At 47.9% G+C, this 144,179-nt stretch overlaps 4 protein-coding genes and 3 pseudogenes across 4 annotated transcripts; 4 read left to right on the top strand and 3 right to left on the bottom strand.

Moving 5' to 3' along the window:
- Positions 1 to 16,752: 16,752 nt before the first annotated feature.
- LOC136552609 (transcription termination factor MTERF9, chloroplastic-like) lies at positions 16,753 to 21,655 on the top strand. The gene is made up of 6 exons (XM_066544170.1): positions 16,753 to 17,135; positions 19,401 to 19,473; positions 19,544 to 19,698; positions 19,781 to 20,470; positions 20,597 to 20,977; positions 21,055 to 21,655. The coding sequence occupies exons 1-5, from the start codon at positions 16,878 to 16,880 to the stop codon at positions 20,927 to 20,929; spliced, it is 1,509 nt and encodes a 502-aa protein (XP_066400267.1). The 5' UTR covers positions 16,753 to 16,877; the 3' UTR covers positions 20,930 to 20,977; positions 21,055 to 21,655.
- Positions 21,656 to 23,720: 2,065 nt separating this feature from the next.
- Positions 23,721 to 28,499, bottom strand: LOC136549078 (putative zinc finger CCCH domain-containing protein 51; annotated as a pseudogene).
- Positions 28,500 to 32,328: 3,829 nt separating this feature from the next.
- On the bottom strand, positions 32,329 to 36,618 carry LOC136552610 (putative zinc finger CCCH domain-containing protein 51; annotated as a pseudogene).
- Positions 36,619 to 69,926: 33,308 nt separating this feature from the next.
- On the top strand, positions 69,927 to 73,942 carry LOC136550332 (chitin-inducible gibberellin-responsive protein 2-like). Its single transcript, XM_066541876.1, has 2 exons — positions 69,927 to 70,248; positions 71,909 to 73,942. Exon 2 carries the CDS (start codon positions 72,102 to 72,104, stop codon positions 73,719 to 73,721), a length of 1,620 nt encoding a protein of 539 aa, XP_066397973.1. The 5' UTR covers positions 69,927 to 70,248; positions 71,909 to 72,101; the 3' UTR covers positions 73,722 to 73,942.
- Positions 73,943 to 74,151: 209 nt separating this feature from the next.
- LOC136550331 (WRKY transcription factor SUSIBA2-like) lies at positions 74,152 to 80,916 on the bottom strand (annotated as a pseudogene).
- A 12,323-nt stretch (positions 80,917 to 93,239) lies between these two features.
- LOC136552611 (putative yippee-like protein Os10g0369500) lies at positions 93,240 to 100,182 on the top strand. Its single transcript, XM_066544171.1, has 4 exons — positions 93,240 to 93,443; positions 97,071 to 97,311; positions 98,707 to 98,815; positions 100,053 to 100,182. Exons 2-4 carry the CDS (start codon positions 97,169 to 97,171, stop codon positions 100,116 to 100,118), a joined length of 318 nt encoding a protein of 105 aa, XP_066400268.1. The 5' UTR covers positions 93,240 to 93,443; positions 97,071 to 97,168; the 3' UTR covers positions 100,119 to 100,182.
- Positions 100,183 to 105,863: 5,681 nt separating this feature from the next.
- LOC136552612 (probable serine/threonine-protein kinase WNK5) lies at positions 105,864 to 108,196 on the top strand. Its single transcript, XM_066544172.1, has 2 exons — positions 105,864 to 106,657; positions 107,463 to 108,196. Exons 1-2 carry the CDS (start codon positions 105,986 to 105,988, stop codon positions 107,931 to 107,933), a joined length of 1,143 nt encoding a protein of 380 aa, XP_066400269.1. The 5' UTR covers positions 105,864 to 105,985; the 3' UTR covers positions 107,934 to 108,196.
- Positions 108,197 to 144,179: the final 35,983 nt, after the last annotated feature.

A 144,179-nucleotide genomic window follows, 5' to 3' on the forward strand; every position in this document is an offset into this window, starting at 1 on the left:
TTCTTTCTTTGGCTAGGATGCCATCTTCGATTGTATAGAAACTTTTATTTTGAAAGCCTACCATAAAGCATACTAAGCATTCTACGCCTTTGTAAATGAAATCATCTTCAAGGATGGTAAACAATTAACAAGGTAGGCAATGCATCAAGTAGGTAATATTTGAAATAATCAACTTAATGCAATAGGTAACATTGGTGCTAAACTTTTCAATGTAAACAAGGTAATGATTTAATGCATAATCCGGGGCTTGCCTTCGTTGATGATCTCAGGTTCCAGATTAGTACCACAAATATCAAATCCCGAGACAACCGGGGATTCTTCCACAACTTGCTCAACTAGGATCGGTTCACTCTCGGATTCTACATGAAATAATAACATATGCTTCAATATGCTGATAATGTAAACATGATGCTTTCATGGTGCATGAAATATAATAACACCTTGAGTACAACTTTCCTTCACGGTACAGTTGCAAGCCAACAAAACCAACTTGCAATTCTACCATCAAGGACCACACAAGTGACTTGACCAAATTGACCTTGAAACCCTACTGGTCACAAAACATGACCAAAACAAAAATCAAACTCTAACCTAACACTTAGGGTTTGCTTTTATTCATTTTTTAATTAATTTGGAAATAAGCCCAAAATGAACTTGTTCCAAATGACCTCCAAATTTTATGTAAGCTTCCTCATGACAAATTAGTGTACCAAAACAAATTTCATAATTTTTGGAGTTATACAGTGGCCTACAAAAATCATGGAAATTACATTTATCAATTAATTGAGCAATTTTCGTCACATTCAAAAAGTACTGTAAATCAATATTTCATATTTTTCCTAAATAATATTCATCACAGAGAGATCACACAAAAATTTTCATAATTTTTGGAGCTCTAAATAAATCTACACAAAAATAACAAAAACATACACTATTCATCCATTTCTGAAAATAGAAAAATTCCATTTTGAACTACACAGTCGCTGACATACGGGACCCACTTTTCATCCCTAACCTTCGGCTTTGACCACGGTGATGACGGTGCTGACCGACGCTAACTCACCGACGGTGAGTCTAACGGCGAAGGCAAAGGCACCACCGTAATCACTATGACAAGGCGCAATGATTGGTGGCACAACCGAGACCCTACGCGGCCAGAACCGAGCACTACACCGGCCATGGCGGACGCAGTGGCACGGCAGCGCTATGCCGACGAAACAAGGTCGGTAGAGATCAAACAAAAGGCTTAGAAAGGATCAGCAGCTCACCCTGAACGTGTTGAAGCAAAGAACGAGACCGGAGGAGCTACGGTGACGCAGTTCGACGGTGACAGCGATCACGGCGGAGCAGACTTCGCCGATGGTGGTGTTTCGGTGACTGCAGTGGGCAAAACGAGCAAGCAACTAGTCATAGAGCATCACGGGAACAAGGCAGAGCTAACAGCATACCAAGCACGAGCAGAGATAGACCGTGGAGCTCTGGTCACGGTGAGGCGAATGCGATGGTGGTCCGGCCGGCCGTGAGGAAGAAGAACGTGGACAGCGAGTTCTCGGCGAAATCAAGCTATAACAATAGGTCGGTTGGAGGCGCAAGGAGCAGGTAGAACTGGGACACTGCTTTGCCGGGACTGGCTTGCACTAAAGAGGTGAGGGGAGCTCGTCGGAGCTGAGGCGGCGGCGTCGGGAAACAGAGGAGAGAAAGAAAAGCCGACGACGGCGTCGGAGCTTTATAGCGTGGCCAAGAGAGCGAGGGGATGACACATAGTGAGCATCCCGTGCCAGCGCGAAGTCGAGGGCAGCCACGGGCGCATCTGGAAGGCCGGAGAAAGGACGCCGGCGGTGGGGCGGTGGTCGTGCACTGTTCACCAAAATTACAGAATTGCCATCCGTTTTAAAATTTCAAATTACTCCCAAATTTGTATAACAACTCAAAAATCTCCAAAAATAAAAGTTGTTCAAATCAAAAGTTCTACAACTTTGCTTAAATGAACATTCTCAAATTCTGCCTCCATTTTGAAATTTAAATTTGGGGTGCATTTGAGCATTTGAATCATTTTAAAATTACTCCAAATTTTATATGTAAACTTTAAAAACTTTGAATACCAAAGTTGATCCTTATAAAATAAGCTTCAACTTTGTTTTTTTTCACACCCCCAAATTCCAAATGGATTTTAAAATAGACAAAAGGGGGCAAAAAGGACTTTTATAATTTAAATTTGAATTCACATTTGATTTGTTTACCTTTTTACTTAACTATGATTTTTGACCATTCACATGGCCCATTAGGGTTATTTGAGTCAATTGACACATGGTCTCACATGATCACATGAAATTTGACCCTTGTGGTCATGATCTTTATTTAGAGTTTTGGATCACATTACATCACATAAAATAACAACTTATGAAATAAAGCTTATTTAGTGAATGCATTCAAAATTTTCTACTTTATGAATGTTTTGCAATGCATATGATGACATGTCAAGTTTTAGTGCTAGGTCAAAACACCAGAGGTGTTATAGCTGCTCCTGAAGCCTGAGTATCTCTCTGACCCTAGAGCTCATTAGCCTATAATCTCTGCCTCTGAAAGCAAAGTGAATGAATCTATGATGCGGGTCAATCTAAAGTGTAGCATAGAACTCACGGACCCAAGATGGAACATATAAGCTTGTCTATCCAAGTAAATCTATTAGCCCTGATAGGTAAGATAGGTAAGGGCAAATATGCTCTCCCACTACTGCTACAATGGACTCAATATTGCATACCCTCTGAGATCTGAACACTACCCCACTGTTAAGGTATGCATTATAAAAATCTTCTTGCAGTGGTGTGTAGAAGCCCTCTGAAGCTCTATCATCCCTCCTCAGTGGGAACCACTGCTCAAAGTCCACAAATCTGAGCTATTGCACCTGCTTGGCCGTAGTGGCCCTCAAATCTAGATGAGTCACTGGAGGCAGACCCTGTGGTCTAGGCAGCGGATAAGAACCCCTTCGCTGTGTCTCTGACCTCGGTGTGATTGGAGTATGGGTATGACTAGAGCGGTGAAGCTGTGGCTGAGGTGGCTACTCTATCTCCTCGGCCTACTCTCCCTCCTGAGTCTGCTCTACTAACTATGGCTGCTGCTGTGACTCTCCCTGAGGCTGACTCTCATCAATAGCAACATGCCATCCTCCAACCATGAAAGTCCCAGCTAGACCACCATGACGGTGCTCAACCTGCTCAAGTGCAGTCCTCGTAGATGGAGAAAGCTGATCTGCAATAACAACACCACTCCAAGTACCTCCTCTTTCTGTGTGCTCTACGGCCTCTGCAGCTGTGGCTGCTCTTGCTGTATCAGCATCAGGGTATGTGCACTTCCTCATCGCTAGCTTCTTCATCGCCTTGCCTTTTGTATCTGTAGGCTAGCGAGGTGGGGGCCATGGATCCTCATCACCAGGACCTCCTCCAACATTCTTAACACGAGCCATCTGGTTGGGCCTCTCAAGGACCTCAGGGGCTACACACTTGCTTGTCACCATAGACAAGTTCACAAAGTGGATCGAAGCTCAGCCGATCTCCGTGATCAAGTTCGAGCAAGCTGTGCTGTTCTTCCTCGACATCATCCATCGCTTTGGAGTACCGAACTCCATCATCACGGGCAACGACACACAGTTCACCAACAAGAAATTCCTTTGATTCTACGATGAACAACACAACTGGGTCAATTGGGCCACCATCGCGCATCCCTAAATGAATGGGTAGGTCAAGCGCACAAATGGCATGCTCCTATAGGGCCTCAAGCCTAGGATCTTTAACTGGTTGAACAAATTCGGCACATGCTAGGTCGTTGAGCTCCCTGTGGTGCTCTAGAGCCTAAGAACGACTCCCAGTCGAGCCACTGGCTACACGCCTTTCTTCATGGTCTACGGGTCCAAGGCCATCCTCCCAACCGACCTCGACTATGGAGCACCAAGAATTAGAGCATACGACGAGCAAAGAGCCAAGGCATCCCATGAAGACGCCATGGACCAGCTAGACAAAGCCCACGACGTCACCCTCCTCCATTCGGCTAAGTACCAGCAGGCACTGTGATGGTAACAACCGATGTGTGCGGGACTGAGCCTTCAGCGTCGGGGACCTAGTTCTCTGCCTTGTGCAGAGCAACAAGGACCGCCACAAGCTCTCCCTGCCCTAGGAGGGGCCATACATCATCGCAAAAGTACTCCAACCAGGCACCTACAAGTTGAAAACCATTGACGACGAGGTCTTCACCAACGCCTAGAACATTAAGCAGCTACGTTATTTTTACCCTTAAATAAATACATACTTTCTCTTATCAGTTTTGTCATCAAAATCCCTAATCTTTTGTGACATTCGACCCCTGCAAGTACGGGGGTCAGACCTCACTCGGGGGCTGGTATGAGCACATTTACCTTGCAAAAACATTCTCTGTGTTATCTTGCAAACATTCTTTGTGTTTTTCCTCTCTTCTCACTGTAAGTCCTAAGGGCTAGCATTTTGGGGACAAGATCTGAGTATAACTGGTAGGACTATAGGAAACCCACACCCCAGCGGCTACGATCTCTTTGCTCACTAGCATGATCAGAATTGACTCACGCGCACTCCCAGTTTTTTGCGACCATAACTATGGGAAGAGTCAGAAGGCATTAAAACCTCTTTTGCCAAAAAGAGGGAGAAGAGCTGAAAAGCTGTTTGCCATAATGAAATTTGAGAACATGTCCATTTTTGCACAAATTCATCGCTTACAAAGTGATTCCATCATGAAAAGAGACTGATGTATTCATGAATACATAAAACAATTCACACGGGGGCTCCCCCACAAATTAAATGATTACATCTGCTGACCATTTCTACTCTAAGTACTACCACGGTTGCCGCGCCACGCTCTCCATCGGCAACATCCTACCGCTCTGAGGGATCCCTGAGGGTGCCATCGTCTGCAACATCGAGCACTACGTCGATGACCATGGCACCATCGTCGGGGCATCCAGGGACTATGCCATCGTGATCAGCCGCAACCCTAACAACGGCATCTGAACAGGGGGCGCTTCCCGCCGAAGAAAGGCTGTCATGGCTGATGGATGTCTCTAACATCTCATCAAGCTTCATGAATTGGCCGATCTGAGCGGCCGCAAGGGCGAAGCCCCCACCGACATAGTCCTAGGCGGCTTCCCCACCAACAAGATTCGCTTAGAGAAGATCCGCCAGAAGAGCTTCCCGTACGGCTCCATCCCGACGAAGACCTCACAAACGATGGCAAAACTGACGATGCTCAGCACCCTCCAGTGCGAAGGTAGCTGACACCATCTCATCTATGTTGGATGACCTCCAGCTCAAGATCGTGCTCTAGATTCACGAACGGATCTATGAGTTCTCCTCTCCCTCGCATTACCTGCTCTCACTTAGGAACCACCGTGACATGCAAACGCGCTCGATGAAAAGGAAGAAGGAGGGGAAGCGGCAGCTCAGGAATAGGCAGAGGAATGAGATGAGAACTCCTCTCCCCCCCTATTTAAGGACAAGACACAGCTATGGGAGAAAGGCAAAAGGTTGGGATGAAAAACCCTCTCCCTTCCCCTATTCAATGCAGATGAGAATTCGATGCTGATGGGGAACCGAGGGGACACACCTGGACCGACGGGACATGCTTTGATTGATGAGACATTGCCTGGTCAAATAGGACATTGCCTATGCATGGCCCACCACTATCGCACGCTGGGCATGAGAATCAGGGCGCACCCGCATGCAGGCGACTCTCTGCTTCCCTAGGCTGGACCTAGAAGGACCCAATGATGGAACCCCCATCAAGGGGGCCCAATGGGCCTCCTAGGTCGATCGGATGGCCTAGGTAAAATGATGAACAAACGGTCGCCGAAAGATAAGCACCTCTGCTTACTTACTTTGCGTGTTAATTTCATTACCAAGCCTCCAACCCTAGCAACGGCAGGGGCATAGACATCGCTCGGGGGCTGTCGAGAGTGTCTACTTGTTTAGACATCCTCTTCACCCAACCCCTCCTTATGTTGAAAACTAGAGACACGGGGTGCGGGTGTGAAACTTTGAGTAAAACTAGTGGAATCACTAGACCCTACGCCTCGGCGGCTATAGTATTTTTGTTCACCAGCATAATCGAATTCACAGTTCCTCGCACCCCAAGCTTTAGCATCCGCCTTCTCAAGAAGGGTTTGAAGGGGTCCACCTATAGAATCTCCTTCAACAAGAGGCTGTCAGGTCACCTAAAGTCAATCAAACGGCTCAGATCGCCACCGAGAGACGAAAATGAAAAATTGCGATGCTCGTGCAGGTTACACCAACCCCGTCGCGAATGTTAGACTCAAACCCCGCATGAACATGTCTTGTAAGAGCTTCACATCGCTCATGCCACCAAGGTAACATCACCGATCCCCGCTTTCGTTTCAATTAAATCATACATTAATCCCATACATCCAAACGTTGCATATGCAATCGCTGCATCTCAACGCTTCATGTCGCGTTACGAAGCGGCACCCACCTCATTCGATATGAGCGGTAACTAACCGAGGTTCGAAGGCTAGCCTTGCATCAATAGAGCCAAGGGAGAAAAACTGAGATGAGCCCTAGTGGCCTTGCCTGACCCCGCTCAGAAGCGGACAGGGACATCTTGACCTTTCTCGTTCGATTCTAACCTCAAGCCAAACCCATAGAATCTCCATTGAGGAGAGGCCAATGGGCCACCTAAGCCTATCAAATGGCTCGAGCATCTGTCGGGAGGCAGGTTAAGAAGTAGTGGAATGCCACATGAGGGATCTGTCGACCCCATCAGCGAATGATAGACCCAGATTCCACACGAATGTGCCCATCAGTGAGCTCATTGAGCGCGACACTCAAGCTGTTGAGGCAAGTATCATTAGCTTAGCCCCTCTGGTTGCGAAAGCCGAGGATGGGTTGACGCATGAAACATGGCCAACCCTTATTAGACCCCAAGGGGCTCAGGGCTCGAGCCGCTTGATCCAAGATCGGGAGAATGAGGTTTGAAGGCTAGCCCGCAAAGGGTCTAAGGCTGCCTCATGTCAAACAAGAGCCAGGGGAGAAAACATAGATAAGCCTCAATAGCCTTTACCCAACCTGCATAGAAGTGGATAGGGTCATCTCAACCTTCTAGTTCAATCTGGCCTTTACCCGAGCCCATAGAATCCCCATTGAGGGGGGATCTATTGGAAGGCAGGTCAAGGAGCAATGGAATGCCACCCAAGGGATTTGCTGACCCTGTCACAAAGCAACGGGATTGGATTCTGTTCAAACATCCCTATTAGCGAGCTCATCGAGCATGTCACTCAAGCCATCGAGGCAAGTGACATCGCCTCAACCCCTCTAGTTGCAAAAACCACGGATGGGGCAACAGTCACAAAATGAGTTGACCCTTGACCGAATCCCTGCCACGCACAGGGGCTTAGGGAAGGCCGGGCCAGCAATGAGACCAAATGCACGGTCACAAAATGATCGCTAAAATCCTAAGTAAGGGGTACGTGCAAATACAAGAGTAAGTTCGCTACCCTCGCTTCGATCTCCAGTAACATCTGGCCCCAGCGACCGCAAGGGGTTAGATCTCACTCGAGGGCTAATAAAGGTATACCTCGTTGCGTCAGACCTCTTCCTCGTGTTAAGGTTAGCAGCAAGGTTTGTGGAAATAGATAAACGAGCAAGCCTGGTAAGACCGCAAAAAACCCACGCCCCGATGGCTATGGCAACTTTGCTCACCAGCATAATCGAAATTTCCCCCTTATACACCTCGAGCCTGATGGTCTTAATGAACAGAAGGGTCAGATCACATAAAACTTTTCATCTCAAATGCAAAAGGGAAGAAAACAAGTTTAGACAAACAAAAATTATGAAACAAAATTATGAATCGGTTTTCGGACACAAAAGTACCCATACTTGTCCATAGATTACAGATAAATGTTTATCAAACTCAATCAACTAACTACTTCCTCAGGGGGAGAACTATGTCTTTCATCTAGTCGGCCAGGTTCCGTGCAATAGGAGTCATCGCCTTCTCAATCTCATCCAGCTCAGAGTTTTTGTAGCCAGGCGCGAAGCCGAGGCTCATTGCCTCCAAGTTAATTTCCTAATCATAATGAGAGAGGGCAACAACAAAGGCTTGGGTGATCCTAGTGTGAAAGGCGTTCTCCTAAAGCTAGCGCACCCATGCCATGATATCCACGACACGGGCCGCAAGTGAGCCGGTTTCCTCCGGCCACGCCACACCTAGGTCATCGAAAACCACCCCGACGACAATGCACAGGAGATCATACTCATCACTCTCGACCTAAAGAATCCCTCGAACCTCGGCAAGCTCTGTGCCTAGCCCCATAGAGATGCTCTCGGCCTCCAGCCTTTGGGCCACCATGGCTCCAAGATCCACCCAAAGGGAGCTGACCCCCTGACACGCCTCATCACGTTCCTAGATGGCCTGGCCGCGCTCCTCGCGGGACATGCCATGCTCTGAGCGAAGTCTTTCTATAGTCTAGCGTAGCTCATCTTGCTCCCTGCGTAGCCGGGCAATCACCTCGGCATCCAGATTCACCCTTTGCTGCAGGGCCATAGACCTTTCCTCAGCTTCCAGCTTAAGATCTCACTTTGTCTCTAGCTTAGCCAGGAGGTCGATGGCCCACTGGTAGGCCTTGGCATCCTTCTAGAGCAGCTTGTCTCGCTCCTTTTGGACCTTGGCGGTCACCTCCTCGTCCTGCTGCACCCTCACCAATAGATCTTAGAACATCCCATGGACCTCCTCCGCGTCTCGACGTGCCTCAGCTTCCCACTATTGGGTGGCAGCAAGCTGGGCGCTCACATCTCCACATAGCCAGGCCTACTTGGTGAGGTGGTTCGATTCCACCTTCTACTCATGGAGGAACCGGGACTTCTCCCGGCTATGAGCAATGAGGGACTAAAAAGAAGATCAGTGTCAAAAATACAAAAATACACGAAGAAAGAAGAAAGCGAGAGGAAAGATCAAGCGGATACCTAGCCAGTGGGAACGACGACGTCATGCAGGACACCCCTGGCCTAGTTAAGGACATCCATCATAGCCGAGATCCCTTCGTTGAGACTCTCCCGCTCTATGCTCTCGGTAGCATCATCGAGCGAGAAGAGAGTCGACGTTGGATCTTGAGGATCCATCCACTGGAGCGATGGCTCACCCCACATAGGCAAGTGGCTACCCCCCAACATCAGGGCCGAGGGTGACCCCCCGCTGATCCTCTCCACCACCACCATGATGCCCGAGGACCCTCCAGTCGTATCCCCCTCTGTTCGGCCCGCCTTGGGCGCCGTTGCCTGGGCCGCCGGTAGCATGGATTGTGTCGCTCCTTCAGACACCACTGTGGCTACGTCCAAAGGCGCCTGGCTTGTCACGGTCATAGCCACCTTCGCTTGTGACGCTGGGGCCTCGGCTTGCGGCGCCGCGCCCACCATGGAGGGCGCCACAAGCGTGAGCGACGGCTCCATCCGCCCCGACGTAGGTGGTAGAATCACCTTTGCCGCCGTGTGCTCGATGACCCTTGAGGACGCCTCTTCAGCCCTGGCGCCTGCTTGACCCACCGAGGGCACGGGCACCACCACAGGCGGCGTCTGACCGCCCGATGAGGCCACAACATCGGCTCCGCTCCTGCCCGAAACAAGAGTGACATTGGGCGACACGCCTGTCCCGCCTAAAGAGCAACGCTCTTCTTGGGCACCAGCACTAAAGAGTGGCCCTGTCTCAAGATTTTGCAAGAGTTAAAAGGCATAGGTCACACTAAAAAATAGATAAACAGTTAAAACAGGAAAAACAGAGGAATAGGTGAATTACGCTGGCGCTGTTGGGTGGTAGGAACATTTTGGGGACGAACCCCTGATTCCTGCTCCAATTCGTCTGGGTAGGACCATTTCGAACCTACCTCCTGCTCTCGGACAGAGGGGCTCGTCTCCCTTACCTCTGAGGGCGCAGCAGCAGAGCCACCCCTCTCTATCGGCACCTTCAACGCGGCGGCAGATCCGCTCGCCCCTATTAGCTCATGGGGCATGGTAGTGGAGCCACCCCCTCCATCGGCACCCTAGGTGTGGCGGTAGATCTGCTCGCTCCCATCGGTCTTGAGGATGGGCTAATGGTTTGGCCCATCTCTATTGGCCCAACAAACTCACTTCCCCCCGCATGGAACGGGAAGGGTCCCTGCATGGACAAGTGGGTACCTATCAGCGTATCCTCACCCTCTAGGACATCCCACTCCACATCAGCAACTACCTCATCGTCATCATCTTCATCGTCTTCGCTGTCTGTCTCCTTTCCTTGCTCCCGTGCCTGCTGTTTCTGCTATTTCTTCTTTCGCTCGGACTCCTTCATCTTCCTCTGCCACTCAGCTATGGCGTGGTTGGCCACCGCCATGAACTTGTCCTTCGACAGCGGAGTCAAGCAATCCATAAAGACAAGTTTCTTTGGTAGGTCCTACTATCCCAATGTCAGCACCAAGGGGTCAGGAATTCAAGTAAAAAGGAGGCACAGAAAAGAGAACTTACGAAGTCGATGAAGCCCGGTTCCGGCCGCATTGGGGGATGCCCCAGCACCAGATACACAAAATCAAGGATGATGCCGGTGTTGTCCTTCGAAGGCTCCATCGCCTCCTTGATGCGCTGTGCCACTTTGGAGGGGGGAGCGCTTCGTCGACGAGCATCGTCCCTTCAAGCGATGCTTCAGGCACCATCTGGTGTAGGGGAAGCATGCGCGCCATCAGCGATGCCACCCTCCTCATGCAGTAGGTGCTAATGATCCCTGACCCCTTCACGCCCCTCTCCTTTAGAATTTGGAGGGTGGCGAGATGGTCCTTGATCTTCTTCTTATCTTTGTCCGGGACACCCCACTTCTATGACTCTGGGACCTCTTCGATGATGCGCCCGGAGAACACTGGCAAGGGGGCAGCAACATTGTCCTTGACGTAAAACCAATGTGAATGCCACCCCTTGTTGTAGGTCAATAGACGCATCGATGGGTATTCGTTCACCCAGTTGTTATGGAGATGAATGCCGGTACATCCCACTGGCACGCTCAGCTCTTGCTTCCTGGCCTGCTTCTTCAGAAGGTTGACGGCGAAGAGATACCGCCACAGGTCAAAGTGGGGATCAATCCCTAGGAACCCCTCACATAGGGCCACGAACGCCACAATGTGCTGGACCCCATTAGGAGTAAGGTGCTACAATTCCACCTTGTAGTAATCCAGCAGCCCCCGAAGGAACTTATGGGTGGGGGTGGCGAATCCCCGCTCATGAAAGCGAGCGAAGGACACCACGTAGCCTTTGGGCGGTGATGGCTCATCCTCATTACCGGGCAGCCGCCACTCCTCGACGGCGGTCAGTAGGCAAAGGAGGCCACGACGAATGAGGCCCTCCAGGCACTGAGGGGTGATGTCAGATCTACACCATGGCTCCATTGAACAATTGGGAGGGGGTGAACGCGAGCTTGATGGTGGCTGTGATGTGGGTACGGGAGGCTTAGGTGATTGGCGGCGGAAGTCATAGATGCAAAGGTGAGATGGCAAAGTACGGAACCCTGGGGACGAACCTCTTGGTTTTATAGGGGTGACGGATGCAAGAAGAGCAACTACCACCTAGATCTCTGAGCCTGCCACAATATGCCACCACATCATGTCGTGGGATATGCGCCCGTGATCCCTATCCTTTCCCACCAAAATCACATCGAATGTTTCACCTTCCCTAGCAGACAAGGACTCTTTTCCCATAGAGGAGATACATGTCAAAAAGCATTTCTTCAGCCCGCTTAGGCCCAGGAGTTCGAGGGCTGGCCCAACAGTTTCAACGGCCATCCCAACGAGGGATGGGCCCACGAGCGGCCAGAACTTAGGCACACGAGCCTCAAGGGAGCCTCGATCCGCAATCGAGTCCCAACCGGGCTGACTCTGGATGAATCCCCGTAAATGGGATACTAGGGTTTCCTTTAAGCTATCCAGTTGTCAAAGCACCAAATCTCATAGTCATACCCGTGAAGAGTCCAAAATACCCCCCAGGCGATTCTATCCGAATCACCCAAGGGCTCGGGGGCTACACCCTATGGGTGCGCTCGCACGTACCCTCTAGCGAAAAGAAAATACCCCCGAGTGATTCTATCTGAATCACCCGGGGGCTCGGGGGTTACACCCTATGGGTGCGCTCACACGCACCCTCTGGCGAATCGAAATACCCCCTGAGTGATTCTATCTGAATCACCTGGGGGCTCAGGGGCTACTGTCAGGGACCTAATATTGGGGTACCCAATGAGGCAGAGCAAATAACCATCGAACGTTAATGCTTCCGGTTAGACAAGAACGCTACTACACTTCTTGCCCGAATGACGGAAGATTGGTTCCGCCTCGCCCGACCCCCAAGGGCTAGACTCCGCCTCGCCCGATGGCTGAGGGCTAGCTCCGCCTTGTCCGATGGCTAAGGGTTGGCTTTGCTTCGCCCAATAGCTAAGGGCAGGCTCCGCCTCGCCTGATGTCTGAGCCCTAGGGCAGGCTCTGCCCCGCCCAATGTCTACACCCTGCACTCTCATAATGACGAGCACAGGGTAAGACAGGACACTCATGTCAACCATAGTACCGAGGACCATGCCCTGCGCACCTGCGAGAAGGTACCGTCAGGATATGATGGGACGGGTGCTTTAAGCCCTCCTAGGCATGGCAGAGCCTGAATAGTATTGTAGGTGCCGACTTTTGTCCTATAGTGTTGTAGGCGCCGCCATCAGCCCTCGGGCGTGGATACTAACACAGGCATACAGCAACCACTACAGTCAGAAGAGAGCTCACATCATCTACAGTGATGAACGTATGGTCACTTCCCCGTCTACTCCCCGTAGGGTCACAACTCCGCTCCCTGGCACGCCGCACCGTCCGCCAGTGTGGGATGGGATGTACCCACTTGCTGAATGAGGCCAGGGCATGGCCCTATAAGGATCAATGAACATGCCATCCCCGACACAGTCTGCCATGACAGCAGAGCAGACACAGGGGGAAAGGAAGACCTGGCTCCTTCGAAGGACCTCCTCCACCCTCTGGTTTTTTTCCTTTTTCTCCCATCTATAATCCTGCTCCCCCTTGGTCTATAAAAGGGAGGACAGGGCACCCCACTAAGGGGAAACAAAAAATTCAATACACAACACACAACCAAGTAGCAACCGAGCTCTTAGCATCCTTTCGACCTTTTCATCAGAGACTTGGGACATGCCCCTCTCTCGACCGTTTGTACCCCTACTACGAATCTTTTTCAGTACTAATAACACGAGCAACAGCAAACTAGACATAGGAACATTCTGCCCAAACCAATATAAACCTTGTATCCTTTAGTATACCATACGAGCCTAACATGCAACAAATATAAATTTACTAGTTGGTGTTTGTTCGAAACACCGACACCGGTGAGCTCCTCACCGGAACCCTAGCCGCCATTGTCTTCTTCTTCGTCTCCGGTGGGCGTGGTTAGGCGTGGGCGTCACGCGCTCGGCTCCGAGTGCGACTCATCGCATAGGAAACTTTGCGTTTTGAAATCCTTTTGAGAGAGAGAGACCGAAAGGAATGTATTTTGTTTGGTCTATTTTATATGTGGGTGTTTGGTTGTTACTTTGCCACACTTTTCATTAGACAAGTTTGACAAAGTTGACAGGTATGTTTAGTTAGCAACTATATTTAGAGAATATTTTTTAGGTTCTATATGCATGGTATGAAGTGTGGCTCTACATTTTCTAGCCACACTTGCCTAAATTTGTTGTTGCAAATTAGAAGTAGTTATTTATTTATATCAACATGTGCGATTGCTTGTAGTACCTTAGTCTTTTTCTTCCATTTCTGTTGGTCAACTTCTTCCTCTGCCAATCATGTCATTTCTCTTACTCCCCCTAGAAAAGAATGTAATTCTAGGACATCTAGATTGTCCAAAAAATATATATAACTCTAGCCTTATGGTTTTTTTAACGAATAGGCACTAGCTGTGTCAATTTCTATTAATAGAGAAGGTTACAAAGTTCCATGGAGAGAGCAAAAAAAATATAGAAAGAATAAAAACCGTTATAGAGATGCTAAGTGTTTGCCTATAGATATATGATGAAACAAAACATAAAATTTATAGATACAATCATTTACTTTCGTCCCATTGACATATGTAGAGATAAAAAAGAGTAGAGACATGTGTATTCTTTTGTTGTGTGTCTATTTTTTTCGATATGCGAGGATTGCATTTTTTTTTCAGGACAGACATAGTACTTGCACTCACCTCCCTCGCTGTCATTCACCCGAGAGATCCTAGCCTGGCTATATATATCCCATCCACAGTAGCCTCCTTGCTACCCCTGCCACTATGGGCTTGTTTGAATCCTCTCCTCTAAACTTTAGAGCTCTAAAAACTTTATAGCACTTTAACTCAGTCTTGAAATCTATAGCTCTAATATGAGGCAAATTAAAATTTAGAGCTAACTTTAAACTACCCTCTAAAGTTTAGAGGAGTAGATCCAAAATGACCTAACTTGATAGTCGTCACTATTCCTGCTCTAATGACTCAGCAATTGGTTGTACCGTTACTGATGACATACTACGGTTCTCTCGATTTGGCACGTTAGCTTTTCTATTTTATTATATTTCAGATAAGTTTGTTTTTATATGCATACATAGCCATGGTTGAGTGTATCATGATAAAGTAGTACAAATGTAAAGGAGTTTTCTTCTCAACATAAGTGATAAAATGTTTCTCCATAAATGGTTCATGGTTGATGCTTTCGGTTAGCGTACCATGACAAAATACGGTACAAATGCATGTAAAGGAAATGGTTAGTTTTTTTAAAAAAAGGAAGTGTCAAACGGTTCTCTTTTTCGAAAGATCTTGTCGAATGGTTCTCGACAAGGTTAAACCTAAGGGGTATGTTTGAGGCACTTTCAGGGTCGAGAATTTTTTAAACTGCTCATATATATAGTTCTAAATGTTTTTGGAGCTAGAGCTATGAGCATTGAAGGTATATATTATTTAGCTAAGCAATTTTGTTTGAATGAAACAAATATGTTCAAAGTGCAAATTTTATTTTATTTCAAACTCTAAATCTTCTACAGATCTTGTAGATAGATCTATGCTAAATAGGTCCGTACGTGATGCATTTAGATAGCCTGTAGGAAGCATAGATTAATGCCATGGTCCTCTTCCATAGCCCGCCGGTAGTAGCGGCGCATCTAGCTTTAGTTGTAGCTACAATCCTAAATGGTGGCTTAATAAACCCTAATAATCTATATCTATATTTGTAGCTACAATCCTAAATGGTGGCTTAATAAACCCTAATAATCTATATCTATATATCTCTTATAAAGCTCATTCTCACTAAAAGTTCTATATTCACATGCAAGCCATCCATATCATCTTATACTGGAAGTTGTCTTTTTCAATACGTCTTAGAATAGGACTTGATACCATGGCTAGACGTGTGTTATTCTAACTTGTATAAGTATGAATGGTGAGTCTAGATCACGTATAGGACAATGAGAATATTGTGAGAAGAAAAAACACGAACAGAAGAATTATTTCTATCTTTAATGTTGTTAATGGACTTTAATGTTCTGCAAGAAATTTGGCATATGATAGTTCCCTTAAAAATCAAGATTTTTCTATGGCATTTAAACATGTTGTGTTACTTACAAAGGATAATATTAGCTAAAAGAAATTGGAAGAGAGTAAGATTCATTGCTTATGTAGTAAGTCTGAAACGATTTAACATTTTTGAGTGTCATCATGATCGATTCTATGGCAAGCGGGTTATTTGGTGTTTGGCTTCAAACAACCAACAAGCAATTTACATTTGTTCCATAGTTGGTTTAAAATGGGAGGCAACAAACAGAATTACCTATTATTGACTGGGGTTGCTTCTCTTTGCTGGACAATTTGGTTCACAAGGAACGATTTTGTCTTTGACATGGTCACTCAGAAACATTTTTTGTAGGTTCTCTTCAGGAGAACGCGCCGACTTCGATTTTGGGCTCGCTCACAGCGCACGGATGATTGTAGATATAAGATTTGCGAGGCATGCAAATTACTTGAAATGAGTGTCATGTAGTTTTTTGTGTCTAATGCATGTTATTTTGTGTACCCTCTCAGTCTCTAGTTCAGAACCTTGTAAAAAGTTTTAACGTTGGGTGTGCTTTCTTGTTTTCCTACGTGGACCGATGTTTCTTTCCGAAGAAGCCTGAAGCCAAAACTATAGTCTATTATATAAAAAAAAACTTTAATGTTATTATAGATATAGATTTGGTTTTTGTGTTTGTATAAGAAAAGGAAGATTATTTGTTTCATAATCCAAACATGCAACAAATCATATAGGGCAACTTTAAACCACTTTAGCTCTGGAGACTCCAAAAAAGGGTCAAATGTTATGTCTAAAAATTAGACAACTCCACAAAAATCCATTAGTTTATTAAATCACATAAGTTTTTTTTAGATTATTCAATTACATAATAAGTGAGGCTAAAGTGATCTAAAATTTAGTCTTTTAATTTCATCCAAATTAAACTTTAGACCGTGGCATAAAAGAGGCCGTAGCATGCGACTTGAGTCCGCCGCCCAAATTGCAGCCCATCACCGCAACTCGCAGCCCAATCTTGTTTCGGCCCAGTAGCGTTAAACCCTCCTGAAGCGCTCCACGTCACCGCAACTCGCAGTCCTGACATCCCCTCCCCCTGTGCGATTCCGCTGCCCGCAGCGCTCCACGTCAGTGTCAGTCCGCCCGCAAGATTCTTCCTTCGTCCCCATCCAAACGGACCCCCCCTCACCGATCCCTCACCCCCACCGCCGCAGATAATCCAAAAATAAAAAATCCAAGGCCGCGCCGTACAATCCCCCCTCGCTCGGTCCATGGCGCTGCCGCGGCCGCTCGCCGCCGCCAGGCCCTCCATCCTCCTCCGTTCCCCTGCCCATGGCGCCTCCGCTTCCGCGACCGCCCTTCACGCCCGCGCCGGTGGCGTCGCGTTCTCGCTCCAGACGAACGTGCGCCTCCTCAAGCCCAACCGCCGCGTCCGCCGCTCCCGGGACCCCTACTACGACCTCGACGAGGACGATGAGGAGGAGGCGGAGTTCGATGAAGACGATGACGACGAGGGCTACGAGAGCGATGTAAGTTAACCCCATTGCCAATTTGCTAGTAGTCATTCCTCACTTATCGTCCACATAGGTTTGCTTGATAGAACACTTGATCCCTGCCAGCATTGGATCATATCATCTTAGAAATGCCATATTCATAATATCAATTGAACAAGACTTTTGCTATTTTGCTGTTCACATGTGCAATACACAGTTCTCATGGTGAGCTGAACGAGTTAAACGGGTGTCCTTGTATAGTCACACGCCATGAACCATGAGGAACAAATACCTAAACTCTAGCGACTTGTAAGGTTTAAGCTGCCATTTTGCCACTTATGCGGTTTGGCTTGTAGGATTGGAAATACTGACTTCGTAGTGTTTGGCTGTTTGCGTTCTCCTGCACTTTCCTTCCAACATGTTTCTCTGGTGTGCAATTGTTTGTCTTCATTACTGGTGCCCTCTCTGTTCCCCCAAGCTGCACCATATTGTGAATAATAGGTAGTGTGGCGTGATTGTTGTCTGATCATTAGCATCTGGTCGGTGTTCCTCAAAATCAGCATCAACAGATTAAGGCTTCAAGGTATGAAGTTGCATAAATGGCAGATTGCCCCCCTATCCCAATGACCCATATTGCAAATACTATATTCTTCAGAAGACATTTGAATATGGAGCATAGTTATTGTGGCGTCGCCATATCGCCGTGGCGGTTTTGTGGCTCTCGCCACGGCGACGACACGGCTACGGCGTGTATGGTGTCCGCCATAGCGCCGTGGCGTCCCCGTGGCGCCGATATGGCGTCCTGTGGTGCCGTAGTGCGCTGTGGCGGGCGCCATACACGCCGAGTCTAGGGTACAGCCGGGCCCGGGTGCAAATAGAGGACCCCCCCCCCTGCGCGCCTGGAAACGCCCCGCATCTCCTCGCCCGCCCTCCGCCGGCCCGAGCCGCCGCCTAGAGTCGGCCTCGCCCGCCCTCCGTCGGCCGCCGTCCGTCGGCCTCCCCCGCCCTCCGGATCCGCCGGCCTCTGTTCCTCTGTTCCCCCGCCTGGAGCCGCCTCCGATCCGAGCCCGAGCCGCCGCCACCTGTTCCTTTGTTCCTCTGTTCTCTCTGTGCCTCTGTGATCTGAGCCCGAGTGAAGACGTGAAGTGGTGAGTTGAAGTGCCTCACTGCCTCTGCTCTTCGGTTCTCTCTGTGCCTCTGTTCTTCAATCTTCAACACCTCAACGCCCTTCTTTTTTTTGGACAGAAGTACAGAACATGGCTACTCAAGGGACTGGAAGCGCGGAGGCCTCGGACGTCGCATCAAATATTGATCCAAAGATTGATCCAAAGCGGAAGCCGGCAAAGTCAAATGATCCTGGGTGGAAATATGGATTTTGGCCAACCATTGACAATAGAGATGTTGTGCAGTGTTGCTTATGTGATAGAAGAATAACTGGAGGAATTAGAAGGCTCAAGAAGCATCTTGTGGGTGGTTATGGAGATGTTCAGAAATGTGTCAAAACCACAACAACTATTGCACGAGAGATGCAAGATGCATTGGACGACTTTTGAGAGATGAGAGATTTGGAAGTTTGAGAGATGAGAGAGTTCTATGTCTTTTGTGCTACATTTACATTGCTATTTTGATTTGCTAATATTGTAGACTATACCTTTTAAGCTACATTTGCATTACCATTTGTCAATATAATTTCCTAATATCCTAGACTATAATGTATGTATTCGCCACGCCGATGTGTGTATGGCGTCGCCACGCTGCGCGCCATAGACGCTGTAAAGGTGTGAAGGTGGTGGGTCGCCGCGCCTCGCCACGCCGCCGTAAAAACTATGATATGGAGCGAGCGTATCTGTTACTTCTGTTAGAAACAGATCTTCCTGCACTGCTGCAGTGTGAAGGAACACCATAATGGCTCAAAGGATTAGCTAAAATTTTAACTGAATGGCTGTAGCTGATCAACAACACATTTTTACTGAATCAGTCCATCAAAGTCCATATGTATATCATCACCAAAAAAAGATTATATGCACATATTATGTATGTAGTACTTCTCCGCTGTGTTCCAGTACCACTGAATGATTGACTGCGAACCTGAAATGCATATGTTTCACTGAGCACCCCATAAAATTAGATCTTTGAATTCTGAGTTCAAATTACATGACAGGCAAATGTTGAACATGGAAAAACATTGTGTTTTTATATCCTTTTGTTTATTTGTCCATGGAACGCGACATTGGAATCTTATCATTTAGTTCTTTTCATCTATATCTCCTATCCTAACTTTATGCTTGGTTTCCTTTTCAGGATGACATGTCGGGTCTGGAATATCCTGGTGTACTTTATTCAAACAGCCCTCGTGCTTCAAGCAAGAGACCAGGTATCTTAAGAGCTATGCTAAATCTATTTAGAAACAGCGGTTACTTCGTACTTAAACTCTAATTCTCCAGGACTGCAAACTCCACTGGTGAAAGAAAACTGGGAAGGAAGACAACCCAAAACCCGTGATAAATACGGCAGTCCAGGAAAAAGTAAGTCCCTGCATCCTAGGAGTAAAGTGGGACGGTCATCAGCAGATCTTACGAACATGGACAGTGAAGTTGAGGTAAATTACTCAGCATGTAAATGTAACCTGCCCATATTATTGATTTTTAGGTGCACTAAGTTACGGTTGTTTGTCATTGCAGTTGAAAAATGCAAGTATCTCTCGAAGTCTGTTCCAGAAACTACAAGAAGAATATGACTTCGATGACAAATGGTTACCGCTGATTGATTACTTGTGCACATTTGGACTAAAGGAATCTCATTTTACTTACATCTATGAGAGACACATGGCCTGCTTTCAAATCAGTCAGGCTTCAGCAGAAGAAAGGTTGGATTACCTGCTAAATGCTGGGGTTAAAAGCAAGGATATGAAGAGGATATTGGTCAGGCAGCCACAGATTCTTGAATACGCCCTCGGCAATCTGAAATCTCATGTTGATTTTCTTGTGAGCATTGGAGTTCCAAATACACGAATAGGACAAATTATTTCTGCTGCCCCTTCGATGTTTTCTTACAGTGTGGAGCAGTCTCTGAAGCCAACTGTAAGGTATCTGATTGAGGAAGTAGGTATTGAGGAGAGTGATGTCGGGAAAGTAGTGCAGCTAAGCCCACAGATTCTGGTGCAGAAAATTGATAGTGCATGGAAATCTCGATCGCTTTTCCTGTCAAAAGAACTGGGTGCTCCCAAAGATAGCATTGTTAAGATGGTCACAAAACACCCTCAGCTGCTTCACTACAGCATTGAGGATGGAATCTTACCTCGAATAAATTTCCTAAGAAGCATTGGTATGAGAAACACTGACATTCTCAAAGTATTGACAAGTCTTACTCAGGTATTATTACTTCACTCATGTCAGCACTCCCCATTCTTTCTGTTCTTGCTTTCCGTGTACAATTATGTTCATTGTACAATGTACATGTGTCTCATGGTATATGTACCATTGCACATTCCATGTCAGGTGTTATCTTTGTCATTGGAGGACAATCTCAAGCCAAAGTATCTTTACTTGGTCAATGACCTCAAGAATGAGGTTCAATCCTTAACGAAATATCCTATGTACCTGAGCTTGTCTCTTGATCAGAGAATCCGTCCCCGCCACCGTTTTCTGGTTTCATTGAAGAAAGCTCCAAAGGGTCCATTTCCTCTGAGCTTCTTTGTGCCCACAGATGAGCGTTTTTGCCAGAGGTGGGCTGGGACTAGTTTGGAGACATACCATACTTTCAGACAGAGGTTGCTGCTAACAGGTTTTGCAGAGAAGTCTGGAAGGAAAACACTAGTCTCAAGACGCTAGATGCCTATGGGGTGGGAATGGGTTTCTTTTGAGCCCATGCTCCTAACAGTAAGATGATCTCTTCCTGATTTTTAGGGTTTATTTGATAACAGTTTACATAGTACTGATTAGTTCACTGTTCTCAGGAAATGGGCTTGATTGCTGACTTGGTACCTGATGCTCACTGGGTTTATACTACATCACTAACTATAGCTTATAATTATTGTTCATATCACCTCTCTAAAGGTGAAAAGTCTTCATCGAATTCCCTCAATCAGTTGCAAATGGATGACAATCTAAGAGAAATGCATTGTGCCAGTTGCCAGAATGGTTGGAGGAACACTTGGTCATCCAGTTCTAGGAGTACCACGCCTTGATTGCTAGTTACTATTAACTACAACTACTGAACAAAATGCTACGTTAGAAAAATGTAGCCTAACTGTGCAAGACAGGAAGAGTGCCATTACAGGCAGCCTTCTGTGATGCCGGTTGGCCTTGAGGTTTCCTTTTTGTAAGGCTTGTTATCACGAATCATAGGCGGCTTGTACATCCTACCATTTCATGGTGGTTGTGTTAGAACTCTTTGTGACGTACTGTCTGTAAGTTTATTTTCTTTTGTGGCCTAATCATACGCAAGTGTAGCTGGGGTCTATCTATTAAAGTTAGTCCTTGATCATCTGGTGAGAGGCTTGTACCAGGTGCTATTGTCGACTTCACCACAGTACCTGCGTAATGGCTGAATGGCGCTCTAGGCGTATTAGTTTTGACTTCAATTCTTGTCTAAATTAAACTCTACCCTGCTTCCTTTCCTAAGAAAACAGGCATTGTTGTTCATCAAGAGACAAAAAATGGCATTGCTGTTCAAGAGAAAAAATGGCATTGCTGTTCGCGAGAGAAAAAAAAGGGCATTGCTGAGTCTCCTCCGACAGAATTTCTAAGTCACAGACCAGAGCGCTTAGCACTTGCGATCCTATGACGTGCCCACCAGATCAATAAAGCATCCATGGAGTCGATAGTTGATCAGATCAGATGCCACAGGAAAACTCCTAGGACATGGGGACTCCTGTCTGGGGACTTCTCACTTCTTACTTCTATGAAATTATTTATTTCCTTCAATTGTGCATAACAAAGCTATGTATCTGGAAAAACCAAAATATCTTATATTTGGAATAGTAGTAGTATATACGATCGAAATCTATTAGTTGATCAGATCATATAGCACAGCAGACGACAAACAGATCATAGAAGAGCCTTCTGCCAGAAAATGTACCAAGCAGGGGAAACACAAGGGTCAAAATATGGTGCACGCTTCATCACATAGTACAATTTTAAAAGAAACACATGGTTAAAATGAGTCGGTTACTTGGTAAATTTTTGCTTCACCGTCGGTCACCTACAGCAGCAGGTGACACAATGTAGCTTCGTCCCTGGTTTCAAGCAAGTGTTGGTGTTAAATTGTAAAGTGAATTGATCATATTCTCCATTGGTTTAAGCTTTTACTACAACGTAGCTTGGCCTCTAGTTCTAAGTGAGTGTCGGTGTTAAATATAAAGTGCCCATGGCCAATTAGTTTCATTTTTTTGGGTTGCAACTTAACAGGGTATCAGGGCCAGAGGTTTCAAGCTTGAATCAGTGATTGACTAAAATAATTGCAAGTGACTCCTACATGTGAGAGGAGTATTGAAATATAAATTGACTTGCCCATCTTACCCATTAAACTAAACTCTTTGTTGCATTGTATGCAACTCAATAGTTTGGAACACACTTTTTCTAAGAGAAAATGCGAGGCCTCAGATGTACTTTTATGGCTAGGATGGGCTTGAATTTGGTTCCAAACATCCCCAATTTCAGTGATTTTACCAAACAAGGCCTACCAATCAATCTGTTTTTAGCGGAAATTCTCTTAAAGTCATCAGGTGTAGCTTACTTGACCATAGGGACACGTGGTGGCCAAATTTACATCTATTTGTTCCACTACACTTCTTAATTAAAAAGAAGAAGGTACCATGCCTAAAAAGGTATTTTGAATGGCTTCGTTGTTTTATTCCGTAGCAGAATTTCGATTGTTACTCAAAGATTTGCTCAACTCCTCTTACTTGTTCGTAATTTTGCAATATATCGCAAGCAATTATTGGTTAGGCTCATTTGGTAAACCAGACAAAAATAAACTAAGAGCATCAAGACAGTATGTTGACTACAAGCCATCTACTATTATAACGGTATAAAACTTCCAAATTCATTGGCTTTTCAAAAGACTAGGTTGGCCAACTTTATCAGCCGAACATGAAACTCTAATGATGGAGTTTTTTTTTTATAGAAAAAAGTTTTGCCTCAAAGGAGAAATAGTGCAGTAGTATTGTGCGGCGCATGTTGAAGACTTCCAAACGGCCTTTGCCGATAGTTGCTTACATGTGTTATTTTAGCTTCGTTGTCTTCTATTGTTTCTTGTCGATGTTCCACCCTTTCGGGTTGTCGTTGCTTTGTTGTATTGCTCAATCTAAATTCTATTTCCCTTTAATATAATCAATAGCTCTTCTGTCTGATTCTTTAAAAAGAGAGAGAGAGAGAGAGAAGAGAGGAGAAACTAACGGAGAATTGAGAGGAGAAACTAACGGAGAATTATGAGGAGCAAAACTATATATGGTCCCACTAAGCTCAGCTGCACAGCCTATCGCAGATTCATTGAACTATGTGTTTAAGCAGGAAGCAAACCATCCGTGGAAGATCCTACGATTCGAGATTCAACAAGCCAGAGATCCAACACATAGATAAACAGTAATATCACTCTTTTCTCGAAATGAGACCTACAGTGTGCAAATATGTCTCTGCTTTAAAATGAGCTGTAAAATGATATTTTCTATATGAACCTATTTCAACTATGCTTCCCGTCCTGTCCTTCTGGCTTTTGTGTACTGCACACAGTGCAATGACCTGCACACGTTTGATCCAACGGCAATGTACAATCTGTTGGCGAGTTTGTTCTACTGCTCGTAGCACGAAGCTTCCTCTAGTCAACAGCAAGGTCATCCTGAAGTCCAGAATCATTACTGCGAGATAGTTTGCAAAGTTCAGAGCCAGATTAATTAGGAGGGTGATACAACAAGACAAATAGAAAAGATGTATAACAGTTCAGTAGCATCCGAAATCCTCCAAATCTAAAATTACCACCAGATCAATAAACCATCCTAGAAGTCAGATACTAGAAAATAGCTGAATCAACTAATATATACAGGAAACTTACATATCTTGATCTGCTGATGCCTTGTTTGAACAATTTAATAGATCTGACGATTCTACTGCATTGTCACCTAGGATATTTACAGAATCCAGTAATGTTCAAAGAGCAGGAAAATGTAAGGACAAATACTTAACCCCCCCCCCCCCCCCCCCCCCCCTCCAAAAGAAAATGGTGAAATTCCACATGAATACCTTCTGAAGCCATTCCGTGAGCAACAGTGCTGCTGCTCTTATCAGCACTAATCACTTTATCACACTCATTATTCAGCTTCTCTGGATATGGTTCGAGTTCGCTTGATGATTTTTCGCCTGATGATATGAGGGGGGCGTTTAGTTCCCACCAAAATCTAAACTTTGGCACTATGCAAAAAGAAGATTCTCCGTCACATCAAACTTGCGGTACATGCATGGAGTACTAAATATTGACGAAATTAAAAACTAATTGCACAGTTTGGTTGTACTTTGCAAGACGAACTTTTGAGCCTAATTAGTCAACGATTAAACAATTATTACCAAATACAAACGAAACATTATAGTGAACTACAGTAATTCCGGTGGCGTCAACTTTGGCAACTAAACAAGGGCGAGAACAAAAATGGCTTACAGAAAATTACTTCATCGCAGATTTAGTTTATTAAATGCAGGTCGAGTGAGATAACAGGAAGCGGAGTATCTGGTCAGTACTCACCAATGTGATGCTCATAACTGACACTGACATCTGACACCTTGTCACTTTCTTCCTGACCTGACACCCTGTAATTTCAACACGATGGAAACAGAATGTGCATTTATGATTCGAAAATACAAATAGAATGCCTTTATTCCTGGACGTGTAAATAAAAGAGAGAACTTAATTGAACAAAGGTAATAAAAAAGAAGTGCATAGACAACCATAAGAAAGTTAGTAAACTTGCCATACAAAGATCAGTAACTTAATTAAAGGAAGTTACCCACAATAAACAATACAAACAAAACAAGCAAACCTTAGCAATACAAAGATTCAGAAAGTAACTTATCAAGAACAAGACAGGCTTGCAAAATTTACAATAGCCGGTATAGTTAGATAATAGATGTATAGACACAAATGCAGATCAATATCCTGATGTGCGGCACCTGTCAGGAAAATACAAGATTACGGGCAGCAAAGCATGGAAATCAAGCTCTGAATCACGCATGATTGCTACAGGAAAACAAGTTCAGTGTCATAGAGGAAGGGGCCTTGATCTTCGTTACGCTTTTTACTAATTGATGAAAACCCGCCAATGAAGCAAAAATTAAATAGTCTTTAGCCAGTAACTTATTTGCAAAACTCGAAGGAAAACAGTTACTTTTTAGGAAAAATGAAGACAGCCATAAAATATTCTAGGCCTGAATGAGCAAACACACATGAGATATTGTTTTAATGATAATGCTAGTAGTTTGTGTGGTAGTACAAAATGGAAGAGCATGTAACAGAAAACAAACAAGCATTAGATACTTACTTCCATTCAAGTTTTTCCATGGAGGAAAAGATATGAACTAGTGCTCCAAGTATCAAGTGACAGTTACTTCTGGTTTCTGATAATAGCAGTTCTACAGTCTCAGGATACAGAAAGCTCACCCAACCTCTCGTGGCCCCTAGGATTTTCAGAAAAGTGACAGGCCCAAACTTCCTGACAGAAATATCATGATAATATTAGTTACAAGTTCATAACAATATAGCAGAAATATCATGATAAAGTCATATGGCAATACCTGAAGTAGCTCCAAACACGAGAGAATTCCTTATTTGACATTGAGAAAATGAGTCATTTTTTTCTTGGCCTTGAAATTTTCTTCGTTCCCTATTTGACACTCACTTCATATTTATCCCTAATTGGACACTACCGTCAAATATGTTAGCTAACGGTGTTAACTGGCTGTTAAAAAGATATTTTTGCCCCTAGAAAAAAAGCGGCGAAGCAAATTTGAGAGGAAAAAAAAACATGCGCCTTTTTTTTGCAGCTGGGCGCATGCATCAGAGGCGGGCGCAGGTTTTTTTTCCTCTCAAATTTGCTTCGCCGCTTTTTTTCTAGGGGCAAAAACGTCTTCTTAACAGCCAGTTAACACCGTTAGCTAACGGATTTGACGGTAGTGTCAAATTAGGGATGAAAGTTGAAGTGAGTGTCAAATAGGGAACGAAGAAAATTTCAGGGCCAAAAAAGGAACGACTCATTTTTTTAGTGTCAAATAAAAAATTCTCTCAAATTGTAACTCTATGCCTTGGATTTGGAGCAAGCACCAATTTTGAATCAGCAGCCGAGCCACTTGACTCAAGAGCATCTTCCCCAGGGCTGCACATTGTTGTCCATCGCTAAAGTTGAAACAACAGTAATCACAGTGAAACACTAATTAAAACATGAAACATTTTGTGTTTGCAAATTAAGACTAAAGATGTTATGCAGCAGCAACAACAACAAAGCTTTTAAGTCCAAAATAAGTTGGAGTTGGCTAGAGTTGAAACCCATCAGAAACAAAGGTTCAGGCACGTGAATAGTTATTTTCCAAGCACTCCTATCTAAGGCTAAGTCTTTGGGTATATTCCATTCTTTCAAGTCACCTTTTATTGCCTCTATCCAAGTCAACTTCGGTCTTCCTCTACCTCTCTTCACGTTACTATCCTGGCTTAGCACCGGTGTCTCTAGAGGTCTCCGTTGGATATATCCAAACCATCTCAACCGGTGTTGGACAAGCTTTTCTTCAATCGGTGCTACCCCTAATCTATCACGTATATCATCGTTCCGAACTCGATCTCTTCTTGTATGACCGCAAATCCAACACAACATATGTATTTCCGCGACACTTATCTGTTGAACATGTTGTCTTTTCGTAGGCCAATATTCTGCACCATACAACATAGTAGGTCTAATCGTCGTCCTATAAAACTTGCCTTTTAGCTTGTGTGATGCCCTTTTGTCACATAGGACGTCAGATGTGTGACGCCACTTCATCTACCCTGCTTTGATTCTATGGCTAACATCTTCATCAATATCCCCATCTCTCTGTAGCATTGATTCTAAATATCGAAAGGTATCCTTCCTAGGCAATACTTGACCTTCCAAACTAATATCTTCCTCCTCCCGAGTAGTAGTGACGAAGTCACATCTCATACTCAGTAAAGATGTTATGCAACATGACAAATAAATATTGAAAGGAAAATAGCAGAGACGCATAAGATGAGATGAAACCTCTCAATCACTTTTATAGTATCAAGCCTCATGAGCAGACATACGAGGCTGTAACTACCCTTTTCCCCAAGCTGCTGCACCTTTAGTTTGAAGTCCGTGACAAACAGAGACTTCCCATACTTTGCAAAGTATATCATTGGCAGATGCTCAATTGGGACTACTGATGGTCGCTGTGAAATAAGGAGCTGACTGATCTCTTCTCCCAACAAGGGTAATGTCTCAAGGGAGTGATTTGGCAACTCGTACTTCAGCCCAGCAAGATAAGACCAGTGACAATACTGACACTTACGATTTTTACAACCACCATTGAAGTGATTATAACAACGCTGGGACCTTCTGGATGAATCTCCAGCAACACTCTGCGAAGCATTTCGATCAGCGCTCTGTAGAGCATTGGAATGAACATTGGGGGGGAATGGCGGCTGAATCTCATTAAAATTTGCACTTGGACGAATCTGCGGCGGCAGTTGTCCAATTTGACCAATTGGAAGCAATGGAGGCTGAATTCCATCAATACTGCAGCTTGGATAAAACAGAAGCTGACCACGGTGCACTGTTTCAATTGGACTGAACGGGAAGAATGGTGGCTGTATTCTGTTAAAACTGAATCTAGGGTCAAACTGAGGTTGTCCATGGGGCAAAGGGACTTGAGCCTGATTTCCAAGAAAGCTGCTGCTTGGATGCAACTGAGGCTGAGGGAACTGTAAGCCATGACCATGTCCCCATGAAGGTGGCTTCTGCAGGGGTAACTGCTGGAATTGTGGTCGGTGAGCTTCAAGGTAAGTCATCACCTCACGGAACAGGGAGCGCACTTGCTGAATGGAGCCGGATGAATACCGTACAATCTCTGCAGGCGATTTGTTACTGACAATGTAGTCAACAAACCTTTGGGCGTTTCGTGCATCAATCTGCAGGGTCTTATTCTGCAACAACTTCCTATATTCATCCATATCAATTTATTGTCTCGGTGGGTGGGCTTCAAGGTAATTCATCACCTCACAGAACAGGGGGCGCAATTGCTGAATGGAGACAGATGAATACTGTCTGATCTCTGCAGGCAATCTGTGACTGACGATGTAGTCAACGAACCTTTGGGCGTTCGGTAACGCCTTATTTAGCAACAACTTCCTACATTCATCTATCTCCATTTCTTGTCTCCTTCTGCAATAACAAGATGTTGGAACAAGAGTTAAATGCATAGGTGGTCAATCAACTTGCGCTCTAGTTTCACTTAGATCCATCAACTCTGAAAGTGGTTTTTAGGTCCATAATCTTTGTTAGTGGCGTATTCCTGGCCCATATCCTTCAATTTTTTAACTGTGGCACTTTGGACGCCGCACACACGCATGCATGTGCATGCATGGGCATCTTCTGGCAGGAGTCCCGCGGCGCCCGCAGCGCCGTGTGCTCGGCTGGGGCGACGGCCACTGCCGCGACGACACGTAGGTCCACGGCGGCGGCGCCTGCGTGATCGGCGTGGCCCTGCGGGAAGTAGTAGACGGCGGCGCCGACGGGCGGCACGGCGCACAGGGAGCCCGCGCACGCCTGCCACAGCTGCGCAGACAGCAGCGGGCGCGAAGCAAGGCATTAGGCGGCAGCAAGCAGCATGGCGTGGTCGGAGACGGGCGCCGCGCTGTTCGCGGCGGTGCTGGGGCGGCGCCGTGGCCAGATGTCGTCCAGGCTGCCGTTCGGCATGGAGCTCGACGCCATGGAGCCCGCCCTCCCCGCACGGCTGCTCGACACCATGGAGCTCCGGTTGCGGCCGCTGGACGCCGTGGAGGTCCGGTCGCGGCCTCGACGCCTGCCCTCCCCGCGCAGCTGCGCGACGCCATGGAGCTCCGGCTGCCTCCCCGTGCGCTGCCGCTCGACGCCGTGGAGGTCCGGCCACGGCCGCTCCACGCCCGGCTCGAGCGTCTTCCCGCGCCGACCCGCCTCGACGCCATGGAGGTTCAGCCGTGGCCCTCCTCCCCGTGTCGGCTCGCCCTCCTCACGCTGGCCCGCCTCGATGCCCAGCTCGCTCGTCTCCCTTCTCTACGCACGCCTCCACACGGATGCTCGGGGTGCAGAGGCGGCGAGCTCTGCCGGGATCTCGCCGGTGAGCTAGTTGTGCTGCAGCCTCAAGCTCACCAGCAGCTCGCCCGCGCCCACAGCGGCGGCGACGGCACCTCTTCACATGGGAACGGCGCTGCGGAACCGGCGTGAGGCTATCCGCACTCGTCCACCTCTATTTCCATCTCTAAAAAGGAATATTCTATCCTAGTCATCGAGATTCTCTACTCTATACCTATTTCTCCCGCACCCGTGTTATCTCTATCCCATACTCTATACCCACTATTCCATATTTTATTCCCCTCCCTCCCCCTTTCTCTCTCTCACCAACTCTCTCTCTCGCTACAGTGTTTTAGCGTGCCACCGGCCGCCGGAAGTAGCGTTTCTCTGTTCGGCCGGTAGGGTACCGGCTGCTTTACAGGCCTGCGGTGCGGGCACGCAGAACGGTACCGCGTGCTGCAGGCCGACTTCCAGATGCGCGGTGCGGTTAGTCTGAGCGAAGTCGGTCGGCAGCTTTATGGTTTCTATTTATTCATTCAGTTATCAGTTAGAACACAGTAACGAACAGCCTTCCCCAACCAACAGAACAGGGATGGACTTTTGCTTGACTTCAATCTTCACTCTTCAGGTCTGTGCGGCAAGACATTTGATGCATTTTTTGTTTTTTATAGATAGATACAAAAATGAATCCATTACCATTTCTGCAAAGGCACCGTTGTTTTATTTTTCTTTTCCTTTATTTCCTTGCTTTTCCACTTTCTTTTCTTTTTATAACAAGCTTGTCATTGTTATAAAAGTCTAATTGTCAATCTTAGGGATTGTTTGTACCTAGTAACTTGTTTAGCTAGCATGAGCTTGCACCCCTCCAAGTTGTTTAGCTGTTGTTATTGCGTGGCGTCTTCGTAAACCTAAAATCTTATGCTTTTAATGAAATGACATATAGTTCTTCGGTGACAAACAACATGTTTGATTTAGAGAGCGATCCCATGCGAAATCACTTGATGCACAACAAGGTTGTCTGGTAGTTTCATGAGGAATGACTCCGTCCGATGGTCTAGCTCCCTTGTGGGATGAGTCAGATGACAGATGAGTTGAATCCATTATGTAAACCAAACAACTTACTTAGGCTCAGATACAGGACCAGATAATTCAAATGGTATCAAGATGCAAACCAAACACGCGGAAAAAGAATTCGATTATGAATCTAATTTGCTTTATGTAGTGTAGTGTAATAATGGTCCAATACAAGAAAAAACTACAAAAATGCAGGCTTTTGTCGTTTGGCATTGCAAAATGCGTCTTAATTCTATGGCATTATTGTTAAGTTAGGTGTAACACTTGGTAGGGAGTGCACCATACACCACAATCTACCACAGACGTTATTGCTCCAGGAGAGCTGTTTTTTATTTTCATTTGTCTCCTGTCTTAGCTACGAGGGCCATGTTTTCATCTATATGCTCTGTACATAAACCATTTTCTCTGTTCTTAATTTAAAGGCAGAGCTCCTGCCATTGCGTTAAAAAAAATAGAACATCTCCACGAAGCAACAAGTATCTTAGGGCGTTATTGGTTGGGTGGCCCAGCGTGGGCTTGGCTGGACCAGAACTTGACTGTGGCCATCATGCTCTCAAGCAAACAAGAGGGTTTGGTTAGTTGTTTTCGTTTGGGCCAGGTTGCATTATGATGCTAATTTGTCTTCAATTGTTGGTTGGATTGAGACACTGGATTGAGACACGGATACAGCACAAATGCATGCACAATGCCCTATGCCAACCAGGCCCGCTAGAAACGGATTTTATTTTCGTTTCTGCAATCAGGCGCGAAGCTAACTTTTGCTATTAGTTCATTTTGATGGATCGGCCACAAAATTGTTCAACGAATCCTATTTTTGGTGGATCTTCTCCATCATGAGTATTTTTAGAGCATAGTAGAAAGCCTAGAGTGAAGCAGTCCGAGGTAGTTCCTTACCTCTTGATGTGGCTCTTTTTTACAGGTTTTTTTTTAGTTTTAGAAGTCAGATAAAGTTGGGTGTAGTTCCAACACCTAATAAAGTTTATTCAATGAAATTCTCATAATAACATTCTTGTGTAAGTTGTGCTGAAAATTTTAGATTAAGAAATTATCGCAGAAAAATTGTCTACAAAAGGTTATACATATACCTTCCTAAAAATAATAAAAGGTTTGTAGTAAAAATTTGAAAACAAACGTTTCTCCTAACGCCCACGGCACGGCCCGTCCCAAGCGCCTGACGGCCTGAAGACGACGCTTTTGATTCAGTTAGATGGGATTATCTACAGGAAGTTCTTCAGAAACTTGGTTTTGGGCCTCGGTGGCGTGCTTGGGTATCTGCTCTCTTACGCACAGGTTCCTCGGTTGCCTTCGTCAATGGTTCTAGAGACCACTGGTTTGATCATGGACAGGGTTTAAGACAAGGCGATCCATTGTCGCCTCTTCTTTTTGTCCTAGCAATTGACCCCCTACAGAGGCTTTTTGAAAGAGCAACTAGAATTGGTTTGCTGCACCCAGTCCAGCACAGATCAGTTAAGTTAAGAGTCAGCCTATATGCCGATGATGCCGCAATTTTTTTGAACCCTTCTCCGCAAAAGTTCACTACAGCCCTGCAGATTTTTCAAGCGTTTGGGCAATTTTTTTGAACCCTTCTCCGCAAAAGTTCACTACAGTTGCATAAAGCCACAAAAAGTAGAGGCTTCACCAAACACTAAAGTTAGACAGCAATACCTGAAGTATTTCCAAGCATCATTTTTGGTGAATGAGCTTTCAGGATCGAAGGTAATAAAAATCTGGTTAGAACCATTTCTTGCAGAAGGTAACACCAATTCAAAACCATGATGCTGTTCGCATCTGAAGTTAAAAACATATGTAGAGTTAACTTTCCAAAATCGTCTTGAGGAACGATATTTACAAGATTAAGACATAGCTCACCAAAAATCGTGAACATAGTAAACAAAACTGATTCAAGGTGTTTTCATAAAAAAAAAAAAAGGATTCAAGGTGCTAACATGCTAAACCATTCAAGGTGCTAACATGCTAAACCATGCACGGGATGACATTTAATGGGAATGAAGTAGTAGGTTTGCACTGTGTGGCAGTACAATATGTAAGCAGCAAGCAACAGACAACCAAACTTGCTCTCCACAGATGAAACGAGGGGTCCTTACTCTAGTTCATCTTTATCCTTGTACGTTTTGACATAAACTTGATGTCCACAGATGAAATGAGGGGTCCTTTCTGATAAGATCGTTCTGCCATTCCGGGGTCCTGGAAGCTCACAAAACCATACATGCGTTTTCCTTGAGGTGGAATTCGCACATTACTCATAGTACCATACTGACTGGCAGAAACATCAAGATAATGTTATTTACAGCTGCATAACAAGTAGAGGCTTCTGTCAAATGCACTGAGCACCAAAGTTAACCGGCAGTACCTGAAGTAGTTCCGAACATCATCTTCAGTGAATTTGCTTTCACGCACAGAAACAACATAAATCTGGTTAGAATCCCTTCTAGCAGGAGGCACCCCCAGTTTGGAACCATGAGCCAAGTACTTAGGAGGATGTTCCTGTCTGAAGTTGAAACAAGTAAACAACTGTAGAGTTAACTTTCTGAAACTGTCTTGAATAATGACAGTTATAAGAGTACTTAAAACATACTCCCTCCAATTCCAAGTGTAGGTCGTCTTAGCCTTGTCAACTACTCCCTCCATTTGTAATTATAAGGTTTTTTCATTTCATTAAGACAAGCCTTTGACCAATAATTACTACTTTATTAATAGTTGACACAAAATTGATGATATTCTATTCTTATTCAAAAGTACTTACTTATAACTACATTATTATCACATAAAGTAAATATCGGTGGATTAAAGTAATTGTCAATCAAAGCCTTGTCCTAATGACACAGAAAACGCTTTGTAAGAAAAACTAAGGGAGTATTCTCTAAACGTAGGTCGTTTTAGAACTACTATACATATTTGACGCTTTCATCCTATCTTTGACTCAACTTAAGAAATATTATCATTCTAACAAAAGAATGAGTCTTTTTTTTTTGAAACACAAATGGCAGGAACTCTGCCTATCAATTAAGAGGAAGAGTTTTATATACAGGCGAAGAGAGCCAAACAAGCATGCCCAAACCAGCGAGGGAGCCCCAGCAATAAGAAACTAAACACAGTCCCTATTGATTTTGCATACAATGTGCCCTTTTGTAGATTTCCACACATTCTTTGTTCCTTCCTGCGATTGGAGGGCCGTGGCATGAATATTCTTGAAAATCCTGCAGTTTCGTTCTTTCCAAAAGTTCCACATTGTGTAGATAGCTAGGCCATTGAAAGCTCGCTTGCGATCTCTAGGGATCGAGCCGAGGGTGTTGAAGTTTCGTTCTTTCCAAAGGTTCCCACCAGTCTGCTAGGGTGTTGAAGTTTGCATGTTGTGCCACATCAAGTGTGGTAAAGTGCTCCCAAGAGGTAACAAGGCTCCAGACCGCCTGGGCGAAGGGGCAGGCCAAGCATAGGTGGTAGCTGGTCTCCAGTAGACCAATGCATAGTGCACAAGCGTGGTGATGTGGCCAGCCTCGAAGCTCAAGATTAAAAAGAATGAGTCATCTTTCCCAATACATAATAAATTAATGGCACTAAGGTTATTAATCCAATTCCTTATTCTTGTGCACAAGTCTAAAACGATCTGCATTTGGAATCGGAGGGAATAGCTCACAGAAAATTTTGAACATAGTTATATATATATATATATATATATATATATATATATATATATATATATATATATATATATATATATATATATATATATATATATATACTAAACCATTCAAGAGATATCATTTAACAGGAAATGGTAGTAGTAGGTCTACACCATATGGTAATGCAATATCAATGTGTAGTAGCAAGCAACAGAATACAACCATATTATATCCTTACTCTAATTCATGTTTTTCCTTGTACTCTTCGACAAGAACTGGATCTCCACAGATGAAATGAGGGATCCTTTCTGATAAGTTCTGTTTTGCTGTTCCAGGGTCCTGGAAGCTCACAAAACCATACTTGCGCCTTCCTTGAGGTGGAATTCGCACGTCATTGACAGTACCATATTGACTGGCAGAAGTATCATTATAATGTTATTTACAGATGCATAACTACATAATTTGGATGGTTCATGTCAAGACTCGAGATGCATCAAGCATTGAAGTTAGACAGCAGTACCTGAAGTGAACATCTTCTTCAGTGAATTTGCTTCGTTCCAGGCATGAAAACAACAAAAAATCTTATTAGAATTGCTGCTAGCAGGAGGCATCCCCAATTTGAAACCATGTGCCAAGTACATAGGAGCATCTTCCACTGGGACAATATACTGATGTCCCTGTCTGAAGTTGAAACAGACAGAGTCATAATGAGAATGCAACCTGAGAAACAAACATCTATCTAAAGTAAAACTAGCTGAGATGAATAAGATCAGAAGAAACCTTTCGATCACTCTGGTGGTGTTAAGTCGCATGAGCACATCTGTTAGGCTGCAACGAGCCTTTCCTTGCTGTTGGCCATCTATGAGGAGTCCCTCATTTCGCAGAGGCTTTCCATACCTGTCCATGTACATATTTGCAAGAGACTCAACCTGGAGACTTGGTGGTTGCAGCAAAAACAGGAGTTCTCTTATCTCCTTCTCCAACATGAGTTCCCTAGAGCCAGTGAATTCAGGAGATGGGCTTTGAAAAGCGCCAGTGGGACCAATGGGGGTGAACGGAGCATGAATTTCATGAAAACTGAGGCTTGGATGTAACTGAGGCAGCCCAAAGTGCAATGGTCCAGTTTGAACATTGAGTGGTAATGGCGCATGAAACTCATGAGATTTGCCACAGAAGCCAAACCGAGGCTGTGGATGGGGCAAGGGGAATGGAGCATGAAATCCATAAAAAGTGCCACTTGAGTGAAACTGAGGCCGCAGATGGGGAAAGAGGAATGGGGCCTGAAATTCATGACGAACGCAACTTGGATGAGACTGAGGCCATGAATGGGACCAGTGCAATGGAGTCTGAATTCCTTGAAAACTGTCAATTGGATGAGGGTGTGAATGGGGGAATGTTAGTAAGCCATGGTGCACGTTAGGTGGCTGTAGTGGTGGTAACTGTGGGAATTGTTGCGCCACCTCAACAATCAGGGGGGCTATTTTGTCACCCGAGGTGAGTAGTTGTCCAATCTCTGCACGTGTTTTGCATGAGACGATGTCAGCAACTATCCCTTCGGGGTTACATGGATGAAGCTGCCGGTCCCTATCCAGCAGTAAGCTCTCACATTCCTTTGTGTCCATTCCATTTTCACTGCAGCAGAGAACAAGATGTTGCAAATCAGTGCAGACTGGGAAGGAAGGTTCGGCATCAGCAGACGCTAGGTGCTCCTTTGCAGGAAGCTCAAAGAACAAGTAAACCACAGCAATCATGGATAGCAGTAGCAGTAACACAACTGAGAGTGAAAGAGACTCATCATCCTCTGTGTTCACCAACAGAACAGAACAAGCATTGCACGAATCAGTGTTTTCCTCTTTTATAATTCCGAGATTAACTAACAAATGGACAGAATTCGCCTTTACTAGAAGATTTCTTTAGCTGCCTTTACTAGCAGAATTAGCGACTTTAATCGGCACCAAGTTAACCCCCAAAATCTCCGGTACATTAGAACGAAGCGATGATCTCGAACATCTCCTTTCAAAAATCCGTCCACAGGATCCAACCGAACCACCGCGCAATCACAGAACAAGAGGAAACGCAATAGACTAGCGCATCCGCGACCACGAACCGCCCTAGCGCTCCAAGCCCCCACACCTCCAGAACTGAACCAAATTAAGCCCACCGGCCACCGAAACCACCACTTCGACTGTACTGTAGCACATGCTCCGGAAAAAAACCCTCGATAAAGAGGAAGGAGTAGTGCTTTACGGTCACAAGGCCCTAACCTCATCTTCCTCGGGGAGCACAGGAGCATGCGGCGCCAAGCAGCGCAGGGGCGAGAAGAAAGGTAGAGGGAGATGGAGCGGCGCGGGGGCTCGAGAGCGACGAAGCACCAACGCCGTACGCCGCGCGCGCAGGCTCGCCGCGGAATTGGGACTCCGCGCGCTAATGGCCAATTTGGCCGGGGATGGAATTGGGAGGCCTTTGCCAGTTTTGGGGGTAGTCGGGGTTTACGCCGTGCGCTGGGAACGGCGCTGGCGCACTGCGGAACCCCGGGCTGAGCAAGGGAGTCGGTCCACTGGACCCCTTTTTTTCCCTCTCCAACTTAACATTTCAGGTTGGAGCAATTCCAAGAGTATACGTAAATTTAGATCTCTGAACTGACTTTCTAATAATAATATAGACTCTCGATGTGGTATGATCTGTAGAAGATTCTCTAAATCAGGCTATTTATTTTCTGAAATTTCCACACCATTGCTAATTTTATCGATTTTGGTTGGATCAATGGATCTGTTTGCATTTTTTTACCTTTAAAATGTGTGCCCGCTTGCGAAACAACACAAGTCTATGTACAGCTGTATCGCCCTTAGTTTTTTTATTTCTCAGTCTAGTAATATAAGTTGTAATATCTAAACACAAACGCCACTATGATGTTGTAAATATTAGTGTTCTTTTCTATACATTTGGTCAAACTTAAAAAGTTTGACTTATGACAGCTATAGAAATTGATTTATTTAGGTGACAGAGTGAGTATAAATTAGCGGTGGTCCGACACTACCTATGCCCCAATTATTATTTTCTTTGATTCTCAAAACCATTTAGATTACCTCCTTACCTATGTCTAAAATATAGAAAAGGTATATTTAGATGTAGTTCGAAAAAATGTATAAACAACATTGTATCTTGTGTCATTGTATAAAAATGCATTGTATGTCTAAGAAAAAACAAAAACTTTTAACAACAAAAACACGAGATGGTACCACATGAATGCATTGTATCTCGTGTTTTCTTGTGATTTTTTTTGAAAAAAAAATAGACCTTTATTAGAATGTTTTGAGAACACTTTAGATTTTTTTGTGATACTTTTCCATTTTGTAGTGTTAAATCTATTTTTTGAAGCTTTTAGAGAAACTTTTACGAGCTTCAAATGTTTTATTTGGGTTTGTTGTATTTCAATCTATCTCTAGAATTTTTCTCCAATTTTATAAGGTTAGAGACTTTTTTTGCTGTTTTAAAACCTTATTATAGGTATTTACCATATTTTTTCCAACTAAAATACGATGAAACTGCTATGAAACTCACTTCTATCTGGGCAGTGGGTTAATCTAAACGGTTTACATAGTTAATAAGGAGGGAGATGTCCTATGTTAATATTTATAGAGGGAAATCAGATTACTGCAATAGTTAGATTTAATAGCACTTTTTGACGAAAATACAAATCTGCCGGCTCGTTCGTTCGGGCCATGCCCGTCCGGTGGCGGTATAGGTGGGCTGCCTTCTTTTGGCAGGTTCCAGGGAGCCCCGCAAAACTGTGGAACAGGCCGCGTGGGCATCCATGGGCTGTGATCGTGCGTTCCACAATGGGCTTCGGTCGCGTTTGTGGCGCGAAAGTGCTCATGGTCCGGTCCATCACCATCATCTAGAGGGGAAGAAGCCGTACTGTTTCGCTTCGGCTGCGGGCGGAAACAGCAGCGCGAGACCGTGGAGACGGGCAGGTGTGAAGCTACGCCGAGACCGTGGAGTCAGTGGCGGATGTGGGCGCCCCAAGAGCCCCCTGGGCGCCCCAAGAGCGAGGCACGCAGGAGCCAGTGAGCCACCCACGGCGGCTGCCGGTTTCCCGTTCCCGGGGGGAAAAAAACTGCGTGCGCCACGTCGCGGGCTCGTGTCCTCGTGTCGTGACCGCCACTGAGATCTTATGGTCGCGCGGCAGGTCGCATCGGCATCCGATCGCGCGACCCGCGACGCGGCGTGGTCGGCCGGCCGGCGTGCACGGGGAATGGCAGTGGCACGACGCCATCGGCCGGCGCGCGGGCACGTCAGCACGTGTGAACCGCCAGGCGCCAGCGGGACCGCGCTGGCTGCCGGTGGAATCTCCCGGGGGGTCGCAAAAGGACAAGCGAAACCGAGCCGGAAGGCCGAAACCGCGTAGATGGATGCGACCAGGGCACTTTCATTGTAAAAAAAACATAGTAGTTTTCATGGACATTAATTATATTATTACTTAATTATTTTGTTGACGTGGCAAGGAAGTCATTGAGGAGAGATAGCAAAAATTGTAGAAATTGGATCTAAGTTAGAAACCATATCTACACGAGAACCAAAATATAAAGAGGTGTGATCAGTAGAGAACGATGAAAGAATGTATATGATTGGATAAAAAACTGTTACATAGAAACTATCTATTAAAACCATAATTTCTATATATATATTGTCCGTAGAAATTAATAGGTATAGAAACTAAACTACTTGTTTTTATATTGGAACTGCCCTCGTGCCACCACGCGTGGGCCGCTAAAATGCTGTACGGAGTACTCGTACGCTCGATCGAAGTTGGTCGTGTCACGCTGCCATGCATCGGCTTGGGAATCTAGAAGGGCACACTTCCCACTGCTGAGGCACTGCGGATAGCAACAGCGCTGCCGCCTTGCGGGGGCCTGAGTCACGCGTGACTCGTATCGTATGGCAGCCGCTTATTTCGTCCTTCTCCACTGCATCGGCTGCTCCTGCTCGCTAAAAATCTGTTCGGACGAGAAAGGCCGCGGATACGCGGCGTCAGTGGCGAATGTGGGATGCGGGATAAGGGGGGCTAAAACAACAGAGATGTTGATTTGCACGAAGATTTAACGGTGAAATCAAGTTTTTACTATAGTAATTAGCATTGAAATCAAAAAATTAGGGGCTGGAGCCCCCAGCCCCCCCTTTGGATCCGCCACTGCGTGGCGTCATACAAAACCAAACCGAAGGAATAATGCAACATGCCAAAACGGCATCATGGATGATGCATGTCGACATGGAGAATCCAGAAAAGGACATGTACTGTACTCTACTCTACTCTGGGCCTGTTTGGTTGCCGGTCACGTTTTGCCACAGAAAAGGACATGTACTGTACTCTACTCTACTCTGGGCCTGTTTGGTTGCCGGTCACGTTTTGCCATGCTTAAGGTTAAGTATTTGTCACAGTATGGCTTGTCATATTCTGTGGAAAAATCAAACTGTCTGTTCGGTTCGTTACTAATCTTGGGCAAAATTGTGTGGACGTTGGTTGGATGGTTGTCACAAAAATTTGATAAATTTGTCACATATGGTTCAAACCATAAATTTGTATGATGTTTCTAATGAACCAAGAATGAACATGAAAATTAAGACTAATATAGATAATTAATGGTCTAAACTAGATTACCCTCTATTTTTCTGTTTTTCTTTTCTTAATTTCTTTTCACTTATTTAATTTTTCCTTCTATTCTCTCTCTGCCCTATCCACCGCATCCCCACCGCGCAAACGCAACCTTTTCTCTTCAAGTCTTCAATCTTCATCCATGTCCATCGCATGTCCGCATGCGATGTGCCCAGGCGGAGACCGCGCGCTCCCACGTCCACGCGTCCCGGCGGCCCGATGGTCGGCGCTCGCATGTCTCGGCGTCCTCGAGCCCTCGCGCGGTTGCGCCCTGTCTAACTCGCATGTTTCCCATCGGCCATCGCGGTTGTGCCCCCCCCCCCCCCCCTTCGGTCCGACCTCCTTCACCGCGCTGTGGCCAGCCTCCATCCTTCTGTGACGCTCTTCGCCTGCCTTCATCCTTCCGCCGCGCTCGTGCGCTCCACGTCCTCGCAGCTGGAGCCGAGCACATCATGGTGGGAGGGGCAGGGCAGGGCACAGGAGGTGTGTCGGCGGAGCAGTCTGTGGCAAGGACGAAGGAAACGCTCGCCACACATCTGCGGCAAAAAGTTGTGGCGGATGCTTTCCTAGGCTGTGGCGAACCTAACTTCGATACTGAACCAAATACATGCCTAAGGACATGTGGCAAGTCTAACCTTAGGCGTGGCAACTTGTGGTCGGCAACCAAACAACCCCTATGTACTCCCTCTGTCCCAAAATATCTGTCGTTTTTATTTTTCGAAAAACAACTTTGATAAAATATATATTAAAAAATATTAATATTTATGGTACATAATTGATATTATTGGAAATATCTTTGAGTCTAGTTTTTAATAAATTTATTTAGATATATAAATATTGCACGTATTTTCTATATATCGAGTCAAACTTGTGGCACGGAAACCAAAAGCGACGAATAGTTTGAGACAGATGGAGTAGTTTATATTAACAAAAGGCACGGAAAAGTCAATCGAGATCAAAGCGAGCTGACTCACGAGGGGGCGACGCGATCTTCTCTATTCCATTTGCTTACATAACACGAAGCTGACTAATAAGTACTCCAGTACTACTAATGTCTGGTCAAGTCCCAATCGCTGGACTGACTACTGAGCAATAAGCTTGGCAGACACCACCAAACACCACTTGCCATAGACTAGCTGAACGCCTGAACCTTAAGAAGTCGCCGTAGCCCATCGACGCTGTCGCTACTTATTGGCCGATCCTGCCTTTTCTTGCCCTGATCGGATCATGGTACGGTTCAGGTCAAACCATTTGCCGCTGGTCTAAGATTGACCACCACCACTCACCACCAGCTCCTAGAGAGACAAAAGCAAGTTCACCACTGTCACCTCAACAGCTTCGCAATTTTCCCCCGGGTCCCAGCAGGCTTCACCTCAGTCTTCGGTCCCTGTGTCTTCTGTTTGGTACCGAATAGTGTTGCAGGAGGGACGGGCACATAGACGAGTAATTTGGCGTACTTGGGCATGTCATTGTTTTTAATGTGTCTGCACTTCCACTCTACGTACGCAGTACGTAAACATAGACGTTATCAGCATGCGGAAGTGGCAGCAGAAGCTGGTTTATATCGACAAAATATCTGGTGTAAACCACATCTTCGGGGCAACCATGAGAATCCTTTGCAAAATCATACTTAGGAGTTTTTAAAAATTTTGAAACTGTGCACACCAATAGTGCATCTGCAAATGTGCATTGTCACAAAATTTGAGATTCAAACTCGTTTTGCAAAAAAATCATATGAAAATAACAAATTTCATTTGCATATGCACTAGAGGACAAAATCCAGATGCAAAACGAGTTTGAATCTCAAATTTTGTGACAATGCACGTCTACGGATGCACTATTGGTGTGCATAGTTTCAAATTTTTCGAAAACTCCTAAGTAAGGTTCTAATGGGGTTTTCATAGATTGCACCGAAGACGTAGTTTGCACTAAATATTTTACTGGTTTAATCAGAAGAGTGAAGAGTCCAATACTTTGAGAGAGAGCTGAGTGGTGTTAGACTACCCACGACGTGCCTTCTTGCCGATGCTGAGAAAGGAGAGAGGGTAACGGGGCATCGGGTAGAAACATTGTAGCAAACGATGCTGAGTTTAAATTTCCTTCAGCCGAGGCATGTAGGTTCCCCCGGTGCTAAAAAAAATAAACAATTGTATTGCTGGACTCTGAATTTTTTATAATTTAGCTCTTTTCTTCAAAGTTTCTCACAAATAAACTCCTGGCGGAAAGAATTCAGAAAATTGACCCTTAGCTCGGCGTCATTGATGCTGGCGCCGACCTAACACGTCTCGGCGCCAGCGTCCCTGGCGCCGAGGTCCTGGGCTCGGTGGATGACATGGCAGGGAGCTCGACGCCAGCCGCTCTGGTGCCGAGCTCGGCGCCGTAGATCTTGGCGCCGAGCTCGACGCCTACCTATGCCCCGCGCCTCTCTTCCTCTCTTCCTCTCCCTCTCTCGCCCGGGAAGAGCCGAGCTGAGGTTTGTCATCGCCGCCGCCGTCCGCGCCCGCCGCCGCCGCCTCCACCGGCCGCCACCGCCCACGCCCGCACCACCGCCCTCGCCCGCGCCACCGCCGCGCCACTGCTCGCGCCGCGCCAGAGGCCGCGTGAAACGACCCCAATTTCCACGAAGGGAAATCCACAGCGTCGAAGTGTAATAAGATCGTTGTAGATCATATTACCCAAATTCCAGTCGAATATCACATCCATACAACGATAATATCATAGTACAAATAGTGCGGAATTACATAATTTATTACATCGCCGCATTGGCGGAATCAAAAGTAGCATTCATTCAGAACAGCTTGAAGATACGATCGCCAAACTCGAGCGTAGGCACGAACCCCTCATCCGTCAAACTCCTCGGAGCTATACTCCTCAGCAGAACCTGTGTGCCAAAATTTATCAGTACGATTTATACTGGCCACTCCCATCCCTATGAGCATTGCTTTGTGGAAATTGGATGCAAGTGGGACATAGTCAAAGCAACCTATAAAGCTGGGGTTTCCTATGCAATAGCATATCAAGTAAATAGTAATAGTTTGTCAAGTTTTAACACCATTCCCACACACATTCCACTCCATTCCCTTTTCCGAGCCAGGTTTCTATCCTGGGATCGACATACCACCATCTCCATACCATCACCATACCATACCATCGCTTAGTCGACAGACCAACTCCCTCTCGGCACTGTCTCAAGGCCCGTAGCCCCTAGCTACGACCGACACTCTCTTACGGGGGAAGAAAAGAAGGACTCATCTCTCTATCTAGTTTAAGCGAAACCCAGGAAAGGTCCATAGCCGACGAGTCGGCACATGTATCGATCGATCAACCATACACTCTGCAGAGGTTTTACATAACCACAAGATCTGCCTTCCTCGCTGACCGTCGTCAACTAGGCTGATTCCAGACGCTTGCTAGCCTAGGATAATGCCACTCTACCATTCAGCCCTGGTTCACCCCAAGTCAAGTCTGGGGTGGTTGAAACTGTGAGTCATGAGCCGGGTCCACAAGGTCTCCATGAAGTCTCGAAAGGGTGTGGGGGGAATCCTCCGCGTCACGTACCTCTTTACACTGTCCGTTATCAACCTAGCAGTAGTGGCAATATCCTACCAAGTAGTCCAGCCGTCCCGCACCATATAGGGCGAGTGGTACGTAAGGCTTCTCGGTGAATCTGAGTACTAGTAAGTCCTTAGGGATGACCAAGCCAGAATGTCTCCTTCAGGGTTTCCATTCATCGTGCCACCACAGCACCTCCATCCCGGGCTCCACCCGTCACAGGTTCACACCCAGGTCCATCTCATATACCATTTACCCACCATAGGTATCTATTTCTAGGGGTGCCCAGGTAGCATCCCATAGCAAGACTTGCCTCAGGCTCGTCGTATACTCCAACTTGGTCGACACAACCCTCACCCTCCACACACCCAAGTCACACACGCAGCACTCTCCCCATAGTCTAGGTAACACCAGTTTCCACCATGCACGTAGTATAAGTAATGAAATATATAGCAGTAAGCGTGTGTCTAGCCTAATAGCAGGGTATGCAGGGGTAAGGTTGCGTCAAGGTAAAGGCTTTCAAGCGAGCATACTACCATGCAAGTCCTAGCATAGCATAATTGTAGCAGTAAAGTAAAGCAATAGCAGTTCTATATTAGCCATGCGTAATAGGTGCTACGAGATTGGGTGGGATGTGGCACCTTCAGTGTAGTCGTCTCCGTTCTCCTCACGGTCCTCATCCATCAGGTTCTCCTCCGAGTCTACAAACGACCGCATTATAGTCGTGTTAGCGACGTCTATAGAATAGCACAAAGAAGCAATGAAAATTCAAAAGAACCAAATGCACTCAAACATGGGTCCATTGCGTAGAGCTTGATTTTAGATGAATTTTGGTCCTAGTTTTGTATTTTTCTGAGGTCGTATGAATTAGTTATGAATTTCCGAAGATTAAATCATTTCTGAAATTAGATAAAGGCTGGATTAATTCTGGGCTGACACGTGTCATGCTGCGGTTGGTCCACATGGCTTGCTGATGCTAGCATGACATTGTTATCATGGTTTCGAGCTAACAGGTGGGGCCCAGCTGACGTCAGCATGACGCCAGCATGACGTCATCAACGTCGTCCATACCGACAGGTGGGGCCAAGTCTATTGGGTCACTGACAGGTGGGTCCGGTCAAAGTCAACACCAGTCAACGTTAGTCAACGGTCAATGGTCAATAGTCACGGTCACTGACATGTGGGCCTGGTCTGCTGACGTCAGCAGCTGATGTCAGCGTGACGTCATCATGACGTCACCTCGGCTGTACTTGCTTCCTGACATGTGGGTCCCACGTGACGTTGTCATGACGTCAGCATCCGACGTGTGGGTCCAAGGTGTCCGTGTCACTGACAGGTGGGTCCGGTCAACGGTCAGTATGGGCCGGGTCCTAACTGGGCCGGTTGGGCTTCGGGTTGGGCCGGACTGGGCCGGGTCGGGCCGGACACGTGGCACGTTGTGACGCGGCCACGTCACGGCCGTGGGCTCGTATTGGGCTGTGGTCCACGGCTGCGGTCTATGGTGGACCAATTGCTGCTGGTCCATGGACCACAGACTGATCTACGGTGGACCGAGTCCACCGCCTCTCCTCCTTAGCTTGGCTCATGTGCACCGAGCTCACGCTCGGGTGGCCGACGAGGGGGTGTTCCCCTACTTCTCCCACGGCGGTGCTCCTGCTGGCGGCGAGCTCGCTGTGTGCCTTCGTGGTGGTGCTGATGACCAATTGGGGAGGGGGAAAGCTTCCCCGGGCCACGGCGACTGCGTTGGTGGGGTCAAAATGGCGGCCAGAGCTTCTCAAGGTGCTAGCCATGGTGAGCGGTGGCTCGAGCACCACCGACGTGCGGGAATGACGCGGGTGCTACGGCATAGACCGATCTGTGGTGCGTGTGGGTGACACAGGGCTTCAGTGGGCATGTGGGGCAGGTCGAGGGTCCTCCAGTGCCTCCGGTGGCGTTGGCCACGGCGGCGGCTTTCTGAGCACAACGGCAGCGTCGGGGATGTGGCTACGGTCACCAGGAAACATCTTGGTGGGGGCGTGTATGTTTCTACGGGTGCGTGGGGATGTGGCGAGGACGTCCAGGCTCAAGGCGAGGCTCGGTTCTCCTGTGGTCGGTAGGGGATTCCCGACGGTCACGGCGGTCATGAAGACGACGGCAAGGCGCACGGGTGACCAACGGGGCTCTAGCGGGGTAGTCGCGGCGTGTGCATGGGTGCGGGTGTTCCCAGCGGCCGGCAATGGCCTTGGCCTACACGCTCCTGGTGTGGAGCGCCATGGCCGGTGTGACAGAGTCTGGCGGCAGGCAGAGGGATCGGAAGGAGGGCTCATCGTGGGTGCTGGGGAAGAGAGGATGGCGATGCCATGTCGATGCGAGGCCGTGCAGCTCCGGTGTGGCCGTGTAGTACCGTGCCAAGCCGTGTCAGTGACGAAGCACCGGCACTGTCTTTGGCTCCGACGACCTCCTCCCCCGCGGCGGCTCTGATGCTTTCTTCCTCTCCTTCCCTCCCCTTCTCCCTCCTCTCTCTCAGCTCGGTGTGTTGTGGACGGCCACCAAGTGGCGGGCGACGGGACAAGCGCTAGGGCTCTCGGCCGAGGCTCTTATAGCCGAGCGGGGATCGGCGAGCCTGGTGATCGGCGGTTGGGAAATCAAGGGCGATCGGGATGCAAGCTTGCATCCAACGGTGTGCGCGGGGTTGCGTGGGCGCGACGCAAGGGGGAGACAGGACCATGCCCCGGGCATGACCCCTGGCCTACCCTGCCATTGCTGTTGGAGCCCTGTCGCATGGTGGTTTGAGCACGGCGTGGGGAAGAAGCACAGTAGCGCTGACGTGCGGGGTCCAGCGGTAGCGGCTGCAAGTGGAGACGGGGAGACGCGCGGGCATGGGCAACGTGTGGCTATCATGCGAGGCCACGGTGACAGCGACTGCAAGCGAGGCCAACGGGCGCGCGGGCGACGTTGGGCCGCAAGCTGGGCCGCGCGAGCCGAGCAGCTGGCTGGCTGCAGCGCGTTGGCGGGGCTAGCTGGGCCGGTTGCTGGTCGTGCAGGTTGGGCCAAGCAGCTGGCTGGGAGGCCTTCTTCTCTTCTTCCTTTTCTATTTTTCATTTCTTTTCCATTTGTTTGAATTGAAATTTGGTTTGAAATTTGAATTTAAATCCGAGGTAACTTATTCATTGGAGTTTAGGGAATTTTGTTTAATAATAACTTTATGGAATTGTTAAGCATAACATTAAGCAATGAGAATCCAAATCACAATTTAAGTTAACATGTATGCAACATCTATGTGATAGAAATTAAATAACCATAATCCACATATGACATGCTATGCTTATGTGTTGACTTAGGTTGAGTTACTTCTAATGCAACTCCTGGGTTGGGTTACTTTACATGACACTCATCATCACATGGAAGTTTTGAGAAAAATTTTATAGTTGGTATTTTTGGTGTGTGGATTTTTGGGTTGTTACAGTCCTACCCCCTTAACAGAATCTCATCCCCGAGATTAAAGCGTAACGTACTCTTCGAAGAGGTAGGGATATCGTAGCCGGAGGTCAGACTCTTTTTCCCATATTGCTTCTCTCTCAGTATGATTACTCCATAGAACCTTGCACATAGGAATATTCTTGCTACGGGTCTCTTTGGTATCTCTGCCCAAAATTCTGATAGGATGTTCTTTATACTCAAGTGTATCTTGAATGTCAAGTGCACCAGTTGGGACTGCTTCATCGGGTACTCTTAAACATTTGCGTAGCTAGGCTACATGAAATACGGGATGTACACCGGTCAATTCCTCAGGTAACTCAAGTTTGTAGGCGAGCTTTCTAATTCTTTTGCAAATCTTGTATGGGCCAACAAATCTAGGGGCAAGCTTGCCTTTCACATGGAATCTGACCGTTCCACATAGCGGGGATACCTTCTTGTATCGACTTCGAGCAATTCTCAAATTCTCTCTTACCTGAGCAACTCCTTCTTCTGCATCTTGAATCTTAGCGGAGTCAAAGAATGATCTTTCTCCCGGTTGGGACCACATCAAAGGTGTCTTACAAGGTCTGCCATACAGAGCTTCAAATGACGACATCTTGGTACTGGCTTGGTAGCTGTTGTTGTAAGAGAACTCTGCATAGGGTAGGCATTTCTCCTAATCAGAGCCGTAATTCAGTACACTAGCGCAAAGCATGTCTTCTAAGATCAGGTTTACTCGCTCTGTCTGTCCATCTATCTGTGGGTGGTAAGCGGCACTGAAATCAAGTTTGGTTCCAATAGACTTGTGTAGAGCTTCCCAAAATCGGGACACAAATTAAGGACCACGATCAGATACAATACTAGAGGGAGCTCCATGCAATCTGAGAATATGCTCAACATATAGATCCACTAATTTCTCAGTGTTGGTCTTGGTCTTTACTAGTACAAAGTGAGCAATCTTGGTCAAGCGATCAACAATCACCTAGATGGAATCATTGCCTTTCTATGAACGAGGCAATCCAACTATGAAATCCATGGATATGTTCTCCCATTTCCACTCGGGTACGTCAAGAGGCTTTAGCAATCCTGCAGGCCTTTGATGTTTAGCCTTGACTCTGTTGCAGGTGTCACAATGTGCCACATGTCCTGCAATGTCTATCTTCATGCCTTTCCACCAGAAGTGTTTCTTCAGGTCTTGGTACATCTTTGACCCTCCAGGGTGAATACAGTATTTGGAATCGTGAGCTTCTGACAGAATTTCCCCTCATAGTATTGGGTCAGATGGTACGCAGATCCTATCCTTGAACCCGATGGTTCCTTGTTCATCTTCCTGGTGGTTGGTCTTATAGCCTAGTTTCATCAGACTATGGAGATACTCAATCTCTTCACAACTTTTCTAAGCTTGATGGATGCGATCTATGAGATCGTACTGTATGCGGAGCTCATTTAGCAAGCCATGCGGTAGTATCTCTAGTTGGAAATCATCAATCTCTCCCTTGAGCTCAGGTGATACTGATTCAGTGATCAAGGTGTGATAGTAACTCTTGCGACTAAGAGCATATGCGACTACATTAGCTTTTCCCGGATGATAGTGAATTTCTAGGTCATAGTCCTTGATCAACTCAAGCCATCGGCGTTGCCTCATATTCAAATCTTCTTGAGTGAAAAAGTACTTCAAGCTCTTGTGATCGGTGTAGATGTCACACTTGTTGCCTATCAAGTAGTGTCTCTAGATCTTCAAGGCATGCACAACTGCTGCTAACTCTAGATCATGGGTTGGGTAACGGTTCTCGTGTTCTTTCAACTATCGAGAAGCATAAACTATCACTCTTCCATCTTGCATCAACACACAACTGAGTCCTTGATGAGAGGCATCACAATAGACTACGAAATCTTTGCCGATATCAGGCAATGATAGCACAGGAGTTGTGGTAAGCTTCAGTTTCAGTTCCTGGAAGCTTTGCTCACACGCGGGCGTCCATTCAAATTCCTTAGTCTTCTTCAGAAGGTTGGTCATTGGACGGGCTATCTTAGAGAAGTTCTCAATGAATCGGCGATAATATCCAGTCAATCCCAAGAAACTTCTGACTTCTGTCACATTGCGGGGCTGATCCCATTCTTTCACAGCTTCAATCTTGGCTAGATCAACTGCGACACCCTCGGCTGAAAGTACGTGGCCTAAGAAGGCAACTTCCTGTAGCCAAAACTCACATTTGCTGAACTTTGCGTAGAGCTGATGTTGGGCTAATTTCTCGAGCACAATTCTCATATGAAGTTCATGTTCTTCAGCGGTGGGTGAATAGACAAGGATGTCGTCGATGAATACCACCACGAACTTATCCAGTTCTTCCATGAAAACCTTATTCATCATGTTCATGAAGTATGCGGGAGCATTCGTGAGTCCAAAGGACACCACAGTGAACTCAAACTGCCCATACCTGGTCACAAAAGCGGTCTTCGGGATATCACTTTCTCGAATCTTCATCTGATGATAGCCAGATCTGAGATCTATCTTGGAGAAATACTTGGTACCTCGAAGCTGATCAAGTAGATCATCAATCCTTGGTAGGGGGTACTTGTTCTTGATGGTGACTACGTTCAAGTTCCGGTAATCAATGCATATTCTCATTGAGCCATCCTTCTTCTTGACAAACAGAACAGGGGATCCCCAGGGTGAAGCACTAGGCCTGATATATCCCTTCGAGATGAGCTCATCAAGCTATTTCTTGAGCTCAGTTAGTTCATCAACTGACATGCGATAGGGTCTCTTAGCAATGGGTCCCATTCACGGTAACAGATCAATGATGAACTCAACATCACAGTCTGGTGGCATACCCGGTAATTCTTCAGGGAATACATTGGGATAGTCTCTGACTACTGGCACATCATGAATTGTCTTCTCCTCTTTTTGTGATTCTAAACTTGCTTTAAGGGCACATAGGATAGAGGTGGACTTTCCAGACTGGGGTTCACATCTAACGACTTGGCCTGATGGGTGGGTCGCTTGGACATATCTAGGTGAACATGATATGATACCTCGGTGAATGGTTAACCAATCCATACCTAAGATGACATCTAGGTTAGTGGAAGGTAGCAGGGTTAGGTCAGCTCTAAAGATAAGACCCTCAAGGGTAAGACTCACTCCCTTACAGATGTGGGTGCACTTTAGGTCTCCTAAAGGTGAGCTAGTGATGATAGGATCTTCACGTGGGGTTACAAATAGGTCATGATCTCGTGCAAACTTGGATGATATGTAAGAACAAGTTGCTCCAGAGTCAAATAGAACTGATGCAGTATTGCCATTAACTAAAAACATACCATACACAACGTCAGGGGCAGCTTGTGCTTCCTCGGCATCCAGATGGTTGAGACGTCCACGAGTAGCTGATCCCTTGAACTAAGACTTCTGTGCAGTTGAATTCTAAGGGCACTCAGCAGCTTTGTGACCTGGTTGGCCACAAGCAAAGTAGGTGAAAGGCGTACCGCCTGTAGGGGTTGGTGCGGGTGCCTTCCAGTTTCCAGTGCTTGGTGCGGAGCGGTTCTATGCTGGGCGTTCATTTACTGTGCGGGGATGGTTGAAATGGTCGTGACTATTACGGTCCTAAGCATAATGGTCCCAGGTGTAATGATCCTGAGCAGGGTGGGAGTATTTGGCAGTGTAGCCTCTACTTCCCCTACTCGATCTAGGGTTGTCATCCCTATTATGGCAAGAGCATTCCCTGGATGGTGCATCCCTGCAAAACCTCTTACGGTCACGACCATAGAGAGACTCCTCAGGCTTACGCTTCCTCTCCTTGTACTCTTCTCCAACTTCAGCATGGTCCTTCTCAATCTAGATGTAGCGATCCACTAGAGCATGCAATGTGTTGCTCTCAATACCGCCAAACTTCAGCTTGATGTGCGGGTTAAGCCCCTTGCGGTAATAGTACAGCTTCTCCTTTTTAGAGTTCACAACATAAGAAGGGGCATAGCGTAGAAGGTTGGTGAAACGAGTAGTGTACTCAGTTACCCTATCCTTTCCCATCTTGATGTTGCGGAACTCCTCGACTTTGGCCTCCATGATACCCTTGGGAATGTGATACTCAGTGAATGCTTCAGCGAACTCATCCCACGAGATGTGGGCAGGGTCCTCATGGGAGTCACTGAAACTGTTCCACCAGGCATGAGCTGCACCTGTGAGCTAGTGTGTGGCAACTCCAACACACTCATCATCAGTGAAAGTAGTGAGGTCAAGCTTCTTCTCCATTTCCTTGAGCCAGTCATCGGCTATAAGTGGGTCAGGGTCGGTGCCATCATAGGTAGGTGGCCTTAGCTTCAGAAATCCCTCTAGCTTCCTTTGGAAGTCATTCTGCTGACCTCCCTGGCGATGGTTTGCTCCTTCAACAAGAGCTGCAAGAAGCTGGGTCTGTTGTGCCATCACTTCTGCCAGGTTCGATGGTGGTGGTGGAGGAATGTTCTCCTTAGGCGGTGGAGTATTCTCCAGGTGGAAAGGTATCCCTCCACGTCCACGGCCACGACCATGACCATGGTTGTTGCCACCATGTCCCCCATTGGGTTCAACTAGTTCAGGGGTGGGCACATGTCCTCGATTCATTAGGCGATTTGAACGGCGGTTCGGCATCTGCAACGTGTATCATAGAGAGTTTAGTGCTTGTGCCATAAGTGCTTATAATTCAATATGATTACATGATTTAGATGATTTAAAGAAAACATTTACACTATCCAACACTCATTACAAAGAAGCAATAAGATCCATAAGATGCAATAAGATCTAAAACATTCATTACATGGGTTTTATTACATAGCATCATCTCCAGTAGCTACACTAGAAGACGTGCGAGAATCATTCTACGCATAGTGTCTCATAGTACATCTCATAAGGGGTACATCATGGGGTACAACTTATGGAAGCTACTGACATGACTCATGACCACGCAGGGTCATCTACTCTAACTCATAAACCGCAGCTGGGATACGACTGTTCCTAATCTCGATCTCCTCATCAGACTTGTGAAGTCAGGACACGTACTTCAAGGCCTCGGCGAGCTCCTCAGTAGGCTTGGCTCCTGGTAGGGTAGGGCAGGCGTCTAGGTTGAGGCGAGTCAGGGCTAACTCAAACTCCTCTATCCTGGGCTTTGTCTTGCTGCGAACCTCCTTGGGTAGCTGATCCCACATACCCTTCATCTCCCTAAGGCGCTTCCTGTCAGACTTCTGCCAAGCCTGCCAGGTCCTCTCACATTTGTCCTGTAGGTACTTGGTCTACCTGAGTGCCTTGATCAGGTGACCCAAGTTGCGAACGGCCTTCTTCCTAAACTCCTCCAGCTCCTGAGTCAGGGTCTTGTTCTGAGATTGGATCTTCAGCATATCAATCCCCTTAGATCTCTCTCTGTCACCTCTATAGTTGAACTCATCCTTCTTGTCATCCAACTCACTCTGCAACTCCAAGACCTTGCTGTCGAGGTAGCAGTTCCTGTTGCCTATGTTAGCTGCTTTGTCCTGTAAGTCAGCGACCTTGGCTCTGTGGTCCTCCTCACGACGGTTGAGCTCATCCTACAGCTTGGCAACTATCTCCAGTAGACTAGCTTGCTCCTGTGCTCCCTGCGAGTCTCGCTCCTAGTACTCCCACTAGAGGGCCTAATCTTGACATCTCCTCTGCTCCAGTTGGGTCACGTACCTGTCCTGCTCCAGTAGGTGAATAGCTGAGACACGAAGGCATCTATCCTCCTCGGCAAAGATAACTCTGCCTGCTGCGAAACTCTGCTCACTGGGGGTAAGGCTGAGGTCAAGGGCCTGAGGAAGTAGACAGAACTCTGTCGTCTTTAGGTGCTCGTAGTGGTCCTCATCACTCTGCGAAGTGCCTTATGTGAGATAGCTCGCAGTCCCTCCTTGACTGTGTCCTCTATAGTCAACTCGGTGAAAGCTAGGACGGAAGGTAAGGTAGTGCTAGCTGGAAACTCCACTAAGGTGACAATCGGTCCTTCGATTCCTCCTTCTTTAGCTGGCTTCCCGGTGCAGGTGACCTTGACAAGCTCGTCGGGGACACCTAACATGACGAGAACTCAGCAGAGGGTCTGTGCAAAACCCCTGAGCTCACGTAGGTCAAAGGTAAGCTTGGCGTGGTCTAGAGGTAGCGGTCCTAGTGGCGGCCAGTCGACGTTCGTTGTCATCTGCATGTTTCAAGGGGACAGGTGTTAGCAGGTCAATAATAGATAAGCCTTGCATAAAAGTAAATGCAGGGTCAGTATATAACCGAAAGAAGGGCTGTTTACGTCCTATTCTATCGTCCATTTCTAAGGGTTTCGTCCTAAGGTCAAGTAGGTCTCTGATACCAACTGAAATGACCCCAATTTCCGTGAAGGGAAATCCACAGCGTCGAAGTATAATAAGATCATTGTAGATCATATTATCCAAATTCCAGTTGAATATCACATCCATACAACGATAATATCAGAGTATAAATAGTGTGGAATTACATAATTTATTACATCGTCATATTGGCGGAATCAAAAGTAGCATTCATTCAGAACAGCTTGAAGATACGATCGCCAAACTCGAGCGTAGGCATGAACCCCTCATCCGTCAAACTCCTCGGAGCTATACTCCTCAGCAGAACCTATGTGCCAAAATTTATCAGTACGATTTGTACTGGCCACTCCCATCCCTATGAGCATTGCTTTGTGGAAATTGGATGCAAGTGGGACATAGTCAAAGCAACCTATAAAGCTGAGGTTTCCTATGCAATAGCATATCAAGTAAATAGTAATAGTTTGTCAAGTTTTAACACCATTCCCACACACATTCCACTCCATTCCCTTTTCTGAGCCAGGTTTCGATCCTGGGATCGACATACCACCATTTCCATACCATCACCATACCATACCATCGCTCAGTCGACAGGCCAACTCCCTCTCGGCACTGTCTCAAGGCCCGTAGCCCCTAGCTACGACCGACACTCTCTCACGGGGGAAGAAAAGAAGGACTCATCTCTCTATCTAGTTTAAGCGAAACCCGGGAAAGGTCCATAGCCGACGAGTCGGCACATGTATCGATCGATCAACCATACACTCTGCAGAGGTTTTACATAACCACAAGATCTGCCTTCCTCGCTGACCGTCATCAACTAGGCTGATTCCGGCCGCTTGCTAGCCTAGGATAATGCCACTCTACCATTCAGCCCTGGTTCACCCCAAGTCAAGTCTGGGGTGGCTGAAACTATGAGTCATGAGCCGGGTCCACAAGGTCTCCATGAAGTCTCGGAAGGGTGTGGGGGGAATCCTCCGCGCCCCGTACCTCCTTACACTGTCCGCTATCAACCTAGCAGTAGTGGCAATATCCTACCAAGTAGTTCAGTCGTCCCGCACCATATAGGGCGAGTGGTACGTAAGGCTTCCCAGTGAATCTGAGTACTAGTAAGTCCTTAGGGATGACCAAGCCAGAATATCTCCTTCAGGGTTTCCATTCATCGTGCCACCACAGCACCTCTATCCTGGGCTCCACCCATCACAGGTTCACACCCAGGTCCATCTTATATACCATTTACCCACCACATGTATCCATTTCCAGGGGTGCCCAGGTAGCATACCATAGCAAGACTTGCCTTAGGCTCATCGTATACTCCAACTTGGTCGACACAACCCTCACCCTCCACACACTCAAGTCACACACGCAGCACTCTCCCCATAGTCCAGGTAACTCCAGTTTCCACCACGCACGTAGTATAAGTAATAAAATATATAGCAGTAAGCGTGTGTCTAGCCTAATAGCAGGGTATGCAGGGGTAAGGTTGCGTCAAGGTAAAGGCTTTCAAGCGAGCATACTACCATGCAAGTCCTAGCATAGCATAATTGTAGCAGTAAAGTAAAGCGATAGCAGTTCTATGTTAGTCAACGGTCAATGGTCAATAGTCACGGTCACTGACATGTGGGCCTGGTCTGCTGATGTCAGCAGCTGATGTTAGCGTGACGTCACCTCGGTTGTGCTTGCTTCCTGACATGTGGGTCCCATGTGACGTCATCATGACGTCAGCATCCGACGTGTGGGTCCAAGGTGTTCGTGTCACTAACAGGTGGGTCCGGTCAACGGTTAGTACGGGCCGGGTCCTAACTAGGCCGGTTGGGCTTTGGGTTGGGCTAGACTGGGCCGGGCTGGGCCAGACACGTGGCACGCTGTGACATGGCCACGTCACGGCCGTGGGCTCGTATTGGGCTATGGTCCACGGCTGCGGTCTACGGTGGACCAATTGCTGCTGGTCCATGGACCACAGACTGATCTACGGTGGACCGAGTCCATCGCCTCTCCTCCTTGGCTTGGCTCATGTGCACCGAGCTCACGCTCAGGTGTCCGGCGAGGGGGTGTTACCCTGCTTCTCCCACGGTAGTGCTCCTACCGGCGGTGAGCTCACTGTGCGCCTTCGTGGTTGTGCTGGTGACCAATTGGGGAGGGGGAAAGCTTCCCCGGGCCATAGCAACTGCGTTGGTGGGGTCAAAATGGTGGCCAGAGCTTCTCAAGGTGCTAGCCATGGTGAGCGGCGGCTCGAGCACCACCGACATGCGGGAATGACGCGGGTGCTGTGGCATAGGCCGATCTATGGTGCGTGTGGGTGACACTGGGCTTCAGTGGGCATGTGGGGCAGGTCGAGGGTCCTCCAGTGCCTCCGGTGGCATTGGCCACGGCGGCGGCCTTCTGAGCACAACGACAGCGTCGGGGGTGTGGCTACGGTCACCGGGAAACGTCTTGGTGGGGGCGTGTATGTTTCTACGGGTGCGTGGGGACGTGGCGAGGACGTCTAGGCTCAAGGCGAGGCTCGGTTCTCCTGTGGCCAGTAGGGGATTCCCGGCGGTCACGGCGGTCATGAAGACAACGGCGAGGCGCACGGGTGACCAACGGGGCTCCAGCGGGGTAGTCGCGGCGTGTGCGTGGGTGCGGGTGTTCCTAGTGGCCAGCGACGGCCTTAGCCTACACGCTCCTAGTGTGGAGCGCCATGGCCGGTGTGATAGAGTCTGGCGGCAGGCAGAGGGATCAGAAGGAGGGCTCACCGTGGGTGCTGGGGAAGAGAGGATGGCGATGCCGTGTCGATGCGAGGCTGTGCAGCTCCGGTGTGGCCGTGCAGTGCCGTGCCGAGCCACGTCAGTGATGAAGCACCGGCACCGTCTTCGACTCTGACGACCTCCTCCCCCACGGCGGCTCTGACGCTTTCTTCCTCTCCTTCCCTCCCCTTCTCCCTCCTCTCTCTCAGCTCGGTGTGTTGTGGACGGCCACCAAGTGGCGACGGGCGACGGGACAAGCGCTAGGGCTCTCAGCCAAGGCTCTTATAGCCGAGCAGGGATCGGCGGTTGGGAAATCAAGGGCAATCGGGATGCGAGCTTGCATCCAACGGTGTGCGCGGGGTTGCGTGGGCGCGGCGCAAGGGGAAGACAGGACCATGCCCTGGGCATGACCCTTGGCCCACCCTACCATTGCTGTCGGAGCCCTATCGCGTGGTGGTTTGAGCGCGGCGTGGGAAAGAAGCACAGTAGCGCTGACGTGCGGGGTCCAGCGGCAGCGGCTGCAAGTGGAGACAGGGAGACGCGTGGGCATGGGCGACGTGCGGCTGTCATGCGGGGCCATGGTGATAGCGACCGCAAGCGAGGCCGACGGGCATGCGGGCGACGCTGGGCCGCTGAAAGGTCCTTGTTTGGTTTTGGTAATTGAGTGACAACTTAGGTGGACTAATTATGTTTATGTGAGATACACAGGTGATTAGTCCACAGGTACATGTGTGTGAGCAACATATGCCATGAAGGTAAAAATGGCTTGGAGATGTTGCAAAGCTCACACATGTGATGATGAAGGAGCTTAAATGCACATGAGACATGACATTGAGTCATGTGATCAAGGTGGAGAAGATCAAGACAAGACTTGGCTTGATGGACCGGTTGCAAGCGTGAAGGGCAAGTCGAAGGCTTTGGAGTGATGTACCGCGTGGCGATGAAGCTTGAGCAAGACTTGGCGCTGATGGATGATGGCAATGGCGAAGAGCAAGTAGAGTCAAGATCAATGAACCAATATGATCATATGATGATATGAAGTGGATCATATCATTGTTGATCGTGTTGGTGCATGTGTTGCATCAACATTGGAGGAGATGGAATGGAATGCGCAAGGCAAAGGTATAACCTAGGGCATTTCATTTCACCGGTCATAGATGTGTAGAGAAGTTTATGACCGGGTTTAGGATAGATGGCCGTACTATCAAGAGGGGCAAACTTGTTTGCATATCGGTCATCTAGTGCCACTCGAGTGATCTAACTTTGCATTGTCACTAGGATCGAGTGGCGTGGCAAGTTGAGTGGCTAACATCCTTTGGGAAATGATTGTGAAAATGCTAACACGCATACACATGGTGGTGTACACTTGGTGGTGTTGGCACATTTACAAAGGCGGTGGTGTTTGCAGGGTTGAGATGGGTTTGGGTCCCTCACTCCCTCCCGCCGAGCTTTCGGCGCTTTCGAGAAAATGGAATGCCTATTTTCTATTGTGCCGGATGTAAATTCTGGCGGTTAGCACATTAGTGCAAGGGTGAAGAAGTTAGAAGTAAAAACGAGTTGGTCGCGAAGATGCCGGCGTCGGTCAACTGACCAGACGCTGGATCTGAATGCACCAGACGCTGGAAGGCTGTGTCCGGTTAGGCTAACGTACGGTGATGCAGAAACTAGAGTGTGACCGGATGCTGGCTGCGTCCGATCGCGTTCGACTGGACGCGTCCGGTCATGCTCGGGAGCTTACTAGAAACGACCGGACGCTAGGAGGTTCAGCGTCCGGTTAGTTGAGGTTGCTGCGTCCGGTCAAGTCAAGTGACCGTTGGAACCGGGACACGTGGTCGTCTGCAAGTGACCGGACGCCGAGGTCTAGCGTCCAGTCAACATGATCGGAGCGTCCGGTCGGCCCGACCGTTGCCCAGTGAAGGGGTAACGGCTAGTTTAGCCCTTGGGGCTATAAATAGAAGTGGCCTTCGGCCATGGCTGGTGCTGAGCACCTTGGGGGACTTTGTATCCATGCTTGAGAGTGCTTGGGAGCCCTCTATCACACACATACTTGATAGTGATCATTCGATTATGTGAGTGAGCGATTCCAGTGCGATTGCATCGTGAGGTTGCATCGAATGGCACTAGGTGATCGAGTTGCAAGCCAGTGGTGCTTGTTACTCTTGGAGGTTGCCACCTCCTAGACGGCTTGGTGGTGGTCTCCGTCGAAGCGCGCAAGAAGCTTGTGCGGCGCTCCGGAGAAGTGCTTGTGAGGGGCATTGTGCTCGCTCCGCGGGAGTCGCGAAGAGCAACTCTAGTAAAGCGTGTCATTGAGCTACCCTCACTCAAGGGGTAGGTTCTTGTGGCGCCCGATGTGCGGGCTTAGCGGGTGATGCTAATTAGCTGCCGAACCACCAAGTGAGCGGTCGACACAACGGGGACTAGCGTGTTGGCAAACACGTGAACCTCGGGAGAAAAATCATCGTGTCAACCTTATTCTTCCCGTTGGTTTGCATCCCCGTTACATAAGCTTGCAATTACTTTTATACATATTAAGCTTGTGTAGTTGCTCTTGTAATTAGATAGCTTGTGTAGCTTGCTAATTACCTTCTTGCTTGCGTAGCATAAAAGTAGCTCCCTTGCGTGGCTAATTTGGTTTTAGTAACCTTGTTAGTCACATTGCTTAGTTTGTGTAGCTAAGTATTTGCGCTCTCTAATTAGGCATTGGTTGCCTTGTTATTGAGCATTGCTAGTGAGTATCGTTAGCTTTGTGCTTTTGCTTACTAGCATGTGTAGGAGCTCCCTTGTTGCTTAAAGTACTAGTGGCATTGGTTTGTGTAACCGTGCTCCTAGAATTGTTTAGGAGAGCTCTAGCTAGCCCGGCACCTTTGTTGCATAATTGTTATCTTTGCAAGGTGCTAGTGAACATATATAGTGGGGTATAGTCTTGGCTAGACCGATAGTTTTAATTCCGCATTTGTATCGGTTAGCCGACACGATTAAGTTTTAGAAAAGACTATTCACCCCCCCCCCCTCTAGTCGCCATCTCGACCCTTCAGCCGCAAGCTGGGCCACGTGAGCTGAGCGGCTGGCTGGCTACAGCGCATTGGCGGGGCTGGCTGGGCCGGTTGCTGGTCGTGCGGGTTGGGCCGAGCAGCTGGCTGGGAGGCCTTCTTCTCTTCTTCCTTTTCTATTTTTCATTTCTTTTCCATTTGTTTGAATTCAAATTTGGTTTGAAATTTGAATTTAAATCCGAGGTAACTTGTTCATTGGAGTTTAGGGAATTTTGTTTAATAATAACTTTATGGAATTGTTAAGTATAACATTAAGCAATGAGAATCCAAATCACAATTTAAGTTAACATGTATGCAACATCTATGTGATATAAATTAAATAACCATAATCCACATATGACATGCTATGCTTATGTGTTGACTTAGGTTGAGTTACTTCTAATGCAACTCCTGGGTTGGGTTACTTTACATGACACTCATCATCACATGGAAGTTTTGAGAAAAATTTTATAGTTGATATTTTTGGTGTGTGGATTTTTGGGTTGTTACACCGCGCCCGCGCCACCGCACCCGCGCCCATGCCACCGCCGCGCCACCGCGTGTGCTCACGCCGTGAGGCCACGCCACCGCACCCACGCCCACGCCCAAGCCCGCCCCACCGCCGCGCCTGCGCCCCGAGGCCGCCTAGCGCCACCGCGGCCGCCCCGAGGCCGTCCCACGCCTCGCCGCCGCCGCCGCGCCGTGGCCATTGCCCCTCTGTCTGCGCCTCGGTCTCCTCCCCAGTTCCTGCTCCCGTGCCACGCCCTCTCCTCGCCCCGCCTTGCCACCCTCCACCACTGGACGCGGCCACGACCGCCGTGCCCCCCATGTCCGTCGAGCCAGACTCGCCGCGCGGAGCGCCGGGCATCCCACGCCACCGCCAACCCTGCCACCTACAGCGTCCGGTCGTGCCACCGCCAGCCCGGATCATCGGCCTGACCCACGCCCTTTCGTCCGCTGCGACTCCATCGACGTCCGTGGATCAGTCGTTAGAATGGTAAAAATTATAAATATGCAATGTACCTACTTAGTTGGTATTTGTTATTTACTAGTTAATGTCATGACTCAGGTAGTTGATTTAGTTAGTGGTCTAGTGAGATATATATGTCGATAGATAGAAACATAGATACATAGGTATATAGATATAGTTAGATAGCTACTTAGATATGTAGTTACATATTTAGTTAACTACATATGATCTAGCTATTTAACGAGTACACTATATATATACATAGTTATTATCTTATTTACTTAGTTTGTAGTTAGAAAGTACTTATTAGGTACTATCTATCATCTAATTTGGACTAAATGACATGTGTTTCGTTACGTGTTTGAACTAGATGGACAACCTAGTTACCATATATCATGGAGGCACCGTTGAAAGCGATCGCTATGGATATGTTGAGTTTGTTGACATGCAAAGCGTGCCTGTGCTATTCAATGATAGGCCTTCATTTATTGAGATGGTTGCAAGGGCTCGAGAGGAGCTGCATTGCCTTGGAGATGATGGCATTGCAGTTGATGGTGTACTGCACCTAGGTTCTCCTCCCAACATATTCAGGCGAATGATCTCAATTGGTTGTGTGGATCAGTGGGAGAACTATGTGAGATCGGCTATGAAGAGCCAGCTGCAATGTTTGGACGTGGTTGTGCGTCGGTTGTTAGTCGATCCCATCCCTCATAGGTTTACCATAGTAATGGATCATCAGGCACACATCGACCCTCCCATTCTGAAACCTTATCTGCATGTGGAGATTGTACCTACGGTTCTCGATGCTTAATCTACCCCCAATGCGGTAGTTGGAGATGGTTGTCAGACTCATTTATCCGCATGCGGAGTACATCTACTACCTACAGGACCGTATCTTCGATCTAGAAAGGGAAGTTAGCAGCGGTTACAAGGACGACGGACAGGACGACAACAACAATGGTGCCGATTCACAGGAGGCACTCTGCAATGATCCATATTGCACCTGTCCAAACCACAACAACAAGGGGCCTCCCCCATCACCCCCGCCACCACCACCAACAACAACAGGAGGCTACTATGAAGAAGGTGCAACATAATTTGCTATGTGACCACACTACTAGGATGACTTTATCTTTTTCACATACCACATCTATGTGTTTGTTGTTTGGTTTAATTACCTAAGGCATGTTAGGTTTAGTCGAAGAAAACTCTGTACCCAGGTTCGGTACATGTAGTCACATGCCATTTCATGTGTTTCGTGTGTTAATTTATATAATATCATACGTCATTAGGTTTTTTCAGCAAGTGTTCACATTTCAATACGTCCATATCATTAAGCGGAATATTAAGACCATAAATAATAAAAACAACCACATAATAAAAAGTTTAATACTATGCCACATTACACAACATATTAATACTAGAAGTACGTGCCGATAGTAGACATAGGGGCAAATGCACTTTCAAATCCTCAGTCTGAAACGTACTGAGTAAGCAACTCATCATCCGAGTACCAGTCCTCTACCACAACCCTGTTGCTGTGGCTAGGCTCACCTACATTGCTATGACCTGCCTGTCGCCTGTAGTAAGCGGCCTCTGCTTCATCTGCGACTGTTGTGACCTGAGTGAAGAACGCGTCGTCATCCTCCTCCACCTATAAATCCACCTCTGCTAGAGTGATGAGCTCGCTCAGTCTGCCAGTGTCGTCCTCAGCCTCCTTCGCCTATATGCTCGCCTCTGCTAGAGCGATGAGCTCGCTCAGTCTACCAGTGTCGTCCTCAGCCTCCTATGCCTGCATGTCTGCCTCTGCTAGAGCAATAAGCTCACTCAGTCTGCCAGTATCGTCCTTATCCTCGTCCCCCTCATCAGACAACATAATCGGTGATTGAACGGTGCGACTAGCTCATGATCTATGCTCATCTAACTTCTTCTCCTCATACCTTACACGAGCCACCTCTGAGGCATGTTTCTCGCTGTAACCAATCCCTTCATATATAAAATGCAATCAGTTAGCAACGTGATTATATTATATTTAAAATCAGGCAACGAAAAAAGACTTTCAAGCACTCACGGGCACATAATATAGCAACATGCTCGTTCAAGACCTGCATCTGTATTCTTGTCTCCTCCCTTGTCTTATTCCTTGCCTTCTTCTCCTCTAACATCATCCGCCTCTCCAATCCCTATTTGTTAAGCCCAACATTGATCGGGTTATAAATACCGCGCTGTCTAGCAAATTTATGCATCTTTTCTTTGTGATATTTAACGAATAGGTTGACGTAGTCAGATCCATATCCCCTCTTCCATGCAATTAGTTGCCTCTTCTTTAGTTCATCCAAGAACTTAGCTTGACCACCATAACATTCCCATCTGCATTTCCTAGTGCTCTGTTCAAAAGAAATATTATATCATATACATCTTAGAAAAAGAAACAAAATACGATTTCGTGTTTACCACAAAAATAATGAACCTCATCGTACTCAATCATATAGCCGCAATAATGGTCTATTCCAAGCTCCGAAGGAACTATGCCATAGTTGGATTTAACACCACATTCGTACATGACAGGAGGTGCTTTGTAGATTACCCTTTCTTTCTTCTTTTCCTTAACCCTCCGCGGTTCTTCCGACCATTGGTTCTTAGGACCGTACAACCATTCCTTGAAACGACACTTCGCCATTGAAAACACCTAAATAATAAGACATTAGTACATGAACACATATAGCTCAAGATTTGAACACATACACTTTGCACTTATCTTCATACTTGTTTGGACACATAAACTCCAACGTATTCTCAGGGTTTATTACAGCTCGATCTCTGCAATCGCACAGAGGAGGTTTCTCGAGTCGTCTTACTGTCGCTAGGTGCTTCTCCTTAGCCGTCATTGGTGGAGGGTTAGGGGGGTGGAACCCACCGCTTGAAGTGCTCACGTGGATGTCTCCCTCTAAACCAATCGTCGAAAAGGAGGTACCTAGGATCAAACTTGTCTGCACCGTCGATCCACTGAAAGAAAAAGCACCTCTCATGATCCTACAAAACGAGATTTCAACAAAATATTAGTAGCATACTTACACAAGTAAAAAAAAGGATAGTGAAAACAATTTCTTACATTAAAACGACTGCATGTGTAGAAGCAACGCGCCGCTGTGTCCAGATGTTTCGATTGAAAAACATGGACCGGGAAACCACAGTCACAGTTAGGGACAGGGAGGTCAGGAGGGATGGGGGCATCTTTTCTAGACGCGTCGGGGTATAATTCTCGAGGACGACCCTGTTGTCGCCAAAACTCCTCCTGAAATATTTCTTGCATCTAACAAAACGGATGTAATTTAACAAACATAAATCAAAACATCACAAATAAATATCAATGAGAACCATAACTACAATACAACCAATTTCGTTCTAAGAACCGAAAGCAGTTAACATTAAACCCTAAACCTAGGGTTTCCTATTTGATGGACAACAATGAACCAAAAGTGATGAGGATTATTACGTTCAAAAATCCAACTAATATATATCGAATCGATGCGAAAAAACTAGGAGGGAAGAGAGGATACCTTGTTCTCAAAGATCTATGGATCAAATCAAGGTTTTCAAGGTCCAATATGCCGATTCGTGAAGTGGGGAGAGAAAAAACTCGAGAGGGAGGAGAAAGAAGAGGAAGAACGCTCGGGCAGGAAGGTTGGGCCGGGGTTAAATGGCAGGGAGCTCGGCGCCAGTCACTCTGGCGCCGAGCTCGACGCTAAGATCTACGGCGCCGAGCTCCCTGCCATGTCATCCATCGAGCGCAGGACCTCGGCGCCAGGGACGCTGGCGCCGAGACGTGTTAGCTCGGCACCAGCATCAATGGCGCCGAGCTAAGGGTCTATTTTATGAATTCTTTCCATCAGAAGTCTATTTGTGATAAACTTTAAAAAAAGGACTAAATTGTAAAAATTTCGGTGCTAGACCCGAGGCATGTGGCTTGCCTACGAGCGCACCCTGCCGTGCAGCTGGTGCCGGAACCGTTGTGTGGCAGTCGGCGGCCTCAGTGGGGTCCACGCACAGGAAGCACCGATGCCGACGCTGTAGATAGACTCGAGTCCTGACATCGGTACCCGCTGGCACGTACGAATTCGTTCTCAGCACCGCTGCCCCGGTGCCGACACTGTGGGCAGTCTTATGCTCCAAATCACCACACTCACATTTCAAAAAAAAAGAGTCACCGCAATTTGTTTCCTTGTAATAAAGAAAAACTTCTCGGATCAAATTTACAATATGTTGAATATTGGTGATTTCTTTCAAAAGAATTATTTGACAATCTTAATTTTTATCTTTTCTTAGAATTACACAGGTACAGCGTAGATGCCAAACATGAACCGGTTATTAGAAAAGACCATGCAAAAGAAACTATAATGCAATCTAATGGAGTCGTCACATGTGACGCAACCATGGCAACAAACTGTTGTTACCTACCCATCAGGCCATCACCATCGAGCATCATGTAGCTAGTGCAAACAAGAACAAATAGATGGCCAAGCAAGATTTGAAACACAGGACAGGTCTAGTAGCTATTATTGTCATCAATAATTAAAGCCTGAAGAATGAATGGCCAATTATTTCTGACTTTATGAGAATTTGTAAAACCTATCGTTTTTTTTTAGTTCATCTACGAGTGAGTATTAATGTGAACAGTCCCAAACGTCGCTTGAGGATAGACGTGGAGTCTCCTTCGCAACCTCTAGTAAGATAACATCTTAGGTGTACAGCAACAAAAGCCCAAAAGCACGAGCACAAAGAGGCATACGGGTGAGGGCGACGCCTTGTATAATTCGTAACGAAAATGGATCGTTCTCTACGCGAAGTGCCCAATTCTGGCGCCACATACATAGACGCCTCTTTGTAGTCAAGAAAGAAACACCTTTCCTTTCATGTTGCTTTTGGATCATTGCCAAGCTAATTACGCTACGCTGCTTTCCTATACTTCGTACGCCTTATTCGCTGGTTGGTTTCAGCCTCATGGTACAGTGGTCCTGTTCGCTTCGCTAAAAAAACAAACCGAAATATTGTTTCGGCCGATTTGTTGTGAGAGAAAAACATTGTTTCGACTGAAAAAACAAGCTGAAAAAAACGGATTATAAGAGAAGCGAACATGACCAATGTTTTTCTGTCACAATAAATCAGCCGTACAAACCAGCCCAAACGACTTATCTAACCAGCGAACAGACTGATAGGCGATAGCCAGCTACTCCCCATTCTCAAGCATGACCCCCTCCGGATTTCCACAATTTTGACTTCTATGCTTAACCAAAGAGTCGTACTTACATCATGATGCCTACCGTTCTGATTGCCAGCAGAAGGATACGAACCCGGCCATCATGTCAGTATCTAAAAAAATCCAATTGCACATCGTACCATTTTATTGTATTTATTATTGTTATTTATTTATACATGTCAAGTGACACACTATGGTTAGGGTGTGTTGATGGACCCCACCATGCGATCTAGAAGTAAAAGGAGACGTATAAAAATGGTTTCTCAATGCAAAAGTACTGTCAAAATCAAAGGAGAGAGGGAGAGAGAGATAAAAAAAGGAGATGACGGGGGATAACACTGAGACAGATAAGAAATCATCGCAGTTAGAAAGAGAGAAATGATAAAAGATTACGGCATGATTAGGGCGTCGGCGCTTTTTTAGTTGTGTGTACACATGAAAAAATCGGCCGGTGATGTGCTGGAAAAGCTAAGGGATATGGTTGTATGGCCGACGTGTTTAGTTTTAAAAAAAAAATTGCCTTCTACAATAAAAGAACATGTTTGGACATATACATAGAGTACTAAATGTAGACGAAAAAAAAACTAATTGCACAGTTCTCGGCAAAATCGCGAGATGAATCTTTTAAGCCCAATTAGTCTATAAAAAGCCTTAAGTGCTACAGTAACCCACATGTGCTAATGACCGATTAATTAGTATCATTATATTCGTCTCGCAGTTTCCTGAAAAGTTCTGTAATTTATTTTTTTATTAGTATCCAAAAACCCTTCCCGACATCCTTCCAACACATCCGATATGACATCCAAAAATTTTTACCTCCCCAACTAAACACACCCTAGATCGATCAGTATGGAGATGCCCTGCGTCTGCGTGTGGGAGAGCTCCGCTGCAAAAGGTGCGTGCTTTGTGCGGTACTCAAATGAAACCATATGAGCTTGCATTTGTTTTTAATCCGTATTCCCAGTACCGACATACGTGTGGAGTACAAAAGCAAAAAGAATATTTACATGTGCAATACTATCACAATCATTTCACTTTTTTATTTTACTTTTCTTTTCCTTTGTACTTTTAGTACGTATAGGAGTATATATTTGTACAAAAAGATTGTCATATATCTATTATATCCATACAATAGTATTAAAACGATCCCCACATTCACCAAGAGAATCTGAAAATTACGAGATTAATAAAAAAGATTATGCAACTTTGGATTTTATGATGATAGAAAGGATTATATTAAATACAAGAGAATACACCTAGTACAGCTAATAAAAAGTAAGTTTAAAACAATAAGTTAAACAAAATAGCACTAGTTCAGAAAGAAAAATACCTCAATAAAGAGTCCACATAGAATATGATTTGTGAAGGCGAAAATTGAATGATGATGAAATGGAAGGAAAATATCTATAGTCAATATAAATTGCAATATAAAAATATCTAAATTTAACATTGAAAATAAGAAATAATAGTTCAATTTATATATGTTGGAAAACACATAAATAAACAAGATCTATGTGTTGCAATAAGTAAAGTTAAAAAGTCATATCTTTTTCACTCAAGTGCTAAGAAGTACGCATTGGTTAGGTATATATATTGTAAATTTGTAACGGTCTAATTATATCAAAAGATATACAAAAATATAAAAATAATCCATTACAAATTCAAGTATGAAAAAAAACAATAACACGGAATTCAAAAAGGCATTATAACTCTATTTTTCATAGTAATAAAAGATAAGGAAAGTACGAGAAACGTCTATAGAAGATTGAGAGAGATAAAACACATGCATAAGAGTTATCAAAGTCGGTCTCCGATATCTTTTGGCATGTCCAAAAAAAAGTTTGAAGCACTTCAAATTCGGCTTATAGTCTAAGATCATCGGTCCACTTTTTCCCTATGTTCCTGATGGAACGTTTTAGCATCACCATCCATATCCACGAAGTGGAACAACTAAATTGAATGTGTCAATTACAACGACAGTGGCTCAAATTTGATGTATGTCATGGCAATGGTCAAGGAGAGAGAAACAAGTTTAGTCGACCAAGATTATGACAAAATCGTGAAAAATGTATTGTCTTTTGATATCTTACCGGCTATCACTCAATTGATTCCTTGGTACTCACGCGTGAGAAGTTCACGAGCAACACAAAGCGGTATACTTTTTTCCTCTTTCCAGTAAATTGATCACAAATGGAAACAAACATGGTCATAGCCTCATAGCAAGGTTCACAACAATGCGTTAGAGTGGCATAAGTAGAACGCTGGAGATCAACAACTCACTAGGGTCAGTGTTGATTCCATAGTTGGTTTTTGGAATGCTTGTTCTAATGGATGTTGGTGCAATGACGGGGCCAACTAGCGGTTGTTCGAGGTGACAACGGCAACAGACATGAGCAAGTGAATCCATCCAGTCATGTCTTGTGGAGAAAAAAAAAAGACAACCATGGGTCTTAACTCTTAAGTGAGGTACAAGGTAATTCAAAATTTGAATTTATAAGAGAATTAAATAATTAGAAATCTTGTGAGAGACTTGACGGTGATTTTATCGAGCTCACCAAATAATTAAAGGCTACATGAATTTGGCCTCAGCATAAATTACACGCCCACTGCCCACGGGATAGGAGTAAAAAAATGGAAAAGATGAGATGCATTTAAGCCAAGGAGTTAGTCAATAATAGGCAGATAGATCTCGTGCAAGTAGGTGTAGGGCATGTTTGGATCATTAGTCCAAGGATTAAGTTTAGTTTTGCTAGGTTGTTTGAATCCATAGGCTAAACTTTAGTCCTTCATCCTACAATGACCAATTTACCTCTAATTTAATTAACCCATGCACATGCATAGCCATGCAGGGGTGAGTTGGCGAGGGTATGGGGGTGTCCTTTGCACCCTCTAAGACTGTCTCCAATAAAGAGACCTATACCAAAAATGCGTCACTCACAGTGCCTTTGCCTACCAAAAAACACCATCCAACGGAGGACCCAAACCCACGAAGTATTTTGGCTATCAGCTGAAACGCTACGCAAAAAAGCATCCCCTCTCTCCTGGCTATGCAAATCGCCGTCTCTGCCGGACGCCGGGGCAGGGAGGCCGCCCCGGTCCGCCGCAGCCGCCGGCGGCGGTGCACAGCGGCCTTGCCGCGCGCGAGCCCATCCCCGACCGCCGCAGCTACCACCGAGAAGGAGAGCCCCGCTGCCACCCTCCCAGCAAGCCGCGCGGCCATGCCGACGGCCTGCTCCGGTTGCGGCGGCCTGCCCCTACACCGTCGTGCCCGTAGATGGACGACCATCGCGCCTGTGGCCACCTCCACCTTTGCCGACGCGCCTCTTGTCTCTGCCGCGTTCGTGCCCACCTGGATCTTTGCCGGAGCTCAGGGAGATGCTACCTCTCCACCGCGCCCGTTGCCACCTGCCCGTCCACTTGCACCCATCCGCCCCTTGCCCTCCGTCGTGCCCGCACCGGATCTTGGCCGCATCTCTTCTGCTCCACCACGCCCGCACGGGATCTGGGCTGCGTCCGCCGCGTCCGTGCCCCTACACCGCGGCGAAGGACGCGGATCTTGGCCGGAGCCGCAGCGGGTGGTGGCCGGAGCTAAGGGAGATGGACGACGACGGAGATGGCCGGAGCTGACGGAGAGGCTGGAGCTCCCTCGCTGACGGAGATGGCTACGGCGCGGCCAAGTGCAGAGTCCCGTGGTAGCTGTTGGAGAGGGCGAGTTTACGGGTGCGTGACCCTTTCCTATGGGAGACCCAAAAGCTGGAATATGTGCCGTATTTAGGTCTCCCTTGTTGGAGACAGTCTAAGGCACTTTTAGCCTAGTTTAGACCCCTTTTGGAGCAAATAGACTAAACTTTAGTTCTCCCAACCTCTCGTGTTAGCTCTTTTTAGCCCACCTGTTTTGATCCTCATGGACTAATCGAGATGACAATTATAGTCATATAAATAATGAAACATTTTTTAAAAGAAAAAAGTCAAGTTAAAAATCTAATTAGTTACCGTAAAAAACTAACTACCTCTACTCTAGTATCTATCCAGGTCACATTACTAGTTTGATGTACTCCCCCATCCTAAATTATAAGTCTTTTTTTTAAATTAGAACATCTTAAGTTTAACAAAAAATATATAATAAAATAATAATATTTATGACATCAAATAAGTATTATTCAGGGCGTTCGGCTATACTACTTCCCGCTTGTTTCAGCTTGTTTCAGCTTATTTTCTCTCACAGAATACTATTCAACCATCCAAAATAATCCAAAATTCACTATTCTACCTACCAGCCGAACGACCTCATTAGCATTAATTATATTTTATAGTATACTATTTGATGTTATAAATCTTTGTATTTTTCTATAATTTTGGTCAAACTTTAGATGTTTTGACTCTTTAATAAAGTTATAAAATGACTTATAATTTGGAATGGAAGAAGGAGAAGCTCCCTTATTCAATTTGGTCATCAGCTGCTATTAAAACATGATCTAGCAGCTTGTGTTTGAAGAAGTTAATAATTGCGATCTGGATCCATACACTGTACCGCCTTTAGAAAAAGAACAGCCCTATTATGATTTTGATGACGAGCCCCCTCTCCGTCTTTACTCCGGCGACGCCTACCGCCGCACGCCCGCACGGGCAACGGGCAGGCGGGGCGCGGTCTAGATTTTTTTTTTCCTGCTGTCCCCGCGCGCGGTGCGAGTGTCCAGTGCGCGCACCGTGCTGCGGCTGGCTCGGGTCGGGACCCACGGTTTGAACACAGGCGCGCGGCGGGTCCCGCGCGCCCCCGCCCACACATCACGCGACGAAAACCGCGGGGCGAGCACAGCTGCACAGGCTACGCACGCACGGACGCCGAGACGCTACGCGCGACGCGGGTAGAAATACGCGGCGGCACCCCGATTGACCCACTGCCCCTCCTCCCTCGGCGGAAACATCCCACTCCCCTGGCCTGGCCACCACCACCTGCCTGCCCGTGCCCACTGCCCAGCGCGCACCATCCCCGCCTCTTCTCCGGTCCTGTTTGGCTGATAAAGTACTGTTCGTCTCCTCCCCAGCTACCGCGCCCCCTCCCTGTGTTACTGCCCTGTTCTTCCCTGTCTGCTCCACCAGCTGGGGTATTAGGGGCTTAGCTACCTGGGCCTGGCTGTCCGCTCTCCGAGTACGGAAGCCTCAGCTGCTTAAGGATCTGGCCTGGGCGCCCGCCGGACGACGGGAGAGGTACGTGCTTGCCTTCTGCCTCCTGCCTCCTGCCTTGCTTGCCTTCTTCTTCTTGGGTAGCTGGTGGTACTAGCTCGGGCCTGTGTGCGGTTAGCAACCGAAACGGATGGGAAGCTGTTGTCTTTGCTTGCTTTGCTTCAGGGTTCAGGTTCAAGCTCCTGTAACTCTGCTCGGGCTGCGTGTCGTCTCTGCTTGCCCCTGTTAGTGCCGCTTCGGGGCCTCGCTGTTTTGACCTTGGCATGTGACAGTGGTTTGCGTGAATCGATCTAGACGCTCAGTTCGTTGTTCTGTGCCCTGTGACGCCGAGAGACGTGGGAGCTTCAAAAAAAAAAAAGTATAGTACAACGAAGCTGCTCTGAACTCTGAAGGGAGCTTTTCTTGGTGAATGATGTTTTTTTACTTTCTCCATTTTCCTTAAAAAGTGGTTGTTTTTTCCTGCATACAGTATCCTGCAGGAACAGGATCATCTCGTACTAGTAGTAGTACCACAAGTACTCCACAACCCCCATAGGCTCATACAGCACATTCATCATTCATGGCCTTGCTTTGTGAAGTTGTGGGGAATTTCTTGTTTCTATTTTTTTTAAAACACATGTCAATCGTTAGGTCTTAGGATGAGCACGATGCACACGAGTGGTGGTTAGTACGCGCTTACGCGGATCTCTTGATCCGTGACAGAAAAAAAAAACAGATCTAGAAGCTTTTGACCACCTAATGTTCTGAATTTTTATATAATAAGAGGATAAAAAAACTCTTGTGCCGGGAGTGGTTCAACGTGCTGGTCAAACTCCTTGTGCGGGGGTTTGGTTTGCCGCAGAAAATTCTTTATGACTCTCGCCTGCAGCCTCTCTTCTGTTGACTGTTCGTACCTCAATTCAGCACTCAGTAGGTACAACGTACTAGCACGTTTGGTTCGGAGATTGTACAGTGTTGTGTACATCCCTTACCATGACGCAGAATCGTAGCTTTTCTATGGTCAGCCTTGCCCTTACAGCATCCTCCTACCCACCTGCGTCCCCTTTCTGTCAGCAGGAATTTGGAGATAGCTGGTCGTGCTTGTGTTTGTCGAGGTTCGGTGTGCTACTGTGGCCCTATTTTTGGCCCGGTTTAGATGCAAATTTAGTGGAGGATTTGGGGATTGCTATTTGGTCTGCATCTGGCTTCCACAACTAGCATTTTCTGATTAGGCTAACTAGTTATATATGCTCTGTCATGGCTTTCAGAGTTAGCATGGATGAAAATAGCTGCATGCTACCTTCAGTAAAGAGAACCTTTTTGAGGGAGAGACACTCTCTTTTTTTTCCTGATTTACTAGAGATGCTGTTAAACGTATGTGCTAACTGTAGAATTTTCACAACTTGCTTTCTGAGGAACACACCAAACTATTTTTTTCTTATATATATTAAACAGTAGGGGCTTCTTTCCCCTCCTGAATTCTCAAAAAAAAAAAACTTGCTTTCTGAGGAGTTAATTCTCAACTTGTGACAGTTGGGAACTTCTGTGAGTGCTTATTGTTGAGTTAGCACACCATATTTATTTCTGTAAGCGACAAGGCTGTGTACTTGGTTCTTATATTTCACTGTCAAACTTCAGTACCAATTCTCTTACTGGTACATTACTTTGTAGGTTTTGTTCTCACATGCTTAATTTACTGTTGCAGATTCTGTTTGATCTTCATAAACTACTCCTAGACAACTAGAAGACATATTCACACATATCAGCAATCAAATTGTAAACTCCGAATTGACTTCAAATTTGGACATGCTTGTCTTACCAGAAGCTATTGATAACTTGGAGTTGTAGTCTATCGGACTCTCTACTGGACCAGGGTGGCTGACACTCCAACTTCCCGCATGGTGCACCCCTTTGGCGACGTCCCAAGGCAGACTCCCAAGCAATTCCTGTATTCTGGTAACTCACAGCACCACTGTCATCCATACCAGTCAGCTTCGAACACCCATGTCGTGCCGCAGCGTCATTACACCATGAGGTCTCATTCACCGGATGCTGGCTCTGAAGACCATGAGAATCACAAGCAGTACACACTGGACTCCTCTGCAGCTTCTGGTTGTTCAAGGCATGGTTCTCCCTCCAGTCAAAGTGTCCATGCTGGGAGTGGCAGCCCTGTATCTCATGAAGACAGCCACTCCGGCTCCACAAATGGCAATGGATCACCTGTGAGCGCCTCATGTGTCACTGAGGACCCTACTGATCTCAAGCAGAAGCTGAAGGATCTTGAGGCTGTAATGCTGGGGACAGACCCAGAGACAGTCAACAGTCTCGAGATCTCCGTCGCAGACCAACTTTCCTTGGAGCCCGAGGAGTGGAAGCACATGATGAGCATGCCCAAAGGGAACCTGAAGGAGCTGCTAATTGCCTGCGCTAGAGCGGTGGAACATAACAACAGCTACGCCATTGATCTGATGATCCCAGAGTTGAGGAAGATGGTTTCAGTGTCTGGTGAGCCACTTGAGAGGCTGGGAGCCTACATGGTGGAAGGTCTTGTTGCCAGGCTCGCCGCATCTGGCAGCTCAATCTACAAAGCTTTGAAGTGTAAAGAGCCCAGGAGTTCTGATCTCCTCTCCTACATGCACTTCCTCTATGAGGCCTGCCCCTACTTCAAGTTCGGCTACATGTCAGCGAACGGCGCGATCGCCGAGGCTGTTAAGGGAGAAGACAGGATCCATATCATTGACTTCCAGATCGCTCAAGGGACTCAGTGGATCTCCCTCCTTCAAGCCCTTGCAGCCAGGCCTGGCGGGCCACCGTTCGTGAGGATCACCGGCATTGATGATTCAGTCTCAGCTTACGCCCGAGGCGGCGGTCTGGAGTTGGTTGGCAGGAGGCTGTCACACATTGCTGGCCTCTACAAGGTGCCCTTTCAGTTCGACGCAGTCGCTATCTCCAGCAGCGAAGTGGAGGAGGGGCATCTCGGCATCGTCCCTGGCGAAGCCGTCGCTGTCAACTTCACCCTGGAGCTGCACCACATCCCGGACGAGACGGTGAGCACGGCGAACCACCGGGACCGGATCCTGAGGCTGGTGAAGGGCCTGTCGCCCAAGGTGCTCACGTTGGTGGAGCAGGAGTCCAACACCAACACGGCCCCCTTCGCGCAGCGGTTCGCGGAGACGCTGGACTACTACACGGCCATCTTCGAGTCCATCGACCTGGCGCTGCCGAGGGACGACAGGGAGCGGATCAACATCGAGCAGCACTGCCTGGCTCGGGAGATCGTGAACCTGGTGGCCTGCGAGGGCGAGGAGCGGGTGGAGCGGCACGAGGTGTTCGGCAAGTGGAAGGCGCGGCTGATGATGGCCGGGTTCAGGCCGTCCCCGCTCAGCGCGCTGGTCAACGCCACCATCAGGACGCTGCTGCAGAGCTACTCGCCGGACTACAAGCTCGCCGAGAGGGACGGCGTGCTCTACCTCGGGTGGAAGAACAGGCCCCTGATAGTCTCGTCGGCATGGCACTAGTGTTGACTTCAGAGAATGTTCATCTGATGGAGAATGTTTCTTGTAACTTTCTAAGTACCTCGTAGTAGTCTAGATATGTTTGGCTGAGCACTAAAACTATAGCCTGTGGTGATACTGAGTCGGAATAGAACACCTATAGCCTGATGCTGTGATGGCAGTTACTACCAGCCTGATAATGTGTAGTAGTAATAGTAAGTTTGGGTATATGTTTCAGTTAATCAGTTGTGCTTTGAAAATCTGGGTGCATTCTGAAGAGTGATCTCAGTCAGAAAGGTCATCAACCCTTCTAACTAACCCTTCGGAAATCTTCGCTAGTGGGGCTGAAAATCAACAGAAAAAATAATTCAGCTCAGTTTGCAGAAACCTGGCGGTTTATTTGCATATCTGAAGAAACCGAACTTGTGAAATGATACATTTCATTTCATATGAATATCATACTGGCATCATTCATATGCAGGAGATAACAAGGCTTTGCCACCAGATGGCTCTTTGGTTCTATCCCATATTCCAGTACAGAAAGAAGTTTACATAACCAAATTATCATAATCTAATTAATCATAACTGGTTTGCTGTACAACGAATGTTGAGCTGCAGCGTCACATACAGCGAGTACCTCCAAGCAGCAAAAGACATCATCTGTCATCGCTGCAGCTCCCAGGTTTACCTTGACCGCCTCCAATTATGTGCGGATGATACACAGGAGAGCATCTTCTGAAGAGATCTTCATGATGACGGTAATATGTGATTCACGGAGGTATAACCATCAGCAGAGACACTCATGGACCCATCACTAAGTTACCAGCACTACTGTAACATAAGTTAGCTGATCGGTCCAAAGGTGCGGCTTTGAAAGTAAACCCTTCATTTCCTTTTTCTTCTCTGGAACCGTATATGCTGCTAGCTGCATTTCCAGGTACTGCTGTCACAGGCATTCCTGGAAGTCCCAGGCTACTGTACACAGGAGCCATGTGTTGCATTTGATACTGCATAGGTTCTGGAACTGAGGGCTGCATTTGGTTTGTTGCATCGCTGTGGTTAGGGCTGATACCTACACCAAGGTCAAGACTGATGGTGTCACTTTCGGCTGCCTGAGAATATTGATTGGTGAAGGCCCTGGGATCGCATGCTCTCATCATGCCACCAAGGCCTGGCATGATGCTGTTAATAGGATGCACCACAGGCTTCATGGGAGCTGTGGACATCTCATGGCTTGCATTCCTGGAAGCAGGGACTTCATGGTTATGTTTTCCTTCATATGTTGTGATCACTGACTTCGGGTCATGTGATGCTCTCTCAACATGCTTCCTGACCGGGCATCCTGTATGTGTGCATTTGTAGTAACTCCTGCAATCAAGAACAGAAGTGAATATGTTTTACATATGAATGCACAGCCTAATGTGTCATTCTTTATAAAAAAGAAAGTGCAGAAAACTAGAGGCATGCCAATCTTATCACCAGGACAGCGCCATCAAAATTTTGGCAACCGTAGGTATCAACCCAACACGAATTGGAGTCCACATGCCTAGCTAGCAACCCAATAAAGAGTAAGTTCTTTCAAGCCTTATTTCCCAGCCATTATTAAACTACATGAAAGGCTTCGAACCAAAAGATCAAGCATAGAAGACAAATCCCAACCAATCGATTGCCTTGACTTCATGTTATTAATTAAAAAATACACACTTTATCTATGCAAACTACATATTTGGAAAAGAGTGCAAGACAATGTTTATTTTCTACATGAAATGTACTTTTGCAGGGTAGGGCGAATAGGCTAGGATATATACATAAATCAACATGTACTTGTATGATGGTATAAACAAAATGTGAAGCACCTGATATTCCTTCCTTATACACTTTACATATATCTCATAACTTTAATTCTTGTGTAGTTAGATGCAATCTATGCAAAGGGAATAGAACACATCATAATAGTATTGGCTAGTATCTGCCCAGATCAGGTGCCAAACAGTACAAAATGGCAGCACAAATCAACAGAATAAATGGACTCTAGCTCTGAGGGACCTTGAAGGGACACATGGACAGATCTTAATAAGAAGGCTTCCTTCTCCATATTTGAGATAGATGTCCATAGCAGTTTTTGCATCTTTCCACCATACATGTTTACCAGATCTGCCTCCAAATTTGTTCAAAGTCAACCTTTCAGCTTATCAACGTTAAGTAGAAAATTTTATTGTTTCTTGGTCATTTCCACTCTGGACTGAAGTTTCTAGAGAGCACAAGTAACCAGCATAGTAATAACAATTTTTTTTAGAAAGGGCCAAAAATCAACAGGTACACAAATGATCAATTGCAATAAGATATGCTGATTACAAACATTTCCTAGTTTCTGGTCCAAATAATGTAACCCTGACTTTTATCATATAATGGTTAAAATTCTCTTGGAATGTCAAATAAAAAAAAGAAGGAAAACATAATAGTAGGCAAAAATAATGAACAAAATGAGTACTGACCGTGGGTTGGGGTTTCCTTTCACTACTTTCTGCCCATATTTGCGCCAGCGATACCCATCATCCAAGATATCAACTTCACTAACAGTTTGTACAACAACACGGGGCTCACGATTTGGCTTACCCATCAAAGCAGCATCGATACTAGCAGACTCCATTTTCCTAGTCACACAGTTGTGGAGTACAGGATTAGCAATGAGAGGAGAGAGCCTTTAGGGCATACTGAGTCCAAAGTTCAAACCATGTTTTACCTGCGTTTCGAGTCCAAATCATCATCATCGTTAGCAGTCATCCCCAGGGTAGGGTCTTCCACCTCCAGCATCAACATCATCATCACTAGCTGGACCCGGAACAGTATCAATCATGCCAGCTGAATGTACTTGGTTACAGAGGTTGGAATAAATATTTGAAGGCTTGTCTGCATAATAACAGAAATTCTCAGACCCAACAAAATGTCACAGGTAAACATTAAGAAACTTAGGAATCAAATGATCATTGTATGTTCAAATCATTCCTTCTCAAGAATTTGGAAGACTCAGGAACTAAAGTTGTTACAAAAGCAATTGAAACAGACATGCAAGATGAGCAAGAAAATACTTCATAATGCAAAACTAGATATATGTATGCTCAAGTCGAAATTGCAATGCACCGGAATCCAATGTAATTACAGAAAACCATGGCACACTCACCTTCAATAGGTGCCACACCATCATATCTTTCTTCACCCTGGCTTGAAGGAACTGCACCAGCAGCTATTCTTCTATTCGGTTGGGGCTTAGGATGATTATGATGCCCTTTATAAACAACTTCAGTAATCTGACCATCAAGCGAACGCTCTAATAGCTTTTTAACTTCACAATTAGGATGCGTGCACTTGTAATAACTTCTAGGATTTTCACTTCCCTTGACATGCTTCTGTCCATATTTGCGCCAATTATAGCCATCCTCTGCTGATTTTTCAGCTACATTTTCAGTTTGTGTCTCCTGGGCAGCATTTTCAGAGCTATTTATCTGGTGCATCTCTGATGTACCAACTTCAGCAGGCATGTTGTCAGATGGACAAACTATTGAAACAGGTTGGTTTGGAGCACTTGAAACATTTGCTGTGTGACTCGATTCCCGTGAGCAGAGAGGTTTATTTTCAGTCATCAAATTGCTAGATGGTGAGGCATGATTTGAGCTATGATTTTGCGTAGGAGTGTCATGATGCTTTTGATTGTTGACTGCAGGAGCCTGCATGTGAACACTATGAATGTCATGGAATACAAAATTATTTGCAGCGCAACTCAACAAGAATAAGAAACATAGAAGCCCCATATGGGTATATCACAATAAATACTGAAGTTGTTTCATAAAAACTTATGAGTTATACAAAAAGAAAACTTTTACACATATGAGAATAGACTAGTTAAGACTCAGGACAAAATATAAGAATATCAACTTCATTCAATGTTGAAGTTAGAACACCCTATTTTGTTGAAAATAACCGAAGCCACAGAAAGAGTAATCCTTTCAGTACTGCAACATAGGAATGCCATGGAAATTTTATAAGGAAACATCCACACCACTTCAATTGTGGACTATTCCTACGAAATTCATGCAGATTTTCCTCTTTATATTCTAATTTACAGGCTTGTTGTAAATGTGTAAACACACTAGCAAACTTTACCTCGAACTGTCCTAACACTTGATCATAACATATATTCCTTAATCCTTAATCAATCCATTTTCCAGTGTAGCATTTTATATGTTATCAAGCCATAATGTAACAGAACCATAACTCATTCAGACTTGAAATTGTGGCATACGCAAAGTCACAAACACAACAGTGTCACTCATATGTGGTCAGTTACTCAGTTTAAAAAAATAATACTGGGCGCTCAATGGTAGGTCCCTGGTCCCCTTGTGAGTCATTTGCAAGCCTAGGGCAATTTTCCCAAACCATGATAATGAGCGGTGTCCCCTACTTTTCATTTCTAGCAAATCCAAGTAGAAAAACTTAGACTAGTGACAACATGCACTAGACCCAATAAAACTAAGTTAATCGGATTCCAATACAACACTCAAGAGTCCAAATTCATTTCATGCCAGAATTGACTACCTAACTCCCAAAATAAAACAGCAGGGGGGGGGGGGGGTGACCGGTTATGTTATCCGACTAACTTGTTGATAACTACACACCTATTAAAGAACGCTAACAAATCATATGGTTGGTAAATTGGTAATTATTATTTCGGTCAACGAAACATGCACATAAATGCTACTCCCTCCGTTCCCTTTTACTAGGCGTAACAAGGCTGTTTGCAGATACCAAGTACAACCTTCAATCACATGCAAATCGTATTAACTCGCAGTCTCGCATAGTCATCTGTGTCCCTGGCCACGTAGTCTAACCGTCGTTCCGTTTCTGCCCAGCAGTATACAGGCCATGTTTGCATCCACGCCTTCATTTAATGGACCAAAGGTGCCATTCCATGCATGTAACGTTTCGGTGCTGGGATATTCACATGCATGAGACGTTTCGGTTTTGAGTGGTCTAATTAAGTGTATCCCTTGATACTCCAGCCCACCCAGTATTATGGCCAAAATGAAAAACGAGAATACGCCTGTTATAATAGAATGGAGGTAGTAGAACACAGTAGAAAGGGGGTGTTTTTTTCATACAAAACAAGAACAAAAAAAAAACAAATTGATTCCATGAACCAGAATGCAATATAGAGCTCCTATGATCCTATCTATAAAATGTAAAACACTGAAACCAATTAGCTGCATCTCTGAATACTAATAAGATAAGGATTGAAGAATAAGCGAGCATCATGCTGCTAAAAGGAAGTGGCGTAAAGCACATCAGAACTATAACTTCCTCTGCAGAGCTTAAAGATAATTTCTACATTATATTTTAGTGGTATCGTACAAACAAAATGCTTAAACTCCCTTTGCTGCTATACAAGATAAAGTTTTTTTTGGTAGCTCCCTCAAGATGCGTGTTCTATGGTGCTAAAGAATTACAAAAGTAATCATTCTAATAATGGTTCCATACCGCCGATTGAGAATTGAGATGAGGCTTGAATTCAAAATCCCGAGAACCTCCATCTTCCTGGCCACTACCAGCTGAATTATCCCTAGGCGAAGGCAGTATGTCCCGATGAGTTCTCTTGTTGATGATTGCAGACATGCTCAGAGTACCAGTTGTGGGAGACGGCTCAACCTAAATAGAAAAAATGCTATTTGATTATTTGTCCAGCAGGATAAACTATATCTATATGAATCATTGAATATAAAATAGTGTAGAACGACGCTCACACAACTTGTTCAAAGTGTTTCTGTTATGACAATATAGTATTATTTAAGCCCTTAAAGGTTTATTAGAACCACCAGTGAAATCTGAAATGAATACTAACTTCATTAATTCTTACTTTAGTAAGAAGAATATATTTGCCAAGCATCTAATGATTGGAAACGGAAACAGAGAAGGATGTAAACAGTAACAACAAACTGGAACAGAGCAATAATTATGAATCTGTAATCAAGCGTCCTATCCTCACTTATTTTGGGTTGTGGGTAGTCAGAAAGAAGAATGAAAACCAGAAACAGCACTTAAACCAATCTCAAGAAACAATAGCAACGAAATGGTCATCCATAGTCCAATCAAGCCTGCAAAATTCACTCTTTCCTTCCCCCAGCAGCTTGGTGTTTTCTTTATGGAAATGTACCATCCCTTAGCACTCGAGACCAGTACCATACCACCCGAGGCTGAGGAGACATTTCCTTAAATAAGGCCCTTTAAAGCCCCCACAAGAAAAATGCCAAGCGATGATTTGTTCTCTGAGCCACCAAGTGTGTGCCGGACAGAATAATTCCCCCCGACGCACAAGCAATAGCTCTCCCCATCACCCCGCACCAAATAGACGGCGCAGGGGCGCCCCAAAAGGAGGAGCCGAGCAAAAACAACCATATCCCCGAGAACCCCGCGGGAAAGGAAGCTCCAGAAGCCGCATATCACCACCGGAAATGCGAAAGCGCGGGGCAAAAGCGCGATATTCCGGCGCCACAAGCCAATCCCACCGGCACAAATGTCTCATAAACTAGGCCATAAAGCTAATGCGCATCGGAATCCCTCTTTCCCCCGTCCCGAATCAACCTCGGCGTGACATGGAGGCCGCGGAATTCGCAGATCCCGCGGGAGCAGTGAGTGGCGCGGGTGACAGTTACAGGGAGGCGCGGTAAATTACCTTGAAGTTGTTGAGGAGGACGGGGGACTCGAGGAGGGCGCCGGGGCTGAACCCGGCGGGGATGGTGAGGCACGGCTCCCGCGAGATCGGCAGCCGGGCGGGGGACATGGCCTTGTACCTCGCGCCGGCGCAGGCGAGCGCAGCCACACGTCGATCCGCCAGGACCGGCTTCTCCAGCGAGCCCCCAGCGCCGGCGGGGAGGTCCCCGGAGCTAGGGTTTGGCGAATCGGCCATTGGCGGGGCCGGGATGTGGGGGAGCAGAGTGAAGGGTACGAAGACAGGGAGCGGGTGTTGGTTTTGGAGGGGATGGTGGGAAGGGCAGTTTGGGGAAAGTGGCCCCGTCTAGTAGCGGGAGGCCGCGACTCATGTTGACTTAATTAATGGGGGCACGTGGATTGCCCCCTTCTGCCCCTGCGACGTGCGCGAAATCGCGCAGGGCTGGGCGCTGGCCGGAAGCGGAGCACAAGCGTGGGGCGTGGCGTGGGTGTGAGCAGAGCAACCGCGGCACGAAACCGGTGGTGGGATCCGGGGGGGCCAGTGGAGTGCAGACAGCGACCTTGGCTGGCTGTGGGGTCGGCTCTTTGGGGCACCGGAAGCTCTCTTTTTGTTACGTCCCTGGATCCTGGGCCCCGCGCTCTGGTGGTCCCGTTGGCAGTGACGAATGACGTTTCACGTGCGTTGGGGCCGTGGTGGTGGTGGGGCTGTGGGGAAATGAGGGGTGGGCAAGATAAATGTGTTGTGTTAAATTCTGCATGGGATGCCTGTCAGGGCAGAGGCGCAGAACAGTACCCCATCCATGATCCATATCATCATCTTGGGGATTGAAATGTGAAACAGAGGAAGAGGGAGGGGTCTGGCCCGAATTGATTGCAGGAGCTGCACGTTGGATGGCGTAGGAGATGTTTCTACTGCGGTTAGATTAGCAGTCCGTGACAGTGAGCAGCTACAAAAATTTAGGGCAGCCGCGTTGAGCTAGCCTGCTAGATAGGGTCTGTTTGGCTGGTATTAAAGTCGACTGATAAATCAGTCTTAGGACATGTACAACGGCTCTCTTGAGCTCGTCTCCACGACATAAATTTTGCAGAAAACACCCCGCCGATGCTAGGAGACCGGGTCTGCGTCGTCTCGCGAGACGACGGGGAAGTCGCGTGGCCCGAGGCCGAGACGCTGCCTCCAGCAGCATTGTACGGGGTCGCCGGTGTCCCCAAGCCGAGAGTGCAGATCCAGTGCACGCGCACGCGGTTCCGGTACGCGGCTGAGGGAAATCTCGCGCCAAATCTTTCCCCACCTCCCTATGTCGTGGTGTCGTCGCATTCCATCCTTCAGCGCCGGCGCTGGTGTCTGCTCCCGTCGTAGGCCGCCGCACGGTCGGCTCTGGGGAGGTGCCCTGCCTCGCCAGGTCAAGGCGGCCGAGGAGGAGCAGGGCTGCGCCGCCGTGGTCCTCGTCAGGCCCAGCACATCCATGTATTGCTCGTCGTCTACAGGTTGCCTGCCTAGCTTGTCTGCGTCCACGCCGGGCAGCACACCGCAGATGAGGCCCGTCTCCGCTCCCAGGGAAGGCCCCCCGCTGCATGATGGCACCACTGTCGTTCGTCGTGCCTTGCGTCGTGGAGAAGAGGAACTGCTGCTTCATAAGCAAACCCACTGGCCACTGCTTGCAACCTTTTGGGTCTGATGACTGTCTGGTGAAAAGGTTCACTCCAATATCTCAATTGTTCTCAGGGCAAATTATTGAGTCTGACAATTTTAAAAACGGCAAATTCAGGTTGTAAGATTCGACGGATATGAGGCTGAGAAAGTTAAATCTGCTATCTGCAATTTTTAGGAACATGATTTACAGAAAGGTTACAGATGAGGCTATGATATAGTAGTGGCTACCTTGACAGAACAGGTTTTACAGAAAGGTTACAGATAGTGAATAACAATTGTCTGCTATCTGCAATTTTTAGGAACTGAAGTCTTAGAAAAGCTTAGAGACTAACTGAAGTCATTGCAGTATGTCCTAAAATGCTTCCTGAAACTATGTATGTTTGAACTTGGAGAGGAACTGTAGTCATTGCAATATGTGTGAGCTTGCAGAGGACATACCCATGTAATGCTTCCTGAAACTATCTAAATAGTGTGAACTTGCAGTATGTCCTTGAACTTTCAGTTAAGTTTTTATGCTGTTAAGTTTCTGCATGTACTGATTTCTAAAAACTACAGATGGCATGCAGTTTCTGTATTGCAGGAAACCGAATGTGCCGTTTTTTTCTAGAAAATTGGATGGCATGCAGTTTCTAAATGTGATGATTTTTTCCTGAAAACTAGAAGGCACTTAGAAAACAAATAGCTTGTTTATGCATGTTTGTTTATTCGAGCACATATGGTAGCAAGTTGATATTCATGCTTGAATCATTTTTTATCAAACGACAACACAATGGTATACAAATTGATATTCACCGTTTATCTTGGTAACATGCGAAGCATTAAAATGCTTGCAGACGACCCCTCATCTCGGAGTTGTATGATCTGTCTTTTTACTTATCTATACGTCAGATACCAGTCTCTTAGAGACGACCTTTTGTCTGTGGGTTGTACATGCCCTTAGCTGATTTGTTGTGAGAGAAAAATATTGTAGAGTTGATAAACCGGCTCATAGGTTCAAGCCAACAAGATAAGTTGCCACATCACTTAAGACATCTTATATTCGTATAGTCTACTTGTTGGTTTGATCTCCCAACCACAGTGGCCCAACGACCACTTAGGCCTTGACCTCGCGCCCTGATCGAGGGCGCCCAGTCCATCTATGGCTGGCAGGCCCCCGTCACACTGCGCATTAAATAGAGGTGGGGCCGGCGGCTCTCAGTACGTGGTTCGCCTAAGCCGTACGCCCCACCTACTAACCCTAAACCCGATCGACAGAGGGACACAGCCAGTGACGGGAAGCACCGCCGTCGCCACTGTACTGCGCCAACACTCCGTCTGTCGCTGTCCGTGCGCAGACTTCACCGCCGAACCTATGATGGCCGCCAGCTCCTTTTCCAATCCCTCGGATGATCGGTAAATCATCTCTCTCTCTCTCTCTCTCGGATCTACTTGTTCATCCTGAAAAATGAAGTGTCCCCGCTAGATCCTAGACCTAGAGATAATAGTGGTCTTATCAATGGTACTAGAGCCAGGTTTTACCGTATCGGTCTAGATTGGGAAAGAAAAGAACAACAAAAGGGGTCTCGGTTTCGAGGACAACAGGAACCCTAACCCTAAATGAACACAAAGAGATGGACGGAGGGGAGGGACCTACCTGGTTCTCTCGTCGCCGTCGCAACCGCCATCGCGCGGGGAGAAAGAGGCCCGATGGCGTTGCCGATCTCCTGTGCGAGCTCGTCGCCGGTCCAGATCAGGGAGCCGCGCCGCGGCTGTCTTATGCTTGCACGTGTGCGAACTCGAACCAAAGGGCACCGATCGCAAGGCCATTCGACGGGGCCGTGCGCAGCCGCACGCGTGCACCTACGAAGGGCCTCACGGCGGCGCCATCCTCTCCCGCCGAACGCTTCTTTCCTGGCACCGGTACGTCGAGCTCCCTTGCCGCGGCTTGTCGATGGCGTGAGAAGAGCGGAGGGGGAGAAAGGAAGAGAAAGGATAGAGAAGGGGATGCCAACCGGCTCTAGCTTTGGTCGCGCCCTACTTCACCGGCGACGATGGTCACAGTGGCCGCCGCCACTGCTCTGCTGATGAGCTTAGAGAAAATGAGGAAGAACAAAATGAGCTAGGGTTTGGGGAGGGCGACCGGCGAGCGGGGTTTTGATCCTGCGGAAGTCACGCATGGCCGTCCGATCAAACTGAATGAGGCACGATTCGCCGGGCTGAATGAGGCCCAGGCGGGGCGGCAAATTTCCGGCCTAGGCCTAGGTTTATAGATAAGATAGATTATAATATTGTTATTTTCTTACCAACGTTGATGATAACAATATTATAAGTTCATTTATGAGTTTAAGCTTAAAGTTAAATTATGGTATTGTTATTTTCTGACCAACGTTGATGATAACAATATTATAATTCTATGAGTTTTATATTTAAAGTTTAAATCTCTGATGAATTTTGTATCAAAGTAACCAATTTTTCAGAGAATAGATAAAGATCAAGGAATGCTCTTAAACTAGAGAAAGTATTTTCATGTTTTCGCTGCAATGAAGTTGATTGTCTTCTATTAAATTCGAACCAACGGGATAATTTAATTTTGAGGAGCAGTTCTATGTTTTCAAGATTATTGAGTTTCTATACGTTAATTCCATTTCTGCCCAACGGTGATGTGGAATTAATGTAGAAAAATGATGTTTTATTCTATTTCTACCCAACGGTGATATAGAATAGAACATAAAGATTTTAAAGTTTATTGAGCATTATTGTTGAATATTTTTTCAGACAAAAGACCTCCATCCTTTCATTCTTAAAGGCAGTAAAAGAAATAAGCTGGGTACTTGTGACTCAGATGATGAAATGCCTAAGGGCAAGTTATGTATGAAAGAATGCCATTGCTTAAGGGACTGTGTTCTCTTTAAAGAATGGCTTGGAAAGGAAAGAATTAAAGGATATTGATCAAAGAAAGGAGATAGAGCAATAAGAGTTTGTTTAAGAAATATAATCAGTAACATGCATGTTTAATTTAACCTACGTCGGATTAAACATGTGCGTTAAAGAATATTCGGATTTATTTCTGAATTTGATGATTGAACATGAGCCAATCCTGGTAGTTATGTCCGTTCAAGGGAATTATCTCACATGGCGGGAAAAGTTTATGATAGTACCCGCATGGTGGGAAGTTTGAGAAAATACCCGCATGTCAGAGTAAAGTTGGAATAGTACTTATGTTAACCAAACCCACATGGCGGGGTAAAGTTGGCATAGTACTTATCCCGCATGGCGGGAGAAGGATGTGATGACTCATGTGCTCTAAGTGTATTCAGCACATGGAGAGAAGTTTGGGATAGCTCTTATGCTATCCTAGTATTGACCGTACACTCTGATTGTGTCATGGTCATTAAGTACTCAATGAGTTTAAGAACAAAAGAAAGTTGCATGTGAACCAAAAGATAAGAATGATATGCAAGTGTGACTTACAGAAGTATTGATAATAATAGACTATGTTGAGTTTTGAAGTGTAACGAGGAAAATGTACTCACATATGAATTTTGTTTTGCATAATGTAATCATGTGGATGAAGTAAGTAATCAAAGTTTTCTCATTCACAAGAGTTCTGAATGTTTCAAAATTGTGGTAGAAAAGTTCATACCACATTTCGAGGGGGAGAAATGTAAGATTAATTAAGAAAGACAATTAAGAAAGATACTTCCCCATACTTTAGATAATGCAATGCATACTATGCATTGAAGGTAAAAGTGATCTATAAAAAGATGAATGCGACCATTGAGGGAGTAAGACGATCATAATAACGATACCCCTAAAGTAAAGAAATAGCTAAATTCCTTGACCTTTTACAGTTCCAATAGGAAGATAACATAGTCGGCTAGTATTCATACTAGATGAGTTCAGAGTTATCAAGGCAGTGCTAAACGCGTCATATGAGTTTTTAGCAGATTAAATCTAAAATAAGAAATTTGAAGATACACCATCTTTATAGAAGATAGAGTAATCTGGGGGAGCATGGTATGTAGATACCTAAGACTTGAATAGAAGTGAGACTACATATCCACTACAGTGTTTTAAGAGCAACAAATTGCTTAATACATGTTGATGTTGTATGACATATACAACACTTGATGTTAGCTCTTAAAAAAGATGAATAAGTAAATAAGGATCTTGTGATACAGGAGGCTATAGAAAAATTGTCTTTTGGCAATGAAGAGTAACAATAGCCCCATATGAAAGAAGTGCCATGAGGCCCCAGAAGGTCTCAAAGAATAAGAAAATTAGATATTTTTGGTGACTAAGGAGTCAATGTTAAGAAAGAAATTCAAATGGAGGGTAATTCCACCTCATTTGAAAAAGCCATGAGAGGCGTTCACTCGTTTAAATGGCAAGAAGCAAAGGAGGATGAAATAAAATCGATAAATACTAACGATGTTTGGGACTTAGAAGAAATTTCCAATGGAGCCAAAACAGTAAGTTGTAATGGGTCTGCAAGACAAATGTGACTCCAAAGGGAATATGGAAAGCTATAAAGCGCCACTTGTGGCGAAATAATTTACACAAAGAGAAGGAATAGATTATAATGAGCATGCAAGGATTCTTTTATAATCATAATGGTGTTAGTGGCACATTACGATTTACAGTAACATCAGAAGGATGTAAAGACACATTCCTTAATGGAGATTTGTATGGAAAGGTTTACATGGCATAACTCAAAAGGTTTTGTCGTGGAAGAAAAAGAACGTAAGGGATGTTGTCTAAAGAAATTTATTTATGGATTAAAGCAAGCTTCAAGATATTGGTACTTGAAGTTTGACAGTACAATAAGAAGGTTTGGGTTTAAAGGGAATATAGAGGACAATTGTATTTATGCAAAGTTTAAACATGGGAAATTTATTTTCCTAATCCTACATGTGGGTAGCACCTTACTCGCTAGTAGTGGTGTTAATCTACTGTTGGAGAAGAAATAGTTCTTGTCCTCAAGTTTCAATGAGAATGGTCTTGGTAAAGCGTCATTTGTTCTAGAAATTGAAACTTATCGAGACAAAAGGAAAAGGGGTATTAGAACTATCTCAAGTGTATACTTAGAGAAGATTCTAAAGAAATAAAGTATATATGTGAGTAAACCTGCGTCTGTTCCTATAGTAAATGGTAATAGTTTTGGGAACTTCTAGTGTTCCAAGAACCAATGTAAGATCGATAATAAGGACGTCATATATGTTTCAGCTGTTGGAAGCTTAATGAATGTTTATAAGTAAGAACTTATCCTGACATAGTTCATATATCCAGGATGTTTTGACAGAAGTCCAGTCCAGATATAGATCACTGGAATAGAGTTGAGAATGTTTTGCAATTGTGCAAAGATTTATAGGCCTCATGGTGAGTAAGAAAGAATAAATACTCTTAAATAGTTGTGGGTACAAATGTTAAATTTTGATGAGATGTTTAGTGAAACCCACATAGTAGCTAACACTCGTAGTTGGAGTTTTATTGTGGAAAAGCTCTAAAGAAACAGTTATGGTGTCATCAAAGATGCATACCCACAGTATAGCTTGTTATAAGGCTTAAGAACGGGCGAAATGGTTAAAAGAATTTACACCCGGAATTGATAATGGTATTCAACAACAATAACCATTTAAGTAGTTTGCTCCTATAACAACGGTCAAGTGTGCTGCCAAACACATTGACGTTAAAGTTATACGTTGTGAAGGAGAAAGTCCGAAATCATACTAAAAGTATTGAACATATAAGTAACAAGAAAGTGCTTATGGATCCGCGTACAAAAAGCTTACCACCCAGTGTGTTCAGAGAACACACGGTCGACATGACTTTAAGGAAAAGCCTATGATTTTCGGACAATAAAGGGCCCAAAGTTAAAGAATCTGTTTCAGAAGAAGGACGTGTATTGTAGCTGTTAAATCTATCAGCGATTGACCGTGACGATGAAGCATGCTCTATGCACTAATCTGTGATGGAACAAATAAAAGTGAAAGGGATTAAAGTCAAAGTTTAAAGTTAAAGTATGAGTTGAGATCAAGGGAGAGAATGTTGGTTTGATCTCCCAACCATAGTATCCCAACGACCACTTGGGCCTTGACCTCGCGCCCTGATCGGGGGCGCCCAGTCCATCTATGGCTAGCGGGCCCCCATCACACTGCGCATTAAATAGAGGTGGAGCCGGTGGCTCTTAGTACAAGGTTCGCCTAAGCCGTACGCCCCACCTACTAACCCTAAACCCGATCGACAGAGGGGCGCAACCAGTGACGGGAAGCACCGCCGCCGCCACTGCACTACGCCAACACTCCGACCGTCGCTGCCCGTGCGCAGACTTCACCGCCGAACCTCTGATGGCCGCCAGCTCCTTTTCCAATCCATCGGATGATCGGTAAATTGTCTCTCTCGCGGATCTACTTGTTCATCCCGAAAAACGAAGTGTCCCCAGTAGATCCTAGACCTAGAGATAATAGTGGTCTTATCACTACTAGCTCATAAATATTTTATCCTGTGGGTCCCACATTCCACCTTCCTCTCACCTGCCTTCATTCTCATCGTGACCGCACCTCCTTCCATGTCCGCACCTCCTTCCTGAAGCTCCGGCCATCGTTGTTGGTGGCCATGCAGCCATACTCGCGCTCCTCTTCACTGTGCTCACGTTAGCTCGCTGAGCTCGCGCGCCGCCGCCACAGGGCTTGCGCTCGCGCCGGGCAGTTCGCGCCGCATCCGGCCTCCGCTATCCCGCACTCGCGCCGGGCAGCCGCTGCGGCTTGCGTCCGTCCGCCGGCCAGTTTGCTGGTGCGCTGCGACCGTCTGCACGTGTACATCTGCTCCGGCGTGCCGCAACCGTCCGCCGGCAGCATCGGCCTCCGCGCCGGGCCACTGTCACCGTCTACGCCCCTCCGCGCCGCCGTGTGCCATCTACTCTGGTCAGCCGCTGCCATCCGCGCCCCTCCGCTCCAGTCCACAGCTGCTCTTGCGCCTCTCCGCTCCAGTCCGCCGTCGCAGGTCCAGACCGAAAGATGCAAGAAGCAAGAAGCAAGAAGGCAAGAAGCAAGATGGGGGAGGGGGGACGGGAGTGGGCGTGGGCGTTGGCGTGGAGGGCCCACGAGTGGCCCCGGAATCCGTTCGAGCTAGGCGTGGGAACAAGAGACAGCTCTTGTCTTTCTTTTCTTTTTCTTCCGCATAGATAAAATGCTGAGCTGGATCTGTATGAGCCAGCTGAGGTGTCATTGTTACGAATGCTCTTAGCTCTTAGGGCAATGACAAGGTCACTCGAATTTGTTTTGCATGCTATTGGTCAAGATTGCTTACATCACCTTTACCTGCTAGTTGATGGTAGCGAGTACCAGTTCTGTAGTATGGAACTGGAAGTGTCACATACTCAAACTCGATGAATGTGAGTGAGCATTCGTTCAAGAGCTAACCATGGACCATGGAAAGGGAGTCTCAAACAAAGCCAGAAAGCTAGATCATATATTTCCACATTAAATTCTTGATCTTATGGAAGAGAGAAAATGATACCAGAGAGTGTACTATCTCTTCTTCAAGAAAGAAAATGTGATGTGATCCATGCTTCATTGGCATGAGAGAGGTCAGATTGTTAAAGATCATATATGTATGACCCACATGGTTTTAGCGATGTGCTAGAGACAAACCTTGAAGGAGTAATCTTTTTTTGTTATCTTGTATACAAGGTGGATGGGCTCAGAGCTAGTGGGCTAAATTATTGGTGGAGAAGCTCTAATACAATACAACATTCGTAAAAAAGCAAGAGTAAATTGTATATGGTTCTGATTTTTCTAGATATAATGTATATTTAAATGAATGGTAAGAATTACGTACCTAAATTACTAATAAATTAGAATACAGGGAGTACAGCTGTAGATAAGATTCAAAAGCCAATGCGTCTATATTCGTTCAGAGATTTCAAAATTGGAGCCCACCACAAAATCCATGACTGTTCTTGTGCCAGGCTCCGACCAGAGTTAGGCCCTGTTTGGTTTCTATGGGGGCGTCTAAAATTCCTGCCACATCAAATATTTAGACACATGCATGGAGTATTAAATATAGATTAATTACGAAACTAATTACACAACTTGCGACTAATTTACGAGATGAATCTTTAAGTCTAATTAGTCCATGATTTGACAACGTGGTGCTACAGTAAACATGTGCTAATGACATATTAATTAGGCTTAAAAAATCATCTTGTAAATTATCCTCTATCCATGTAATTGGTTTTGTAATTAATCTATATTTAATGTTCTTTATTAATATCTAAACATTCGATGTGACATGAATTTTAGGAGCGACTAAAGAACGAAACACTCCCTTATAGTGTAAAACAGTGGCCATGGAGTGACAGAGCATCAACCCTAATGATGTTGCTTCAGAGCTTATGCATCTAGGCATACTCAGCTCTAGACTCTAGTAGATATTTAGCCTTGATTCTTTTTTCCTCTATTCTTATAAGCCGTTCTGGATTTTCTAGTTTTAGCTATGCATATGTATATACATTATGTCTAGACATATAGTAAAAAATTCTCTCTCCATTCCAAATGAATCTAGACATATACTTCTAGCTTTTGTAGATATGTAGCTTTTGCTATACACTTAAATATATACGATGTCTAGTAGATACGTAGTAAAAAATAATGAATCTAGAAAAAGCCAAAATGCCTTATAATTTAGAATAGATAGAGTATGTATCTACAAAAGTTGACTTACAGTTTGAAATGGAGAGAGTACATACGTAGGCCCCATTCGGTTTGCTGAATCTTGGCTGAAATTGGCTGAAAAACACTGTTCTCGCTGAATTGTTGTGAGAGAAAAACACTGTTTCAGTCGAAAAAACAAGCTGAATAGTACCATTTTAAAGGTAAACTGAACGGGGCCGTATTCTGCTATGCTTGAGAGATGGTTATGTTGTTCTCTTTGGATCTATTAGCTGCTAATAATCAATAACTAGCTAATCAGTCTGTTCGCTGGTTGGTTTCTGGACTAATAAGCCCGACTGGTGCTGGTTTGTTGTGAAAGAAAAATATTGTACCATGGCTGATAAGCCCTTGCTGAAACCAACAAGTGAACAGGCTGAATAGCTCAAGCTAACATTAGCTAGCTAACTACTTCCTCTGTCCCAAATTATAAGACATTTTGGTATTTCTAGGTTCATAGTATTTGCTATGTATATAGACATAATATATATCTAGGTGCATAGCAAAAGCTATGAATCTTGAAAAACCAAAACGTCTTATAATTTCGAACGGAGAGAGTATTAGTTATTTGGTCCAACTAGCTGATAGTTATCAATGAGTGTTAGCTAGATCTATTTAGATTTAAATAAGCTAATTATTAGTAATTGTTAACTTCTATTATCCATGAATTCAAACAGCACCATAGTGAACCATCCCTTTCTTGGCCTCATCGGCGCAACAATGTGAAAGCCCACGTGGCCACGTGTGGACGAGCACGGCCAGGCAACGACATGCCCTAGATGTGCGGGCCGTCAGGTGGTGCAGAACGGCAGCTGAGGTTATACCAATGTCGGCCTATACAGGCACCAGATCGAGCGGAGCCGTGCCAGGCAGGCCCATCATGAACAGAGCCACATGTCTGTTGTCTACGTGGGCCTCCATGGAGCTGACTCGGGCCTGTATACGTCATGTAACTCTGAGAAGCACTGAAACACTGCCATCATTGCGTGTGTATGTCGTGGGCACAATTTGACAAGTCGAATCGGAAACGCGTGTGTACACATTTCTATGCCACAATCTTTTGCGTACGTGAAGGTGAAAGCGCCCTAGAACGACGTCGGCTGAGCTGAATTATTTCCTGTTTAAAATATTATTTATGCCAGAACGTTGTGAGAGGAAAATATTATTCTGGCTAGAAAAATAAGCCAAACAAATCAAATTTCAGCTCAGCCGAACAAGCTTGTACTCGGTTGTAGGCCTGACTAAAGCCGGACAAAATATTCGTCGCTTGCCAGCTTGTTTGACTCGTGGGCGGCTTGACTCGATTCGTTTTAACTTTTTCACAAGCTAAGATAGAAGTCTAGCTCGCTGTTTTAACGAGCCAGCTCGCGAGCTGCTTACGAGCTGAGGCTCACGATCATAAATCCAAAAGATGATGCTGACCTAGAAATGTCAAACTATTCTATTGGTATGTAATTCTTATTTTCAGTTGTTTCATATGGATTTTGATTTTATAATTGTCGTGGTACTTAAATGTTGATTTATGGATTATTTTTCAAGAGAAAATAATGATGCTGATATTGAATTTGTGAACTTTTCTAAGTCTGTGGTGGCAAGCAACTAGTGAGTACATGCTGGAACTGTATGATCATGTATGGAGCAACTATGTTGCATGGTCGATATTTTTGATGAACTTGATGTGTATTAATCATGTATGGTTGCATGAAAATAGACGTAACCTTCTGGAATTAATGTAGCATAAACATTATAAACATGTGTATCATATTTTTTAGTAGCTCGGGAGCTAAACGAGCCAGCTCGAGCTCGTTAACGAGCTGAGCTACGTCTCTAGCTCGTAATATTAACCAACTGAGCTGAACTAAAGCTGGATCGAACCGAGCCGAGCTGGTTTGATATGCAGCCCTAAGCCTGACCATGGAAATTCATCGCTTCTTAGTTCTGAAATGGACCGGATGAAATTTACGTGCCACTTGTAGCGTTGGTACACTCCTCATCGGACATGCATCACGTGCAGCGGCTCAACAAAGCAGTCGTCGCACGATAGATGAATCACTGTTCATTATTGCTCATTTGCTCTACTACTGTTCATTCCCGTGGTTCTTGTATCCATCGGCGGGTGACTTTTCTTCCACCGGGTGCTTCCTCCCGCAACGGCACGGTGGAGCCGCGCGATCTGATCCGAGCACCCACAACGAACCACACAAAAGAGAGCGAGAAAACCAATGCCGCACATCGAACCCAATCAACCTTTTGGCACTCACGTCAAAGGGTCAAGGACCAAGGACGGTTTAGATCCTCTCCTTTAAATTTTAGACCTCTAAACTTTAAACTTTAGAGCTAAAGTTTCGTATTAGAACTTTAGACTTGGAAAGCCCTCAAAATTTTTTAAATTTAGAGGAGGGATCCGAACATCTCTAAATTCGGGGCGTAGAAAAAACACCCGTCCGAAAAAGACCAAGGAGGCAGCGATTACATATTTCCATTTCATTTCCTCGTCGTCTCCGCTTTCCCAACCCCACGTCTCCCTCCTCACCCACCCGAACCCCGACCAAATCCCATCGCGGTCTCCGCTGGATTCGCCCGCCGATCCCCTCCCCAGGCGATGGCGATCGGGCCCAATCGCCGCCTCCCCCTGGCGTTCCGGCGGTTCGGGATTTGGTGATAGGGCATTGACATTTAGAGGCTGTGGGGGATATACCCCCAGGTACCACAAGATGGTACATGGGCCGCACCATCTGAGGTGGCCCGGCCCGTAAGATCAAGGCATACACATCAAGATTATAAGTTGTACTAGATATTGTAATAGTACCAAATTAGATACTTTACTTGTAACCTTGTCTCTTCGGAGTATATAAGGAGAGACAAGGGTCCCCTAGAGGGGAGGTTAATCTATATACATCTCAATACAATACACCAAGGACACAGGACGTAGGGTATTACGTCGATCAGACGGCCCGAACCTGTCTAAATCGCTGTCTCTGCGCATTGCGTCACCATCTGGTTCCAGATCACACGCATCCTACCGATAATCTACCACCACGGGCACCCCCCTCGGTGGACTGCCGACCATATTTCGTCGATAGTGACGTGCCAGGTAGGGGCCCCCTTCAGGGGTTGTGTGTGCTAATCCACGGCGAACCAGATGGGATCTCAAAGTCAGCATCACGTTCTCGGCGGGATCGTTCTTTGATTCTGTACGAGAATTTCTTCATTGTCGTCATCTGCGGGGATTCGGTTCCTCGCACACGCCGACCTGCAGATCACCAACTCAAGGCTTAGTCCGATTCTGTGGGAAATCTGCCTCAATCAAGTTCGATCCCAGCATCCAGTCTCCGCCGACTCCAAGGCTGATCGAGTACGACTCCAAGTAGGCAAGCAAGACCATGTCTGAATCCTCAACTAACGAGCAAATAAGGAAGGAGCCGAACGACAACAAGCCAAACCAATTAATCTCCTGGAACACGTCCCACAAAAGAGTCCTACTCCGATTCGATCTGCATGATGATTAATTGCCATCATGTGCCCCAACGCACAGCAGCAAGAGCACATCGATCGAAGGACAATGCAAGATAAACGTGTGATCTACAGAGCCGTACAAAGATAATTAAAGTAATCAAGAGCTGATCCGCATGCAAGCACGAACAATTACATGGCCAAGCAAGCAAACAAAGCAAGGCGTATCAAGCTACAACTCCATGCAAGAGATGACGTCAAGTACTAGTTATGCACAACCATACAAGAGAACGAAGCCAGCATCCGTGCTGCCGGAGGGTGACCTCCCTATTCCAGACGAACAGAAGAAGCAAGCTTTTCAAGTTCGACCGAAATTCATCCACGAGAACTAAGCGCTCCGACGGCATCAAGCCAAGCGAGCCGCTGAGCGAGCAGCTCCGCCGAGCTCTGACCACGTCGACTACCAGACCACGTCGACCACGTCCCGAGCAGCTCCGCTGAGCTCCGACCATGGACCACGTCGACCACGTCCCGAGCAGCACTACCGAGCTCCGACCACGACCACGTCCCGAGTGGCCCCGCCGAGCTCCGACCATGTCGATCACCAGACCACGACGACCACGTCCCGAGCGGCTCCACAGAGCTCCGACCACCAGACCACCAGACCACGTCGCAAATGATGATCGCCGCGAAGAACGGCGCTACGACAACCGCGACCACCGTCAGAATAGGCCGAAAAGCTTGAGGACCGGACAACTTCATCGCCACCGATCAGATTTCTATCCAAAGATAAGTACACTTCTAATATTTATATTTAATATAATTTTCATTATGACGTTTCTCCACAACGTCCTTATCATGATTATTCTTCAAATAATGTTTGTTCATGTATATCATCTTAAATATAACATACAGCTATACTTAATATAAATCCTCGACCAGTCATGTTGATGCTCGATGCCTCCAGAGACGACCCTGTCTCCGGCTCCTCCCTACACGTGTATGAGCGTCGGTCCTCTGCGTTATGGGTGGTCGGCAGTGGCTCCTTAGCGAAGCTTTGTTCTTTCTACACGTGTACGGGCTCCGCGCCCCGCGTTATGGTTAACGGGCTAGCTAGGGCTGGAGACTCAGCTACATACTAACTGGTTGGGCAGTTTATATTAAGTATAAACACAAACTTCACATTAACACTGATGTTTACAAAGCACCAACTGCTTTATCACATCATGCTCATTTGTAAATGACTGCTGAGCGTCATACGCTATTTTTTCACCGCTGATTTTTTCTCCATAATTTATTATTTTATACATCATGTACTGCTATTCTACATATTTATATTGCAGGAATTTCGAGCTATGCTTGGGGACTTCGTCGCTCGCTCCTCGACCTGTGCTCGGGGACTGCCTCGACCACTCTCCGACCACGGCTCGGGGACTTCGTCGCTCGCTCCTCGACCTGTGCTCGGGGACTGCCTCGACCACTCTCCGACCACGGCTCGGGGACTTCGTCACTCGCTCCTCGACCTGTGCTCGGGGACTGTCTGCCTTGATCACTCTTCGACCATGGCTCGGGGACTTCGTCGCTCGCTCCTCGACCTGTGCTCGGGGACTGCATCGACCACTCTCCGACCACGGCTCGGAGACTTCGTCGCTCGCTCCTCGACTTGTGCTCGGGGACTGCCTGCCTCGATCACTCTCCGACCACGACTCGGGGACTTCGTCGCTCGCTCCTCGACCTGTGCTCGGGGACTGCCTCGACCACTCTCCGACCACGGCTCGGAGACTTCGTCGCTCGCTCCTCGACCTGTGCTCGGAGACTGCCCCGACCACTCTCCGACCACGGCTCGGGGACTTTGCGTCTTGCTCCTCGACCGTAGCTCGGGGACTGCCTTGATCACTCTCCGACCACGGCTCGGGGACTTTGCGTCTCGACTACATGTGACTGGCAACTCGCATACAGTTGGGATATTTTTTCTCACTTAGACCTTGCTACAAGGCTCATACCTCGTCTTCCAGCAAGCTCGGGGACTACATCGGTACGATGCACCTGTCGGTGCATCTCGTATCGCCTGTACGACGATTGGGTTCTCAATTTAACTGGGAATTCTTTTTAGACCCTGACACCACGTGCCTAAGTCACCTACTACCAGGCTCGGGGACTAAGTGGGCACACTTCACCTTGCGGTGAATGTGCTTGTTTTTCGACCACTACGCCTCTGATGATCAAAGATGCTAGACGCACTTACATTTCTTTTCAGAAATACAAGTAGGCACACTTCCTGGGACGGAAATCTTTTTCTTTCTTCTTAAGAGCACCATACATTCTTCGGACAACCTACTTCTCCGGCGACAACGCTGATCGGAGATGTCAAGAACTCAAGCCTCACTGTTCGGAGAAGGTTGAAACGGCGTGTCGCATCAGAATACATGGCGCTCGGGGACTAGCTGTGGGGGATATACCCCCAGGTACCACAAGATGGTACATGGGCCGCACCATCCGAGGTGGCCCGGCCCGTAAGATCAAGGCATACACATCAAGATTACAAGTTGTACTAGATATTGTAATAGTACCAAATAGAGTTGTGGGGGATACTTTACTTGTAACTTTGTCTCTTCGGAAGTATATAAGGAGAGACAAGGGTCTCCTAGAGGGGAGGTTAATCTATATATATCTCAATACAATACACCAAGGACACAGGACGTAGGGTATTACGTCGATCAGACGGCCCGGACCTGTCTAAATCACTGTCTCTGCGCCTTGCGTCACCATCTGGTTCCAGATCACACGCATCCTACCGATAATCTACCACCACGGGCACCCCCTCGGTGGACTGCTGACCATATTTCGTCCACAGAGGCCTTATTAGTTGGTGGATTGTTGCTGGGTTGATCCAGGGAATCTGGTGCGGGGCGCCGGCCGATTGAGCTCGCCGGGCGGGTTTTGCGAGAGCGGGGATGGGGTTCCTGTTCGTGGAGTCGCTCCCGGGGCCCAAGGTGTTCAGGTGCAAGTACTGCAGGGTGCACTCGGCGTCGCCGGACGCCATCCTGTCCAAGGACTTCCGCGGCCGCCACGGCCGCGCCTACCTCTTCGACAGCGTGTGAGCTGGGCCTGTCCCTCTCTCTCTCTATTCCCCCACACTTTGACTTGTCGCTGTTCTCTGTCCGTGGATTGTGCGATGGCTGCAATGCCGTTAGTTTAGGGGGTGTTTAGTTCCATGGACTAAATTTTAGTCCATGTCACATCGGACGTTCGGATGCTATTTAGGAGAACTAAATATGAGTTAATTATAAAACTAATTACATAGATGGAGACTAATTTACGAGACGAATTTATTAAGCCTAATTAATCCGTCATTAGCACATATTTACTGTAGCACCACATTGTCAAATCATGGACTAATTAGGCTTAAAAAATTCGTCTCGCAAATTAGCCACAATCTGTGCAATTAGTTATTTTTTTCGTCTATATTTAATACTTCATGCATGTGTCCAAACATTCGATGGGACAGGACTAAAATTTTCATGTAGGAACCAAACACCCCCTTAGTCTCTTGTAGTTTCAGTTACAGGAATTTCGAACTAACTAGTTAGTACAACGAAGAGAGTATTGCTAGCTTTCGCCAGGCACTGTTACTGTTCAGAGCTGCATCGACTAGCTACCTGAATTGCATGAACGCTGCCTGAAAAATGGTATTCTTGCCTGAATCCTGTTGGTCTTTGGGGTAGAGGGATGATGGTTATCAAATGATGCCTTGTGCAATCAAGCTATAAGACATGAATGTGGTTCAGGGCATGTGATACTCTTTCTTAGATCATATCGATAATGGATCGGAGGACTCTATTCCTGTTTGGATGTGAATAAATGAGTTATGCAACACACAAGTTTACATGAATCAACATTTTGTTTGTTCTCGTTATGGATTAGTCTTATGGATTTATGGTCATTAGTACTAGAAATTGTTGATGGTGGGTTATAAACTTATGGTTCTGGAGGCTATGAAGACAAACAGCACTTCTGATTTCACATGGTCAATAGGACCCTGCTTGATAGGGAATAGAGATGAACACTCAGATATGACCTTTGAGAGCTTGGTCAGGGCCATTTGATTGAGACCATGAAGCAATGCTCAGGCCATTTTCTGCTCTTTGATGCTAACCCATGACCCAGTATGAATGACTTGTAGAGCATTAACACCAATGACTTGTGAAGGCATCCTTAAGGACTGGAATCAATTGAACCTGTAAACCACATTCCGTGCACTTTGCACATTCATGATTTTCCAAATGAATACAATCGATGAGAGTTATGAAGTTAACCATTGGTTCCACCCTACCTAACAAACATGTAATTGTCCACATTGGTTATTAGCATTTGATAGTTGCAGATGATAGAATGAGTTAAGTATCATATATAATTGTTCATCGAAGATTTGAACAACTATCCATTGCAAATTCTTGTTTACATGTTGATCCGGGGTCAATGTCACATCCAGGGTGAATGTGAGCCTTGGTCCCAACGAGGATCGCTATCTCATGACTGGGTTGCATACAGTGAACGATATCTACTGTAGCTGCTGCCAACGACTCCTTGGCTGGAGATATGTAAGTTACCAATTTGTCATTTGTGCTGTAAAATTTATTGAAAATTGTGAATTTAGGTGTTTAAAGCAAGGAAATTGGTTGGTGGTTATATTTTGACGTTGTCTCTTAGCTTTCATTACATTGAGGAGGATAGGTCCTGCTAAACTATATGTGACTTGATGTTCCAATTGAACAATTCTTGAATGCCGCAAATGTGTCCTGAAACAAGATATCTCATAAGCATCATTCCCTTGAATAATAAACAGTGTGTAGATGGCTGTGAGGAATGATCACAGCACTTCTAGAGGACCACTATATATAGAACTCTGTTGCTTATTACTCAAATGTGGATACTTGTTCTGTGGAGTTATTCAGTTATTCATGGATGCGTCATGATTATGGGCATTTCTATTTCCTAGTACTTCTTTGTTTTATATTAATAACAATTTTAGTGTACAAAATACACTCATACATGCGTTAACTGATAAGTCATCAAGGGAAAATTGACTTACTTTTTAACGCATGCCCTTTTTCATTCATTCACATATTAGAATTTCATAGGTTGATGTTACCAGCTGCAAGGCTGAATGATGAACCATTGCTGCATTTTCTGTAGGATGCCTATAATTGCCCCCTTGTCTTGTCAATTCATCTACTAGGGTCTCATGAGTTTACAGGTTTCTATTGAAATTTTTTAATAATGTGCATTGGGTTTTGTTGTGGCATCCCTCAGCTGTTATTTACACGAATGAGACTCATGAGGTGCACAGAATTTGCAATGTTTATTGTTCAAGGTGTATCTTAAACTAGGGATGGAGTTATTACATTATTTAATGTGATTAATCTGGCACATGCTCCAGTCCTGAGCTCAATAGCTAGAGTACATTAGGTGTTATACATAATAGTAATCCTTTACCATTATGTGATTTGCCCTAGGCAGTCTAAACAACTTAGAAAATACAAAAAAATGGTTAACAGTTAGTTCATAGCACTATGGAGTAGTACTTGCTAACCGAGGAACACATGTTCTAACTTATTCTTCCACCTTTTCCTTGCCATGCTTTTCTTTCCCTGCATGAGTTGTTAGTTCATGCTAGTTGGCATTGATCAGCCAAGCCTGTCTGCTAGGCTTTGAGATGTTTGGCCTAGTTGTCAGTCGCGCTTAGTTCATTCAGATGTTTCCTAAACATTCCCCCGTGGATGTTTTGTGGTTTTTCTGTGAACCATGTTAATATCATCCTCTACCCATTGGATGCAGGAGAAAGCTATCGAGTCCATCAGACCTTTCCAACTGTGTAAATTATTCCTGAACATTTGTCGTTAGTGGTTCCTCAACATTTTATTGTGACGGTGAAGATTAAACGCGATGGAAATCCATTTACCAAATATATATTTTGGCCTTTTGGGGATCACACTGTATAACGGATTAACGGTTGCGCTCCGAGAACTCCTCGGTATCAGAATGGAAAGCTGGGCCAGAATCGGGCCTGGATTTCACAAATAAGAATGCTGGGCAATTAGGCTGTTTATATGGCCCACCAAATTATAACCGGAAACGAGGCCTAAGAACTTACCCTCTTTGGCCCCGTTCGCTGGTCTGAAACTGGCTGAAAACACTGTTTCAGCTGAATTGTTATGAGAGAAAAATACTGTTCCGGCTAAAAAAAGAAGCCGAACAAACCAAATATGGGGAAGCCGAACATGGCCTTTATTTATACCAGGACACCACCAGTTCACCACATTTGTGAGCTGCTCATCAAAACTTCAGGAATTCTTCACGCAAGCTGATATAGATGTGATACTCAATATCTCTCTGTGCAGTCGGAGCCAACCGAACTTCTGGACTTGGCACCATGACAAGAAGGGAGTTTTCACAGTTCGTTCTGCATATAAGATGCTTATAATGAGGCTTGGTTTATCAGAAAATGCAGCAAGATCAAATAGAAAAGAAGAGGAAAAGGAGTAGACATCTTTGTGGCAGTCATGGTGCCTTCAAATGTGCGGGTGTTTCTGTGGAGGCTTGCCAGGCACTTCCTGCCGTCGGCTGGTGTTCTCCACCATCGGAATATGGCAGACCATGGCCGTTGTGCTTTGTGCGGGGCTCCTGATTCCTGGAAACACTCCTTACTGGAGTGTAATATGGCGAGGTGTGTATGGGCATTGGAGAGCGAGAAAATCGTAGAACACCTCTGTGAGATGCAGGAGGAGAACTCAAGAGGTTGGTTGGCGAACTTGATAGAAACAATGCCACATGCTGATCTCATATAGGTGCTGGTGACTATGTAGGCAATTTGGTACGCAAGAAGGAAGGCGATCCATGAAAATATTTTCCAGAGCCCGCTTTCAACACATAGCTTCATCAACAAATATATTCACTACCACATAAATCTTAACCACGGCGGGCATTTTGGCTTAACCGAGGCGGGCAAGCCAACTGCCTCGTGCAAAGATCACGGTTAATTGTGGCCTTATCAAGGTTAATCGATTAACCGAGGCGGGCGACATAAGACAATCGCCTCAGTTAATAGAATAAAAAACAAAAAACCCCAGAGCCCACCGGTGAGCCCAATCCCAGCCCTAGAGTCAGATCCACGCCCACGCCAACACCAGCCACCCTCCCTGCTCCTGACGCGGTGGCGTCCAGATCTGCCCTAGCTCCAGTCCTGCCACCGGATCTACCTCTGCTCCATCGGATCTGCCTCTACTCCACTGGATCTGCAAAAGGGAAGAGGGGTGAGTGAGGGAGATGAACAGGAGAGACGAACAGGTGGATCTCCAAATCTATGGATCTAGGCCACCACGCGGCCCGTGCGCCACCGCGCGCCTCTCGTCGCGCGGCCACCGCGTCCCCGTACCGCACCCCATGTCTGTGAGAGGGAGGGAGTGCTGGAGAGAGGGAGGGAGGCACCGGGAGAGAGGGGGCACGTGCCGAGAGAGTGGGAGGGAGGGAAGGAGCGGGTGAGAAGTGGATGAACGACGTATTTTATACTAGGGTCTATAGCGGGCTGCTGATGGGTCTCGGAGCTAGGCTGGTATTTTCGGAGGCGGGCCTTATAAGACGCCTGCCTCCGAAAATTGATTAACCAAGGCGGACAACCTAACGCTTCCGCCTCATAATATCAATTAACTGAGGTGGTTGCGTTAGGGCAACCGCCTCGGTTAATAAGCATTAACCGAGCCGATTTCTTTACAGTGCCCGCCTCGGTTAAGCATTAATTGAGGCGGTTGCTGGCCCGATTGTCCTGCCTTGAATAACCGAGACGGGCAACTAGGCCAACCGCTTCGAAGCCCCAAAGTGAAACGCTGTGCAAAAGATTTTCTGTAATAGTGATCGCTGAACTTCAAGCTGCAAAGCCAACTCAGGCAGTAAAGGCGCAAGTTCAGAGTCAAAGACCACGGTGGTTGCTGCCATCAGCAGGTTGCATGAAGGTGAATGTAGATGCGGCAATTTCAAAGAATATGAGAAGGGCATAAGCGGCGGCGATAGCCCGTGATCCGGCCGGTATTTTTTTGGGAGCTTTGGGGGTGGTTCTTGATGGAATCAATGAACTGAAAATTGCCGAGGTGATGGCCTGTAGAGAAAGACTTGCTTTGGTGGCTGATCTAATGTTAACTTCAGTACGGTTGGCATCGGATTGTGCCAATGCTGTCAGAAGCGTGGAAGGAAGAAATGTGAGTCCATATGGCCAAATGGTGAAGGAGATTTAGACAGGGGCTCATGATTTTCTTTTGGTTGATTTTGTCCATGAGAATAGGAAATCAAATGTTGATGCTCACGCTCTAGCTAAGAGTTTAATTTCTTTTGATACAGGCAGACATGTCTAGTTTTTAGAACCACCTTTTGACAGTTGTAATTCTGTTCACCAAGTGCATCAGTAAAGAGGGCGGTGATTTCTAAAAAAAAGTGAGCTGCCCGTTTATGCGTGAAATGTATGACAATTACATGTCCTTGTGTTATATTAATATATATCTATTAATCACCAATTATGCATGTTAATGTGTTAACACACATGTCATCAAGTGAATATTAGACCAATCTTCATGCGTGTATATTGTTGGGTAACTTTATACATGCATACTTGAGAATATTAGATCACGTGATCTTAACTTAACTTTTCGGCTCTTCATTCGTATTTGTCTGTTTTTGTTTGTTTGCATATCCCGATTCTATTTTTTTATCCGACTTTTTCAAACCTAATCCTGTTTATTTCAAAAAAATTATAGAAAACAAAAACATGAGGGGTTTTCCACCCATTTTCACCCGCTTTCATCTCTACTCGTTGTAGCCATCATCGAAGTCAATGCAGCTAACAAACTCCTGACCAAAATCATTTGATTTTGTTGGTAAATTTGTTTGGACTAAACCAAAGTAAACTAGATTAAAAAAATAATGTAAACAAAAAATAGCTCCCCTCTTCTTACCGCTTCTTACTGCCTGGGCGACGACAGCAAGAGACCTGAAGGGGTGACGACGGCTGTTATCCCAATCTGAGTTTTTTTCTCCAATTCCAAGTTGCACCCAGCATCGTATCTTTCGCATATATAACTTCGATAACGATCACGTCCGTTATTTTCCATTGGTGGACGACTAAAACCTCGCAACAAAGGCACTTGAAAATGTCACCACTAACGTTTGTAGATTTCTATGTTGAGGGCAGGATACCGCTACAAGCACGACTTAGGTTCTATTTGAATTCATGGGGCTAATAGAGTTAGCTGCTAGAATTAGCTCCTTTGAATCTACATAAGTTCAGCTATTAGTTTAGCTAATTATTAGTTGAATATCCAGCTAACAACCATCTCATTGCTTGGACCAAATAAACCAACTAAAAACAACTAACAGTCAGCTAGCTAATATTAGTAATGAACTATTAGCTAGTTAACTATTAGCAGCTAAGGCCAGTTTTAATATGAGACTCTAGATAGTTTCTATAGCATTTAATAGGTTGCCATGTCTGCAAGGCCCCGTTCACTTTGCTGAAAAAACAAGCCAAAACATTGTTCCGGCTGATTTATTGTAAGAGAAAAACACTGTTCCGACTGAAAAAAAACAAGCTGAAAAGTATGGATTATAAGAGAAGCGAACGGGGCCAAAAAAGTCTCTTGTGGCAAGTGATTCAGTGAGAAAAAGAGGAGGAAATTGTTTCTTCGGCTCAATGTCCGACGACGAAAGACTTGAGGGATCGTTTCTTCCATGAGGTTAGGTTCTTCCTCACCATGGATGCGCCTGCGCTTGGACGATCTTCGCAGCCAGCCTCGCTTGTGCCCAATTATGACTGGATTTGCTTCTGTGCAAGTCCTCGGCTGGTCAGGACTAACCCCGTCGCACGCTCGCAAAGCGCTTGCGCTCAACATCGCACGGTCGGAACCCCCCCCCCCCCCCCCGGTGTAGCTATTGCACTCACCACCGTCTTGGGGGTGTCTACTGTCACTCGCTCCTAGGTTGCTCATATGCCCCCGCTTTGTTCGTTTGTCGCATGTTCATAGGCCCCCGCGAACACGCTGCCAACCTGGCACTGTCCGCCGTTGCCCCACCACAGGCTCGCAGGCCCTAGCTCTGTTCGCTGATGCGCGCTCGCTCCGTGTGCTGCCACGAGAGAATGGGGAAGAGAAAAGGAGAGACTGTTGCTGTTTGGTTGAGGGTCCACTAAGTAAATGTATGAGTCGTGGGGTGTAACTTGGCTGCGTTTGGATGTAGATATTGAGGCTCGGGATTTGGAATTGGCCTAAATGCCATTGTTTGAATGACTTAGACTTTGGAATTGATAATCAACTTCAGTGTCAAAGGGTATTGGCTACACCTGCGCCCCTCAACCCGCAATACAGAGTCGTGACCCTTCATATTGGGGGGAATTGGTGATGAGCGCCGTGCTTCTTCTTCCTTGCGAATGGCACACCTCTTTCCCTTCTTCTTCGGAGCAGGCGGCCCCTCTTCTTCTTCGTTGCGTGCGGCCTGCGGCGTGTGCTCGTGCGAGCCATGTGGGCGAGCAACAACGCGAGGGAGGGCGCAGCTGACCTGAGCTGAGGCTGCGGAAGATTCGCGGTCTGCGGCCTGCGGGCGCAGGAGATTCACAGTCTGCGGGTAGGCGGAGGTCTGCTGGTGTCGGGGCTGCGCGGCGCCATCCTAGAGGCGGCGCACGTCTCCTGCCTCGAGGACCGCTACGTTATGGGCCCGCAGCTCGTGTACGCGTTGATTTGCAGTTTGCGGGCGTCGAGGCTGCGCGGCGCACGTCTCCTGCTCCGATCTTGTCACCGGCGAGGTGCTGGCCTGCAAGTCCATCGCCAAGGTCCACCGTGGCTGCGAGATCAAGCTCCCCCATCCGTGGTTGCGAGTGCGGGATCCCCCATCCGTCGCTGCAAGATCGAGCTTCCCCAGCGTTTCAGTTTCAATTCCAGAGCTGCTTACTATGATTTCAAAAGCTAATTCAATGGTCATCCAAACAATAATATTCAAATTGTGGCTATATTTGGTATTGAACCCAATTCAATTCCAACCGATCCTAAGTAGTTTCTTTAGACTATGAAAACCACTATGGTTTTGAGGTTGGGACTTGGGGAGTGCCCTGATGAATCTATACAGGGCCAGAGTTGCACGTTTTTTTTTTTTTTTTTGACGAAAACCGTGGGACTCGGCCTCTCTAGTTCCCTTAACCCATGGCATGGCTTGATCCTTTGAAAAGTTTGTTGAAGAGGCCCTAAGCAACCCTAACCAGGTAAGCCTGCCCCACCTACACCTCTTGTAGTAGCTTTCTGCTCGGCTATGACAAACAAACTGCGAATCGGTTTACCGAGTTTCGGTCAAAGGCGCAATCAAAACAGACGAGATAACGAAACCAAACGGAGCAGGTCACACTCACCCAACGGCCAGTCCACGCGAGGACTTCAGAAACCACGTCACTCGCGCGCCGTGCGGCCCAGCGGCAGCGAGCGCGGCAAAGAAGCCCGGTCAAATCCCCGATACGTGCACAAGGCACGCATAGCACAAGCGCAGCAGAATGCGTCCCGACTCGTAGTCGTAGCCCCCTCGGCCAGCCGCCCACCCGCGCGTCCAGGCTCCGCCTGGTGCAGGCGCGTACTCTTGACGGTACGCCGCGCCCGTGCGGGCCGCGGCCCAACCGCGCCGCTCCACGCCAACCAACCTCCTCGGCTCCTCGTCCCTATCCGCGGCTATCCCCTCCCTCACCGCTATAAATGGGCGCCGGCGCAACGGTCCGCTCCTTCCCCTCCTCTTGCTGGCCGCCCGCCTCGCGCCTACCCCAGCTCGCGCGCACGGCCGCACCGCGGCACGCCGCGTCGCATCCCGTGCCCGCGAAACCCGGCGCCGCCGCAGCAGCGCCCGCCGTCGCGTCGGGGCAGGTAGCGGCGGCCATGGCGGTGGACCGCGTGGACGGCGAGGAGGCGTTCGAGGAGGTGGACCCGACGGGTCGGTTCGGGCGGTACGCGGACGTGCTGGGGCTCGGGTCCGTCAAGAAGGTGTACCGCGGGTTCGACCAGGAGGAGGGGATCGAGGTGGCGTGGAACCGCGTCCGGCTGCGCGCGCTGGCGGACCGCGACCCCGGCATGGTGGACCGCCTCCACGCCGAGGTGCGCCTCCTCCGCTCGCTCAGCCACGACCACATCATCGGCTTCCACAAGGTGTGGCTGGACCGCGACGCCGGCGTGCTCAACTTCATCACCGAGGTCTGCACCTCCGGGAGCCTCCGCGAGTACCGCCACCGCCACCGCCACGTCTCCGTCAAGGCGCTCAAGAAGTGGGCGCGCCAGATCCTGGAGGGTCTCAACCACCTCCACACCCACGACCCCTGCATCATCCACCGCGACCTCAACTGCAGCAACGTCTTCATCAATGGCAACAACGGCCAGGTATATAGATAGATTACATACGATCGCCTTGCCCATCCCCCCTCCCTCCGCTTTAATGCTTGATAAATCCTTTATTTCGTCAATTCTAGATATTTTCATCGGGTTAGATCGAGGCTATCTGCGCGATTCTGTTCTATTCAATTAGAACGCGATAAGGCCAAATTTTAGGATTTTTAATGGAAAAATAGGATATGCATACATACATACATATTAGATTTAAATTTTGAATTGGGTCCGTCATTTGGTGCTGGTTGTTGGCGCTGCTAGCTGCTCGAGATGTACACCCACCGACCGGCGCATTAGGGCACTAGGGGATTGGTGGCGGGCCCTATCTGCTGCCCTTTCCGCTTCTTTTCTGTGACGACTTGTACCTCTCTCTCTCCGCGTCAAGCGAGCGAGATAGAGAGACCTGAAAGCATCTCACGAGCTGGAGCCCAAGATACGCTGCTCCTGTGCCGGCTGCGCCTTTGGAATAAAGGAGAAGCATCCCTAGGGATGCACGCTGGGAGAGGCGCGCTTTAATTTTGCTACGCTGGTTATATTGACACGATCGATAGCTTTCTTGTTAATCCAGCTAAGCTACCATAAGTAGCAGCAGCAAGCAAGGAGCCGTCGGCGCGCGGGCGCCGCGCGAGATTCCGCACGCGCTGCTTGCTTGCCTGCTTTTTTTGGTTGAAAAATGCCGCGTCTGTTAGATGTTGCTTTCGATCCACGTGAAAAAATGATCGATGCGTGTTCGAACAGCGCTGCGATCGGGCTAAGCTAAATGCCTAAATCTAACCGTGTGCGCTGCACGCACGCGCAGGTGAAGATCGGCGACCTTGGGCTGGCGGCGATCGTGGACAAGACGCACGTGGCGCACACCATCCTGGGCACGCCGGAGTTCATGGCGCCGGAGCTCTACACGGAGACGTACACGGAGTCGGTGGACATCTACTCGTACGGGATGTGCGTGCTGGAGATGGTCACGCGGGAGGTGCCCTACGCCGAGTGCAGCAGCGTCGTGCAGATCTTCCACAACGTCACCCGGGGCGTCCCGCCCGCGGCGCTCAAGCGGCTCAAGGACCCCGAGCTGCGGGGCTTCATCGAGCGCTGCATCGGCCAGCCCAGGAACCGGCCCTCGGCCGCCGAGCTCCTGCAGGACCCGTTCTTCAACGGCATCCGCGGCGGGGACGACGACGACGCCCTCGCTGATGCCTGCAGCGTCGTCGACGGCGCGCCCGTGCCGCGCCCCAGGAGCTACGTCGGCGACCTCGCCGGGCTCCGGCTGGACTGACACCGACCGTTCCTCCCAGCATTCTGCTTCTGTATTCAGGCGCGTGTTAACGTGTTTTTAGAATTCAGGGATTGCTGGTCTTAGTGAATTCCTGGCCGGCGAGCAATTGCAAGTGTGTATAGATTATTTATTTTACGTCTCCCCGGCGATTGACTAGTTTTCACTGTATCTGTACCAATGATTTGCTGTTGGCTTTGCGCGAGATGAAGCGCTGTATTTGACTTTGCGTGCTGATTCGTTCAAGCAGTGGTTGGTTCTTGGTTGGCAAACTTTATACTACTATTTCCCTGAGCTGGATACCGCCATGGATGCCGGGATACTGAACAGCTGATATGGATGTAGTAGACACACGAGAGATGGGGGCAGCGCGCAGCGCCCTGGCCTGGATCTGCCGGGCGCCCTGGGGGCATGGACGTATGGCCGCAAGCCAAGCGTCGCCTACCTTCTTGAGCTTCTCGTCCCTTGACGCATCAGGAACATCATGGGCACCTGTACGTGACTGCAAGATGCGGACAGACTGTCAAGCAATCCTGCACAGGGAGAGGCTGAATGTGACACTCAAAATCCAGGTCTCAATCCTGTTTACCACACGTTTCTGGGAATGGAGCCATCTACTTGTGGCCTTGTGCCCTTGTGGGCCATCGTCCTTACTGTTCTCCTTTGTTATCTTCATTCAGGCGACATCTGTCACCTGTGAAAGCTGAAGTCTAAAGACTGAAGGGACCATCACGGCTTGCCTTTTGCAGGTCAACTGCGAAGGTTATGGCATGATAACTAAACAATTGCATGATCAGGGCGATTTGGGCTGATCAGCTGGGAGCATACCGGGTTGGGTGTTTGCTGGACCAAGTTTGAGTGTTTGACTAGCTAACCTGAGGCAAATCCAAGAAAACCTCGGGTTGGCCGATTGAATGGCTTGTAGTATATGTCTATGGGCTGAGGTCATGACTGGCCCATATAGAATTCAGGATAAACTTTAATACTGTCTATCTGATCTATATATCAAGGCCCTTTTTGGTCCATATAGAGCTAATAATTAGCTCCTTTGATTCAACTGGTCCAGCTAATAATCTAGCTAATTCTTAGATGAATAATCAACTAATGACTACCTCAAACAATTAGACTTCGGCTTCTCTTAAAACAATTTGTGCCAGTTTGGCAGGGCTTTGGCTTCTCTTAAAACAACTTTGGCTTCGGCTCCTTTTGTAGAGCAGATTCTTTGGTGACGCTAAAGTCATGTTACAAAATGTTTGACAAAAACTTCTTTAGTGGTAGTTTCATAATAATTTATGTGAAGTTGTTAGCATGGAGCCGAGAGAGACAAGCATATTTGGCAAATTGCAAATGAGACATGAGTGATTGTATGTGGATTGGTCTCGTATTGAAAGCTTGTTATATCAAGAACTATGATGTGAGATTTTGTATCCATCAAAGGACAATGACTTGGTTACTTAATCATGCTGATGGTGTTCATATCCAAGAAAGGAAGAAATTAAAGCTTGATTGATCTCAAAATTTATATCAAAGAAGATATTCAAGCGAGATTTACAATATTGAAGAAATGGTTTTTAATGTGTAATCAAAGTTGGTTCAAATCATTATGTGTGTTGTGATGGCTTGAAAGGTGAAGATAGCAAGGAAAGGGCTTCGATGGACTAAGCAAATGTGAAGGGCAGGCGGTGGCTTGAGCGCTAATGGACTAAGGCTAAGGTGAAGGAAAGAGTACTTGCATTGAGTCTTGCACAAGTTCAGCTATGGGAAGTAATATCATGAGGAGGATCAAATCATCGTTGTATCAAAAGTGTACGTGACTTAAATCCACGAATGGAACTCACATATGTTTTGAAATGGTTTAAGCACAAGCTCAGGGTGGACTTGCTCAAGAAGAATGAATCAAAGATGGTTGCAACCCTTTTGATTCGGAATCCAATCTAGTTGAAAACAAACAATTGCCCGATGGAAAAGTCAGATGAAAGGCAAGGAGTGTAAACCACGTATGAGTGAGCACAGAAAGTGAAATGTTTTGCAGCGAGTCAAGTGTAATACGATTAAAAGGAAATGGGGTCAATGCCTCAAACAGTTCCCTAGAGGGGGCCCCGGGTTGAAAGAGCGAGCTACATTCTTTCATAGAAGACAGAAAAAAAGAAAGTTATATTATAAAGAATGACATATGAAGACTATTGCAATCTCAAGAGGTTGACATAGATTTTATCTTTGATCCTGAGTATAGGTATGACGTACTATCAAGAGGGATGCAACATTGAGTGTGTTGACAAGTCTCGGTGCTCTAACTAACTAAACCTAAGTGCTAACCATAGAGTGACACTTGTCACAAACTCACAACACTTGCACATTGTGGTCTTGGAGCTTTTTTTGTTGGGACGGTTAGCCCTCTAAATAAGCTTTCCGAAAAATCCAAGATCATCGAAATCGGAGTTGGGAGTGAGAAGTTACGGTTGTTTTAGCTAGGCTATATTGGAATTTCTGAGCTGGTCAGAATTTTTTAGGAAATTTCTGACCAGGTGCTCTGGTTAGCTTGCAGTTTTTGATTTAGAATTTTGAACCCTGGTCAGAATTTTTTACTGTTGACTTCACTCATGAAACACTGTGCACATATTCAGAATCATTTTGGGGTTAGAAATTCCAAGCCATGTTGGAATTTCTGAACCTGCGCATAAAAGTAACATAACAATCAATTTTTGGGGCTTGGGTATTTATATCTCTTCTTCCCCTTACTCCATTCAACTCTTTAGAACACGAAGAACACATCCATAGAGCCCAAAGAAGCTCTTCCATCTCTGTCTTTGTGAGGATTAATTGATTCTTGTAAGATCTAGAGAGTTGGGTTGAGAGATTGGGTGTTTGAGAGCAAAAGAGAGCAATCCCACCCTTGAGCACTCGTGGAGCTTGTTCATCATTTGGTCAAACATTTGTTACTCTTGGAGTTTTGCTCCTAGATGGCTTTGTGGTTGCTGGCGAGTCACTAAGGTGTGGTGGACGACCGAAAGTTTGTGCGGGCTTGATCTTGCCTCTGAAATAGGAAAAATATCATCTTAGTAGAGAGTGGAAAGAGGTCGATTTGGACCCAACTAAAGTTGACCTTTGTTGGGTCACTCACGGCTTCCACAACAGAGACGTTCAACTCACTTGGTGAAGCCCTGTAACACGCCTGATGTTATGAGCTTGTTTAGCACTGAGATTTAGGCTCGAGAGGAATTAGCTAAACAAATTTTTGGGTTTTAAAAAAGTTATAACGCACATGAGATGATAAACAAATTCTATTGCGACTCACTTTTGTGGTTGAGAAAAATCAAATAAATATCTAAGTTAACTTACTCAGTGCGTAAATGCGCTAATGAAAATCCTAACAAGAAAATAGGAAAAGTAGTTTTAATTGTTTGGCACGAAAAGCAATTTCTATAAACAAGAATAAAACATAACTTGTATTTAGTACTTAAATAAAAATTGAAGTACAAGTTTAGTAGATGGAAATGCAACATTAACTTTTGAAAAATAGATGTTGTTAACTAGTGTTTTGGGAGCTCAAAAATCAAATTTGACGTTAAGATGAGCTCTTTTCGTTAAGTCGGCAAACACCTTAACTATTGTTAAAATACCATTTTTGGCAAATTATATTGAGCAAAATAGTTAAATGATGCTTAAATATTTTGCTCCTATGGGTTATTATAAGGTATGGACTATTGTATGATATATTTGTTAGTTTAAAGTAACAAGGTTTAGACCTTTCAAAAATTAAGGCGAAAGTGCCAGGGAATGTTAGTTCTAACTGAACCCTTGAATTCCTTAGGTCTGAAATGATAATAGACAATGCCATGTTGGCGTTTAAAATTCAACAAAAATGATTAATTAATACATCCATGTTTTTGTACAGTTGGTTGCATCAAGACGAGCACTTGGGCATGGTGTAGGTTATAGCCATGTTGGTTGTCACGCGAAACTTGTAAAAATTGCCCGAACTACGTTGGAACGTGTTGTGAACCATGTCATTGGCTCTCTGTTCGTGAGCTGGTATTTCAGTGACGAGCTTACCTTAGCACTTATTTATCTTTCCCCATAGCTGCTCTGTGATCATAACGATTGTTTCGTTAGGAACTGGGTAGTGTTGGCTTGAAACTAGCATAAGTGGTTGAACCTTAGATGAGATAATTAGCAATTTTTGTTTAGCTTTAAAATGCGCGCATGACGCAGTTTGCTGCCACTTGGCCTGAGCCACGGTCACCGCGCGCGTGGGCGCTGTTGGCGTCGGGCTCGCGTCTTGGCCGGGCTACGAGCACTGGCTAGCTTGTGTTGGTTGGCGCTGCACAGCCTTGCCCTGGGCGATGGCCGGCCCAGTTGGCCATAGCCTAGTCTCGCTGCTGTGTGCACGCCGTGCTCGCATGACTGGCCGCTGGGCGTTGCTGAGGTTGCGGCTGCATCGCTTGGTCGATGTGGCGCTCACCCTGCCCCTTATTCTACCTACCGCGCCAGTCTATGCCTTGGAGCCCTGCCACTGTGTCGCAACGGTGGCCCGACCGCAGAAGTGATGGGATGCTTCCCTACCTTGCCTTGTCTCGCTAGACGCCATGGAGAGCTCGGCTCAGGTTCAGTCAGTCCGAGTTAAGAGCGTCGCGCCAAGTCTCCTATTCGTCCATCGCGTGGACTTGCTTGTGTCACAGACAGTGACCAGGGTTGGCCATCTTAAGCCTTTCGCCTGCTCTTGTGTGCTTCTCCATGGCAAGGCACGGCCAGAGCTCGCCTTCTCCTTCCTCCAATTTGTTTAGCTCTAGTCCTCCACAAACCGATTCCTTGCACCAGTAAGTGGCACTGGGGGCCAACTAGGTGATCCATCTTTCCCACCCCCGGCCAAGAGCTATCGACCGTCAATTGGGCGTTTTGCTCATTGTGGGCCTTGGCTGCCGCTGTGACCTAGAATTGGGGAGAGAGGTAGGATTGGAGCGATAGAAGTTCGATTGCTTGAGACCTTAAACTCGCATTGACCCCCTCCACTTGGCACTCACGTTGCTTTGTCCAGGAGGCCCACCATCGGTGTGGTGAAGCGCCAGTGCCACGCTCAGCATGCCGCCATGAGGTGTGGGCGCACGTGGCTGGGTCACCTCGTCGCTCCTCCATCTCAACCACCACCGTAGCGTGAACCCTGGTGAGCTCCTAATGCTTCTCCACCACTTTCACTCTCCCATGTGCGTGTAGGTTCGGGGGAATGGCCATGCCGCCGTCGCAAATGGACGCTCGCCGCCGTAGCACACAGTACTGTGTCCCCGAGCCCCTAACCGCTACCTAGCCATGCGTGTTTAGCCATGGATTGAGGTCAACCCCTTACTCCTATCTTAGCATGCCTTGGTAGCCCGGCGTAGTGGCCCTCTACCATCGGCCGCCGTGGCGGCGAGCATGGGGAGTCCAGGGACCTCCCCGTGGTGAAGTCGACAATAATCGAGGGGGGGGGGGCATTTGCAAAAATGATGACTAGGAGAATAATATGTAGGGAGGTTGTGCTATTACATAGAAGAATAGGGTCTCTTTTGAAAGAATGACACCGCGCGTGGGCGTCCTGGCCTTGGGCCGCGTTGGGCCATCGTGGTGCGCACGCATGAAAGGTCCAATTGGCTAGAGGGGGGGGGGATGAATAGCCTATAAAAAATTCTACAACAGCACTTAGCAAACCGATTAGACAAATATGAGACGAAGCGAGTGTTGTGCTAGCCTACTAAAAATAGAAGCCACCTACCACAATTATAGTTTATATAGTCTCTATCCACACAATGGCTATGTCACTACACTAAGTTAGTATGCTCTCAAAGGCTAACTAAAGAGCCACACTAACCAAACTAACAAGCTCTCACGACTAGCTACACTAAAGAGCTTGACAACTAGTTTGCGGTAATGTAAAGAGAGAGAGCAAGATGGTTATACCGCTGAGTCGAGGATTGAACCAATCAATCACAAGAATGAATACCAATAAAGACTAATCACCTTAGAATAAAATGATAACACAATGATTTTTTACCGAGGTTCACTTGCTTGCCGACAAGATAGTCCTCGTTGTGGTGATTCACTCACTTGGAGGTTCACGCGCTAATTGGCATCATATGCCAAACCCTCAATAGGGTGCTGCACAACCAATACAAGATGAGGATCATACAAGCCAAGAGCAATTTGCTAGAGTACCTTTTGGTTCTCTATCGGGGAAAGATCAAGAATCCCTCACAATCACCACGATCGGAGCCGGAGACAATCACCAACCTCCGCTCGACGATCCTCATTGCTCCAAGCCATCTAGGTGGCGGTAACCACCAAGAGTAACAAGAGAATCCCATAGCGAATCACGAACACTAAGTGCATCTAGATGCAAATACTCAAGCAATGCACTTGGTTTCACTCCCAATCTCACAAAGATGATGAATCAATGATGGAGATGAGTGGGAGGGCTTTGGCTGAGCTCACAAGGTTGCTATGTCAATATAAATGGCCAAGAGAGTGAGCTAGAGCCGGCCAAATGATATTTATAGACCCCTAAACAATAAAGCCATTGGCTCAATTATTGGGCTGACCGCGTGATGACCGGACGCGTCCGATTGCTGTGTCTGGTTATAGCTTGATCGCCACATGTCCCATTCAAATTGTTTAGCCATTCGCGCCTAATGGCTAATACTACATGATCAAGCACACTATTAAAAAATGACCGGACGCAGGAGATGCAATGTCTGATCGAGTCCAGAGAGCTCCTAGAGCCACTCTAGGCCGACCAGACGTGTCTGGTCACACCGGACCAGACACGGGAGACGCAACGTCCGGTCGTGTCTAGAGAGCTCCCAAAGCCGCTCTGGGCCGACCGAACGCTCCCAGCATCCGATCAATTATTACGCTTAAAACCTGAGACTTGCTGGTTAACACCGAACACGTCCGGTGTGGCGACCGGACACGTTCGTTGTGGCGATCGGACGTGTATGGTCACTACGTCTGGTCGTTGTCTGCAATCCTCCTTTGGGCTATATTACTTTGACCTGACGCTGAACAGTAACTCATCAGCGTCCGATCACTCCACTAAGCCAGAGTCTGATCACCTCGACAACACTGCCCGTGCCTGGCCAGAATATCGGATGCGTCCGGTCACATCAGGAACACTGGTGCCTGAGATAGTACTAGACGCGTCCGGTATGCATGTCTGGACGCGTCGGTCACCCCGTGACCAGTGCAATCAATTCCTTTTCAACTCTATCTTCTTTACCCTTGCTCAAATGTGTCAACCACCAAGTATATCACCTTGTGCACATGCGTTAGCATATTTTTACAGATGTTTTCAAGGGTGTTACACTCCACTAGATCCTAAATGCATATGCAATGAGTTAGAACATCTAGTGGCACTTTGATAACCACATTTTGATACAAGTTTCACCCTTCTTAATAGTATGGCTATCGATCCTAAATGTGATCATACTTGCTAAGTATCTTGATCACTAAACCGAAAAACTCCTATCAATTTCACCTTTGCCTTGAGCTTTTTGTTTTTCTTTCTTCTTTTCTAAGTCTAAGCATTTGATCATCACCATGCCATCACCATCATCATGTCATGATCTTCATTTGCTTCATCACTTGGAGTAGTGCTACCTATCTTATAATCACTTTGATAAACTAAGTTAGCACTTAGGGTTTCATCAATTCACCAAAACCAAACAGGCGCTTTCAATCTCTCCCTTTTTAGTAATTGATGACAACCCTTTCACAAAGATATGAATTGAATTTTATTTGAATCCATGTTGCTTGCCCAAGCATGTTTACCATGTATAAAAGGATATGGACAAGTTTCATGAATCCCAAATGGTAGCAATTGCTCCCTCTACGTATGCGCTAAGAGTTTGGATTGTAGCTTGCACATATGCTTAGATAGGAAATATAGGAGACAATGTCTACCAAATGATGCTAAGGTATAAAAGATGGACCTTTGAAGCGTGATACCAATCGGAGTTCACCAATATACCATCCTTAGCACCATGAGTAACTAGATATACACAAAAATTAGAATACCCCATGAGATCAACATTAGAAGCAAGGGTCTAGTTTTCATAATATGAGCATGAGTCTAGTTACTTAACCAATGCATGCTAGTTTTTCATTTTATCATTCAAACCTACAACTAGCATACACCACACAAGCAAGGATATTGAAATTTAAAACTTGTGCCATGCAAGCAAACATATGAAATGCACATTCAAATGCATCAATCAAGTTTATGAGCTTGCTCCCTCTACTTGTGTGCTTAAAATTTTAATTGATCCCCTTCCTTTGTCATATCTCATCTCCTACGTCAATTTCTCTCCCTTTATTATCTTCTCACTATATTTGTACACTATCTCTCCCCCTTTGTCATCAATGACCACAAAGGTTCAATGTCAATAGGTTGAGATTATCTATGTCAATCAATGGGGTGAGGATTATTTTCCCAAATTTGGTTCAATCTAGAATACTTGCCAAAGATATTTAACTCGGTTTGATCCAAGGACAAGATTCTTCACACCTCCAAATAAGGGTTATCTTATACCATGTTGAGTTAAACACTTATAGCTCATTTTCTAGATCAAACGCTAGGTTTACAATCCCACAAATATGTCATATGCTACCACTAGACCAAATTAAGCATAGAAGCAATAGTGGTACCATACAAACATCAAAATCATTTGATTTTCATGAATGAGCCTATTAAATGTGAAAAATGACTAGATGCACTAAACATGTCCTTAGCAAGGATGTATGCCATGCCAATCAACTTTTACCTTAGATTGCTTGAAGGAGAGGCATGTCATATAAGTGGGGAGGTGCATCAACACATATTTGAGAAATCCAATATGTTTAACTCATTCCTTATCTTGCAAAACCTTTTCTCATCTAATGGCTTGGTGAATATATCGGCAAGTTGATCTTTGGTGCCTATACTCTCAATGCAACTATCCCCCTTTTATTGGTGATCTCTTATAAAATGATGGTGGACATCAATGTGCTTTGTTCTTGCATGTTGAACCGGATTGTTGGTTAACTTGATTACACTCATTGTCACATAGCAATGGCACTTTCTTGAACTTGATTCCAAAGTCATTCAAGGTGGCCTTCATCCAAAGTATTTGTGCACAACAACTACCGGCAGATATGTATTTGGCTTCGGCCATTGATAATGCAATACTATTTTGCTTCTTTAATGACCATGAAACAAGTGATCTTCCCAACAATTGACATGTGTCTGAGATGCTCTTCCTTTCAACCTTGCATCCCGCATAATCCGAGTCAGAGTAACCAACTAGCTCAAACTTTGCTCCTTTGGGATACCACAAATGAACATTTTGTGTATGCTTCAAGTACCTCAATATTATCTTTGTAGCCTTCAAATGACTTTCTCTTGGTGAGGCTTGAAATCTTACACACATGCATACACTAAACATGATATCTGACCTTGATGCGGTCACATAGAGTAGGCTTATAATCATAGACCGATATAATTTTTGATCCACCATATTACCACTTGCATCACTATCCAAGTTGCCATTTGTTCCCATTGGTGTACTAATGGCTTTGCTATCACTCATGCCAAACTTCTTGAGCATGTCTTTGATGTACTTGCCTTGACTTGCAAATGTACCATTCTTCAATTGCTTGATTTGGAGACCAAGGAAGTAACTTAACTCTCCAATCATGGATATTTCAAACTCATTAGCCATCATCTTTCCAAACTCTTCATAAAAGTCTTGATTGGTCGATCCAAATATGATGTCATCAACATAGATTTGCAACACAAATAAATCTTTTCCAATCTTCTTGATGAAAAGAGTGGTGTCAACCTTGCCCATTATGAACTCTTTAGAGATTAGGAAGTCCCTCAATCTCTCATACCATGCTCTAGGTGCTTGCTTTAAGCCATACAATGCCTTCTTCAACTTGTACACATGGTCGGGCTTCTTGTCATCTTCAAAATCGGGAGGTTGCTCAACATATACTTCTTCATTGATGTAACCATTGAGAAATACACTCTTGACATCCATTTGATAGAGATTGATGTTGTGGGCATAAGCATAGGCTAATGAGATTCTAATTGCTTCCAATCTAGCAACCAGGGCATATGTTTCTCCAAAGTCAAAACCTTCAACTTGTGTATATCCTTGTGCTACCAATCTTGCTTTGTTCCTTACTACTATCCCATCTTGATCTTGCTTATTTCTAAAGTCCCATTTGGTTCCTATCACATTTTGTCCCTTTGGTCTCTCTACTAATTCCCATACTTGATTTCTCATGAAGTCATTCAATTCTTCATGCATAGCATTCACCCAATCAACATTCTTTAATGCTTCATCTATCTTTTTTGGTTCAATGGATGACACAAATGAGAAATGCTCACAAAATAAAACCAATCTTGATCTAGTTTGTACACCTCTTGAAATATCACCAATGATAGTGTCCAATGGATGATCCCTTGTAATATTGGTTGGTTGGAGTATTAAAACTTGATTGCTTGCACTTGCTTGATCATTTGGTTGAGATGATGTACTAGCCACTTGATTTTGTTCATTGTCATGATAGCTATTTGTACTAGCTTGATTTGTATCATCTTGCACATTTGAGTTAGAGATCACTTGCACTTGATCATATTTATCATCATTCACTTGCCTAGGCCTTAATTCACCAACATCCATGTTCTTCATGGCATTTGAAAGTTGAATGCCTCTAACATCTTACAAGTTCTCACTCTCATCTTAGGAACCCTTGGTTTCATCAAATTCAACATCATGAACTTCCTCAAGAGTACCACTATCTAAATTTCAAACTCTATATGCTTTGTTAGAAGTTGAGTATCTGTCGGTGCAGAAAGTGACCAACACGTAAATATTTGTAGTTTTGTCATATGTTGTGATTGGAGGTGGCCTAGCACTTAATGATATGGGGTTTATACTGGTTCAGGCAATGTGCTCTATGTCCAGTTTGAGTCGGTTGGTGACTTTATTCCTGAGCCTAGGTGCTTAAAGTTTGCAGTGGGGTTACAAAAGAGAAAGAGGAAGATAGGGGGTACAAGAGGTTCGGTCGGACTCTGGTCAGAGGGACCGAGAGTGATAGGAGTTCCGCTATATGCTAAGTGTTCGAGCGTGTGCTCGTGGTTTGAACCTGGTGATTCTACTGTTGTGTACTAGTGAACTTGATCGATCTAATGAATCTACTTGTTGGGAGAGAGCACATCCCCTTTTATAGATGAAGGGGATGGTCTTACAAGTGAGAGAGAGAGAGTACGTATGCTACTAAGCCTTGTTGCCCACGCCGATGGGTACAGGATGATGGTAGGTGCCCACAATACTGTTGAATGTCAGATGCACGTGGGAGGTTGTGTTATCTTCTTCGGGTATGATAGACATCAGCGCCTACCACACTATTGATACCTGGAGCCATGCATGGGGTTTTACCATGTTCGCTTGGTACGGTAAATGTCGGTGCCCACAACACTGTCAATGCCCAGAGGCATGTGGGGAGCCTTACTGTATGGGAGTTAATGGTGCCTACAATACTGTAGGGGAAAATGTTGAAGCATAGCCGAGAGATGGGATGAGTTTGGGGTTGCAGACCTAGGCATTTGGTGTGCAGTCGAAGCGTAGCCAAGAGATAGGGTGAGTTCGGGGTCGTAGACCTAGGTGTTTGGTGTGTAGTCGAAGTGTAGCTGAGGGATGGGGCAAGTTCAGGGTCGTAGACCTAGGTGTTTGGTGTGCCTTAAGCCCCCGAGCCCCGTTGGGCTTTAGTAGGGGTCAGTTTGAGTTGTGTGCGTTTCCCCATCCTCGGTTTCTCACAACCGGAGGGGCTAGGCTTTGTCGCTTGCCTCGATCGCTCAAGCTCGAGTGATGCACTCGGTGAGCTCGCTAACGGGTATGATCGAGTGGAATCTAGGTCCATCGTTCATGATAGGGTCAGCATAGCCCTATTGTGACATTCCACTGCTCCTTTACCTGCAACCCAGTAGATGCCTAGGTCATTCTGGAGACCGACCTGGGTGGCCCGCTGGCCTCCCCTTCGAAGGAGATTCTATGGGCTTGGTAGAGGTTTAGGATTGAATAAGAAGGTTGAGATGACCCTATCTACTTCAGGGCAGACTGGGTGAGGGCCACACGAGGCTCATCTATGTTTTCTCCCCTAGCTCTGTTTGACGCGAGGCGACCTCAAGCCCTTTGTGGGTTGGCCTTTGAACCTCGGTCAGTTGTTGCTCATGTTTGAATGAGGCAACTATCGCTTCGTGATGCAACATAGAGCATTGTGATGCATTTTGCTGCATGTGCGATGTCTTAGTTCCCGAGCCCCTGGGCGATTCAGGGCCCGAATCATCCGGGGGGCACGGGTGTATGGAATGAATGCGTGTATAGATGTATGAATGATTATAAAGAAATAGTGGGGGTTGGTAAGGTTACCTTGATGACTCGAGTGATGGGGTTTGAAGAGCTCCAATCGGAGATGTCCGATCGGGACCTATGCTCCTCGTTCATGATGGAGTTGGCATGACCTTCATGGGGCATCCCTTTGCTCCTTACCTATCTCTCGGTGTTTTCATGAGCCATTCAATCGACTTAGGAAATCTGATGGTCTCTCTTGGCAGAGATCCCATTGTTTGGGTTTTTTCAAGTATAGCCTAGGAAAGCGGAGGGCCACCTATGAGTGGTGGCGCTTTTGTGCCTACGCCCGGTGTGTGGTAGTGGTGGGCCGTACCCAGGTCATGTCCTATCTGACCAAGTACCATTCTGTCAGTCAGTATGCGTCCCATCGGTCAGGGCATGTCCCACTGTTTCCCATCCACATTGAATGGGGGAAGGAAGAGAGTTTTTTGCTCTAATCTTTTGCCCTTCTTTAGCTGCCATGTTCCCTCCTTAAATACAGGGAAGGGAGAGGGCTTCTCGTTGTAGTCTTTGACCTGTTCTCCAACCATTGGCTTTCCTCCTTCCTTCTCACCAAGAGTGCCTGCATGTCACGGTGGTTCCTAAGTGAGAGAGAGTAAGCAAAGGGGAGAGCTCATAGATCCCTTCATGAATCTAGCACGCAATGTCGAGCTAGAGGCTATCCGAGGTGGCGCTGGCCATCTTTATCTAAGAAAGGGTGGCTTCCGCCAAAGGAGGTGGCACATTGGATTCATCTATGAGGCCTTTTTTGGGATGGAGCCGTGCGTGGATTCTTTCTGATGGATCTTTACTAGGCGAGCCTTGTCAGAGAGGAAGTTGCCAAGGATCGTGCTGGTGGAGGGTTTCATGCCTACAACTGCTCAGGTTGGCCAGTTCATAAAGTTTGATGAGATATCTTCCAGCCATGGTGGCCATACCTTGGTGGCAGCGTCCCTACCCAGGAGCTGCCTCGACTACATGAGAAGGTCAGGAGCTCCATGTTCTTCTGCTGAGCATCTATGGGTGCAACGCCCTTAAGGTACCCGTTGTGTTCGCCGAAGTCGAGGGAGCAAAACTAGGCGGGTCCCTTGAGGTACCCGTTGCGCTTGCCGAAGTTGAGGGAGCGAAGCCAGGCAGGGCCCTTGTGGCAGTGGTTATGTTTGGCGGCATGTGCCATGGTTTCTTCTTTGGCATCAGTCGATGCCATCGAGCAGCCATAGTATTTGGAGTAGAAGTAGTCAACAAATGTAATCGTTAAGTTTGGGGGAGCCCCCATGTGAATAGTTTTTGCATCAATGAATACATTAGTTCTATTTTTGTGATAGAATCACTATCCGTTCCTTGTTTTTTATCCTAGCATAGCTTTGTTTTTATCCTTTTTTTTGCACCTGCCCATTCATTCCATAGGCTATAGCTTTTAAGAACCTGGTCATGGCCCGTGGGCCTTGGCTGCTCGTAACCGTAGGTCATGGCAGGGTGCGTTCAGTTGGGAGTAAGAACAAAGTTACATAGGGTAATCAAAGGAATGGAATGCCCTTTTGTTTGGGTAAAAGTTTTTACCATATGATAGTAAAAAAGAGAGGTAGTGTTTAGTATTGTACCCTTATGGAGCCCCCAAGCGACCTGGGCTAAAAATGTTTGGGCTGGGGTGCTTTACAGGAGCAAGTGTTGACTAAAAAGCCATAAGACCAAAATTATGGGAAAAACAACATAGCTGTTCAATGTTCCAAGTGTTGGTGAGAATGTTGTTGTTGTCATCCTATAGTCGGTAGGCACCCGGTCGGATTACTTCGGTCACCGTATAGGGTCCTTCCCATGGTGGAGAGAGTTTGTGTTTTTCCTTCGTCGATTGGGTCCTCCGGAGCACAAGATTATCGACTTCGAGGATTCTCCCCCTGATCTTCCTTTTGTGGTACCCATGGAGAGTTTGTTAGTAGCGAGCAGAGTGGATGATGGTCGTCTCATGGGCCTCCTCGAGTAGGTCGATTGCGTCTTGCTGAGCCTCCGTGGCTCGGTCGTGGTCGAAAGCCTTCACTCTTGGGGCGCCATGGTTGAGGTCGGAGGGCGGCACTGCTTTAGCTCCATAGGCTAGGAAGAAGGGTGTGAACCCTATGGATTGGTTTGAGGTCATTCTCAGACTCCAGAGGATCACTAGGACCTCTGCAACCCATCGTCCAACGTACTTGTTGAGTCAGTCGAAGATGCATAGCTTAAGTCCTTGGAGGACCCTGCCATGGCATGCTTGACCTGACCATTAGTATGTGGGTGTCCGATCGAGGCCTAGTCGATCCTGATGTCGTATCCATCACTGAAGTCTAGGAATTTCTTCCTGGTGAAGTTAGTCCCGTGGTCAGTGATGATACAGTTAGGAATGCCAAACTGGTAGATGATGTCGAGGAAGAATCTGTCCGCCTCTTTTGAGTAGATGTTGGTGATGGGCTTGACCTCTATCCACTTGGTGAACTTGTCGACCGCCACAAGTAGGTGAGTGAAGCCGCTCAGGCCTTTTTTGAGTGGTCCTACCATGTTGAGGCCCTAGATAGCGAATGGCCAGGTGATGGGGACGGTTTGGAGTTCCTATGTCGGCAAATGAGTTTGCCGAGCATAGAATTAGCATCCCTCACACCTGTGGACAACCTCCTCTACATCTCATAGTGTGGTGGGCCAATAAAAACCTTAGCAAAAGGCTTTTCTAACTAGCAACCTTAGAGCCACATGATGTCCACAGATCTCGGCATGGACCTCGAGGAGGAGCTACTTCCCCTAGTTGGTGGGGATGCACTTCATGAGTACCCCCGATGGACTCCATTTGTAGAGTTCATCACCGAGCACAATGAAGGTCTTAGCATGTCGAGCGATCCATCGGGCTTTAGTCCTTTTGGGTGGAAGAACCCCCTCGAGGAGGTAGGCGAGTAGCGATGCTCGCCAGTCAGTTTGATCAAGTGCCAATACGGCGATGTCAGCGGGTGATGTCGTCACAGAGGCACTGGGGTCGGAGCTCTCGAGCATCGGCTTGCTGTCGAGGTCAGAGCCCCCGGGCACCAGCTTAGCATTGGGGTGTGTCTGGATCGGACCTTAGAGGATACGAGTGGATGGCTCATGGAGGTCATTGATGAAGATCCTGCTTGGAGACGGATCTCGCCTGGTGGCCAATTTTGTGAGGAAATAGGTGGCATCATTGTCCGTTCGGGGGACGTGATGCAGCTCAATTCCCTAGAATTTGTCCTCGAGCTTGCGCACCTCTTGGCAGTATGCTGTCATGAAGGGGCTTTTATAGGAGGACTCCTTCATGACCTGATCGACGACCAGCTCCGTGTCACCATGAACGTAGAGTCACGTAGCACCAAGTTCAATAGCGATGCAGAGTCCGTTGATGAGGGCCTTGTATTCCACGGTGTTATTTGAGGCTAAAAAGTGGAGGCGGATGGCGTAGCAGAGCCTGCTCTCATCCAGGGAGATCAGAACCACTCCAGCCCCTAAGCTGGGTGCCATGATAGACCCGTCAAAGTACATTGTCTAGTACTTGTGGGTAATGTCTGGGGTCGGTAGCTGGACCTCTGTCCATTCAACAACAAAATCCATGAGGGCTTGAGACTTATTGGTGGAACAGGGGATATACCTAATTTCATGGCCCATGAGTTTGAGTGCCTACTTGGAGATCCGTCCCATGGTGTCGTGGTTATGGATGATGTCTCTGAGTGGGTATGAAGTGACAACCGTGACTTCATGGTCGGTGTCGGTGTTTCGTACAAGCACCGGCAAGTAAATTTATAGTAATGCGCGTTAGGTTCGGATGGTGCGCTAAAGGACACAGGAATTATACTGGTTCGGGCGGAACGTCCCTACGTCCAGTTTGTTGCTGCTTGTGTTATTAGCACCCGGCGCCCGGAAGGGTCTCTGCGGCGCCCGGAAGGGTCTAAAGCGTCAGTCCTGTTGTTCCCTGGCAGTTCTTTTCTTGTCAGGGTGCAGGGTATGGTCGTTGGAGCCATGGTTGACCCGAACGTCTTGTCTCGTCCTGTACCCATCGTTATGAGGGACAGATATCGATCAGGGCGAGGTTCGTTCTGGGCCGTCGGATGAGACGGAGGCCAGTCCCTATCTCTTGGGCGAGACTAACCCTATCCCTCCGGGATCGGGCGAGGCGGAATCTATCCCTTAGCCCTCGGGCGAGACCGAGCCCGCCCTATAGGCGTCGAGCGAGACGGAGATTAGCCTTGAGCCTTTGGGGCGAGGCAGGGTTATCCCACAAAGGCGTCGGGTGAGGCTGACCCCACCCCTCCGGGATCGGGCCAGACGGAACTCATCCCTCAGCCCTCGGGCGAGACCGAGCCTGTCCTCAAGGCGTCGGGCGAGACGGAGCTTATCCCTCGGTCCTCGGGCGAGACCGAGCCCGTCCCAAGGGTGTCGGGCGAGGCGGAACCGAACTTCTGTCATTCGAACAAAGGATGACATGGCGCCCTTATGCGTCCAGAAGTTTTTTACGTTCGGTGGTTCTCGGTTCCACCTTCTAGGGTACCCCGGTATTAGGTCACCGACAGTAGCCCCCGAGACTCTAGGTGATTCGGGCAGAACCGCCTGGAGGGTGTTTTTTGATTTCGCCGAAGCTAAATTGCCGGAGGGTGCGCGCGAGCGCACCCGATGGGTGTAGCCCCCGAGCCCCCCGGGTGACTTGAGTAGAGTCGCCCGGGGGGTTGTATCGGCCCCTTCGCGGGTAAGGCTGAAGGACTTAGTTTTGCATCAACTAGGTGTTTCTCCGAGTGGGTCGTGGCGTCCCGTTCGCTAGGGACTGATTCGGAGCGGTCCCAACTGGCGCTTCTGCGCTTGATGGTGGATTGTTCACGGATTCCTTCTTAGTTGGGCCGGCCGGCGAGTTTCTGGGCCCTAGGTGGGCCAAAGAGAAAAGAACAGGCCTTTGTGGCCTGTGCTTCCCCGGTGGTAGAGAGTCCGGATTTGTTTGGGGAAGGCGAACCGTCCGCCGAGATTTTTGGGATAAGGAGATAGGGACTGCGGGCGCGTGTCCCGCGACATGACGCGGGGGCGCGCGTGGCAGGCCCGGAGATCGAGGCGGACGGTTGCCCTTCTCGTGTCCGTCGCCCCTTATAAAACCGCGGGGTTCGCCCCCAGGGTTCCGTATTTCGCTCCCCTTCCTTTGCGTTCTGAGAAATCCGCCGCCAATCTTCCCAGCTCCTCACGCCCACATCGCCACCGTCGATCGGCCTGCGTTCGTGTTCCAGCCGCCATTAAGCTCGCGCCTGCCCTTCCCCCCTACTGCCCCAATGGAGTTGTGGGGCAGATCAAGCATCTCTTCCCGGCGTCTGGAGGGCCTCGTTCGCCATGGCCTTCTCCGCCCACAATCCGCCGTCCAGGAGTGGTTGCTTCCTGGCGACGAGGGCGAGCCGGTGCCGCCTGAAGGGTATGTCGTCTCTTTTGCCCTCTTCCATGAGCGGGGATTCGGGGTACCCACGCATAGATTCCTTCGGGGGCTATTAGATTACTATGAGGTAGAGCTGCAACATCTAACTCCTAATGGGATACAGCATATGGCAGCGTTTGTTGCCCTGTGCGAGGGTTTCCTGGGGATCGATCCCCATTTTGATCTGTGGCGGCATTTCTTTAGCGTTAGTCTGTCGAAGAGGAAGATTGGGGGGAAAGAAGTAGACGCACCAATGGGGTGTGCCAGCATTCACCTGCACCATACCCGATCGAAGGGCTACCCGTACATGCGTCTGGCCACTTCCAACAAGGGATGGCATTCGCAATGGTTTTATGTTAGGGATGATGCGAGTGCCCCCCTGCCGAAGTACACCGGACGTCTTATTGTGGATGCTCCAGCGTCATGGGGCTGGGGCGTCCAGACTAAAGACAAGAAGCACATCTCCGACCTTCTCTCCGCCCTCCATGCCCTGAAGGGTCGGGGTGTAAAGGGGTCGGGGATTATCGGTGCTTACCACGCGAGGAGGGTGGCGCCACTGATGGCGCGCGTGCTCCCCCTGCATCGGATGATGCCAGGGATGTCGTTCAAGGGAACGGTGCTCGTTGACGAGGCGCTCCCTTATTCGGAAGTGGCGCAGCGTGTCAAGGAGGCGACGGTGCCGACGAAGGATTCTGCCGGCATGGTCCTCGACATCGTGTATCCGGTGCCCAGGCATCCTCCAATGCGGCCGGAGCCTAGGTTCTTCAAATTCGTAAGCCCTCTTCCCCTGCACTCTTTTCTTTCTCCTGAATCTCCCTTTTTAAAACTTGCTTTTGTGACGTTGGGGCTAGCCGAGGGGGCTAGTCTTCAAGGATAGTCCGGCTCCACTGCCGAAGGACAGGGCTGTGGCGGCGGCGAATCGACTCGTGGCCGAGCGGGACAAGAAGGCAAAGGAGGAGATGAAGAAGGCGAAACGACTGAAGCAGGAGGCCCGGGATCGGGGAGAGGACGTGAGCAGTGAGGATGACGACGATGATGATGATGACGACGGCGATGACGAGGTAGCCGTCGACGTGGATTGGGGCGTCCTGGAGGATGAGGAAACGCTGACAAGTAGCCACCCACCCGTGCAGGGGCCCTTTGCTTTTCACGCAGAGGGAAGTGAATCAATGAGATCAGTGGAGGCCGGCGAGTCCGCCGCTTCGCACGGCGTGTCGGCCGAGGATCGGTGGACGGGAGACGCTGGGCTTGCTGCCGCCGACCCTGAGGCGATGGTGATGGAGGGGAGCAGCTCCGGTGCTGCGCCCCGCGAGATGAGGGAGGGGGACGGCTCCGGTGCCGCGCCCGACGAGACGATGGAGGGGAGCGACTCCGGCTCTGCGCCCGACGAGATGAACCCTCCTGCCCCAGAGCAGGGGGCAGGCAAGAAACAGTCCCGTCCGGACGAGTCAGGACAGGGATCTGGGGATCCATCCCCAAAACGCTTCCGCCGGCCGAGGACATCAACGTAAGCTCCTGACTCCTCTGTGTTCATCTTTTTTCCATTTTTATTTTGACTTAATCGGTTATTACCTTTGTGTAGGTTCTTGCGGACGGGTCACCCCCTGGGGCTGGCGCCCAAGAAGAGTCTCGCCCTTCATGCGGGACAGACGGCGTCGCCTAGAGCCACCCCTGTTTCGGGCAGGGGTGGTGCCGATGTAGGGGCCGCGTTGGCCGAACCGACGACGTCCATGGCGGCTCCCACGCCCGTGGAGGCTATCGAGCGAGCGGCTTCTTTCGCGGCGGGCGTGGAAGAGCCGGCCGAGGACCGCATACCGCCGGTGAAGGTGATCATGACTGCGCCGAGCCAGGATCAGCTGGGCGCGGTCGTGGTGGCACCCGAGGGCGTGGTGCAATCCGCGCCACCAGGTGCCCATGTGGATCCGCCCGTGGCGCCCGAAGCGGTCCAGACGGAGGAGGGTCCATCCGGAGGGTCCTTGAGTGCGGCGGTGGTGCCACACAGGGTCAGGAGGGAGCCGCCACCGGCCCCCTTGTCGGGAGGAAGCCGCTCCCCTGCGCGGGGGGAGCCGCCGCTCCAGTGGATGGCTGCTCAGGACCCGACGTCGGCTCTTTTCTCGCTCGATGATCATTCCGAGAGTATGGAGCGAGAAGGTCTTGACATCGGGATCTCGACCATGCTGAACGCCCTGGACCAGGCCAGAGGAGCCCTCCGTGAGATCGTTATCCCTACCTCTCAGGTATTTTCTGGACTTTCTTTTTTCTTTCTTCGTGTGTTTGTGGATTCTCGCATTTCTGATATTAGTCTTCTTCTTCTTCAGATTCTTGTTGCTCGTAGCCGGAAAAAATCCCAATTCCTCCGTGAGCAGAAAGGTAGAGCGGGATCGCCTCTCCAAGGAGGCCCGACTGCGAGCAAACATGGCCGCCCAGCTTGCTATCGTCCAAGAGCGGGAGGCCCAGGCGCGTCAGGATGCGGAGGAGGCGCACGGGATGTTCGAGGACCTGTCGGCGAGGTCCAAGCTGGATGGAGAGGAGATTGCCAAACTCCAAAAAGAACGAGACGAGCTGCTGCAGAGGAATGCCGCGGCTAACGAGAAGGCCAGCGAAATCCTGAAGGAGCTGGAGATAGAGCGGGACCTCCGGCAGAAGGCCGAGAGTAGGGCCACAGCCCTCCAGCAGAAGGTGGATGAGGACGTCGGGGTGGTCCGCTCTCTCCGGGCGGAGCTTGATGACGCGATGAAAGGAAAGTTGAGTGCCGAGAACGTCGCCGCCAAGCTGGAGAAAGAGGCTGCCTATACGCGCAGGGCCCTTCAGGCGGAGAGCGATGAGAATGATCTTCTACAAGCTGCGGTCGGGGTGGTCCTTAACGCCCTGAATGTGACGGAGCCTGTGGAGACCAGCCCGCTCGCGGCTCGTGTCGGAGGTATCACGGCTCGGGTGGGCCAACTTGAGGAGAGTGCCTTTCACGCCGGGATTACCCAGGCCTTCACCGTCGCCCACGCCCATTATGAGAAGGAAATAAACCTGAGGGTGATGAGCGAAGGCTTTCCGTCCACCTACGAGGATGAAGAGCTGGAGGAAATGGAGAAGATGGTCGCTCCTCTTGCGAAGAACCTGGCAGACAGTCTGAAAGAAATGGTTCTCCCTTCGCGGGAGTAATTAGTCGAACAATTTTGAGAATAGCTTATATGTAATATGTGGACAAGTGTCGGTATTTTTCGAGTCTGGACGCCTTTCGTGCTTTTGCGTCTTAATTTCGTTTTGTTTGATTTTTTGCGGTTTGATTTTTTACGGTCTTACCAATATGTTCCCCTGAATTATGCCGCTGATTATAATGTGAGGAGATTGAGGAGGTAGCCGTACCTTAACAGCCCCCGAGTAAGGTCCGACCCCCGCACCTGCCTGGGGTCGGGTGTTACTGGAGACCGGAATCGTGGTTTTGGTGACAATGGATGTCCTCGCAATAATCCCTGCCCTGCCTTCCAACAGAAATCCCAACTGGGGACTCTATGGGCTCGGCAAGGTGGGGCCTTTGCTCCTGCATTGTTTGGCCCGAGCCCCCGAGCCTTGTTAGGGTCTGATAGGGATCGGTTGTTATTTGCGTGTTACCCCGTCCTCGGTTTTCGCAATCGGAGGGGCTGAGTGAACGACACTTGCCTCGACGGCTTGAGTACCGCGCTCAACGAGCTCGCTAACGGGTACGTTCGTGCGGAATCCGGGTCCATTATTTGCTGATGGGGTCGGTAGAGCCCTCTGGTGGCACTCCACAACTTCTTAACCCGCCTCCCGGCAGATGCCTGAGTCGTTCGATAAGCTCAGGGGGCCCGATGGCCTCTCCTCGATGGAGATTCTGTGGGTTTGGCTCGAGGTTAGAATCGAACGAGAGAAGGTCGAGACGTCCCGGTTCGCTTCTGAGCAGGATCGGGCAGGGCCGCTGGGGCTCGTCTTGGTTATCTCTCCCTGGCCCTGTTTGGCGTGAGGCGGCCTCGAGCCCTCGCGGGCTGGCCTTCGAACCTCAGCCTATGGTTGCTTATATCGAATGAGAATGTTTTGAATGCAATATTTAATTGAAAATAAAGGCGGGGTCGGTAACGTTACCTTGGTGATGTGAGTGGCGGAAAAGCTCCTACCAGATGGGTTCGGGTCCTGACGTTTGTGACGAGGTTGGAAAAACCTGCGTAAGAATTGCCATTTTTTTGTGTCTCGGTGACGATCCGAGCTGTTCGATTAACTTGGGCAACCTGACAGCTGTAGGCGGACCCCTCTGATTCCTTCTTTGAGAAAGGCGGACGTCGGAACTAGAGACGCGAGAGGCGTTTGAGCATGATTTTTCTGGTGAACAGAAACATCGTAGCTATCGGGGCGTAGGGTTTGCTAGTTCGTCCAGTTTTACTCAAAGCTTTGTGCCTGAATGTCGCGCCCTTAGTTTCAAGCGTACGGAGGGGTCGGGTGAAGAGGATGTCTAGACTGGTAGTCATCCTCGACAGCCCCCGAGTGATGCTCGCGTCCCTGCTATTTGACGGGGTCAGAATCTTGTGAACGAATTTTAACGTATAAAGTGAGAAAGCTGAGAGGCTTATCTTTCTTTGGTCGTGTCTTCTGAGCCGAACGGTCGACCCAGGAGATCTGAAGGGTCCCGTCATCGGGTCGTCCGTGGTCCTGCATGGGAAGGCTAAAAAGTTGTCTGCCTATGTGGGTGCCTTAATCGCCGCGTCCGGAGCGGGTCAGTGGCGGGCCATACCCAGGCAGTGTTCAGTTTGACCAAAGAGGGACGCTTCGTAGACCGGGGTTCGTCCCGTCACTTCCGGCGCGTCCCCTCAGATATCAATCAGCATTGATTGCGTATTAAAAAAGGGGAAGGGAGAGGGTTTTTCGTCCGACCTTTCGCCTTTCCTTAGTTACTACGCCTCCTCTTTAAATAGGGAGGGGGAGAGGAGTTCTCATCCCACCTCCCCTTCTGCCTCCGAGCCGCTATCTCTCCTTCTTCTTCCTTTCCGTCCAACGCGTCCGTGCGTCGCGGTGGTTCCTGAGTGAGGAAGAGTAATGCCAGAGAGAGATAGAGAACTTACAAACTTGCTCGTGATTCTGGTGCGTGATGTCGAGCCGGAGGTTATCCAACGTAGATGAGATGGTGTGTGCTGCCCTTGCTGAGGAGTCGCTATTGCCGAAGGAAAGGAGGCGCCGGTGGGTGTCGTGCGTCGTTGACTGCGCCGTCGTTCGCTGCGCTCCTCCCTTGGCTGGAGGCGTTTCCTGCCCCTACGCCGTTGTCAGGGTTATGGCTGGGGATGATGGCGTAGTCCCCAGATGCCATGACGGTGGCGTTGCTGCCGGGGTTGCGGCTGACGACGATGGCGTAGTCCCCGGACGCTCCGGCGGAGGCGTCATAGATGGTGGCGCCTTCGAGGGTCCAGCGAAGATGTCGCCGATGGAGAGCGTGGTACGGCGCCCGCAGTAGATGAGCTGGCCCGTGTACATGCCCTCGACGTCGCCGATGGAGAGCGTGGCACGGCGGCCGCAGTGGACGAACTGGCCCGTGTACATGCCCTCGACGTCGCCGATGGAGAGCGTGGCACGGCGGCCGCAGTGGACGAACTGGCCCGTGTACATGCCCTCGACGTCGCCGATGGAGAGCGTGGTACGGCGATCGTAGTAGCACTTGTGGTAGAGCTGAACCGAGACTGTAATGAAATAACGTTGTGGGGAAGCCCCCGAGTAAACAATCTTCAGGGTATATTGTTCCTTTTTTGTAATGACATCGCTTTGTAAGTGGTGAATTCGTGCAAAAAATGAACAAAACTACATCCTTTGCTTGTGGCAAGTCATTTTAGTGCTTTCCAACTCTTCTCATGGTCTAAGTCATAGGAGGCTAGGAACGTGGGCAAACTAATTCTGATTGAACTGGTGAGCAAAGAGGTTGCAGCCGCTGGGGCGTGGGTGTCTCGCAGTCCTACCAGTTGTATTCAGAATTAGCTCCCAAGATCTTAGCCCCCGAGACTCGTTTATGAGGCGAATGGAAAACTTAGAAAAATGTTTGCAAGTATAACACAGGGATTTTTTACAAGCGTAATACTTGTACTACACATGACATATGTTACGATCACATGCCAGCCCCCGAGTGAGAGAATTAGCTCCCAAGATCTTAGCCCCCGAGACTCGTTTATGAGGCGAATGGAAAACTTAGAAAAATGTTTGCAAGTATAACACAGGGATTTTTTACAAGCGTAATACTTGTACTACACATGACATATGTTACGATCACATGCCAGCCCCCGAGTGAGGTCTGACCCCTCGCGATTTGCAGGGGTCGGTAGTCACTAAGGATCGGGGCTCTGTTAAGACAAAAACTGATAGGGAAAAGTGTAAGCCTATTTTAAGGATAGAAACGACGTAACTGCTCAATGTTCCAGGCGTTGGTGAAGACCTCGCCTTTGATGGTTTTCAACCGGTAGGCACCTGGGCGAAGTATTTCCGCGACGATGTAGGGCCCTTCCCAGGGCGGGGAGAGTTTGTGGCGATCCTTGTTGCTCTGCACAAGACGGAGGACGAGGTCTCCGACGTTGAAGGCTCGACCCCGCACCTGTCGGCTGTGGTACCGCCGTAACGCTTGCTGGTACTTGGCTGAACGGAGGAGGGCGATGTCGCGGGCTTCATCCAGCTGGTCCATGGCGTCTTGGTGAGATGCCTCGGCTCCCTGTTCGTCATATGCTCTTATTCTTGGTGCTCCATAGTCAAGGTCCGTCGGGAGAACGGCTTCGGAACCATAGATCATGAAGAAGGGTGTGTAGCCGGTGGCCCGGCTAGGAGTCATCCTTAGGCTCCAGAGCACAGCCGGGAGCTCAGCGAGCCAACGTGCGCCGAACTTGTTCAACCGGTTGAAAATTCTGGGTTTGAGGCCTTGAAGAAGCATGCCGTTTGCGTGCTCGACCTGGCCGTTCGTTCGGGGGTGCGCGACGGCTGCCCAATCGATTCGGATGTGTTGTTCATCACAGAAACGAACGAATTTCCTACCGGTGAACTGCGTGCCGTTGTCTGTGATGATGGAGTTCGGTACTCCAAAGCGATGGATGATGTCGAGAAAGAACAGCACAGCTTGTTCGGATTTGATTGTGGATATCGGCCGAGCTTCAATCCATTTCGTGAACTTGTCTATGGTGACAAGCAACTGGGTAAAGCCCCCGGGCGCCTTTTTAAGTGGCCCAACCAGGTCAAGCCCCCAGACCGCGAAGGGCCATGTGATGGGGATCATCTGGAGAGCTTGGGCCGGGAGGTGTGTTTGCCGAGCATAGTATTGGCACCCTTCGCAGGTGCGTACAATTTGCTCGGCATCGGCTACTGTGGTGGGCCAATAGAAACCCTGTCGGAATGCCTTCCCAACCAAGGTTCTTGGTGCGGCATGGTGTCCGCATGCCCCACCGTGGATGTCGCTCAGAAGGAGTTTTCCCTGTTCGTCAGGGATGCAAAGTTGTAGAATTCCGATGTGACTTCGTTTGTAGAGTTCGCCCTCTACAAGAACGAAGGATTTGGCGCGTCGTGCGAGCCGTCGGGCTTCTGTCTTGTCGGTTGGTAGTACGTCGTGGAGGAGATAGTCGATGTAAAGCGTTCTCCAGTCACTGGGAGGATCGGACTCCGTTGCTGGGTCTTCTTCAAGCTCCATGACTTCGGGGTCGGGAGGAACAGTTAGCGGATCGGCCTTGGGGGTCGGACTAGAAGGGCCATCGTCGGCTTGTTCCGACCCCGTGTAGCATACCGAGGCTTTGTGTTGGTCACTAGCGAAGACGCCGGTTGGAACTGGCTCTCGGCTCGATGCTGCTTTTGCGAGCGTGTCGGCCGCTTCGTTGAGGCGTCTGGGGATATGATTTAGTTCGAGGCCGTCGAATTTGTCCTCCAAACGTCGGACCTCTTGACAATATGCCTCCATCTTGGTATCATGGCAGCCCGACTCTTTCATGACCTGGTTGACGACCAGCTGAGAGTCGCCCCTGACGTCGAGGCGTCGGATGCCCAGCTCGATGGCGATTCGTAGGCCGTTGATGAGTGCTTCGTATTCTGCAGTATTGTTTGATGAGGGAAAATGGAGACGAACCATGTACCTCATGTGGACCCCGAGGGGGGATATAAAGACTAGTCCTGCTCCGGCGCCCTTCTTCATCAGCGATCCGTCGAAGTACATTATCTAGTACTCTTGATCGACGGCCGCTGGTGGCATCTGGACCTCGGTCCACTCCGCGATGAAGTCAGCCAGCGCCTGAGATTTGATCGCCGTTCGGGGGACATAAGAAATGCCCTGATCCATCAGCTCGAGTGCCCATTTTGCGGTTCTTCCCGTAGCGTCATGGCTACGAACAACCTCGCCGAGGGGGAACGTCGTCACTACTGTCACGGGATGTGACTCGAAGTAGTGGCGTAGCTTCCTTTTGGTGATGAGGACGGTGTAGAGGAGTTTCTGGATCTGGGAGTAGCGGGTTTTGGAGTCGGATAACACCTCGCTGATGAAATATACAGGGCGCTGCACCTTGAAGGTGTGCCCTTCTTCCTCTCGCTCTACTATTAAGGCGGAACTAACCACCTGGGTGGTGGCTGATATATATAGCAGGAGAGATTCTCCATCGCGTGGAGGAACTAGGACCGGCGGCTTAGTTAAAAATTGTTTAACCATGTCAAGTGCCTCCTGAGCCTTGGCTGTCCACTCGAAGTGGTCAGTTTTCTTCAGAAGTCGATAAAGGGGGAGTCCTCGTTCGCCGAGGCGTGAAATGAATCGGCTGAGGGCGGCAAGGCACCCTGTGATCCGCTGAACCCCCTTTATGTTTTGGATCGGGCCCATCCTCGTGATGGCCGATATCTTCTCTGGGTTGGCTTCGATGCCACGCTCGGAGACGATGAAGCCGAGCAGCATGCCCCTCGGGACTCCGAAAACACATTTTTCGGGATTGAGCTTGATGCCGTTCGCCCGGAGTTTCGCAAAGGTGCGTTCAAGGTCGGCGACAAGGTGGTCAGCCCGCTCGGATTTGACTACGATGTCGTCGACATAGGCCTCAACGGTTCGCCCGATGAGGTCTCCGAAGCAATTAAGCATACAGCGCTGGTACGTCGCCCCAGCGTTCTTCAAACCAAACGGCATTGAAACGTAGCAAAATGATCCGAAGGGCGTGATAAAAGATGTCGCGAGCTGGTCGGACTCTTTCATCGCGATCTGATGGTAGCCCGAGTATGCGTCGAGGAAACAGAGGGTTTCGCACCCCGAGGTGGAATCGACTATTTGGTCTATTCGGGGCAAAGGAAATGGATCCTTTGGACACGCTTTGTTGAGACCAGTATAATCAACACACATTCTCCATTTCCCACTCTTTTTTCGGACAAGAACAGGATTTGCTAACCACTCTGGGTGGTATACTTCCTTAATGAATCCTGCGGTCAGTAGTTTGGCTATCTCTTCGCCGATGGCTCTGCGTTTCTCCTCGTCGAAGCGGCGCAGGCGTTGTTTCACCGGCTTGGAGCCCGGGAGGATCTGGAGGTTATGCTCGGCGACCTCCCTCGGGATGCCCGGCATATCCGAGGGTTTCCACGCAAAGATGTCCTTGTTGGCGCGGAGGAAGTCGACGAGCGCGCTTTCCTATGCGGAGGAGAGCGCGGTCCCGATTCGGACTTTTTTGCCCTCGGAGCTACTGGGATCCAAGAGGACGTCCCTGGAACCCTCTGCCGATTCGAACGATCCGGACGACTTCTTTGTGTCGGGTGTCCCCTCAGTGACCTCCTCCCTGAGGGTGGCGAGCTCTTCGGACGCGATGACCGTGGATGCGTGTCCGCAGCATTCGACCTCGCACTCGTAAGCGCGCTGGAAGGAGGTGCCGATGGTGATGATCCCACGGGAACCAGGCATCTTCAGCTTCAGGTATGTGTAATTGGGTACGGCCATGAACTTCGCGTAACATGGTCGCCCCAGAATGGCGTGGAAAGTCCCCGGGAATCCCACTACATCGAAGGTGAGGGTCTCAGTCCGGTAATTGGATCGATCCCCAAAAGTGACGGGCAGGTCAATCTGCCCTAGTGGCACGGCTTGCCTTCCAGGTACGACGCCATGGAAAGGTGCTCGGACGGGACGGAGGTGCGTTCGGTCGACGCCCATCTCGTCGAGCGTCTTGGCGTACATGATGTTGAGGCCGCTGCCCCCATCCATCAGTACCTTGGTGAGCCGCTTTGGACCGACGATCGGGTCGACGACAAGCGGATACCTCCCCGGGTGTGGGATGGCATCTGGATGGTCGGACCGGTCGAAGGTTATGGCAGATTCCGACCACCGGAGATAAGCTGGCATAGCCGGTCCAGCGGTATAGACCTCTCGACGTGCGACCTTCTGGCGGCGCCTGGAGTCGTAGGCCGCTGATCCCCCGAAGATCATGAGGGCACCGGTCGGCGTTGGGAAGGTGTCGTCCTTCTCCTCCGTGTCGTTAGTGGTGGGAACAGGCTCCTTCCCCTGCTCCTCCTTGTTCAGACCCCCGGCCAAGTATTTGCGCATAAGGCCGCATTCCTTGTATAGGTGCTTGGCCGGGAAGGCGTGATTTGGGCATGGCCCCTCGAGCATTTTCTCGAAGTGGTTCGGGATGCCCTCCGCGGGCTTCCGGCCACCTTTGCGGTCGGCAGCGGCCGCGAGTGAGCTGTCGCGCCGTTGCTTCTTATTTTTCCCTTTGGCGGGACGGTTGGAGGCGCCTTCGCTAGCGTCCTTGTCTCGCCTTGTCTTTCCGTCGGAGCGATCAAAGATGGCTCCGACCGCCTCCTCTCTAGAGGCGTGACTGGTGGCGATGTCCAGAAGTTCCTTGGTAGTTCGCGGGCCCCTGCGTCCCAGCTTGTGGACCAGGGATTCGCAGGTCGTTCCGGACAGAAAGGCTCCTATCACGTCGGCGTCGGCGACGTTCGGGAGCTCGTTGCACTGTCGGGAGAAGCGCCGGATGTACCCGCGGAGGGTTTCATCGGCCTTCTGACGGCAGTTCTTGAGGTCCCATGGGTTTCCAGGGTGTTTGTACGTGCCCTGGAAATTACCCACGAAGATCTCAGTCAGATCCGCCCAACTCTGAATAGCATCGGACGGCAGGTGCTCCAGCCATGCTCGTGCCGAGTCGGCCAAGAACAGCGGGAGATTGCGAATAATGAAGTTATCCTCATTCGCACCACCGGCCTGACATGCAAGCCGATAGTCTTCGAGCCAAAGCCCGGGATTTGTTTCGCCAGAATATTTAGGAATGTTCGTGGGTGGTCGATACCTTAGAGGGAACGCGGCGTTGAGGATGTGCCGGCCAAAGGCCTGAGGGCCTGGCAGGACGGGGCTCGGGCTTCGGTCCTCGTTGCTGTCGTAGCGCCCTCCACGTCGGGGATGATAGCCGCGGCGCGCTGCTTCTCCCTCGTCGCCGTGGGCACGTCTCCGGGCGTCGATGATGCTGCGTACGTTGCGGCCACGGCCGAGGCGTTGATGTACAGGGACGACGGAGGGCTGCCCACCGGCTGGCGGTGTTTGGTGGACGGATGCGTCCTTGGTGGGACGCACTGAGGGCGCGTGCTTGCTGGTGTCGGGTTCGCGTCGTCGAGACAACGGAACTTTCCGCTTGCTGCGCTGCTGCACGCTCGAGCAACGTGCGAATCTCCCGATAAGCGTGTCGATCCTCGGACGTCGCGGCCTCCGGAAGGCCATGCAGCAAAGCGGTCGCTGCGGCGATGTTCTGGCTGGCTCGGGCAAAGTGAGGAAAGGCCCCATCGTCGGTGAGGATCCTTTGATGTACGGTGCGGGCTGTGGCGCGCGCGCGCCCCCCGTCTTTGCGGCGTTCAATCTCGCGATTGATGTTCGCGTATTCCCGTGCGAGCCCTTGCCCGGCCTCATCGATCTCTTGCTGACGAGCCCTTAGCTGCTCCATCCTCAGGTGAGACGGGGCTGTCCCCTCTTCCCCGGATCTGCCGTCAGGATTGTTTGTAGGGGTGGCCTCTTCCCTGGAGGCGCTTTCGACGTGACCCTCGGGGGTCTGCGTCATGTAGCACTCTCGGGAAGGATGGTGGCTCCCCCTACTGGAATCTGAGCTGGAGAGCGATACAGGCTTCTCGTTGAGGAGCTCGTAGAGGGTCTCCGAATCGCGCTCAATCACCCCCACGAACTCGATATCCGTGGGTGATTGAACCACACGTAGCGCCCAAGGGCGGCCGGCGGTCGCCGCAGCGTTGCGGAGACCGAATGGAAACGCTGTCGGGGCGCTCCATACGGACCTTTTCGGATACATGGTGGCATCGTGGGAAGCCCCCTTGGGTGACGGGACTCCCCGGGAGTTGTCTAGTGGGACCTCAAGCCTGAGACGGTTGAGGTTGATGGAAGGGGGAGAGGGGGCGGCTGAGTGAGTCAGCGTCAGCTCTCCTCCTAGCGTGACGATGAAATCCAGGTCGCCGAAACGCATGTGTGCGCTCGGGGCCCAGGTTATTGCGTGGGTGGCCATCCAAGACCTGATTTGGAACGCGCAAAGCCCCTACCTGGCGCGCCAACTGTCGGTGTTTCGTACAAGCACCGGCAAGTAAATTTATAGTAATGCGCGTTAGGTTCGGATGGTGCGCTAAAGGACACAGGAATTATACTGGTTCGGGCGGAACGTCCCTACGTCCAGTTTGTTGCTGCTTGTGTTATTAGCACCGTAAATGATCTGTAGTAAGGGATACAAACTGGCGAGAGAGGGACTGGTCCCAAGTCTCTGATCGAAGGATTCAAAGGTGGTCAAGAGCTTCGTAGCTGCTTGAATGTGTGTGAGTGCGTTCTATTGTTCGGTCCTATCTCTTGCCCCCCGTTTGATGGAGGATATGCCTCCCCTTTTATAGATGAAGGGGCTGGCTTTACAAGGGTGAGAGCTCTAGGATGCGTACTCTACTTACCTTGTGGCTCATGTCTACCTGGTCAGGTCCTTCATTCTGATGAGTGTGAAGGAAGATAAGTGCTTAAGATGTCGTCAATATCTCTGTAAGATGTCAGATCAGTCACAGCATGCTGCCCCCAGGGTATGGGCTGTAGTACCGTGGTTTTGACTTAGGGGCCTCCCCTAGCCTTGCTCCACACGCCTTCTGGTTCCCATGATTCCTGTTGGGAGAATTCGGGGTCGGGGTCCGGTGTAGCGCCGTGGCCAAGGCTCTCTGACTTGGAGGACCTGAGGGGTCGGGAAGAGGGCCCCCCCCCGCTTCCTCGGGTCCACAAGCGCGGTGACGGAGTATCCGTCGTTCGTGGAGATAGCAAATCCGTTCTTGGAGTGTAGCGGTTGTCGTATATCTTCGTTGGGTTCCGCGTCCCAGAGCTGAAGGTGGCGCCTACAACTCTACAGAGTGAGGTGCACACGCCTGTAGTGCCTTTTGGGCTCTGCGGCACCCGGAAGGGTCTAAAGCGTCAGTCCTGTTGTTCCCTGGCAGTTCTTTTCTTGTCAGGGTGCAGGGTATGGTCGTTGGAGCCATGGTTGACCCGAACGTCTTGTCTCGTCCTGTACCCATCGTTATGAGGGACAGATATCGATCAGGGCGAGGTTCGTTCTGGGCCGTCGGATGAGACGGAGGCCAGTCCCTATCTCTTGGGCGAGACTAACCCTATCGCTCCGGGATCGAGCGAGGCGGAATCTATCCCTTAGCCCTCGGGCGAGACCGAGCCCGCCCTATAGGCGTCGGGCGAGACGGAGATTAGCCTTGAGCCTTTGGGGCGAGGCAGGGTTATCCCACAAAGGCGTCGGGTGAGGCTGACCCCACCCCTCCGGGATCGGGCGAGACAGAACTCATCCCTCAGCCCTCGGGCGAGACCGAGCCCGTCCTCAAGGCGTCGGGCGAGACGGAGCTTATCCCTCGGTCCTCGGGTGAGACCGAGCCCGTCCCAAGGGTGTCGGGCGAGGCGGAACCGAACTTCTGTCATTCGAACAAAGGATGACATGGCGCCCTTATGCGTCCAGAAGTTTTTTATGTTCGGTGGTTATCGGTTCCACCTTCTGGGGTACCCCGGTATTAGGTCACCGACAGTCGGTGAAGTAGTGTAGGAGCTTCCGAGTCACCATCAGTATGGTGTATAGGAGTTTCTACACCTAGGGGTGCTGGACCTTGGGGTCGGTGAGTACCTCCCCGATGAAGTACATGGGCTGTTGGACCATGAGGTGGTGTCTCGGTTCCTCCCTCTCGACGACCAGGGTGGCGCTCACAACATGGTTGTTGGCTGCGACATAGAGGAGGAGGTGTTCTCCTCGTTCAGGAGCGATGAGGATTGGGGCTGATGTTAGGGACGCTTTGAGGCTCTCCAAGGCCTACTGAGCTTCCTTAGTCTAGACAAAGGCATCTGTCTTTTTTAGGAGCTTGTAGAGTGGCATCCCCTGTTCGCCGAGCCAGGAGATGAATTGGCTCAGGGCAGCCAGACAGCCAGTGAGCCTTTGCATGCCCTTGATGTTGCGTATGGGGCCCATGTTGGAGATGTCTGTGATGTTTTTGGGGTTGGCCTCGATGCCGTGCTTGGACACAATGTATCCTAGCAGCTTCCCCTTCAGAACCCTGAAAACACATTTTTTGGGATTCAGCTTGATGTTGAACCTTCGAAGGTTCGCGAATGTCGTGGCCAAGTTTAGGATCAGGTTGCAAGCTTGAGCTGTTTTGACCACTATGTCATCAACATAGACGATGATTGTTGGTTTTGGCCGCTCGGCTTGATTAGGCTGATCGGGCGGGTCAATTTGGTCGGTGAAGCATTGCTGCATGCACCTTTGGTAGGTGACGCCAATGTTCTTTAGGCTGAAAGGCATGGTTACATAGTAGTACAAACCATACGGGGTAATGAACAAGGTCGCGAGCAGTCATACTCTTTCGTCATGATCTGGTGATAGCCCAAGTAAGCATCCAGAAAGGAGAGGGTCTCGCAACCCAAGGTAGAGTCAACTATCTGGTCTATGTGTGGTAAAGGAAAGTGATCCTTTAGACATGCTTTGTTGAGGCTAGTATAATCAATGCACATTCTCCATTTCCCAGTCTTCTTTTTAACAAGAACTGGATTAGCGAGCTATTTGGAGTGGAATACCTCTCTTATGAATTCGGCTGCTAGGAGTTTGGTGATTTCTTCGCCTATGGCCCTAGGCCTCTCATCGTCGAAGCGATGCAGGCGCTGCTTGGTGGGCTTTGAGCCCGAGATGAGGCACAGTGCATGCTCGGTGACATCCCATGGTATTCCCGGCATGTTAGAAGGCTACCATGCGAAGACATCACGATTGACGTGTAGGAAGTCGACGAGCTCGCATTCCTATTTGGCCAAGAGCTGGCTCCCGATCTGCACCATCTTGGTTGGTTCGGTGGGGTTAATTCCCACTGCCTTGATTTCCTTGAGTGGGTAAAAGGCCATCAAGGAAGTTGGTTTGTTGCAGTCTAGGACTATTGGGGTCGACGACTCCCTGAGCCATGGGAGCTCGAACAAGTTGATGACCACGGTGGTGAGCTCAAAATGCTCGCAGTCACACGTGAAGGCGTGCGAGAAGGAGCTACTCATGGTGATGATGCCATTCGGTCCTAGCATCTTTAGCTTGAGGTAGGTATAGTTGGGGATTACCATGAATTTAGTGTAGCATGGCCGCCCCAAGATGGCATGGTAAGACCCTGGGAAATCTACCACTTCGAAGGTGAGGACCTCTGAGTGGAAGTTGGCTCGGTTGCCAAAAGTGACAGGCAGATCGATCTGCCCGAGTGGGAATGCCTATGCTCCTAGGATCGCCCCATGGAAGGAAGAACCCGCTAGGTGGAGTTTTGACCGGGGGAATGCACATGGCATTGAGGGTGTCAACCTAGAGGATGTTGAGGCCGCTGCCTCCGTCCATTAGCACCTTGGTGAGGCGCTTCTTGTAGACAATGGGGTCGATGGCGAGCAGGTAGCATCTCGATCTCACGATATGGGCGGGATGGTCCCTCTGATCGAAGGTGATCAGAGATTTCGACCAACTAAGGAAGATGGGGATGGCTGTATCAGCGGCGCATGCCTCCCTATAGTGCACCTTGTGCTGGCGTTTGGTCCAGATGGCATCGGATCCAGCGAAGATCATGATGCATTCCTTAGGGCCAAGGAAGCCGTCTCCGCCTTTGCTCGCCACGTCTTCTTTCTTGGCTGCTACCTCTTTGCCATCTCCTTTGCCCACCACTGTCCTGTCGGAGGAACTGTTTGAGGAGCTTGTAGTCCTTATAGAGGTGTTTGATGGGGGTAGGCGTGGTTGGTGCATGGGCCATCCATGAGTTTGTTGAAGTGGTCAGGTAGGCCCTGTTGGGGCTGCTTGCCCATGCAGTCAGTTGTGGTGACCAATGCGGTGTTGTCCAGTCGACGCCGGTCCTTTTTATTCTTCTTGCCCCTTGGCGTGGAGGGGCCCTCGTCTTGGTCCATGCGCTTGGCCTTGCCTTGTTCCAGCCTCCATTGAAGACCACTCTAACTGCCTCCTCACCAGAGGCATGGTTAGTGATGACGTTGAGCAGGTCGTGGGTGGTATGAGGCTTTAGGCAGCCAAGCTTGTGGATTAGGGACTCATAGGTCATCCCAAAGAGGAATGCGCTGATGACGTCCGCGTCGACGACATTAGGAAGAGAGTTGCATCGTTGGGAGAACATGCGGATGTAATCCTGTAGGGACTTGCTGGGCTCCTGCTAGCAGCTCTTGAGGTCCTAGGAGTTACCAGGGCGGACATACATCCCCTAGAAATTTCCAACGAAGACCCTCTTGAGGTCTGCCTAGTCACAGATGCTGTCGTGCAGGAGGAATTCGAGCCATGGTCGAACATGTTCCCCCATGTAGATGGGGAGATATTGAATGATGAACAGGTCATCATCCACCCCTCCGGCTTGACAGGCTAGCTAGAAATCTTCGAGCCAAATATTGGGGTTTGTCTCCCTGGTGTACTTCGCGATGTTGGTGGGCGTTCGAAAATACTGTGGGAAAGGCGCTCTCCAGATACGTTGGCCAAAGGCCCATGGTCCTAGGCCCTCAGGGCTGGGATCCATGTTGCCTGCCCTTATCGCCGCCCGGTGGACATCATCATCATGCCAAGCTTGATGCCAGTTGCTGATAACGTTGCGAGCATCTCAGTGTGGACCAAGGCATTCACGTACCGGTGGTTGGTGTGGGGCAGGCGCCAAGTCGGATAGCGGCGTAGCTGCTACCTCTCGAGCCACGCTTGGTGGCTATAGCGGTGAGCAGATGGAGCGATCCATCTAGCATGTCCCCACTCCTCCAGTGGAGAGAGAGGGTGTGTGTTGGAGTCACGATGTGGAGCTTTCCGCATATTGAATGGTGGTGGCTTCTGCCAGTGCTCGGAGGTTCTAGTAGACTGCCTGCTCCTAGGGGCGATAGGCTTAGGAACGCCATGTAGAAGCATTATCACAGCTGCGATGTTCTAGCTAGCACAAGCGAACTGTGGGGGGTTGTTTCCCTCGTTCATGATGTCACGCTTGACCTGGCGGGCATGACCCCGAGCGCCGCCAGCTAGTCATGCGCATGGGGTGCAATGTGCTGTACCAAGCACATCGATGCAGGAGGCGGCTGGTTCTATCGTCGTTGACGTAGCTCCTCGGCGTGCCCTAGCGCAAGCACAAGGTCCCTAACACGTAGGTCTAGAGGGGTGTGAGTCTGTGCAGACTCCGCAACCACTGGTGACTATCCTAGAGCATTCGCCATAGCGCACTCCTAGGATGGATGGTGGCTAGGTGCCACATCGTCGATGCTGGAGCCATCGCTCTTGACCTCGTCATCTAGGAGTTCATGGAAGGTGGTGGAAGCATAGCTCACCATTCCCACTAATTCGGATGTGAGAGGGGGCAGCGCCAGCATCCCTCAGAGTCCCTGAGCACACGCATCCATGGGGGATGCGAGGCCATAGGGGAACCAGTCGTGCGGTGTTTGCGGTGCGAACAATATGGTCCCTCTGGATAATCAGCGGGAGATAGTAAATAGAGAGTAAATAATAGTATGTACATTACTTACAGCAGGGTTTGAGCAGAGAGTTTGCTTAGAATGAAGCACACGTGCCTCATCATTGAAGTCGTAGTGCGTTCCAGAGCCAATGGAGGGTGCCCCTCTGACGAGCGTCGGAATGAGTGCCTCCTCATGGAGGTGTAGTACGCTGAGCCGGTCGGCGATGAAGTCTAGGCTTTCGAAGAGGAAGGCCTAGGATGGATCTAAGATGGGTGGAACCCACATCCCAATAGGTGGGAGTGCAGGAAACTCTAGTGAGCCAAAGCGAGTCGTATCGCTTGAGCCTGCCATGGCGCGGGTGGCAAAAAAATAGGTCATCCGATGACCAAAAAGTGTTGAACATACAACGTCTTCACCACAGACACCGCCAACTATCGATGCAGAAAGTGACCAATATGTAAATATTTGTAGTTTTGTCGTATGTTGTGATCGGAGGTGGCCTAGCACTCAATGACACAGGGTTT

Source organism: Miscanthus floridulus, chromosome 4, assembly GCF_019320115.1.
Source record: "Miscanthus floridulus cultivar M001 chromosome 4, ASM1932011v1, whole genome shotgun sequence".
In the NCBI taxonomy this organism is placed as follows: domain Eukaryota; kingdom Viridiplantae; phylum Streptophyta; class Magnoliopsida; order Poales; family Poaceae; genus Miscanthus; species Miscanthus floridulus.

Bases quoted from the DNA above. Each gene is read 5' to 3' on its own strand.
- LOC136552609 (XM_066544170.1), top strand. From the start codon at position 16,878: ATGGCGCTGCCGCGGCCGCTCGCCGCCGCCAGGCCCTCCATCCTCCTC. The intron at 19,474-19,543 runs GTATCTTAAGAG...CTAATTCTCCAG, and splicing joins TGCTTCAAGCAAGAGACCAG to GACTGCAAACTCCACTGGTG. The intron at 20,471-20,596 runs GTATTATTACTT...ATTCCATGTCAG, and splicing joins TATTGACAAGTCTTACTCAG to GTGTTATCTTTGTCATTGGA.
- LOC136550332 (XM_066541876.1), top strand. From the start codon at position 72,102: ATGGTGCACCCCTTTGGCGACGTCCCAAGGCAGACTCCCAAGCAATTC.
- LOC136552611 (XM_066544171.1), top strand. From the start codon at position 97,169: ATGGGGTTCCTGTTCGTGGAGTCGCTCCCGGGGCCCAAGGTGTTCAGG. The intron at 97,312-98,706 runs GTGAGCTGGGCC...TGTCACATCCAG, and splicing joins GCCTACCTCTTCGACAGCGT to GGTGAATGTGAGCCTTGGTC. The intron at 98,816-100,052 runs GTAAGTTACCAA...CATTGGATGCAG, and splicing joins GACTCCTTGGCTGGAGATAT to GAGAAAGCTATCGAGTCCAT.
- LOC136552612 (XM_066544172.1), top strand. From the start codon at position 105,986: ATGGGCGCCGGCGCAACGGTCCGCTCCTTCCCCTCCTCTTGCTGGCCG. The intron at 106,658-107,462 runs GTATATAGATAG...ACGCACGCGCAG, and splicing joins TCAATGGCAACAACGGCCAG to GTGAAGATCGGCGACCTTGG.